Raw genomic sequence first — 139473 nt, 5'->3', positions numbered from 1 at the left:
ACATTATGAACTCTAAATAATCTCCCAATATCCAAGTCTGAAAATTAACACAGGACATTTTACTACCTAAGAGTGTTTCTCAAACTTGTCAGCTTTCAGATGCACGGATTTCAACTCCCAAGAATTGTCATCAATGGCCATGCTGGTTATAAAATTCTAGGAGTTGAAGTCCACACACCTATAGATTGTCACAGTTGGCAAACACTGGTCTAAGATGTCCCATTTTTTAATGTATATAGAGTTTGTGGATAAGGTGGGGGGGCAGGTGGGTAGTGCAGATTAATGACACAATTGTGGGAGGGGAAAATAAGTAGCAGTAAGTGACTTAGTATGTTAACATAGAAGTATAGTTGGAGTAACCTAACAGAATGAGATAACTGAAGCCACAAGGTATAATTAAAATCTTAAATGTCTGTCAATGCCTCTTGAACCTTTACCCCATTTGTACCCAAAATCAATTAAGTTCAGAGTTAAAATTAAGCCTTAATTTAGGTGACATGGAGAAGTCCATAGGACCAAGAGTCATATTCCCCCAGTTTATTTAGTGACCATTTGACATTACAACACCACTGAAAAAAGCCATTTACAACCATTATAGCATCCTCATGGTCACCTGATCAAAATTTGGATGCTTGACAACTGGTTCATAATTATGAAGGTTGCAATGTCCCAGGATCATGTGATCCACCTTTTGGGACTTTCTGACAAGCAAAATCAATGGGGAAGCCAGATCCACTTACAACTCTGTTACTAACTAAATTATAACCACTGCAGTGATTCACTTAACAACTGTGGCAAGATAAGTCATAAAATCGAGCAAAATTCACTTATCAACTGTCTCACTTTAGCAATAGAAATTTTGGGCTCAGTTGTGGTTGTAAGCCAGGGGTGTCCAAACTTGGCAACTTTAAGACTTGTGGACTTCAACTCCCAGAATTCTGGGAGTTGAAGTCCACAAGTCTTAAAGTTGCCAAGTTTGGACACCCCTGTCGTAAGCCAAGGGACTCTTTGTATTGACTGCTGCTTGAGAGAGACTGTTCTGCCTAATGATTGACTCACCTTTCCCAAACATGAGAAATCGCTAAAGCAGTTTTGTGCCTTGCACCTCAGTTTCTTTCAAAATTCAGAGTGTAATTATTATCAGACAGAAAGGGCAAAACTAGCTTCCAGTGTATGAATGAATGAATGCTCGCTAAGGATAGACAGATTATTTGACTATGTGCCATTGACTAGGTGAGTTTTCTCCGTGACAATCTGACAATCCTAACCGGTTCTTTTAAGTCTCCCAATGATGCATTCATCACCATTGCAACTGACTCTATTCACCGGCTAATGGCGACCCTCTTCTCTTTTTTTTTTCTCTTTCCCAGCATTAGAGACTTTTCCAGAGAGTTGGGTCTTTGCATGTTGTATTCTTGAGAAAGAATAATTAGAGCCTCAAGTGAGAATTCTAGGTCGATTTGCTTGATGATCCATTGATTTGTTTTCTTGGTGCCCATGGTATTTTCAGGAGTCTTCTCCAAAACTAAAGTTCAAAGGCATCAATGCTCTTTCTATCCTGTGAGGATAGTCAGATATCTTTAAATTATGACTAATAATAATAGTAATATATTTAATTTGTATGCTACCTGATTTCCAATGACCTTGGGCATACACTTACAACCATTAAAACGTTTAAAGATAAAGAACAACAGAAAAAAACAGACACACACAAACATATGCAAAAAATAAGCACAAGACATGAGATCCATGGCATAGAAAGGAACAGGAAAAAAGGAGGAGGGGGCATCAACTATTCTCTCTAAAGTTCTAGGCAAAGAGCCAGGTTTTTAAGACCCTTCTAAACACCAGCAGGATGGGAGCTGATCAAATCTCAGGGGGAATTTCATTCAAGAAAGCTGGATCTAACCTAGGGAAAACAGAGAATAGGATATGTTTTGCAGCAACCTTATTGGAAATGTAATGACACTTTAGATTTTTTGACAATACAAGAGTGCCCTCTGCTGTTTTTGAATTGAATTAAAAAGCACAAATAGGGGTGATAATATAAAAATGTTCTTGTCCTTAGTCAAAGTATTTAACAGTTGAACAAAGGTTCAGAAATTGGTGCAAAGTGTAATATAGATTCAGGTAATAATCTTGGAGCATCTGAGATTATATATTATTCTTACCAATAACATGCCAATGCTACAAAACCATCCGCATGTCTCTTTCATTGGGGAGCAAAGGCACTGATGAAATAAATTCCTGCCTGAACAATGTTGGTACAGCTCTTCCAGGATTTGGAGGGTAATTTGCCCTACCAGCTCATCTCTCAGGCCTTTTTTGAACAATCAGGTTAAGCAATTTTGCATCTCCAAAAAGTACAGTAATCTATTATTTGCTCTTCTCTAACTTTGCTTTTGGAGAGTTTTTGGATCTCTTGATCTCGTGATTCTTCGGATGGGACCTCCAAATTATCATTAGGGCTTACACATGAAATCCTGATAGTTGTCCAGCTCAGATCTTTCCCCTCAATGAATGGCACAGTGTTGTCCAATTAGCTGCAGCTTCCTTCAGCAAACCTAGCACAAAAGTCACTTTGTTATGATCAGTGGGAATTTCCACCAATCTGCCAGCCATTGACATTACATTGAACTGGAAATGTTCACAATTGATTCTGGTCCCCTCCAAACTTCTCTGGCAAGCTCCCATGGAACACAGTAGCATTAGCTGAGCCACAAATTGCTATGATGCTGTGGGAAAATTCTATCTAGCTGTTCCATTAGTTCTATCATGGCATTCTACAAACAGGTTACTTATGCATCTACCTGTTGCTGGTGTTACAATGTTGCTCTGCTGTGCTCAGTGGATAGTACAGTTCCCTGAGGACTAGAAGCCATTCCTAAAACTCCCCTCCCTGGAAGACAGTATGACACTTGCAAGATTGATGTGCACCTTACAAGACAAGCCAGACAGGAAACATGACCAGGTGAGCAAATTCTACTTTAACAATTATAAGGCTACATTAACAGAATCTTGAAAGTCTCAAAGTATTTCTCTCCTCTTGTCCCCTTTACAAGCTAAAAACTGGGAATAATCTCTTCTAAACCTCTTGGCACACTCACATTCCTGCTGCAGGTTGAGCTGCCTTTTATCTGACTGTTCTCTTGGTTACTTGTTTTCCTGTCTCCCAAGGTCATTCCTACACACCATTACAACAACAACTGCATTCAAATTTTGCATCCACTTGATCATCTATGAAGATTCTCAGTCATCCAAGTCATGGTTATCCCTTTTGTTTTGAAGACGTTTTGCTTTTCATCCAAGAAGTTTCTTCAGAGATGAAGAAGCTTTTGAATGAGAAGCAAAATGTCTTCAAAGAAAAACAAGAAAGTCCAGTTGCCCCTTGAAAAAAGCACTTTGGGACATCCTCTTGATCATTCAATCTTGTTCAGGTTCTGAATCATATATCATTAACAAATTAAAAATGATGCCCAGTTCAGTATTATTGGCTATTTTCAAATGCAGGCATATTCCTCGATAATACCCTAATTCTTTTGTTTTTCTGCTAATTGAAGAATATTACAATCAGTTGGATGTTGAGCTGCACTGTATATTCAAAATGTAAGAAATCTTAACTTTGTCACATTAATAGCAATAGCACTTAGACTTATATACCACTTTACAGTGCTTCTAAGTTGTTTACAGAGTCAGCCTATTGCCCCCAACAATCTGGGTCCTCATTTTACCAACCTTGGAAGGGTGGAAGGCTGAGTCAACCTTAGCCTGGTGAAATTTAATCTGCCAAATTGCAGGCAGGCAGCAGAAGTATCCTGCAGTACTGCATTCTAACCACTGCACCGCTGTGGCTCTAATAATAATAATAATAATAATAATAATAATAATAATAATAATAATAATAATAATAATAATAATAATAATATCTAATAATAGAATCCTTTAAACTAAACAGATTAATGTCTTCTCCAATGAACAAATTTATTAGTATTTTCTTCATTCCGCATAATAGACATTCATTAGACTTCACTGGACTTTCTCCCCTCCCATATTTATTCCAAATGTTTATTAGGTTACTTAGTCTTTAGAAAATAACTATTATTGCATAGATTCTGGAAAAGAAATGTATAACAAACTATTAAGTCCCTGTGTAAGATCTGTCTTTTCATAAAAACTTTTTTTATATACCAAACTAATGCGAGTGCCTATTTTTATGTTTTGTTTGTACTAATAATGTTACTGAATATTCAGAATATAGTCTTTTATGGAATATTTTACATTATTTTTATTATATATTGCCAAGAATCCTGGAGTGAAAGTGGGTGACGTAAAAATTATTCATAGTAAATTTTAATAAATAAAATATGTTGATGGTAGCCAGTTGTATAACTATGCCCCAGACTAAGCCAACAGCACAGAGTGGACCCAGGGCAAAAAAAATATGACACAATAAAGAAATTCTTCTGACTGTGGTTTTTCATGGATGAAGGCAAATATACGTGTCCCAGAATAATATTGCAAGAGCCAATCTGGGTTTAATCCACTGGGACCAGACCAGAGGTAGTATTCAGCAGGTTCTGACCAGTTCTGGAGAACCGGTAGTGGAAATTTTGAGGAGTTCAGAGAACCGGTAAATACCACCTCTGGTTGGCCATGCCCCCATCTATTCTCTGCCAGCTGATCAGGAGGGAATGGGGATTTTGCAGTAATATTCCCCTAGAGTAGGGTGGGAATGGAGATTTTACAGTATCCTTCCCCTGCTATGCCCACCAAGCCACATCCACCAAGCCACAGCTACAGAACCGGAAGTAAAAAAAATTGACTCCCACCACTGGACTAGACCTAATGTTTAGTCTTCCTCAGAATAACCCAAAGCACACATTCTGGTAGAGAGAAGTTCCCCGAGGATGGGTTCTAACACGAGTCCGAAAGCTTAGAAGACTAAACCTCTTGTCCCAGTGACCGACCCAGTCTGGATCCTGGGGTTTTTCAGTAACATGCTAAGGAAAAAGAATAACCTTTAAGAAACCTTTGGAGAATTACTGTTTCCCCTGAATACAGTCAGAAAAAAATGTGCATCTGGCTTTTTGTAGGTGAATATTTGGTGACAAATTACAAAAATTCTTATCATTTGCTGGCTGAAAGAAGCTTTTCCCCAAACTGGCGCTATCCAAATGTGTTGAACAGATACACCTTATATCAGGCTAAGAGTGAGCATTGTATTATCAGGTAGGATGCTGACCAAGCTTCTAGCTGGATCGTGAACTATGACTAAAATAAAAAGCAATGGAACAGCTTGCCTTCAAAAGTTGTGGGAACGTCATCACTTGAGGCTGTCAAGAAGAGATTGGACTGTCATTTGTCAGAAATAGTGGAGGGTCTCCTAGTTGGGTGGGGGGTGGGTTAGATGACCTACAAGGTCCCTTCCAACTGTGTTAATCTGTAAAAGCAAATATCTTGGTTGTTAATGTAAGAGAGGAGGATAGCAGCCGCAAATTAAAACATTCAGTTTGGTTCCTTAAATGTTCAGTACAAAAACCCATGGAGATCTTTAAAGTAGAGATTTTGCAGGCTTGTGCAAAGTTTTTTTTTAAAAATCTTGATGGTAAAAAGAAAAGCTGGGGGGGAAATCAACATGAGGAAGCAATTATTTTATACAGCAATAAATATAAAGAGACCATGGGTCTTCCCTGGGCATGAACAATCAAAGTATGTGGAGATTAGCTTTACTGCAACAGCCCATGAAAATATATAAACTTCATTCTCTCAACTTTGTCAAGTCACAAAAGGTAAAGGTAAATTATCTCCTAGCAGACAGATTAGTTGTTCAAAGATTTATCTGTGATATATTGACATCTTCTAACTACTGCAATACAATTTCCATTCTGAGTTATTAAAATATATCTTAGCTGCAATAAAATGTATGAGTGAACATGCTTCTTTTGTGCATAACACAAAATATCCCATCTGGCCCATAAAAAGGTGCATTACAGAGCATTTGTATGGATGCCAGACACTCTTAACAGAGTACTATTTTTTTTCTATTTAATCTAGTTCTCCAGATATTTTATTGCTTGTGGCTGGGCAATTGATTAAAGTTTGAAGAAATGAAAGGCAAATTTATGCTACAAGGAATAGTTAGCTATTATATGATGAGGACACTCATTTAATTTACTAACATTGTATTAATTGTTTATAAATTCAGACTTAATTGCAAATAAGAGTTCCAGATTGTTTGCTGTGCATAAAAACATAAATCTCGTACCTGTAATAATCTACATTTAAGGATAGTAAGTTTTAGAATCATTACTTGGGTTTATAACTGAACCTCATTTATATATGTAATCTTTTCCTATACTTTTGAATAGTTTGAATGGTGGGTGGGTCTGCCAGGTTTTAGATTTAAAATCCAGATTTATTGCAACTCAATATTCAGCATTTAAACCAACTAGCTAAAATTATTTTATTTTTATAGAAAAATTGCATAATTATGTCTAAATTATATTAATTTAAATATTTGTATTCAGCTGCTTATTTAAAAACATCACAGAAATTCAAATAAAAATTAGCAATAAACAATAATTTACATCAGTTACCACATACATTAAACTATCATATAAAATATGCAGAAAAATATAAAATATGAGAAATCAAACAACCAAACAATAACCCAAAACAGCACCAAACAAGGGTTAAAGTATAGCAGCTTTTTAAAAAGGCCTAAGAAAATAAATATACTTTCCCGTTAATGAAAAACTAAGAAAAACATGATGACAGGTATATCTCACTGGAAAGGGCATTCCAAACTCAGAAATGCAACTATTGAAAATGCCTGCTCCTGAGTAGCCATCACCCATACCTTAAGATGGGATGGCACCTTGAGTAGACCTTCTGAAGATGACCTTAAGTTACAGCTAGCAATATGTGAGAAGAGTCGTTCCTTCAGAAACTGTGGTCCAAACAATTAAGGGTTTTATAAGTTAAAACCAACACTTTGAGTTGTGACTAGAAACAAACTGGGAACCAGTGAAGATCACAACGCTGCCCCGAGTCCCTTTGTGGAGAGGGAGCGGCTAACAAGTCTAATAAATACAAATACAAATATACAAGGGCGTGTGATATGTTCATATTGCCCAAGGCAAAGGCAGCCTTATTTACATCACTATCATGGCCCCTTTGGAGCCTGAGTCTGAGGAGGATGAGATGAAGCTAGGGCCAACCAAGGAATGATTTGAGGAGCAGGGTGAGGCAGTTCCAGGTCCCGCTGGCCTGGGAAGGGTCTCCAGCGAAGGAAAGGGAGCACAGGAGGACAAGGCAGGCAGCTGAGCACAGGAGCAATTACCACCCCCACCCAAGCACGGAGAATGGAGAGGTGGCAGGATCAGGAGGAGGAGCTTCCCGGGGGCAATGGCGGACCTTCTCGGAGCTCCCTAGGACGATGGGGCTCCCTGACGGGGGTAGCGGGTGTTTTCGGCCCCCACTTGTCATTCTGGGGGCCTGGAACTGTTGAGCGGTAACCCTGGCTCCCGTTAAGAACAGCTAGGTCCCCTCGGGGGGGGCAGGCAGCCAGGAGGACGGGAGAAGGAGGGAAGCACACCCGTGACAAAAGAGGCGAGAACGAACCCAGAGGCTGGGCCGCGGCAGCGGAGTAACGGTGAGGAGGTCTGCGCGGCTGCCAGGGCGGTGGAATAACGATTCGGCGGGAGAACGGCTTGGTGAGCTGCCTGATTGGGAGGCCGGTGGGGGTCGGAAAGGAGCCGCGGGAGCGAGGAAGAAAGCCAGGGGGCCGCCGGAGAACGAGGTTCTCCCATATAACACCTCTCCTGCGCGAGCTGCACTGGCTTCCTGTGGCCTACCGGGTGCGCTTCAAGGTGTTAGTTACCATCTTTAAAGCGCTCCATGGCACAGGGCCTAGTTACCTGCGGGATCGGGTTCTGCCCCACACATCCCTGCGACCTATTCGCTCGCACAGAGAGGGACTTCTCCGGGTGCCGTCCTCCAGAGAGTGTCAGAGGGCGGCGCCCAGGAGTAGGGCCTTCTCTGTGATGGGCCCTACCCTTTGGAATGACCTCCCCCCAGACATTAGGACAACAACTGACCTCCGCTCCTTCCGCACGAAACTTAAGACCCACCTGTTCCGACTAGCCGGCCTGGCTTAATTTAGAGCTTCTCCACCTCTTGGGCATTTTTAATTGTTAATTTTAATTTTTAAACTTTAACTATCATTGGGGTTTTTAATTGTTTTAAATTATTGTAATTTATTTATTTATTTCCACCTCCTCCATATTGTATTGTTGTGACCGCTGCTAGTGTACATCGTCCCGAGTCCCTTGGGGGAGAGGGGGCGACTAAGAAGTCAAATTAATAAATAAATAATAAATAATAAATCAGCGCAGGGCAACCCAACAACTCGGGAGGCGAGTGAGATTTAAAGAGACACTGTTAGGAGGGGTGTTTGACGGAAACAAGCATTGTGTCAGGGTTCCAAACAGCATCCAAAATTAAATCAGAGTCCGAGCAAAGGATTCCTCAAAGTTCCAATTTATTAAAGAGCCATGTTGGCACTTCTGGGAAAACCTGAATCTGAAAGCTTCCCGGTTTTCCCACCCAGTTGAAAGTTCAAGATCCTTCCCCAACACCCACAAGTTCATCACATGGTCCAATCTTCCACTGCCACGAAGACAGATTCCCCCCATCCAGATCCAGCCAGGTGCAGAGATAAAGTCGATGTTGACTTTCTAAGAAGAATGTTATTACGGCTACATATTACCCAACGCCACATAATTCCCCCCCCTCCCAGTTTCCCACAGTAGAAAGTGGGGCAGGCATGAAGTCCAAAAAGAAGGCATGACACATTGCTTTTTCCAGCCTCACATGCTGTTACCGACGTCTGGATACTTTGCTCTGCTTGTCTTGTTTGCCATGTTGGCCTGGCCTGGCTTAGTGCGAGGTCGCAGTGACACAATTATACTCCAGGTGGTGCTGCAATACCAGTGAACTTTTCCTGTGAAGAGGACTCCTTTGGAATCAACTTCCCCGAACTGTGGTGGCTTTCAGAACTGTGGCTGCTCCTTGGACTAATAGCAGCCAGGAACTATTGGAGATGCGTGTTTAGAGCTTTGCTCCTGGACTTGCAGTGAACAGTAGGAATTTTTGGGTGGAAATTGGAACAATAAAGGCGAGTTAAGTCTTCATTCTGGCTGTGTTGTTTCCGTGCCCAGCCCTGGTCATCACAATCACATTGCAGTAATCTAATCCAGAAATTACCAAGGGATTGTTTCTCACTATGAGTGCAGGACCATAATTGGCACAACCAACCCTAACCAGTGAAAGGTTTCATGCTACAAAGGCTTCTATTGCCTATAATGTCAAAAAGGGATCTAGAAACACTCCAAAACTGTGAATGTAATCCTTTGGGGGAACTTCAACTACATCCAGAACAGCCTGGATCTTATATCTCTGGGCAGATAAACCATCTACTAACTGAAACTTTGAACCAGACTTCATTTTGTTGGCCTTTAGTGAGCCTAATCCTGCAGCCAGAGCAGGAATGTTATCAAGGCAACAACCCAATTCAAACAATACATTATACTGTTATCTTTTCAAAATTACAAATCTGAAAGTGTCAGGGGAAAAAAACGCCTGATATCTGAGATCAATGGATCGGGCTGATTCCCTTCCGCATATCTTTTGAGATATTAAGAAAATAAATAAAAGTCTTTGACAAGTATTCTAATTAACAAACAAACTTTAATAAAAGTAAACAAAAGTAAAATAAACTAATTGTTACATTTTGATAATGAAAGCTCCGTCTGCCAGCTCTGCTTGGCAGCCGGACAAAGAAGAAAGGAATTTTGGAATGTGTAACGCATGCGCAATAAATCACTTTCAGATAAGAACTTTTATGACCTGCGCAATAACTCTTTCTTAGTTTAACTCTTGAGTATAATTCATTCAGTTCAGGCCTAGCAAACTTTTTAACATCGTGACACCCCTTCTTTTGCTAGTCTGGGCTGACGTCATCAAATCATCAATTAAGGCACATCTTCTTTCGCAGATACTCGTGTTGATTTGCGGCAAGTGGTTTGTTAAGCATGTCTGCGATCTGATCATGTGTAGAAAAATATTGCAATTTAACAAAACTTTGCTTAACTAATTGCTTTGTGTTTTGATAACGAATGTCAATGTGTCTGGACCTAGAACCTGTAAAATGTGACTCAGAAATATAAACCACAGATACATTATCTTCCATCACGGTGATTGGTCGAATCGGACGTGTCCAGATATCTGTGATCAAAGCATCAAACCACGTTAGAGAATTACAAGCATCTGAAACACAAGCATATTCAGCTTCAGTAGATGAACATGAAACAAAACTCTGTTTTCTCACTTGCCAGTAAACAGGACAACCATTTAGGAACATCATGTAACCAGAAGTGCTTTTGCGTGACTTCTTGTCGCTCGCCCAGTCGGAATCAGCAAAACAAATCAACTTTGGTTGATCAGCGTGTGTTGGTTCTAGCAATAACTTCATGTGTTTAGTGTGTTTTAGGTATTTCAATAACTTCTTAATGCATGACCAATGAAATTGTGTTGCCTTACCTACGTGTCGTGATAAAAGATTAACACTAAGTGCGATGTCAGGTCTGGTCCAACTACTAATGTATAATAGTGAACCAATGACTGAACGATAAAGTGTTTGATCCTCGAACTCAGGACTTGGTTCATGTGTTAAGTTGTGAAAATCTGTTTGCATGGGTGTCTTTGTTGTGCTAGCATCTTTCATGTTGCAATGATGTAGAATGTGGTCAATTTTCTCTTCTTGTGAAAGACTAAACCCCTTCTGTGTCTTTTCAATTTGAACACCTAAATAAGTGCTAATGTATCCTAAAGATTTTAGTGTGAAGTATCTCTGCAAACTTTTAGCAAAAATCTCACTCATTTTCTTATTTGGACCAATATAAACAATATCATCAACATAAACAAGAATTATCTCATATGCATTGTTAGATCTTTTTGTGAACACGCATTCATCAGTTTCGGACTTAATAAAGCCCATTGAATTTAGTTTGTCAGTAAGACATAAATACCACATTAAACCTGACTGTTTCAGACCATAAAGACTTTTGTTCAGGAACCAGGTATCCCCTTCTTGCTTTCGGAATCCTGGAGGGCTTCTCACATAGATCTCTTCATCTAGGTCTTCATGTAGATAAGCTGTGTCCACATCAAATTGAAAAACTTCTAAACCAAGAATAGTTGCAGTGGTTAAGGCAATTTTTACACTTTCAGTTCTGACTGTTGGTGAGTAAGTGTTTGTGTAGTCCTCAGGATAACGTTGAGCGAAACCCTGAGCTACAAGTCTGGCTTTGTATAAAGACTCACCATTTGGTTTCTTCTTGATTCTATAGACCCATCGGGTACCAATGACTTTCTTGTTTGCTGGAGGTTTTGCAGGTGTGAATACATTAAGTTTCTTTAAACTGTCCATTTCATCCTGCATTGCATCATACCACTTGTCTTGTTCTGAATCAGGAAGCTGTTTGATTTGTGTGAATGTCTCTGGAGGAAGAGTAACATTGCAAATCAAAGGTAATGGTGACTTTATCAGTTGCCATGAATAACGTTGTGGAGGGATTCCTTTTGTGGCCCTCTTGGAACATCTAGGAACATCAGTCCAGTCTTCTTCTTCTTCTTCATCATCATCCTCGTCCTCACGTTCGTCGCTAGCATCAGCATCCGTGGCTTGCGAAGACGGAACATCAGTTTGTGAAGAACTGGTAGAAGGAATATCTGCCTGCGAATTGCCATCAGGCTGCGTGGCATCTGGAACACCATCTCTAGGAAAATAAACTTCAGGATCATTGGAATGAATGTCTTCCTCAAAATTAGCAGATTGTGAAATGACAATCACATGTTTAGTATCAATGAATTTGTACCATTTTGAATTATCATCAATACCCATAAATCTTAGTCTCTTTGCTACTATACCTCCCTTTCTTCTTTGACTTAAGGGAGTGTTCACCATAGCATATGAACCAAAAATATGGAGGTTCTTGAGATCGGGCTTGTAGCCATACAGCATGTAGAAAGGAGTTTGATTGATTACACTGCTCCAAGTACGGTTGACAATGTAATTTGCATATTTGATTGCTTCACCCCAGTATGCGTTACTGAGATTGGCATCTTCTAGAAGACAACGCATCATGGTTTGTAGAAGCCCTTGTCTTCTTTCTACGACTCCGTTATGAGCCGGTGTATATGGAGCAGATGTCTGATGAAGAATTCCATTCTTACGCATCCAGTCCTGGAAACGCTGAGACATGAATTCTGCACCACGGTCACTCTGGATTCTGGCGATGCGAACTTGGTATTGTGTAGAAACAAACGCTGCAAAGTCTTTAAAGATCTGAAAGGTCTCAGATTTCTCTCTCATAGGATATACAAATCCATATCTAGAATGATTATCTACAATTGTTAAAAAATACTTTCTGCCACCAAGTGTTGGTGGGAAAGGACCCACTATGTCAGTGTGTACCAAATCAAAAATGCGTGTTGACAGGCGTGTAGCATGTTTGGGAATTGCAGCCGCCTTGGATTTAGCCTTTTTGCAAACCGCACAATCCAAAAACACCTTACACCCCTTTAGATCCAAACCTTTTGCAAACTCCGGCATCTTTCTAAGAACACGGAAACTGGCATGCCCCAATCTTCTGTGCCACTTGTGAATACACCTGGAATGCAAAGGTTTACCAGTTAGTGAATTCTCAACATTAACAGTTTCATGAGGACCCTCAGGCTTGCTCTGAGCAATCTGTTTTTGTTTTCTCTGTTTGTTGGCTTTAGGAGCCTTTGGCACAGTAACGTTTTCTCTCTCTGGGACAACTCTCTCTGGGTCTACGTTGTGCCTTTTTGGAGTTTGCATACTTGCCTGTGCTTGCCCTTTAGGCTTTGGCTTTAAGTAATAAACACCACCAATCAGCATGGTTTCAGCAACAATATCTCCATCTTTAACTAAGTAACTTGCTTTTTCGAGGTGGTGAACCTGGAACTTTAAATCTCTAGACAAGTGACTTTGACTAAGCAAATTACTGGTTGCTGAAGGTATGTAATAAACATCAGGGATGTGTGTATCGAGCTCTTCAATGTAAACAGTTCCTTTTCCCATGACCTTGCAAGTGTGGTTGGTGAAGGAATACAGTTCTCGATACTCGGGCTCTGGTTCGCCCATCTCTGTGAAAAGTTCCCTTCTGTGGGTAATGTGCACAGCTGCTCCACTATCTAAAGTCCACAAAAGACGTCTGTCGAACTTTGGATCAGGTTGTGGAACGTTGGTTATGGCCAGTGTCACAAGTGGAGCTTGTGAATCACGCCTTGGACCACGACGGCCTTGTCTTCCGCCTCTACCTCTGCCTCTGGAATCTGTTCCTCTGGGCTGGTACGTGGCGGGAGCTGGAACTCGTTGGGGACAATCCCGGGTGTCATGTCGCACACGGTTGCAGGTATAGCATTTTGGCATCCTTGGAGCGTAGCCTCTTCCTCGGAAGGGACGTCTGGCTGGAGCCTTTGATGCTGGAGGTCGTTGCAGATGTGGTGTAGCTAACCTGATAGCTTCGTCTTCCACTAAAAGTCTGCAAACGTGGTTAACTGTGCGTTGAGCAATAGGCACGTAGTTAATCTTTGCAACAGCATCTTTCCATTCATAATTCAATGAGTTAATGATGATGCTAATCATTTGGATATCATCGATTATATGGCCATTTTGTCTCAATTCACTTCTCATTCTTTTCAGTTTGGTCAAATGTCCACCAATTCGTTCACCAGGTTTCAACTTCGAACCATGGAACTCAGACATGAGCAAACATGAAGATTCAATTGAAACGGGCCTGTAGCAATCTTCCAAAATAACCCAAATTTCTTGGGCAGTTGCATCAGGTGGAAAGATACCTTGGATCTCAATTTCCATTGACATGAGCAAAGTCGTGATTGCTCTGTTTTCGAAGTCTCTCATTGCAGGTGTCCAGGGTTGAGGAGGAGGATTAAAAACCATGGAATGTGTGCCTTCTCTTCGAAGCAAGAGCGCAATTTCACTGACCCAGGCTTTATAATTCTCTCCTGACTCCTTTAATTTGGACTCACCAGTCAAGGGGCTGACTGTGAATACCTGCTGAGGAATGTGCATTGGAACAATTTGTTGATCTGGTTGCAAAGCTGGTTGTTGAACCAGGGGATGCTGGGGTTGCATCATTGGCCTTTGCGTGGCAACATCAAATTGGCTTCCTCGAATTCGCCTTTGGCTTTGCCTTTTTCCATCTAGGGAGGATTCGACACCACCAGGGGGTGTTGAAGACTTAACCTTTGGAGGCAAAGTTTTGGCTTCTAAAGGACTCATAGCCAATTCTTTAAAACTGTCACGAAGCTGCATCATCTTTTGCTGTAATAATTTTTCTCCGCCAGCAGATGGCAGTGCAGCCTCACTTTTTGGCTGCAGTCGTCTATACGTATGCGGAAGTTCAGTTGACTCAAAGGGACCACGTGACCTCGGTGACGTGTACATGTCTCTTTGTTCTAATTGACCAATGAACTCTGTGGGGTGTGTCTTAGGCTGTTGTTTTGAAGACAAGATGGCGTCCTCAGACATTTTGGGAGTGGGGGAGCTCCTCCTACTTTGTTTTATTTCCTCAAAGCACATTCTCGCGTCCCTAGCATATTTTTCGAAATGTTCTAATTGATCAAGATAGCTTTGCATTTCTTGCTCATCATTTGGGGAGGATTCATAAAGTCTGCTTTCTGCGTGGGAGGATTTTTTTTCTGCCGGCAGTTGCCATTCATCAATTGTTTGATAATCTGCGAGGGTCTGGGAATGGAGTGGCTCTGGCAGAGTGGGAAGTTTTGGCTTGGCCCCCAAAAATTCATAATCTCCTGGAGATATTTTAGAAAGAGGAACCACTGACCTTGTTTCGTGGATGTCGCGTCCTGTAGCTCCTTCCCCCACATCTGGCTCGGCACCTGAAGGAATTTGTTGTTCCTCTGTGTCTGAGGGAATGGATTCTTTGTCAGAAGAAGCTGATCCGTTTGTGCTCGCCCCATCTTTCTTTTTCTTTTTTTTCTTTTTCTCCGACATTGCTAATTAGGCTTAGTCGGTTATCTTTAGATAGCATGAAGGGAAAATACAGCCATAAATTGTAGCCATCTCAGCTGCCAAGTTGTCGACCAACCTCTGCATACCAAGTTGTCAGGGGAAAAAAACGCCTGATATCTGAGATCAATGGATCGGGCTGATTCCCTTCCACATATCTTTTGAGATATTAAGAAAATAAATAAAAGTCTTTGACAAGTATTCTAATTAACAAACAAACTTTAATAAAAGTAAATAAAAGTAAAATAAACTAATTGTTACATTTTGATAATGAAAGCTCCGTCTGCCAGCTCTGCTTGGCAGCCGGACAAAGAAGAAAGGAATTTTGGAATGTGTAACGCATGCGCAATAAATCACTTTCAGATAAGAACTTTTATGACCTGCGCAATAACTCTTTCTTAGTTTAACTCTTGAGTGTCAATTCATTCAGTTCAGGCCTAGCAAACTTTTTAACATCGTGACAGAAAGTAATTTAACGATTAGGACATACCAACACGTCTTTTTAAAAAGCTGCATTCAACAGAAATTTTAAAAACATAGCAGATCACAACACCAATAAGAAAGAATGCTGTGGCAGGTTGATCGGAAGTTCTTCAGCTGGACAGACATGGGGTGTGTGAGCTCTGAAGAGCCTCACGTGAACTCTGTCTGACAAACCAATGCCAAGATCCTTTTGGATCAGAACCTCCCCGTGTAGTGAGGGGATGAAGAAGGGGCAGCGTCTCATCAGACCCAGAGGGAGTGCAACAGGTCCCTCATGGGTCGGAGATTTGCCCTCTGAATCGGTGTCGGGGTGGCAGCATGGCAACATGGCTGCACAAGAAGCTGACTTCAGGCCAAAGCAACTGAACAGTAGCATACAGGAGACGAGATGAAAGCCTGGTAAGAAGATATAATTAACCCACAGTCATAAATCAGAATTTGGAAAAGGCAAAGAATCTTGAGGAGTATAAATAAATAATATAGATGGACAGATCGGAATTTTGGCAAAAAGAAAGAAAGAAAAGGGGGAAAATGGAGGGTTGAATCACTAGCCCAAAAGTAAGCCATTTCCTTTAAACAATTTGGACAAAAAGGAGAAAGCAGAGAAGTGACAGACCCATTCAAACACAAACTATAAATTTTTAAAAGAGACTAGGAGGGTGAAACGGAAATCAAAACATACTGAGGAGATTTGCTTCGTTCGAGTTTCTTCTAACTAATATATCTTAAGCAACTCAAATTAAGGAGAAATGGAATGTAACAAGAGAGAAAAAACTCAAGAAGAAAGCATTATTTTCTCACTGATAACCTAATTGCCTGCGCGGCAAATGGAATGCGAAACTCTGAGCAGAAAGTTTTAATTAACCAATTGCCATAAATCAGAATTTGGAAAAACAGGAGGCGAAGAGAAACATACCGGAGTTTTGCTTTATTTTGATTTTGTTCCAATTAATATACACGATATTGCCAAAAGTATTCGCTCATCCATCCACATAATCAGAATCAGTTGTGAGCGAATACTTTTGGCAATATAGTGTATCAAAATACCAGCAACGATAACCAACAGAGGCGGAAGGCAACAAGGGGGGAAAAATAATAAAATCAAGAACCAGGAAAATACGAAGGTTGTGTTGTTGTTTTTTGCTGAAGGGAGAACAAAGGTCAAGATGGTTCCCGCTTCTCTTCCTCTTCACATCAGCTGAATTAGCTAAATTTAAGGTGGACCAGAACTCTGAAATAAGAACTGTATAACTAACTGTAACTTTGGAACTGGACATTAAGATAACAAGGGGGAGGGGGATAAAATCAAGAGCTGGGAAAGCACAAAGTTTTTTTTTCTTTTCTTTTGTTTTTTTGCCAAAGGAAGAACAAAGGATCACGATACCCCCCCCCCCCCCGCCTCTCTTCCACATCAGCTGAACTAGCTAAATTTAAGGTGGACCAGAACTCTGAAATAAGAACTGTATAACTAACTGTAATTTTGGAACTGGACATTATGGAAAGGTGGGAATTTGAAGAAATACATAAAATTATAAAAAAAATGCATAAACCATTAAAATCAAATCTAAATAGAATTTTGAAGATAGATATTGAGGAGAAGCAGGAAGTGAAGGAAGAAGTGATGGAAGAAGAGGGGGTGATAATGAAGGGGTAGAAACGGTGGAAAATAAAAAGCAGACAAAAAGCTTCTTTGCGTTTGACAGTGGTATAGGGAAAATTGAAAAGGGGGATGTGTCTCAACAAAAGGAAATAAAAAGCAGACAAAAGATCTCACTGAGTTTGACAGTGGCATAGGGGAAATTGAAGAGGGGGGTTACACCCCAACAAAGCGAAATACAAAAGATTTCACTGGGTTTGACAGCGGCTTGGGGAAAATTGAAAAGTATGGACATGTCAAAACAAAGAAAAGGGAGAAGACAGGAATAGAAAAATGGGACAAAAAACTTACTAGGAAAAAAAATCAGACAATTAGAAATTGTTATATGGGAAATATAAAGCTGAGATATGTGGTTTATTCCTATATATCATAATAAAACTGAATTGCTAATTGAATGAATATGATAATGGAAAGATAATTAAATAAAGATTAAAATAGATGGAATATGGACAAATATGAAACTGTTATGTGGAGAATGTGAAGTAGAGGTATGTGATTCACTTTTATACATGATAATGAATCTGAGTGCTAACTGATTGAATATGTCAACGGAAGGACAATTAAGTATAGGTTAAAATATATGAAATATGGACACATAGAACTTCTAAGATCATGAACAAAGTGAGATGTGTACCACTTGTTATTCTATATAGTAGATTAATGGAATTGTAATGAACATTGAACAGTAAGGATTGTTATTTAAAGACAATTAAGGAGGGTAAGCTAAGTCAAGATATGAAAAATTGGAAAGGGAACATGAATATACATACAATGGGAAATTATTGAGATTATAAAGACAAAACTACAAATTGGGGACGTGTAAGGATGCATAACTATATAAATATAATTATAAGAATAGCTGGGAATCATAACCAGGTCTACATTTCGGCCAAAATTGGCTGGGGATGTGTGTTAAAATACAATTATTATATATGTATACTTTTTTCTTTTTAAAAAAGAAGGAGGAGGATATATGTTAGAATTAAATATGTATATTGAAAAGGAATTATAAATACCATCAACATAAAATGAGCTTGCTAAGAGGCTGGAATACACCAAGTAAATGAGAGGAAGAGTGTGAAGTAGAGAAGAGAGGTAAGGGAAGAAGTGAGGGATAGGAGGGGGGAAGAAGAGGAGAGAAAGAAGGAGTGGAAAGGGGAGAGAAGGGAAGGAGAGAGGAAGGGGAAGTAGAGAAGAGAAGGATGACAGAGGGAAGAAAGGAGGTAGGGAGGAGGAGGAGAGAGGGAGAAGAAAGTGATGGATAGGGTACAAATATGGTGTATGGAGAGCAGAAGAGCCAATAATTGTTTTTGGGAGTTGATGGTAAGATGAATTGATGTAAACATTTAACAATATAATATGATGTTGGTTATGTAATAGTATAAACGTGGTTATTTGTTATGAAAATGAAAAAATAAGAAACTTTATATATATAAAAAAGAAAGAATGCTGTGGCAGAATACTAACATTTCAAATAGAAATCACTTTGATAGGATAGATTCAGGCATCCACTGTAAATAATAGAATTTAACCAAAATTACAGTGGTTTTGGAATTCAAGCCGGTCAGGAAAATCATCTTCAGTATAAAGATTCCCTTTAGATGGCACTTTTTGATAATAGAAGGATTGGTCCTAGATGCTTTACTCAGAGAATTGAAGACAGAAGATGAAATAGTTTGATGTTCCTGGATGATGAAAGTATGAATGCAGAGGAGGAGGAGGATGTTATCCATTCAATCAAGTTCGACTTTTGGCAGTTCTATGGGCCAGGTCTCTCCACGTCTTCTAATCTTGTACTACTTCTTTGAATTTTTATATGCTCTGACTGGTGTCAGCTTTGATGGTGTCCAACCATCATGTTCTTTGGTTGCCTAGGGTTTTTTTTACCACTAACTCTTCCAAACATAATCACTTTCTCCAATGAATTCTCCTGCATAACATGGCCAAAGTAAGTGATACGAAATTTCACGATTTTGCCTTCTGGGAACTTTGTGCAGAAATAATTAAAAGTAAAGGTTCCCCTCGCACATATGTATTAGTCATTCCTGACTCTAGGGGGTGGTGCTCATCTCCATTTTAAAGCTCAAGAGCCAGTGCTGTCCGGAGATGTCTCCGTGGTCATGTGGCTGGCATGACTAAATGCTGAAGGCTCATGGAACGCTGTTACCTTCCCACCAAAGGTGGTTCCTATTTTTTTCTACTTCCATTTTTACATGCTTTCAAACTGCTAGGTTGGCAGAAATTGGGACAAGTAACGGTAACTCAGTCCGTTACATGGTGCTAGGGATTCGAACCGCTGAACTGCCAACCTTTCTGATCGACAGCGTTTTAGCCACTGAGCCACCGCGTCCCACGCAGAGATAATTAAGTAATTTTAAAAGTCTTACTTCTTAAAAGGCATCACCTATAATCCCAAATCCTACTTCTGCTTTAGAAATGTGTCAATGTAAAATAATTTTGTTTTCAGGCTCTCATTGAACTAAACATCCATAAATCACAATGATGCATATGACTGCTAAAAAGGACTCAATAGAAATTAAATTCATTATGTGCTTAAGTCCCAATCTTTTCAGTGTAGTTAGAGTTAATGGTATTCACATTTTTCCCACTCTGGATAGACAAACTGGCTGTTCAAAAAAAAAAAAAAACCAGAACACAATCTTGTCATGGCTTTCTAATTTGTGCACATGGAATCTGATCTTGAAGACATGCTCTGGGTTTTCTCTCCTACCTTGCCTAGGTAAGTTAATGTGGCACAGCACATTCAGAAAAATAGGAGTTTGGGCTTAGCAGTAATGTCTAACAACCGCATCTTACAAACTGTATCAAATTGACTAGAGATTACCACCTCTCCAGGTGTTGATTTCTCAATCTTATTGCCACACCTGGAATCACTGAAAACACCTGGTTGTTATTAGCATACTGATACTGAGATTTTACCCTGTGTATCTGTAGGGTCTCACACAGCAGTTCCAGGTAAATTCTGGGAAACATCTATCAAGGGGTTAAGCAGGCAACCACCAAAATCAGTCTGGAGGTGATTAGTTACTGTAAAGTTGTTCCACCCACACCCATCTGGACAACCTTTTCAGAAGGATAGTATTACATGCAAACGGATTTGGCTAATGCTGCAGTCTGTCAGATATCCTGAATCTGGTACATTTGTTTATTTCTATCAAGGTTTTCCAGATAGGTGCAGCTAGACTGTATGACGCATAACCTTGATCAACAGGAAATAATTACCAATACACACCAATTACTGTTAAGCAAATACATAGTGTGCACAATTATTAGGCAAGTTGTATATTTTAGAATTATTTTTTATTATTGGAGAACTACAGTGCTCTTGGTGAATCCAAAATGTTATCTTTTCAATAACAATCATAAACCTTCCATTCATGGAGTCTGTCAGTTTCTTGATCTGTTGATGATCAACTTTTTGTGCAGCAGGAACCACAGCCTCACAGACCTATTCAGAGAGGTGTGCTGTTTTCTTTCACCTTAAATCTTCCATTTAAGAAAGGCTCACAAATTCTCAATAGGGTTTAGGTCAAGTGAGGAAGGGGGCCATATCATTATTCTTTCATCCTTAAAGTCTTTACTGGCTAGCCACACAGTAGAGTACTTCAAAGCATGCGATGGAGCATTGCCCTGCATAAAAATCATGGTGTTCTTGAAAGGTGCAGACTTTTTAATGTACCACTGCTTGAAGAAAGTGTCTTCTAAAAACTGGCAGTAGATTTGAGAGTTGATTTTGAGTTCATCTTCAACTTGAAAAGCTCCTACTAATTCATCTTTAATAATACCAGTGCAAAGCAGTACCCCACCTTCACCTTGCTGGCATCTGAATTGAAGTGGAGCTCTGTGTCCATTACTGATCCAGTCATGGGCCCATCCATCTGGTCTGTCAAGAGTCACTCTCATCGCATCAGTCCATAACACCTTTGAAAAATCTGTCTTCAGATATTTCTTGACTCAGTCTTGCCATTTCAACTTATGTGTCTTATTCAGTGGTGGTTGAGTTTCAACCTTCCTTACCTTGACTATGTCTCTGAGTACTGAACACCTTGTACTTTTGGGCACTCCAGGTATGTTTCAGTTCTGGAATATGATAATATGGTCAAAATAGTCACTTGCCTAATTGTGCACATAGTGTACTTGGGCAATTAAGGTTCTGATGGAATACAGGCAATCTTCACTAACTGGTAATATTATTTATACAGCACAATCTATTGTATGTACATTTTATATGACTTAGTACAGTACTATAAATCAATATAAAAAATACAATATGATTAATATGGTGGAATGAGAAGACATTTATAAAATGGACTTCTTAGTCCATGACTTCTTAGTCCATGACAATTCAACAGAACATTTGCCTTTATTTTAATAAGCAGAATTAAAATGGACATTAATCAAGATGCTATATCCTGATAAGGGGGAAAAATATCATTTTATTAGGATGCAGCATTTTGATTAACATTGCAATTGAGTGTAGGAATTCTGCTTTCTTAGCATGCTTCCTGAAGAGACTACTAGAAATATCAACGCATAGACCCACCAATACGCCAACAGCTGTTTTGTTTATTTGCAGTAAAAAGTAGCACTGAATTTACAGATGGACTAACAGTTTGTCTGAGCCTCTTACACAATTCTGCAGATAGACTTCTGTTGCAAAGAGTGTACAATGAAAGTCTATACCAGGGTCCACAAAGTGGTCAATTTTGACCCTCAAAGGGTCAATGAGACTACCCATTATGGTTGTTGTTTGTACTATTATTGGTTAAAGGGGCATTTCTTAAATTATTTTCACATAATAAACATTTGTAGCTGGATGAACAGTAAGAAGCTTCATGAAGTGGTTGATGGGTGACCTCTGAAGTATATAATAACAAAAGAAGATTAACAAAATAGAAATAAATACAGTTATATATATATATATGCTGGTTTTGTTGTATTCGGGTCTTTTCCCGTGTAAGATTGAGATTGTCTTGGCAACGTTTCGGCAAGATCTCACTTGCCATCTTCAGGCTTGGGCTTAAAATGCGATCGTTTTAAGAAGCCCAAGCCTGAAGATGGCAAGTGAGATCTTGCCGAAACGTTGTCAAGACAATCTCAATCTTACACGGGAAAAGACCTGAATACAACAAAACCAGCATACCTACACCTGTGAAAATCTACGAAAACAAATATATATATATATATATATATATATATATATATATATATATATATATATATATATATATATATATATATATATATATATATATATATATATATATATATATATATATATATATATATATATATATATATATATATATATATATATATATATATATATATATATATATATATATATATATATATATATATATATATATATATATATATATATATTACTATTGGACTGTACGTGACTATAGATTAAAACATAGAGTGATAAATATATGGAGCATTATGGTACAACTATGAAAATAATGGTTATAACTACGTACAACATTATGTAAGTAAAAGAGACTATACTGTATCACTATGAAAAATAATGGTTATAATGTATTTTTATTTATTTTAATTTTATTTATTTCATCAAGCATGAATTAGATAACAGATATAAGTATAAACATGATTACAACTACATGAAATGAACACGAATATTAGGACAGGGATGGTAGGCGCGCTGGTACGCTTATGCACGATCCTTATAGATCTCTTAGGAATATTCATGGGGATGTACATCAGGATGTATAATACTATGTATATTTTTAAAAGGACTTGATTTAGCCAGTACAGTTTTTTGGTTGCAAAACTGGAAATGTGATGTATTATAAAGAAAAAACGTATAATAATTTTAAAAAAAAACAATTGCAGTGAGGAAATATGGATTAGTTTCCAAAAACCGGATCACTGAAGATTCTACCCTATTGGGGTTTTTTCCGCTGGCTATTTTTCTTGCATTTTTCTTGCATTGCATTTCACCGTCCCGTCTCCAAAGGTCGCAGAGAACCAAGAGAAAGGGAGCAACTCAGAGCAACGGCCAAAGGAGAGGGCAAGCGGTGTTTTACCGCGGCTCTTCTCGGATGCTTGGCCTGAGCGCCGGAAATCGGACAACGCGGGACACCTAAAGGGAAGGGAAGAAGCAGGCGGACTCTCCGCTTCTGCGGCGGCCAGATTCAGGCGGGTGCTTCCGTCCAATGGGCAGCAGCGGCAGCTGGGCGTTTTCCCTGGAGGGGCATTTGGCGGGCGGGAGCAGCAGCTTTGCCCTTATCCCGGGAGAGCTGAAGAAGGAGGGGCTGGGAGCTGCTGGGGAGGACCTTCCTCTTGAGAGGCCAGGGAGGGAGCGGTTGTCGGTCTCGGCTGCCGAGTTAACGGGCGGGCGATTATGGGGAGCCTAGAACTGCTCGGGTTGTTCCTGGCCGTTTCGGGGCTCCTGGCGGCCTCGTCTCGGTACCCAAGGTGGGCGGCGGGGCCTCAGGAGCTGGTGTCTTTGAGCCCCCGGGCGCAGCCGCCCTCGTCCCCTTACGGCTCGCTTTGGCCGCTGCCCCAGTCGCTCCGCGTCTCCCCAACGAGGTTCCGGCTGGCGCCCGATCAGTTCCAGATCGTTCACGGCCCGGGATCCTCCGCGGATCCGAACTGCTCCCTGTTGCAGGACGCTTTCCGCAGGTGAGTCTCTCCGTTCTCTTTGGGATGAGTTGGAGCGGAATAAGAAGGAGCGGGGAAAGCAAAAGGGGACAGAGGGGGATCAGCATGGTAACCCTGGCATAGACGGAAGACCTCCGGGATGATGCTTGCAGAACCGCAAGAGAATTTTTCTCCCAATGAAGCCTTAGGGATGTCCAAGCTTGAGAACTTTTAAGACTTGTGGACTTCAACTTCCAAAATTTGGAATGTTGAAGTCCACAAATCTTAAAAGTTCTCAAGTTTGGACACCCCTGCTTTAAGCGAAAGAAGCTCTCTTGAGCTGGGGAGTTTTCCCTCTTAATCAGAAGAGTTTTCCCTCTTCTGCTTAAGTCATCACATGAAATGCTGCAATTACATCCTTCCTGCGCTCTTTTACGGGATCTGTATAGTTGGACGGAGTAGAGAGGCTGTATATCGCCTGACGTTATCGAACTACGGTTCCCAGCATCTCTCACCACAGATCTAGTCCGGCTGAGGTTGCTAGGAGCTGAAGTGCGGAAATACCTAAGGAGTTGAATTATGGGTGTTCTCTGAACTTGATTGTTTTCCCCGCAGATGTTTCGTTGCCAGTCTGGGTAACATCAGAATAATGCACTGATGTTACTCTAACCATGAAACAAAATGTCTGAGATAAACATCAGAAATCGGAGGCTCCCAGGAAACTCCCAGCAGTTCAGCTCTGAGTTACTTATATTCACCACTACTGGAGCATCTAAAGGGGTACAGGTGCATGCCCTGTGGAGAGGCATGGACTGAATGACTGTTAAGCTTCCCTTCTGATTACAATGGTTGCTGAAAAGTTTCTGTCTACAGGAATCAAGATCCAGATTCTTTTCTTAGACATGATAACAGTGTTCCAATATCTCAGGGGCTGCCCCAAAAAAGAGGGAGTCAAGCTATTCTCCAAAGCACCTAAGGATAGGACAAGAAGCAATGTGTGGAAACTAATCAAGGGGAGAAGCAACTTAGAACTAAGGAGAAATTTCCCGACAGTTAGAACAATTAATCAGTGGAACAACTTGCCTCCAGAAGTTGTGAATGATCCAACACTGGAAGTTTTTAAGAAGATGTTGGATAACCATTTGTCTGAAGTGGTGTAGGGTTTCCTGCCTAAGCAGGGGGTTGGACTAGAAGACCTACAAGGTCCCTTCCAACTCAATTATTCTATTCTGTTCTGTTCTGTTCTATTCTTATTTGCTTTGTGTACTCCCATTTTGATAATCTCAGTTGTATTGTCTTCCATGTCTTGAAACTCTGAAAGTCTAGGTAGAGGGTGATAGATAGATGATAGATAGATAGATAGATGATAGATAGATAGATAGATAGATAGATAGATAGATAGATAGATAGATAGATAGATAGATAGATAGATAGATAGATAGGCAGGCAGGCAGGCAGGCAGGCAGGCAGGCAGGCAGACAGACAGACAGACAGACAGACAGACAGACAGACATAGTTTTCATTCATTTGAACTATTTTCAGCCTGGTGATTTGGTTCCTTCCATTATCTATTTTCAATTTTAATAAAACCTTGCTTCTTATATGAGTTTAATTTCATTATAGTATATTATTTAATTATATACTTGTTTTTCAAGTCTTGCACCAAAAAAAATATCAATATTTCAAACTTCTGGTTTTCTGATCCATTTCAAACTTTCATAAATAAAAATCCTTTTTTCTTGCTTTTTGCCAATTGTATATTATTTTAAATTTTTGAGACTCTAATATTTCTTAAATCTGAAGAACATAAAACTCACCACATGTCAAATTAAGTTCCCCATTTGAAGGTGATTAGAAAATACTTTTTTTCTCCTTGACTTTTGGCTCTCAAACCAGGGGTGAAATTCATCAGGTTCTGACAGGTTCTGGAAAACCAGTAGTGGAAATTTTGAGTGGTTCAGAGAACTAGCAAATATCACCTCTGGCTGACTCCAGAGTGAGGTGAGAATAGGGATTTTGCAGTATCTTTCTCCTGGAGTGGGGAGGGAATGGAGATTTTGCAGTATACCTTCCCCTGTCACACCCACCAAGCCACAGCCACAGAACCGGTAGTAAAAAAAAATGAATTTCACCACTGTCTCAAACCCATAAGAGACAAGTGTTTTAGAGTCTTCTCACAATGAGCTGCCTATCAGCACTCACCGAAGATCTCCCAATCTTTCCCTCTCCGAAAAAATGTGAAGAGCTTGTTTACTAACTGGTCTTTTATTCTGCACAGTGGTTGTCATCTTTGTTCATTATTTAGTCAGCCAAGAATCACACTGGAAGCCTGTGTTCTCATTATTTTTGAAAGCACGTGATTCTTGTCTGTCTGATACTTAACTAACTTGGGATAGTTGTAGGTCTGTTACCAATAAAAGAATGGACTGACTATTGCATAACATCTAGAATCCAAGTGTACAAAAATATGCATTTTTACAGATAAATTTTAAATGTTGATGGTGGAGATTCTGAGCATACTTCAGTGAAGCAACGGACAGCAGGAAATGCATGGTTAATGCTCCCTTCCATTATAGGTAGGATAATTACACTGAAGTGATCTCAGAGACAACTGCCTTTCAACTTAGAACAATTTTTCCCAAGTTGGTACCTTCAGAATATACCATTGTCAATGTAAAGTATCTGTAGCTGAAAACAAGTAGCATCTTAAACGCAATAATTGTTCAGAATCATTGCAAGCGGCGTGTAAATTTAAAAAATAAATAATCACACAAATGAAGTAATAATGTCACAAGGTAACCAGATTACCGAATTCACATCATTTGTGCAGCAGTGTTATGACATTTTCAATCCAAAGGCTGTTTCCATGTTGGCTGAAAATTGTGGGTAGGTGTTGAGAGAGGATCTTAAAAATAATACATTTTTTTCTGAATTTCAAAACCCAAAGTTTAACAAAGAATTGGTATATTCAGATCAATTTAAAAGTTGGGGGAGGGTTAGGGTGGAGGGTGGGGAAATATATATGTATAATTAATTTAGAAGATGGGACTAATGGGATATTGTTACTTTAAGAGAAATTTATGTTATGATTTATATATGTTCAATTAATTTAGAAGATGGGGTTAATGGGCTATTGTCACTATAAGAGAAATTTAAATTATGATTGTTGGGAGATGAGGGGGTACAATATTTGAATGAGAAACTTATCTTAAGACGGGGGGAGGGAAGAGGGTATAGTATTTGTATGTGATCTATATTATATGTCGGGGGGGTAAAAAAGGGGGGGGAAATTTGTTTGTATAAAACTTTTTCAATTAAAAAAAAAGTTCTGTTTCAGTAATTGAAAGTTATACAGATATGCTAAGCTATTTCTTATCTTGTTGACTTTCAGTTTATTTCAATGTTTGAACTCAACCATTACAGTTAGAACAAGCCAAGGTTCAACGGAATGAAACCATTGTTGAGTCAAATCTTGCTGTGGGGAACAAGGTTCAAGGAAATTATTTCTGACCAGAAATAATTTGAAAACTCGTTAAAATAACACAAAGTATTAATACTACATATAGTCTCTCTATTATGAAAAAAATAAACAATAGCTTGTCTCTTTTTGAATTATTAGATTTGGGTTTCTCCAGTGTGTGACAATCTTGCTAGAAAGCAAACTTTGAATAACATTTTCCCGTGCCATTGAATTTCCTTCCAGATATTATGAATATATGTTTGGGTATTCCAAATGGCAAAATCAAGATGAGAAAAAATCCCTATGTGAAACAGAATTGTCCTTGCTTCAGGTGATTATCACTTCAAAGGATTCCGAATGTGATAAATTCCCTAGTATTACATCAGATGAATCCTGTGAGTATCTGACAATATAAATCTGTATAGAATTGCGCCTGTCTTCTGTCTTCCTTATTTTCTTACATCTTATGGGTATATTATTGGACCAGAGGTGGTATTCATCAGGTTCTGACCAGTTCTGGAGAACTAGTAGCGGAAATTCTGAGTAGTTCAGAGAACCAGTAAATAGCACCTCTGACTGGCCCCGCCCCCATCTGTTCTCTGTCTCCCAAGTCCCAGCTGATCGGAAGGAAATGGGGATTTTGCAGTAACCTTCCCCTGCCATGCCCATCAAGCCACGCCCACCAAGCCATGCCACACCCACCAAGCCGTGCTCCACAGAACCGGTAGTAAAAAAAATTGAATCCTACCACTGTATTGGACGCTATTTTAATCATCTGTAATAACCACCTTCTTATCTAAAATTTTATCTGGTGAGTAATTGAATAAAATATTGTGATATTGCAGGTCAAAATTTCTTTAATAAGACTCATTGTGACTAATATATGTATTTATGATACAGTTATATAGTGTCAGCCCTTTATGATAGTTCGGATAAGAAACCAAAATCATGAGCTTCACTAGGTTGAGTAATAGAATCTTGCATATCTGAAAGCACTTCTGCCCTCCCTGCCTTTACTTTCCAGAGAACTAGGGAGGATTTCTGCTAAGTCCTTGATTTACGTCCTGGCAGCCATTCTTCTGAGACATTTCCCACACCCCCATTCCTTCTAGCTTGATATATCTTTTGTCTCACTTGTGACCTGAAGGCTATGGCCTTCCTGCCTACTGCCAAAGTTATATTCACAATCCATTACTCATAGCTTATCTAGTTATAAAGATAGATGGAGATGAATGTTATTTACCCAGTCAAATAATTCACTGTGCAAACTAGATGTATATATTTTGATAATTGAAATATTTGATCAACACAAATGGGATTGGCAATAAAATCTAATATTCTATCAGATGAGTTCTTCTCAAACATACACGATTCAATTCCTCATTCTGAAACTTTTTCCATCTCCTTCCCCATGCAATTGGTTAGGATTCCACATGCTCAGGAGTCAATGGACTGATTTGGGATTTTTTCCCCATCTCATTAAAGGCTTTATTTTTAATAAAATACTAAAGTTTCCCTGTGAAGTGAGGATGACATAATCTTGAATTTATAAAGATTCTAAATTTCAGTAGAAGGAATGCAGCTTGATTGTGATCCTGTTGACATTATTTTTCCCCCTAATCTATTCAGGGATGTGGGTGTCTGTGAATGAAAGACCTTGAACATTTTCTAAGCTGGAGGAAATTCCATTTCCTTTTCAGAACAATTAATGTATCTGCAAATGGACAAAGATAGGGAAATACTGAACTTTTCCATTTATGCTTTGTCTTTGCACTTTCATTAGAAACCTGTTGTAGCCCAGCAGGATCCGGTTCAGCTGATGCTGGATTCAGATAGTGAGGGATCATTTGAGTCTGCCTTGGATGATGTGGAAGATCCTGTGCAGGTTGCAGGTTCAGAGCAGGGACCAGAGAGGCAGGTTGGCCACCAGGAGGCGCCTGAAGCATGGAGCGGTGGAGAAGATCAAAGGCAGTCAGTCCCTGATGCAAGAGTAAGAGGGGCTGAGAAAGGAAAGCAGCAGCTTTGTAGGCAGGCTCACAGACGATAATTAGCACAGGTGGTTGTAGATTGGCCCCTCCCAAGAGAGCTTATAGGTGAGGCGTTGGGAGGGGACATTTGCAGGAAACAACCATTCGAAATTAGCAGTGAAGAAAGTCAATGTCTTAGAGCTGTGTCTGAATATCTGGTTTGTTTTTTGTGTATTCTGATTTATCTGGGCGTTCGGCCAAAAGGTCTGTTATCTGCAATTAAACAGTGGCAACCAGCCAAGCCTGTGTTTTGGCTTGTTCACAGGTGTGAAGAGGGGAGTCAGAACATAAACCTTAGTGCATAAGAAAGGCATTAGAGTACGACAACATCTATTGATCCCATCCATGGAGAAAAAAATATGTTGTAGCCATATGCAGTACTGCAAGCTTCTTAGAAATATTTGTTGATTTCCCCTGTTCCACTGCAAAACCAGGTGAGGTGTGAATCAGATACACAAATCTGTTTCCTGAGCAACCTCATTCAGTTTGGGAAATCATAAGTAACATGAGACCAAAAAATGTTTACTCCTTAGAGGCTGCTTGTAGTGGGAAAGTGATTTGCTCTGTATGGGCTTAGTTTCCTTTCATTAGACCCGTAGAACACATTTCCTTCCACATTTGGTTTGCACATATAAGCACTCAATGTGCTAATTTTCTAAGTGGCTGTTTCATGGTTTGTTTTACTGAATAATAATTCCATGTTAAATATTTTTTTTCCCTTTTAAGATCATCTTCAAGTATCAATGCCCACATCTGTGTTAAAAGCAGACAAAGTTTGGGGAGTATTAAGAGGTGAGTCTCAAAATAACAAGAGGATGGAAATTTCCTACTCACCCAGCATGCTCTTATCATCATGATAATTATTATTATCGTAATAATATTTAATGAAGTGTCCTAATAATTAATTATCACAATGAACTTTAGGATGTTCCAAGCATCACTTGGAAAAAAAAATCATCTTTCTGCATAGAAATTCTTTTTAGCAATCGTGGTTAATACTGATATAAGCCTATGCCCTTTCAAACGTCTAGTCTGTTTTGAAAACCATCTATTGACAGTGTCAACAATCTGTGGCAATATTGCTGTCAGGTCCATTATCACGTCTTGCCATTCTGTTGGAAAGGTGGGAGGAGAATGGCTTGCTGGCATTTTTTTGCATGCTTTTGCTTTTGCTGTAATTGCTTGGGAATTAAGATGGGGATTGCCTTCAGAAATGGAGCAGACTCCCTCCCAGTCGGTTCCAGTCTGGTTCCAAGGCCGTCATGCCCTTAGAGTTGAACTGTGTTCTCAAAACAACCTTGCGGCATCACATTGGCTGCCGGTGAACTGGCATGGGGGGTTGGGTTTGGAGATATGAAAGAATTGCTTTGTGCTTTGCATGGGTGTTTTCAGATACCATCTGACTTTATTGCAACTCCATTCTTTCAGTAAAAGTTCTTTTGATTCAACTCAATGGGTTCAAGAGCTTTGCTTTCCTGAGGGACCAACTGGGGCAGGTCCTTACATTTGCAAATTATGAATTGCATTAAAAAAAGCATCTTATTTATTTTTCCTAAATCTTTGTAAATTAGCTTTATTAGGTGACCCAAATTCCAGATTTGCATATAATCCCAACTCTTATATTATGTTAAAACTTTTATTATATTGACTTTTCTCCCAAACAGTAAGCTAATTGTTTTAATCTGGGCCATGTTAAAAGCTGAGTGTAGACAGTTGTAACCTGTCTACTAACTTACTTACTTTATTGGATTTGTTAACCGCTCCCTCTCCCCTAGGGGACTCGGGGCGGTGTACAGACAGAATAAAAACATTATAAAAACATTATATACAGCAAATTACAAAATCCCATAAAAACAAATTAAACATAAGTCTGTACAATAGTGCCTAGATTAATTAATGATTAAAACCAAATTAAAATACCCCAATTTAAAATAACCAGTCAGGAAGATCAAGGGATTAGATCATGATTGCGATTGGGTCAGGCCAGCTAATTGGAACAGGTGGGTCTTGAGTTCCTTACGGAAGGAGCGGAAGTCAGTAATGATTCTAATGTCAGGGGGGAGGTCGTTCCAGAGGGTCGGGCCCGTCACAGAGAAGGCCCTACTCCTGGGCGTCGCCCACTGGCATTGTTTGGCGGATGGCACCCGGAGGAGTCCCTCCCTGTGAGAGCGAATTGGTCGCAGGGATGATTGGGGTAGGATGTGATCCCGCAAATAACTAGGTCCTGAGCCATGGAGCGCTTTAAAGGTGAGAATCAACACCTTGAAATGCACCCGAAAGGCCACAGGTAACCAGTGCAGCTTGCGCAGGAGACGTGTTACATGGGAGTACCTGGTACTCCCCATAATTTCCCGCGCGGCCGCATTCTGGACCAGCTGCAGCCTTCGAGTGCATCTCAAGGGGAGCCCCATGTAGAGAGCATTGCAGTAATCCAGGCGGGACGTCACCAGGGCCTGAGTGACTGTGCGAAGGGCGTCCCGGTCCAGTAGGGGGCGCAATTGGCGCACCAGGTGAACCTGGTGGAAGGCCCCCCTAGCCACGGCTGTCACGTGGTCGTCCAGCGACAGCCGCGCGTCTAGGAGGACGCCCAAATTGCGCGCCCGGTCCACGGGGGTGAGTTGCTCATCCCCAATGGCCAGAGATGGAACCCACTGGCTGAACCGGGGTGCCGGTAACCACAGCCACTCCGTCTTGGAAGGGTTGAGCTTGAGTCTGTTGTCGCCCATCCAGACCCGTACGGCTTCCAGGCACCGGGACATCACCTCGACGGCTTCGTTGGGGTGGTTCGGGGTGGAGATGTATAACTGAGTATCATCAGCATATAGATGATACTCAACCCCGAAACCTCAAATGATCTCACCCAGCGGCTTCATGTATGTGTTGAACAGGAGAGGTGAGAGGACCGAACCCTGTGGCACCCCATAAGTGAGTGGCCTCAGGGTCGACCTCTGCTCCCCTGCCAACACACATTGCGTCTGTCTGGAGAGGTAGGAGGAGAACCACCGCAGAACGGTGCCCCTCACTCCCAATCCCTCCAGCCGATGCAACAGGATACCATGGTCGATGGTATCGAAAGCCGCTGAGAGATCTAATAGGACTAGGATGGAGGAACAACCCCCATCCTTAGCCCTCCAGAGATCATCCACCAACGCGACCAAAGCCGTCTCCGTGCTGTAACCGGTCCGGAACCCGGACTGGCGCGGGTCTAGATAGTCAATTTCCTCCAGGTGACGAGGGAACTGTTGCGCCACCACACTCTCTACAACCTTCGATAAGAAAGGAAGGTTGGAGACAGGACGATAATTGGCAAGCTCTGATGGGTCCAGGGAAGGCTTCTTAAGTAGGGGCCTCACCACCGCCTCTTTCAAGACAGCTGGTAAGGACCCCTCCCTCAACGAAGCGTTCACTAGTCCCAGGAGCCAGCCTCGTGTAACCTCCCAGGCTGCCAGTATCAGCCAGGAGGGACACGGGTCCAGCAAACATGTGGTGGCCCTCAGTCGCCCGCGTAACCTGTCCATATCCTCGGCGGCAACAGAGTCAAACTCCTCCCAGAGTGGTCCCTCAAGACTCGCCTCCAACGTCACCCCTGGATCACTGAGGGAGACCCATTCGCTCCGGATTTGGGCGATTTTATCCTGCAGATATTCCCCAAATTCCTCTGCTCTACCCTGTAGAGGGGCTTCCCGCGGCCTCTGTGAAAGGAGGGAGCGGGTCACCCGAAACAGGGCGGCAGGGCGGTTTTCTGCGGACGCAATAAGAGTGGCAGAATATTGACATTTGGCCACCCTTAATGCCACTAGGTAAGTCCGTAAGTAGGCTCTTACCTGTGTTCAGTCAAATTCAGAGCGTGAGGATCTCCATCTGTTCTCTAGGCGTCTCTTGTGGCGCTTCATCACCCTTAGCTCCTCGGTAAACCAAGGCGCCAGGGTGGTTCACTGCCACCGGAGAGGCCGCAAAGACGCAACCCGGTCCAAGGCCCCGGCCGCCGCACTATCCCATGCGGCCACCAGGTCCTCCGTCCGGGAGCGGGTCAGGGATAGAGGAAATGGCCCAAGCTCCATCTGGAACCTGTGTGGTTCCATCAGTCACCTGGGGCGGAACCATCTAGGACCTTCTGGTTCCACCTCCCCGCGATGGGGGGTAGCGCCTGGGAAGTCGAGCCGGAGAAGGAAGTGATCTGACCATGACAGGGGTGTGATAACTAAATCCCCCATTCCCAGATCACTCATCCACTGGCCAGAGACAAAAAATAAGGTCCAGCGTGTGTCCTCCCTCGTGTGTGGGGCCCTGAACTACTTGGGTCAGGTCCATGGCTGTCATGGAAGCCATGAACTCCCGAGCCGCCTCGGATGACTCGCCCATCGATGGCAGGTTGAAATCCCCCATAACTATCAGCTTGGGGGTCTCAACCGCCATCTCTGCGATCATCTCGAGGAGCTCTGGCAGGGCCGCTGATGCATAGCGAGGAGCCAAGTATACAATCAGCAAGCCCAACTGACTCCCTGGGCCCCATCTCACACCAAGGGACTCACATCCGGATATCTGTGGTACAGTGAACTCTCTCGGTTCTAGACTTTCCCGTAAAATTACCGCTACCCCACCACCCCTACCCCGGGCCCGAGGCTGATGCAATGCACGGTATCCTGATCGGCACATTTCCACAAGGGGTAAGCCCCCCTCATGGCCCAACCAGGTCTCCGTAATCCCTGCAAGGTCCGGCTCCCCCTCCAGAATCAGATCGTAGATGAGGGGGGCCTTATTGACAATGGACCTTGCGTTGCACAGCATCAGCCCCAGGCCCTGGCTCTGTGAGTCCTGGCCACCTAGAATGCGGGGGTTGGTATGAATGACCGGGCGTGTCCAACAGCCACGGTCTCCCAACCGACTACAGAATCTTCGTCTGTCCTCGCACCCACCCCTCCCTACGACCGTCGGAATTATAAAAGGGCCCTCTAAAGGAACGTTTTCCTTCCCCTCCCCCATTCCGCTCACTTCCCTCTCGATCCCACCTGTTTGCCTGACCCTACCCCTATTCCTGGGCTGGTTAATCCTCCCCCCCACCCTAGAACCCCCTAAAAGCATTAAAAAACATTTAAATAAAAAAGCCCTGAGCCTCCGTTTCCTCCTCTATGACGGGGTCCATATTATACTATAATCAACTGGAAACATACAAATGTAAATTAGGTTACAAAACATTAATAGCCCATCCAGTATTCACTAGTGATTGTCTTTGCTGTTGCTGCAAATATTCAGAGGAAAAGATGAGACAGGAAATATAAGTGATGTGTGCTTCTTCATCTTTCATTTCTCAACCTTTTCAAAAGAAGAGCTCATACTTTCTGCATATACGATGCAGGTTGTGCCACAAATAATTCCCATTTCAGGTCTATGTCTATCCATATTCCCTCTTTAAAAGAAAGTTTATAAATTTAGGAACAAGATCTATTGTTCAATTAAACCTCTTTGGAATATCTAAGTGATTTTGGCTTCAAAACAATATTTCTTGTGGATTCTATCTATCTATCTATCTATCTCTCTTTCCAGGTCTGGAAACTTTCAGCCAGTTATTATATGAAGATGATTGTGGAACTGTGAGTATCCCAGATGGTACATTATTTTCTTCAGGTTTGGCTTTAGCACTTCCAGATGTTGCTGTTTGTCACGGGTGTCAAACTCACTGCATCACATTGCCGTCACATGACGTATTCAGAGGTGGGCTGAACATACATTGACAACTGGTTCACTGGAAATGTGAGTGTGCACTCTTTCTCTCTTGCTTCGCTCGCATGTCTTCCTCACTTTCGCACGGCTTCAAACACACAACATATCTTCTCAGGCAGCCGTGGTGAGTAGAGCAGGTGAGGTGCGGCAATCAGCTGGACTTCATGATTGGGGAACAAAGCCAGAGAGTGAGATAAATAGGACATGCTAGCACTGGGGCGGATGGGCAGACCCAGCCGGTGGTCGGAACTAACGGTTCGCCTGAACCAGTCCGAACCGGCAGCAGCCCACCTCTGGACATATTGTGACATTTTTTCCCTTCGCGGAGCTGGGGTGGGTGTGGCCAGCATGTGACACATCGGGCCCGCAGGCCATCAGTTTGATACCCCTGTGATATGATTTGAGATTACTTTGGGAGGTAATATTAACCTACATTTATTTATTGAGAACAATATTTTAATACAATAAAGTAATACTGCAGAATACTGAAGAATTCAGAAAGTATTCAGACCCCCTTCACTTTTGTCAATTTTGTTGTGCTGCCTCCTGATTTTACAGTTGTTGAAATTCATTTTTTTTCTCATGAATCTACATTCAGTACCCCATAATGACAAAATGAAAATGACAAAATGACAAAATGAAAACAGAATGTAAGAAATCTCTGTAAATTTATTAGAAAGAAAAAAAACCTGAAATATCACATTGTCGTAAGTATTCAGACCCTTCATTCAATATTTTGTTGAAGCACATTTGGCAGCAATTAAGCCTTGAGTGATTTGACAAGTTTTGCACACTTGGATTAAAGAATTTTCTGCCATTCTCCCTTGCAAATCTTCTCAAACTCAATCCGGTTGGATGGTAACCGTCAGTGGACAGCCATTTTCAGTCTAAAATTTTGTTTTCACTTTGTCATGATGGGGTACTCAGTGTAGATTAATGAGAAAAAATGAATTTTAACAACTGTAGCATTAGGCTGCAGCATAACAAAATTGGCAAAAGTGAAGGGAATCTGAATACTTTCTGAACGCACTGTAATTTTTCTGCTGAAATTCTAGTAACTTTATCTATCCATCTATCTGCCTACCTATCTATAATATATCATTTCAACCTTGTTTCCAATATTCTCTGGTCTATTGTTTATTAACTATATTTTAGCAGGACTAAACTGGGAATCCTTTATTTGGCTGGTTGTTGGGACAACTCTCACTATTTCATAGGCTGTGACCATATCAGCTTGGTTATGATGGGAGCTGCTATCCAAAAAAATTCTGGATAATAGCTGGGGGAAGGCAGGGGATAGAGTCAAATATAAGCAGAAGGTACAATTACAAATTATTTATTTGCTTATAATCTTTGGAACTGTATGTCAATATTTTATTGACGTTTACACTAAGCAGTATTTATATTTGAATATAACATATGCATTAATGTTTTGTTTGTAGGTAATAAAATATACCCGTTCCAAACAGAAGGAATAGTAGTAATTTCTTTATACAAATACATAATTTTTCAAATCTAAGGCTAAATGCATTGCAAGATATTTGATAACTTTTAGGAAGTGAAGTTTAACACCTGAATAAATGTATCTTAACACAAAAGTCAAATCTGATTATCTGCCATATTCCACGCATGCCTATGGCTCTTTTCTTCTTTTCAACAGTATTTTGTGAATGAGTCTGTCATAAGTGACTTTCCAAGATTTGCATATCGAGGAATCTTGCTTGATACATCACGACATTTCCTGCCACTGAAAGTTATTCTAACTAATTTGGTAAGTGATCCAGATTATATGCTGAGTTATCTTGGTATATAAAGCTGTAGTTGCCATCTACAACTACAGGTTGAGAAGATTCTAGTAGACATTTAAAATGAATGACTATAAATGAGTAAGATAGGTGTATCAATCTCTGCATGTTGTGGGTGAGCTTTGACTTAAGACTTCCATTATAGTGTTTACTGTTGTTATTCCTTATTCAATTTATATCTTTCCTACCTTCCGAGAGGGCATTCACTGCGGCTTATCATTTTAGAAAAAGCTTAAGTACTTGTAATCTTCAATTTATGACCATGTGTTAAGTGACTATTCAAAGTTACCACAGCACTGAATGAAGTTACAGCTGTTGCAGGATGTTACATACTAGCTTCAACTATAGTGGTTTCCACCAAGGTCCTCTGTTCCAGCGGGAACAGTGGTTTAATCTCAGTTGGTCGAAGGGTCTGACAGCTCCCTATAAAAGGGCTGCTGTCAGACTCAACCTTCGCTGGATTGTTCTCACTTGTTGCATTTAATAAAGAGCTGTTGTTACCGTTAAGCCTGTGGTATGCCTATCTATTACCCGATCCAACACAGGTCCCCTATAATCATGTGATCAAAATTTAGGCACTTGACTGACCTCGTGAACCTATGGTTTGTGAACTCATTCTCAATTCTTCAAATTGGGCACATCGTTCCAAATAGTCTGTCCCTTTCCCGCAATGCTTCAAAAGTCTTCTGAGAAAGTTTCTGAGGTCTTCTCCAAGTCTTGTGGGAACTACTTAGAGTCATGATGACACGCAAAGGTGGCACGCGGAGCCATATTTGCCAGCATGGCAGCCCTCAGCTCCAGTGTGCATGTGTGCAGTGGCCAGCTGATTTTCAGCCTTCTGGAGGGCCAGGGGAGGCTGTTTTTGCCCTCCCAGGCTTCAGGAAAGCCTTTGGATCCTAGGGCAAAATACAGGGTCAACGAGCCAACTGGAAGTTGGTTTCTGAACTTCCCATTGGGCCTGTTTTTTGCCCTCCCCAGTCTTCAGAGGGTTTCCTGAAGCCTGGGGAGAGTGAAAACAGCCTCCCCCAGCCCCCCGGAGGCCTTCGAAGGGCCAAGTGAAGTTGTTTTCTCCCTCCTCAGGTTTCAGGAAAGCCTTTGGATCCTAGGGCAAAAAACAGGCCCAACGAGCCAACAGGAAGTTCATTTTTTGTTTTTTGTCCTTCCAAGTCTTCAGAGGGTTTCCTGAAGCCTGGGGAGGGTGAAAACAGCCTCCTCCAACCCCCCGGAGGCCTTCGGAGGGCCAAGTGAAGTTGTTTTCTCCCTCAGGCTTCAGGAAAGCCTGCCGGAGCCTGGGGAGGGTGAAAATTCCCCTTCCCCATGCACGCAAGTGTTCACTCACACATGCACGTGGGTGGGCAAAGGCACATGATAGCATGCACAAACACAATTTTGGCACACTTTTAGAAAAAGGTTAGCCATCACTGACTTAGACAATGGCAAATGCCCTTTTCTCACAATGCTTCAGAGCAACACTCACAAATTTTCCAAAGGATCATGAGAATGAAGCAAACAACATGTGGCCCCAGGGAAAAGTCCGAGCATGGCCAGCAACTTCCTCTCTTACAATAGGGCCAGGCTGCGTGTGCCTCACCAAGAGCAGGAGAAAAAGGCAAAGGTCAGTGAGGCATGGAAGAGCCTGTGGATTGCAGGGTACACGGACTGAGGCCTGCTGCCCTGGGCTGCTGGGATGGGCTGTAGTGGCTAAGGCTTCCCAGGCTGAGGTGTGCTGGGCCAGGCTGGGCCAGATGAGATTTCCCAGGATGACTGCAGCTTTGAATTGCACTGCAGCTCAGGGACTTGTTGCAACTCTAGAGCCGTAGCACACCAAGAATCCCCTGAGCCGCAGCATATTCTTCCCGGCCTCTCTGTATTCATACCACACTGCAGGACCCTCCCCATTTGCATGTGACCTAGCTCTTCCCTATGCCTGAGCTCCTTACCTGGGATTCCCTCTGCTTAACAAACCCCATGTCTAGAGTTAATGATGGCAACCAGAAAAGCTGGGATTTTGATCGCTGAGCGGTCATGTGACATCTTCCTTTAAAACTGCATCACTTAGTAATGGAAATTCTGGTCCCAATTGGGATTGTAAATCAAGAGCGATCTCTAATTTAAATCAGTTTAAAACGTATTGATTAATGAAAGAAAGCAGAAAGATTGGAGACTGAGTGCAACTTCCAAGGGACCAGATTCCATAGCTTCGTAATAACAGAGAACATCCTTTTCTATATGTCTAATAACATATTTGGATAACAAATTACCTTTAAGAGGGGCTTCTCTACTGAACAATATAAGTGGCATCCATTTGAAGAAATTATAATGTTTTGCCTTGAAATTCAGACAAAACTCAGGAATCAAAATTGACTGGGAAAGGGACTACACAACCCATAAATTTGTCTCTTGTAAAATGTTATGTAGAATCAATGCTTTCTATTACTCAAGCCTCAAATGTATAGGTTGCATACATTTCCTTTCCCAGTCGAGTTTGATTCTTAATACTTGCCTGTGTATCTCAGATCTTCCAGAATGCACTTTCTATTGTATATAGTTGCTGAAAAACCAAGTTCTCACAGACCAAATGAAGTGGACTTGGCTGAGAAGAGAAAAACGTGCTTTCTTAAAGTTAGAGAAGAGGCTTCAACTTCCATGTTAAAATAGCTAATGTCACCCTTTTAGAATGCTAATAACGAAGCCTAAAATTCTGGGTAACATGAGCAAGATGTACCAGTAAAACCATTTTGCACATAACGGTCTGAAGGCAAAATCCAAGATCCATAGACGGGTTTTCATTCAGTGAAAGGATGACCTAGAAAACTGAAGAGAGAATAGCTGTTGGATTTTGGCAAAGAAAAAAGGCCAATGAAATGAGGCCATGGCATGAAACCGTTGGCTCCATACCGGTACACTCAATGTAAGAACAGATTTGACAGAATAATAAAATGCAAGAAAATGCCTATGAGAAAAGGGGAAATAGCAGAAGCTCTCTTCTCTTTCATTCAGAGTACAGGATGCAGAATGTGTTTAGTTACAGAAGGCAGGTTCTTTAGAACATTAGGAAGAACTTCATAGAATCTATTTAGACTTCTTCACTGAGCAGGGAGAAGCTACTGGCCTAAACAACTTCTTCCCATTAACCACTTGATTGGGTCAGTTTCCATTCATGACAAAACCACTTTTTAGGGCTTTACAGTAAAGCAGCAGGTTGTGGGTTAACTATACCTCAGGGGGAATGGCTTTCATTAAGAAGGAGACACTACTGAGACCCCTTTTCATGGTCCAACCAGGCAGCAATACCTAATCAGTGGGACCCACAACATACAGACAGGTACTCAGGTAATTTTGAGGAACACACTTAAGGCCTAAATTATACACTGTAAAGACATCTACATAGTCAATATATGCCTATGTATTTCGGCAACATTTGGAAAGCTCTGTGATAAATCCTTCTTTGGCAGCTATCTTATTTAGGTCATTATATTTTGCATCCTGTGACCACTTGTTGAAATAAGTTACATAAAATTCAATATCTTGTAAAACATTTACAGCATTTGTATGTAAAGCTTTCCTCCATTGAGTTCTCTTTAGGCCTAGAAATAATGTGGTAGTTATAGAAACAGTGATGAGATTGTTCTCATGGTAGAAATCACATTTTAAATTCCCACGTGTATAAATTAGTTTTTGGATGTAGAGTGTGTCACTAAAATGCCATCTTGTCTTTCCTATCACAGGATGCCATGGCCTTTAACAAGTTCAACGTCCTACATTGGCACATTGTAGACGATCCTTCCTTTCCTTATGAAAGTACCACTTTTCCAGATTTGAATGCCCAGGTAAGTAAGATCATATGAAATCTTGTGGCAAGTATTTAAAAAAATAAAATTCAGAGACCTATTTCTCACATATGTCAGTTATATTAGGGTCACCATATTGACTGGTAGTGATGGGCTAACATATCTGGACATTTCCAACCTGTGAAATGTGAAATAGTAATTCAGGGTAATGTTCCGACAGAGTAGAAGATTTGTAGTTAATTGAAGTGAAATGAAATGACATTATTTTAACCAGCATCAAATAACATAAAAATCCTAAAACTAAGATACAGATAAAGAATAATATAAAACAATCACAGTCAGCATACTTAAAACTTTCTTAGTTCAGGTACACCATTTTGAATATTTATGCTATTCACTAAACTTTCAGAGAAAGGACAATAACAAAATGTAATGATAAAGTTTATAGGTAGTCATCAGTTAACAATGGCAATTGAGACCAACCATGCATTAAATACATTTGCCATCTTGAATTGACAAAAGAAGGCAAGATTAAAAAAATCTAAACAACAACAGCAACAATGAAACAGACCAAAGAACTGATCACATAATGCCTTTTGGATTTAGAACTGCAGTTTACTTTGAATCTTATCTTTACACAGCAGTCTCTTCTAAATGTTGTTGCAAAGGTCTTCTCCCTGCCCTGCTATTGGACAGGTATCACAAAACTCCTATAACCTATCACCTGGTTCCTGGTTACAAAATGTGATTTTGCACTGTAGATTTTATTTGGCCTTAAGCCAATTTTTAATTTCTCCTTTTTTTAGTAATAATGCCAAGGCGGTCAAAAGATTACTATGTAGTGTTCAGTGTTCCTCTTAGCTAGTAAGGAACTCCGGGTGAACTTACAATGTTACCAAGTTCTGGGAATTGACATACGATGCTTCCTGAAGACTCAGTTACTCCTATATTTATTGCATTGTTTGTCATTCTTTTTGTATTTATCTGTTTGTGCTGTTTTGGTGGTTGTAACAGTTTTTTATTTGACCTGGGTTATGTCAATGGCAGAGCAGCAGATGTATTCCTATTGACACAATAGGCATAAAATAACTCTATAAAGAATACACAAAGCCATCTTCTTTCCTGCCTTTTTCAATTACCAACTTCACGTTTCATGGGCTAGATCTTCAGAGGCACAGCAAACAATTTCAGTTTTTCATCTATAAAAGTCATTTGCCAGTACCTCAATAGATGCATGGTCACTCAGCAAAATAATGCACAGAGAAGCAAGATTAATTTTCAAAGAGAATGATTCACATTTACTTAAGGTAAAGGTTCCCCTCGCACATATGTGCTAGTCATTCCCAAATCTAGGGGTGGTGCCCATCTCCGCTTCAAAGTCGAAGGGCCAGCGCTGTCTGAAGACATCTCCATGATCATGTGGCCAGCATGACTAAACACCGAAGGCACACGGAATGCTGTTATCTTCCCACCAAAGTGCGGGAGAAAAAACTATTTTTCTACTTGCACTTTTACATGCTTTCTAACTGCTAGGTTGGAAGAAACTGGGACAAGTAACAGGAGCTCACTCTGTTACCTGACACTAGGGATATGAACTGCCAACCTTTCTGATCGACAAGTTCAGCATCTTAGCCACTGAGCCACCACGTCCCACTTTTACTTAGCATTACTCAAAGTACTGATCATCAGTAAAAGGTACAAATGGTTTGTGCTTAATTTCATTAAAAAAATAACTTGTATCTGGATTATATCCTAGTGCTTGACTGTTGCAATATGACGTTGCTCCTAGATTTAACCATTCTTCTCACTTGCTGACATTTTCCTGGAGTATTGAGAAAAAAATGCTACCTCTTGTTTATTTCCACAGGGTGCTTATACTCCCAACCATGTTTATACTCCTGTGGATGTCCATAATGTCATAGAACATGCTCGGTTACGAGGGATTAGAGTTATTCCAGAGTTTGACACGCCAGGACATACCCAGTCTTGGAGAAAAGGTAAAATGTGTATCATTCTGAAAGGCGAATTGAAAATACTATATGCTTACAATAGGAATAAAAAAAAGAAAAAAGGAAGATTGATAGCTAAATACAAATACATATTTATTATTAAATATTATTTAAATTCAATTTGCATTGTTACATAATTCAGGTCTTGCCTGATTACATATAATTCAGATATGTTCAGATTTTAAATACAGTATCTTCTAATAAAGAGAGCAGGTTGGGTTTCAACTACTTTTATTTATCTTCTTACGTTTTATTGTACTTGAGATTTGGGCAGCATACACATTTAATAAATTGTGGTTGCACACTCAGACAGATTTTTAGACTGGATTGGACACTGCAGTATTAAGCTAGTCAGGATAATGGATCTGTGGACCTGTCAGGCAGCCCAGTCCCACACGCTCATCACTTCTGAAAACTGTTGGCATGTAATGCTTTTCCCTCTCATTTTGAAGAAGGAACACATATAAACTGTAGCATGAGCCATTAAATAAGATTAACATAGTTTTAAAAAGAAATATTCCTAATCATTCCCCCTTGCAAGTTCTAACAGGTTCTGGAGAATCGGTAGCAGAAATTTTGAGTAGTTCGGAGAACCGGCAAATACCACTTCTGGCTGGCCCCAAAATGGGGTGGGAATGGAGATTTTGCAATATCCTTCCCCCAGGAGTGGGGAGGGAATGGGGATTTTGCAGTATCCTTCCCCTGCCACGTCTACCAAGCCGTGTCCACAGAACCAGTAGGGAAAAAATTTGAATTTCACCCCTGGCCCTTACCCAATAAGAATATTAAATATCCAGCCTTATTGGTATAAGTCCCTATACTTAAATCAGTGCCCTGATTTACTGTTGCCTTTTCCCTGTCCTTAAAAAGGTATTACAACCCTCCAGCAACAAAATTCTAGAGGTTTAATAAGGTATTTCTATAATATATGTTTGTTTCTACTAATGTCAGTGATTATCATTAAGTGATTCAGAAAAATGAAAACAAATAGAATTCAGGACAAAAGTACTGAATAAATAGCTAAATCATATCATGTGAATACAAAAGTTTTAGGAGTCATTATTTTCCAAATCTGATACTTAGTCAGTAATCATATTCCACTTGAAAGGATTATGTTCTTGGCCATTACAAAGAAAAAAGCATTTATGTTCTTGGAAGCGCTTTTAAAAGGAACGCAAGAAATGCAAGTTCATGTAGAATAAAATAGTATACATCTTTTGTTTTATTTTTGTCTTTGTTTTATATACTGGGAAAAAGATATCCTCACACCCTGCTACAGTGGAAAACATCCAAGTGGCTCTTATGGACCTATAAACCCCATTTTGAATGCAACTTATGATTTTATGATGAAATTATTTGAAGAAGTTGGCACTGTATTTCCTGATGACTACATCCACTTAGGAGGAGATGAAGTGGACTTCAGTTGTTGGTATGGTGGAACATCACAACTAAACAGATACTAGCATTATACAATTCTCCAGACTTGATTAGGAAGAGGTATTGTAGAAAATCTAGTAGTTTAAGCGCAACATTTAACTGCGTCTCATTAATGTAGCCCTGTCAATATCCAGGATTACACAGCTACTGAAGGATATGACCCTAGAAATAGGCAGTAGCTTTAATGAGGTGGAGATGCTTTCCTGAATACAGCATATTTCAAAGTATTTCTTCCTAATAGAACCCAATATGTACAAGTTTACATTACCAAAATATTTAAGTGGATATAGAAAATCTATACACTCCTGTTAAAATGCCAGGTTTTTGAGATGTTAAAAAATCAAAGATAAATAACTTCAGAATATTTTCCACCTTTAATATAACACATAAGCTGTACAATTGAATTGAAAAACAAACTGAAATCTTTTTGGGTAGAATTAAAGAAACTTACAATTACATGGTTATTGTATCGTATAGGACAATTGCTTATGCATTGAATATCCTGATCTTAAGATTGCCATGCTAAAAAAGTAAAGGGACTTGTAGACGCTTTATGCTTACTAGACAATGACCCAAGCTAGCTTATGTCACAAGTCAGAGAAGGCATTCTTCACATCAGCATTATGTTGTTTAGATTCCCATTCCTGTATGATTAAAAAGAACAGAGTGCAAAATCCATTCTATTATTTTGCTACTTTAGTACTTTATTATAAGAAATGTAATTTGTTGCTTTTGTTTTTCTTTTTCTCTCTTCTTTCCTTCCTTTCTTCCATCCTTCCTTCTTCCTTCCTTCCTTCCTTCCTTCCTTCCTTCCTCTTTTCTTTCTTAGGAATTCCAACCCTGATGTAACTGAGTTCATGAAAAAGAAAGGATTTGGGTTCTGGTATTCTAAACTGGAATCCTACTATGTTGAAAAGTGAGTCTGTTCCTTTTTCATATTACTTTATGTACGTATTTGCAGCTTCTTTTATTGATTGCTTTAATCCCCTAAATTTTATTTATACTGCTGCTAGTAAAACTTCCTAAAGGCCAGTGGTAGGCTGGTTTCTTGCAGCTGAACATTGCAGGGATTGGAATGAAATACCTAACAATGTCACTGGAGTGGGTGTAAGTGACATTTTGAGAGCTTGAAAGGTACCTTTGTAATTTAGCAAAACAAGATGCTGCTGAAAACCAGCAGTTTACCTGCCTAATTTTAGTAAATGATATGGGATCCGTTATTGGCTGTGGCCGGGAACTTTTTTTATTATTATTCTCCTTCTTGTTGTCCATTTTCTATCCTGGAAGAGATGGAGAAGATGGGGTTGGAGTGTAACTTGAGATAAGTGTCTGTAAATATTTGGAAAGTTCAAAAGCAATTTTGCAGGCAATTTTTAATCTTCTGTTATACCCAGTTATTAGAAGTTGCTGGATGGTCTGTTCTTGGCTTAAAATTGTATGTTTGAGAGGGAAATAAACAATTGAATGTGTGTCAAATACGAGTGCCTTGTTTTGCACCTAGAATCCTGGAAATAGTGACTTCTCTTAACAAGAAATCCATAATATGGCAGGAAGTATTTGATGATGGAGCAAAGGTAAGGTCTGAGAAATTATGTGAACTGTTCCATCATAATTTTGAGAGTAGTTCTCATCTGCAAAAATACACCAGATGTAGTATGTAGAACTAAATATCCCTTTTATTGATTTATAAAACCAAGAAAGGTTTAACAGGTGTAAAAATGAGTAACACCAGGCCAATTGCTGCTTCTGTCCAAGGTTCAGAAAAACCAGCCTTCAAAATATTATAATCCAGACTTTTCCAACCTCGTACCATCCAAATGTATTAGGACTACGATTCTTATAGAATTGTACTGTACTGTATTGTAGTGTAAAATAAAATTAAGGGATAATTGTTATGGGTTCTGAGGAAAAGATGGGCTATAAATACATTGTCTTTTAGAATTGCTCAAACACCATGCTATGGTGGAATGAATCATATTCATGCTGGTCTAAAAAAAACAAAAACATCCTAGAACTGAGGAGAAACTTCCTGACAGTTAGAACAATTAATCAGTGGAACAGCTTGTCTCCAGAAGTTGTGAATGCCCCAACACTGGAAGTCTTTAAGAAGATGTTGGATAGCCATTTGTCTGAAACGGTATAAGATTTCCTGCCTAGGCAGGGGGTTGGACTAGAAGACCTCCAAGGTCCCTTCCAACTCTGCTATTGTATTGTATTGTATCCTATAATTTCCTGTCTTTTCAGTTGCAGCCAGACACAATAGTTGAAGTGTGGAAGAAATTTTTGTATCAACTTGAATTAGCAAGAGTAACAAAACAAGGGCATCAGGCAATCCTTGCTGCACCTTGGTACCTAGACCTCATCAGTTATGGCGAGGACTGGAAGAGCTACTACGGTGTTGAACCACTGGACTTTGCTGGTTTGTCAATAGCTTGCGTTTGCTTTTTTTCTGTGGGAGTTGGGCATTTTTTAATACAGTATATTTGGATTCCAGTGCGTTGATTGGCATATTCCCTAGTGCTCAAATTCATGTATTTTCTTACGCTAGATTACAGGAAAGTTTCCTTTTTGTTTCTTGCGTGAAGGTTACAATTTTTGTAACCTAAGAAAAAAATAGAGGTCAAGTAGTCCTTGACTTACAACCACAATTGAACCCCAAATTTCTGTTGCTAAGTGGAACAGTTATGTGAGTTTTGCCCCATTTTACAATCTTTCTTGCCAGTTGAGTGAATCACTGCGGTTAAATTAGTTAAGTGAATCTAGCGAATCTAGAGTTAGTTAAGTGATATCTATTGACTTTGCTTGTCAGGAGGTTGCAAAAGGAGAGCATATGACACGCAACCATCATAAATACAACCAGTTGCCAAACATCCAAATTTTGATCATGTGAACATGGAAATGCTGCAATGGCCATGTGAAAAATGGTCCGAAGTCACTTTTTTCAGTGATGTACTTTGAAATCGCTAAATTAAATATTGTAAGTCGAGGACTACCTGTATATGAGCCCATCACATTCCATGGTCTGTGTAATCATACTGTTCAGCTTAAATAACACTGGTTTAATTTACATTAAGATTGCATTTTAAACATTCTTTTCAATGGCAAACAGGAAATGAACAAATGCTTTTTTTTTTAACCCCTTTAAACACAGGAAGCAAATCACAGAAGGAGCTGGTGCTTGGTGGCGAGGCTTGTCTTTGGGGAGAATATGTGGATGCAACTAATCTTACACCGAGACTTTGGTACACCTCATCACTTACTTAGCTTGCTTCTCCTTTCATAAATTTAAGCATGTAATCTTTTTTCTTTCTGCTTTAAAATAGAAATTTAAAACGTGCGTATATACTTTCCTCGCATCAGAGGATTGCAAATCTCTATTTTCTGCTTGTTTCTTCTCCTCCTCTTCCTCCTCCTCATTAATATACAGGTGGCTCTCAACTTAGAATCGTTTGTTTATTAACCGTTCAATGTTACAGGGGCACTGAAAAAAGCAACTTAAAGCTGTTCTCACACATACTACTCTTGTAGCATCCCCACAGATATGTGTTCAAAATTTAGCTGTTTGGCAACCAACATATTTTTATGATAGTCGCAATGTCCCTTTGCCCGTGGCCTAGAATGTTGAAGTTTGGAGCAGGGAAAATATAACCAACATTTCAGGTTCTTATAAAACACTTTTTTCAACATCATTGTCATATGTGCTCACCATTTGAAAGCTTCCAACAGGCAGTCAATAGGGGAAGCCAACTCACTTATTGACTGTGTGTGACTGCGGTTTTAACAACTGCAGCGATTCTCCTAGCCGTGGCGAAAAACGACATAAACGCTACTTTCCCTGTTTTGGAATGTATCTTTACTTCCAGACTTGGATCCTCACACTGCAGACAAAAACAGTCGTAACGACTGTCTTGCTTAGCCACATAAATTCTGGTCCTAAGTCGAGGATTACCTGTATTTGCCCTTACAGGAAGCACTAATGAGCTCAAGATAGGTTGCTTTTATAGATGGGAGACATTACAGAATCAGAGGCAAATCTGCCTAACTTCTTTTATACAAAAAGGCATAGTTCTGACCAGTTTATGGATTATATACTGAATTTATTATTCTCCAGCATCATCCAGAACAGGCATGTCAAACACATGGCCCAAGGGCTGGGTACAGCCCGTGCAGCCCGCGCCCACCCTTGCTCCATAAGGGCAAAAACAATCCCGATACATCACGATGTGGCCTGCGATGCGATTAAGTTTGACACCCCTGATCCAGAGCATTAAATCAGCTTCATGGTACCATTCTATCACAGGGAACATTAAAATTGTTTTTGTAAATGTAAGGTTGACCTTGTAACAAAATATATTTGTTGTTAATTGCGAAGTCCTGTCTGACCCATCGTGACCCCATGGACAACGTTCTTCCAGGCCTTCCTGTCCTCTACCATCCTCTGGACTCCATTTAAGCTCATGTCTACTGCTTCATGACTTCATCCAGCCACCTCATTCTCTCTCCCTTTCTTCTTTTGCCCTCAATCTTTTCCAGCTTTAGGCTCTTCTTATTTCTCATTAGGTGGCCAAAGTATTTGAGTTTCATCTTCAGGATCTGGCCTTCTAAAAAAAAATCAGGGTTGATCTCCTCTAGGACTGACTGGTTTGATCACCTTGCAGTCCAAGGGACTCACAGGAGTCTTCTCCAGCATCATAGTTCAAAGGCCTCAATTCTTTGGTGCTCAGCCTTTCTTACGGTCCAATGTTCAAAGCCATACATTGCAACTGGGAAAACCATAGCCTTGACTATATACACTTTTGTTGGCAGGGTCATGTCTCTGCTTTTTAGTATGCTGTCTAGATTTGCCATAGCTTCCCTCCCCAGGAGCAAGCGTCTTTTAATTTCTTGGCTGCAGTCCCCATCTGCAGTGATCTTGGAACCCAGGAAAATAAAACCTGTCACTACCAGAACACTACCTAGCACTACCTAGAACAAAATATATACAGAATCTAAAACTTTATTCTGCCAATGCCTATTTTCCTAATTTAAACCGGACTCATATAAAATAACCTAGGCATGACTATATTCTGAAAGTGATATTGAACTTTCATTCAACTTTCATTAACTCAAAAGCCAGAGTAACATTTTTATAATGCTGTATCTGAAATCTTGTAATTCAATTTGGCTAAGCAAAAGGTAGAGACATTCCATTTTGAGAGCAAGCGGGTAAAAGCTTTTAAATGCTGCAGATACTGTCCTATTCTTTTTAAACAAATACTAACCATTTGATTTTTTTTAAAAAAAAATATTTAAATAAAATTGCATTGGCCTTGTAATTCCAGGCCACGGGCAAGTGCTGTTGGTGAAAGACTTTGGAGCAGCGAAAATGTAACCAATATTTCAGATGCTTCTAAAAGACTGACTCAACATCGTTGTCGCATGCTTAGGTAAGATACAGATATTCTAAGATTCTATAGTTTAATAAAGAAGTAGAGTGCTATCAAAGTTTCTTATAAATTTCTTGTATCTCTTCTGTTACTAAATGAGTGTATTGTAACACCGTCCTTTTTCACTGAACAAAAAGGTAAGATTTTAGCATAATGTAGGTAGCTCGAAGCTTGGAAGGCTGGATATGGCTCTATAAAGCTCCACAAGATTTGCAAAGATATGGGAATGTATAAATGCACATTTAATTATGTTACATTATGTCAAATTTAATTCAACCAAATTCAAGTTTTGTTATGTCCTCCACATACGTCTGTTCAAATGGATAGGTGTAGCTTGATATTTACATTTTCCTGAGAAAACAATCTATGGAGCTTTAAATGCATATTTTCATTCTTTGCATTAGATTTATGGAAGTATAAGAGTATAATTTGGTGCGGATAAGCTTCAGAATTTCACAACAGTCATATCTGTAAAATACATATTTTTTGTATTTTATAGCTATACTTAATAGTTTGTATTAATTAAGGTATGCAGAAAGGCCTTTTAAAAAAATAATTATATATTTCTGACCTTGTGTTCTTTCTTAATGCTGGAAAAAATTATTTTGTTTAAAAACTTGATTTTATCAGTTGAAAAATCTGTCCAATATTTCATGGTTTTTAACTTAATTATGAACGGCTCAGAAGTGTTTTTTATAAAACAATGCAAGCACACATATGCACTTTTTAACTTGTCCTTCCTCAGCTATTTGCCTTTTTAAAAACAAAAAAAACAAAAAAACAAAAATAGTATTAGACCTTGCCATGAAATTGAAGTTATGTAAATGATAAGAAGAGATTTTGTTTTAATGTTAAAAAAAAATAGATTTTAGTCTTGGAACCATCTCTAAATCCTTCCTTAGCTCTTTAAATTGTACAATACAATACTCTCCTTTTACAGTACTTCCTGGCCACAGATTAATCCCCTTTTCTCTTCTCTACAGGCGTGGAATTGCAGCACAGCCTTTGTTTGTTGGATCCTGCAATCATGACTTCCTCTGATTAGGGATCGTAGCAAAAGTGCCTATTCTTCATTTTAATATGAGACCTATGTATCGGTGTGAACTATATAGGAAAAGAGATATGTACAACAGCAGAACGCTATAAAACCTACTACATAACCATTCAGACCAGAAATATACTAGTGCATATGTTGTATATAACAATATAACAGTTCAGGAAAAAGGCAGTTGTAGTCCTTCAGTGGAATAACTGTTAACAGTCACAAAACCTCAATTTTTCTGAAGATGAATTATAATTTACATCTTATAGTTTCTATTGACATATAAACAGGCTGCAGCAGCAATATAGACTTTTGATCATTGTAATTGCAACATAAAACTGGTTTCCTAACATAGGATTAAAACATAGGATGTCAGTAGTACTCCATGACATCATGCCAAACCAGTCCTCTTATTAAGCAAAGCATTTTGTTCATAAAGGCTCATTCGGTGGTAGTTTGCCAATTCCAGTGTAAATGTAGCAGTCCCAGATGTCAAGGAACGTAAAACAGTTGAGTAGCCCTGAGGGGGGAAAGATGTGTTACAAAAGATTATAAGATGAAGCTTTTTCAAAGACATAAAAATAAAAATTTTACATACAATTGAAATACTTTTTGATTGCTACCGGTAGAAAAGCGGTATTTCAATAACACAATACAGTGTTATTTTGTCTGCAATTTCAAGTTTACACTTGTTTAATTGTGAGGCTGCAAACATTTTCATCAAATGCTTCTGCAAGTGAAATTGATATGAAATGAGACTGCTTTATATACTAAGGGCGTGTGATTTAACTATATTTCCCTGGAGATTTTTTATCATACTCAATATTGTTAGCCCAGTAGAGAAAAGACAGCACTAACTGAACTATTTGATACCATAGCATAGAAAATGGGCCAGACAGTATAATACTCTAGCACAGGGGTATCAAACTCGCAACGTCACGGTGCTGTCACCTGATATATTGTGACATTTTTGCCCTTCGCGGAGCTGGGGGTGTGTGGCCTGCACGTTATGCATCCGGCCTCCAGTTTGACACCCCTGCTCTAGCATGTGAGCTATACAGCCCAAGGAGGATGCCAGCCTAGATTAATTTAATCTGAGACAAACTGTTCTAGGTCAAGTTCTTCCATTAAAAAAAAAATAATCTTTCCACTCAAGAATCACTATAAAGCAGAACTGCTCTTTTTAAGATTAAATGTTACGGTAGAGAAGTTTCCACCACTTCCTCAAAATGTTCAGATAACAAATAGATGGAATAAGCTTGAAGTCTCATTTCTAAAAAGGAGTTAAAGAAACAGCTTGCTTCGAAGCTGAAATGCCCTCACTTGTGGTGGTTTCTTATGGCCGAAAGGATGATGCTCAAAACAGCCAAGTTGTTTTTGGAGGATTTTTGAAATAGCTAATGAATGCCATTATGTGGTTGTGTCTTTAAGTAAGTTCAAATAATTGTAGTCGAATGAGAATTGTGGTACATTGATAGTAAGATATACGAAGATTTTTGATTTAAAGTGCATAATCTAATATGAACTATGAGTAATGATTGTGGAAGAAATGCACGAAAGTTATCTGTAACTAATCGACACGCTTTCTACAAGATGTAATGAAGGATGATTCTTTTTTTGTGTTTTTGTTTAATTACAATAAAAATAAATAAAAACAACAACAACAGCCAAGTTGTTTTGAGGCTGGAGCAAAAGAGAATGCTTTGTTCTGACTTTGAGATCTAGCAATTACTATTTCAAAGAAAAAAAAACATGCTTATTTATTTACATGGTAAATTTATATATCAGAATTTCATCGCCAATTGCGTTCTGGTGAAATAGAAACGGGAAAGAGACCTTGAGGTCATCTACACAAGACCCGCAAAGATGTTCCGAAGGGAACACCACTGTGTCTATGCCACTGGCATCCAGCCAAGGAAACTCAAAGCTGTGGTTGCTGCCAGAATCTGCTGGCAAGCCCTGGGCTACAAAGCCCACACCAGCTTTGAAAACAGGCACTGCCAAAAACAGCGAATGGCATCACAGATCAATACTGACAGATATTGTAACAATAAAACTTTCAATTGTGCTAGACTTTGCGCATCTGGACTGGGTCTGCAGAGCCCCCTCTCTGTTCACAGATGAATTGCACAACAGCATGTATTCTTTGAACCCAAAATGCTATTCTCTATAACTGCTTCTTTCATGTAGTGTCTCTGAGCAGCACAGAAAGTTAAAAACATAAAAGAATCCAGCAAAAACAACAAAAATCATTAAAAACACATCAGACGGGTAAAATGGGATTGGGAAAGGCAGTCCTTCAAAATAATCTGACCCCAAGCTATGTAGGGCTTTAGGAGTCCTTACCAGCACTTTAAACTGAACCTAGAATCAAACGGGTAACCAATGAAACTCACGGAGCAGAGGTGTGACATATCCTAATCTAGTGCAAATAACTCCCTACACCACCACAAATGCACCACCTGAAGTTTCTGGATGCTCTTCAAGAGCCGACCCAGACACTATGTGTTGCAGTAATTCATGCAGGAGGTTTTCGGGGTATGAGTAATTGAACATAGGGCCTTCTGTCTAGGAATGGATGCAACTGGCACACAGTCCAAAATTCTGCTAAGGCCTATGACCACCACCTGCTCATCAAACAGTCATGAGTCTAGAAAGATCTCACCCAAACAGCACACCAGGTAAGTCTGGGGCAGCACCAGCCCATCAAGAACTAAAGTTAGTAAATTCACAGATCCAGTAGCTCACTTAATAAATTTCTCGCTTAACCACACAACATTTGGGTTCAACTGTGGCCCTGGGTTGAGGACTACCTGTACTCAATTTTTCAGGTTTGTTGTAAAGTACTCCACAGTATCCAAAACATGCAACTTTAGTTTCCTGCCAATTATAGCACATACCATCATTTCTGCGAGGGGAACAGCTGCAATCACAACCTGGTTATCTAGGCGACCTTGAATATCATTTATGTTGCCTCTCCTCTGTGCAAGATCAGCAACTACTACACCAACATAGTTTCCAGGCACGGTCACTTCCAATTTCATGACAGGTTCCAGGAGTTTTTTATCTGCATTCTTCAAAGCCTAAGAAACAAAATTACAAGACAAATCTTCCATCCAAACCTCAATCTACTTAATACAGTATTAATTTGTATCAGAAGATCAGGCTGAAACGAAGGCTATACTTATAATGTATGAATCCAAAAATTAGAAAATTTCATATAAACAAATTATGAACAATAACAGAAATTAAAAATACGTGATTAATGAAATGCCATTTTCCAAAATTCCCATGCAGCTTACAAAACATTTTAATTTAAAACAGCAACTTAAAACAGAAAATATGCATCTTCACCATGATCCCGGTCTCACCACTTCTGAACGTTGGAAAATAAATATCGTAAACGACAAAGAGAACTACAGAAGGTCAAAAAAAAATTGCTACTTGGCCTGGATAAGATTATTTATACCTTTTGCAGGCAACGAGATGCACATGCAGAAACCATAGTTAGTGATGTATCAGCATTTGTATCTACTGCCCGGACAGTGACTGCCACATCTTGAACAGGATAGCCCATAAGTGGTCCTACAAAATGAAGTACCAGTAACAATTTTACATTGAATCAACCATATAGATGACAATCCAACCTGTTCCGATGGCATCATCCTGTTTCTTTTCAAAGGTACTTTGCAGATTGCAGAGTAAACATACAATACAATACAATACAATACAATACAATACAATACAATAGTAGAGTTGGAAGGGACCTTGGAGGTCTTCTAGTCCAACCCCCTGCCTAGGCAGGAAACCCTATACCGTTTCAGACAAATGGCTATCTAACATCTTCTTAAAGACTTCCAGTGTTGGGGCATTCACAACTTCTGGAGGCAACCTGTTCCACTGATTAATTGTTCTAACTGTCAGGAAATTTCTCCTCAAGTCTAAGTTGCTTCTCTCCTTGATTAGTTTCCACCCATTGCTTCTTGTTCTACCCTCAGGTGCCTTGGAGAATAGTTTGACACCCTCTTCTTTTTGGCAACCCCTGAGATATTGGAACAATGCTCAAGGCCACATCTCAAGGCCAGTCACTTTACTAATAAAAACAAACAGTGAAAAGCTGCAACTATTCTCTCTAGCACTTTCGTTCATTTGCATCTTCAGCTAAAAAAAGGAAAGGAGGACAGATGCTAATTTCTACCTGACAGCCTTGCTCTTTTGTAGGCAACAAAGTCTCTACTTCTTCAAAAAAATTCCAATATACGGTAATACTTTCAAGACAGTTGCTGAAATAACTCTTCACCTTGAAGGTATGAGGTTGAAATTCCATTTTCTATAGCTTCACGAAGGTCAGGATCAAGTAAGTCGTTGATACTTTCAGCATACTCAATGACTGGTGCTGTTGCTGGCATCTCTCCCTCCCATGGCTTAACTCCCAACTCAACTGTCACTCGGTGTCGCTTCTCTCCTATTGTCCTGTCCAATGTATCTGTAATGAAGTCAAGTAACATATCAAGCACGAAGTTCAAGTCATCTAATTAGAATAGTATTTACTAGCCACCAGTTTTAAGTCCTTCATTTGCAGTTCTATGACATTTAATGTACCTGCAGCTTCAACTGAATTTTGGATTGTTTCTCGATAAGCAACCTGAAGAGGTCCAAGGTAAGTCTCCAGTTTGTATTCACGTTTGATTCGGTCATGAATGATGTCAATGTGTAGTTCTCCCATGCCACAAAGAATTGTCTAGCAAAAATATTCATAAAAGTAGTACCATCAAAGCATGGCATATACTGTTTACTTTTCAAAGTGGTTTTAAAACCAGGCAGACGAGAGAGGAGTGCAATACAGACAGCGAAATGCATTTGGCAGTGATTTTGAGCTAAACAGTCTCTATCCATTTTTCATAGATTTCCTTCTTTCACAGGAGATTTTCTGGAAATAATTACAGCTGCAATGGGAAAATAAGTTGGGAACCTCCTTCTCCCCATCCAGTTACATAAGCCAATATGGATACCAGTATAAATACGAACAATGAGTTATAAATGTTAGAATGGGCAAGGAAACTTTGCAGCTAGAGATGAAACTTTTGCTCCTTCCAAAGTCTGCAGGAAATGCAAATGTTAGATAGCGATGTCAGAGAGTCTTCCAGCAGCCGGCCCACCATAGAGAGCACTCCTAGAGTGGCCGATGCTGGAAGACTCGGCCCCGAGTTTTGGAGTTTGGAAGTTATGCTTGGAGCGGGGCGGCGGCAGCAGGCAGCAGCGGCGGCGGCCTGGGAGAGCTGCGCAAGGGCTTGGTGAGGCTGCGGGCGGAACAGGCGCTCACGCAACCCCCTTCTCCAGCTGGGCAGAGCTCCATACACTGACCTAGGGGGTATCCTGAATGTGCCAAGCTGCGGGAGCTGGGGGGGCGGGCAGAGCACCACATGGCTTGGCACCTTAGGGATACCCCCTAGGTCAGTGAATGGCGCTCTTCCCGGCTGGAGAGGGGATTTGCCGGGCGGCTGCTCGTGAGCATGGTTACTCCATGTCTGCTTCGCCTCTGAGGCTGTGCCCGGCTCTTCGGGAGCCAGTTCACAAGGGAGCAGCCGCCCGGCAACTCTCCCCTCTGGCCAGGCAGAACGCCACTCCCCAACCTAGCGATATCCCGAAGCCGGCAAGCAACGCGAGCGCTCCCCCCCCCGCTCCTGCGACTTGGTGCTTTCGGGATAACGCTAGGTCGGCGAACGGTGCTCTGCCTGGCCAGAGGGGGGGGGTTGTCCAGAGGGTTTATTTTCGGAGGTGGGCTTATATTTTTGCCCACGTGAAAAATGTGGCAAGGCTTTAGTTTCGGGACAGGTTGTATTTTCGGGGAAACACGGTAGTGCCACCATAAAAAGGGAGTAGGGGGCCAAACACAAGATTCATCCTTCACTGCCTTAGAGCATAGCAGTAAGTTTAATAATAATACCGTGTTTCTCCTAAAATAAGACAGGGTCTTATTTTCTTTTGACACCCCCCCCCCAATAAGTACTTGGCCTTATTTTTGGGGAGATCTTATTATTTTTGAGGTGCAAGCATGGTCACCTCATGGCTGCTGCTATGTTGCAATATTTTGGGGGGAGGGCTTATTTTTGCGCATGCGCTCAAAAGCCTGATTGGGCTTATTATCTAGGGAGGTCTTATTTTCAGGGAAACAAGGTAACATTGTTAACCTTACCTGCCCCGTATTGGCATCAATCTTAACTTTCAGACTTGGATCCTCACGCTGCAGACAAATCAATGCTTGATCTAGATCTGGAGCAAATAATTGATTAGAATAGGTACAGAGAACATAACTGTGGTCCTCTTCTTCTGTACTACAGTTTCCCAGGGCCTTAGCAAGGGTCACCGGTGAGGAATCCTGGCATGCAGTTCTACAGCACTATAGTGGAACGGACTCTTGTGCCCTCGGGGAGAATGATAGCAGTAAGAAGAGACAACTCTCAAGAAAAGATGTGATATTACCCATAAGTTATTCAACTCTTCCAAAGTTAATGCAGCAGCATGCTAGACCGGGGTTTCCTAGCCAGACCAATAATTAATAATTTTAATTCTATTCTTTTAAAATATTCTGATTTCCAAACTGCAGGCCAAAAGCTGCATGCAAGGGAAGACAATGTTTCAAAATTTAAGGGACTGAAAAGCAGGCCAGGGAGAAAAAGCTACATTAGGCTTATTCTTCCATTGTTTCTCTCTCTTCTCTTTTTAAAGACCATAAAGCTGTTCTGTCAATCATCACTTAAAAAATGGTGTCTTAAGATTTTTATTCCTCCTTGCCCCTTTTTCTTTTTCATCAGGAAAAAATAAGGGACTCTCACACTCCTGATCTTCATCTCCTCATCTCCTGGTTCCCAAAAGTCTTTCGACCAACACAGACTGTTGCTGACTACGATCACCTCGGATGTGCAATGCGAGTACAGTGACCTTTGGATATTTATCCTAAAATCTGAATTAATGACTTTAACCTGCTAAGCTAGAGACCCATAACAGGATCGTATTCCTTCTCAAATTATCTCACAATTGGGGACATGGTCTAGATAAGAATACTAGTCAACTGTAATATATTTTTGTGCCTATTAATAAACAACAAATCATCCCATTTCTTTAGGGCCATGGATAGGCTACAAGCACAACTCTCCTATTTCAGAAACTGAATTGTACCTGGTTGTTTGGCCATGGAAGGTGGCTCTATGGTACAAAAGAAGACTGGCTCTGGAATCTCAATGCCAGCTAACAGGAGGTTCTGTACTTCTTTAGCTTGACCATGTGCTGATTCCACATTTCTTCCAGCTCGACGAGCTGCAGCCACTGCAGACGCTTTTGAAGTAACAATGGTGTCGCCAGTGGCACTCTAATGCAAGCCAAATAACAAAATACATGGTGAATGGCCAGCACACAATTGGTTTCCATCATTAAAAAACATTGGATGTTAATTGGCTGTCCAACATTGTTTTTTTCCCAATTAAAGGACAAGCACATCCAATCCTTTGTTTTGCAGCTACAATAATTATTTTTTAGACAATAAAAGCACTTCTTAAAAAAATGGAAGAAAAATTTTGTGAAGATTTCCACGTATTATTCCTCTCTAGAAAAATAAATGTCGAATGCTCTTCCATGTATGGTTAGACATTTTCTATAGCCTCAAAAGAATATATGCCAAAGAATATGGGCGCTGCAGTCTCCATACATTTGAAGGGCATCACATTCAGGAAATCTTGATTAGACTATTTTGCAAGGTTAAAGGTGAAGGTAAAGGTTCCCTTCGCACATATGTGCTAGTTGTTCCCGACTCTAGGGGGCGGTGCTCATCTCTGTTTCAAAGCCGAAGAGCCAGCGTTGTCCGAAGACGTCTCCGTGGTCACCTGGCCGGCATGATTAACCACCGAAAGCGCATGGAACACTGTTACCTTCCCACCAAAGGTGGTTCCTGTTTTTCTACTTGCATTTTTACATGCTTTAGAACTGCTAGGTTGGCAGAAGCTGGGACAAGTAATGGGAGCTCACTCCATTATGCGGCGCTAGGGATTCAAACCACTGGACTGCTGACCTTTCTGATCGACAAGCTCAGTGTCTTAGCCACTGAGCCACCGCGTCCTAAGGTTGCAAGGTTATCTATGAGAAAACTTAAATCAGCAAATTGGTCAGAAAGTCTAGTTGCCTCTTGAAAAGCACCTTTGAGACAACCATGACCTGGATGACTGAGAATCTCCAGACATTTAAATCAGCAAATTGATTTTGATTCCATAAACCAGTGATGGCGAACCTTTTTTGGCTCGCATGCCACAAGTGGGGGGAGCGCAGGGGGGTCGTGTGTGGGCGTGCCGCACCCATAATGTAACGCGCAACCCCCCCAGTGCGCATGCGCGCACAACACACAACCCCCCCCCCCCATTTTGACTTCCGGGTTGCTCGGAGGGTCGTTTTAAGCATTCCGAAGGCTTCAGGGACCGTCCGGAGGCTTCCCTGACGCCTCCGGAGGGGGGCTCTTTTCGCCCTCCCCTGGCTCCTATAAAGCCTCTGGAGCCTGGGGAAGGCGAAAAATAGCTTTTAAAAAGGTGAACTCAGCATGCGCGCGCTGGCCAGCTGACAGGGCAGCTCCTCGCGTGCCCTGACAAATGGCTCCGCGTGCCACAGGTTTGCCATCACTGTCATAAACTAATCATGATGCAGGATTTTTTTTGTTTACCAAATACAAAGTTTGAGAGATCACAGGAGGGTTTGGTTTTGGTTTTTTTTTTTACCTGTTTCAACCCCACAGTCAGGGCAATGTTGCCAGCGGTTAGTGAAGAGATTTCTATTTGCTGGTCAGCAAAAGGCAGGAGCAAGCGGCTCATTCTCTCTCTGCAACAGTTGACTCGGGTTAGGCTTCAGTCCCCTCCGAGATACCCATTTATTTAAGCTCATTCGCCTTTTCCCACCACCCACCCTTTTTTTAAAAAAACTCACGTGCACTTTTTGTTAATATTATAAACTGCCGATTGAGGCTTCATCGTGCCAGAGTAAATGCGCAGAAAAACCAAGGGTCCACGCTGTTTGTCGTGAAGAACTTTAAATGCCAAAGCACATAGATCGTCTTTATATGCTGGCCTGGAGAAATCAATTAAATCAATCAATACGTAAACCAGCCAGCCCACCTATTCATCCTAGAAATCATGACATGAAAAAAATACTTAGCGTCTATCAGCAGATTCATTCACTGAAAGCACCGTAATTACTGATAACTGAGTGGTTTCCGCTGCATTCGAAGACATGTTATTTGTATTTCCTTAATCACCCTGAAATACTAAGTGGGGAGATCTTTGCATAGATTAGGCTTCCTGGAATCCTTGGCTGTGTTTGTCTCTTGCAGATTAACAGTACATTATGTTTGTAGCATGCTTTCCAGATTCCTGATTCTCCAAAATTCAGTTTACTTGCCCACCCCATAAGGTATTAAATTTTCTTTGCTGTACAAATTTTGCTTCCTTTTGATCAAATGAAGTTACATCTTTACTCCATACTCACAAGAAATCATAACTGCGTTCATCTGGCGCAGGCAAATACTTGGTGATCGCATCTAACAAGGGCTGAACACCCTTATTTTTCAATGCACTTCCGCAAAACACAGGCACTGCTTTATGAGCCAGGGTTACTCTTCGTATTGCAGCCTGTAGCTGTAGAAAATCGAGGAGGCACAATTATTTTAAACAAATGCATACTTGCAATTCAATGCAATATGAAAAACATGTGGCTGGATACACTGATTGACTCAAAAAGTTAACAACAAATCAAAGTAAGTGCAATTGCAAGTGGGCATCGGCCTATTCCACTTCTTAGATACATTGATTGGTTTTTGCTTGGCATTACTGTTTGTTATTATTTGAATTTATATGTATTGTGTTCATGGACACTCGAAACAGCTTGATAAAATTATATGGCATTTATTAGAGTCACTGAACCTTTTTCCTAGACTAATTACTTCTCAAGCTGTCAGCTTAACAGTAATATCAGCTGCTAGGAAATGAATGGCTCAGTTGCCAGCCGCAGAGGCAGCAGGAATAAAACTAGCAGCACAATGGTTTCTCAGCTGGTTTGTTTGTTATATAAGAAGTGGAAACTATGATTTAAAAGTGACTCTGATCATTTTTAAACAAGTCAGCAACAAAATTACAAGTTGGCTTTTCCCCCCAGAGTTATTCTGAACTAACTTTTGTGGAAAGTGACACTAAACTCACAATTATCCTCTTCCACATTCAGACATATGGGGTCACTGCATCTCTCCTTCCAAATCTCCCCCGTGTGCATAAAGATGCAAACCATCAAGCGCTTCATGAAATGTGAAAAATATCCCAAGAGGATAACAGAAATACATTTTGCAACGAAGACCACCACAGAATGAGTCCAGTTCAAGAAAAGACCCTTTTTTGTGAACTCAGCTAGAAGTGCTTCATACTTAATGTCACATACATACCCTTTACACCAGCGGTGTCAAGCTGGCATGCAGGCCGTGCCCACTCCAGCTCCGCGAAGGGAAAAATGTTGCAATGTATCATGTGACGGCAACGTGATATGGTGAGTTTGATACCCATGCTTTACACCAGGGGTGTTCGAACTTGGCAACTTTAAGACTTGTGGACTTCAACTCCCAGAATTCCCCAGCCAGCCTTAAAATAACTGACTATGGTAGTTGTTAACAACCTTTGTACCACTCCTCTAGCAAGTCTAACCAGCTCCCAAACCGCTTGTGAATCTCTCAGTCTGTTCAAATGGGAGTCCCTTTTTGGGAGAGGGGCGGTCTAAAAATCTAAGAAATAAAATAAAAATAAATCTTTGTCATATTGCAAATCCAAGCTTTCTGTGAACCATTTTGTGTTGTTTGAATTTATTTTTTTTAACAAGACTGAAATACTGACAACTGGTCAATTTGAAAGGAGAGTGGATAGTATGTTTTATCTTTTATAATAATTCTAAAATATTTGCTACATTTCATATACTAGCTAGTTTAAAATAGCTTAATATGTTCCTCATGTTGTGGTGACCCCCAACCATAAAATTGGCAAATCTTGGTTCCTAAGACCATCGAAAATATGTGTAATATTTCAGGTAATTTGATCCAGAAAGGTGGCTTAAGCATTTAATTGATACAGAAAATCTAATTTAGATTTCCTTTTGCCATAGCATAGTCTGCAATCCAATCTGTTCCAATTCCCTATTATTTCTCCCTAATCATTATGTTTACCTCAAACTTGAGCAATATTATTCAAAGAAAGTATTTTATTTTAATCAATGACACATTCTATTGGAAAAAAGATCAGTGGCTTCTTTTTTCAACACAAGTATATTTTCATATACAAAATCCAGTTTACATGATGAATGAGTCAAGGCACAGACCTCATCAGCTGGTAATGAATCAAAACTTTCACTGAATTCTCCAAGGACCAATTCAGCGAATTCATCATCCAGGTCTGCAACCTTTAAAAGATAATGCATTTCCAGATGGTTAACATTTCACATTATTTATGTTAGGTCTGCTAGCTTATTAATGAAATAAAGATATAAAGGTCATGTTATTTAATCTAACAATATGAAAATATGAATTCCCTTAATTGCTAGCCTAAAAGTATATTCCTTATATAAGCTTGTGCAGTTACAAATGTCTTACACCAGAGGTCAGCAACAATGCACCTAAAGCAGTGGTACTCAACCTTTTAATACAGTTCCTCATGTTGTGGTGACCCCCCCAACCATAAAATTGGCAAATCTTGGTTCCTAAGACCATCGAAAATATGTGTTTTCCGATGGTCTTAGGCGACCTGTGAAAGGGTCATCCCGACCCACAGGTTGAGAACCACTGACCTAAAGAGACATGGGGATCTATTGTGCCGCGAAGATGCCCATGGCAACCAAAATTGATTCAATTAAAATAAAGTGACCAAAACAATAACATATCTCAGGATAAATTTCACAAGGCGCCAGGGGGCATTTTTTATTGGAGGCCTCGCTGTCTTAGTCTGATATGGGCTAAAAAGGATGTGAACGGAAAAAGTGGAATTCACTGCGGCTGCTCTGAAAATGGTACCTGCTTCTAGGAGAAAGCCATGCATCCTGGGGATGTCAGGGGTTGGAGCAGTCTGCTCTTCTTCCCCAACACAATCTCCAGTTTCCAGATCTGCAGAAGGTGAGTGATGGTGGTGAGGGAGTGAAGAGGATGTAAGGTCCAACACAGAGGTGGTATTCTGCAGATTCAGACCAGTTTGCCTGAACCGGTAGTGGAAATCGCGGTAGTGTAAATCGCTAACCCTAACCTGCCTTGGCTCTATGCTATCCTATTTAGGCCCTTTTTTTTAGCCAAAGCACATGTGCGGAAGGCTGAGCGCATGCGCAGACACACACACGCTCACATTTGCGAATGTGAGTAGGTAAGTAAATACCTAATCCAATGGAGTAGGAAAGAGCCCCAAGGGAGAGGGGGCGGTCTATAAATATGAATAATAAATAAATAAAATAAAATAAATCAGTCCCAAGGCCAGTGAGGACTCAGTAGGGTAAGAAAGAGTCCAAGGCCTGCAAGGACCCTGAGGGGCGGGAAGCCTCTGGAGGCAGAGGAGGCTTGAGATGCCCGGAGCAGAAGGCCCAAGTCTGCACTAGGCCTCTCAGGGCCTGTCCGACCCGAGGCACCCCATGCTCCGCTTCATGACCACCTCTGGCAGAGCAGGGATGGGGATTGTTAAGCAAGGCAATCGCGTGGCTGCCTTGCTTAACCACCATTACAACTTTAAACCATAATGGGCAGGCACATTACAGTCATGTCAAGGACTACTAAAGCAGCATGTATTGTATTAATCAAAGCTAATGTTTACATTGGATAATAATAAATAAAACATGTATATTATGGTGTATTATATTATAAGCAACTGTCAGGGACGTTGGGCAACTCACAATAGTTCATTGAGGTTAAAATAAGTGAAGAGTCAATATGGTACAAGAATTAATACTGGACTAGGACTAGGGGAATTGGTACTGAAACTTCTTCAGTCATTAAATATAGCATTCGTCTAGTTCAGTGGTTCCCAACCTGGGGGGGCAATTTGATTTTTAATGGGGGCAATTTGAATCTTGTTTAAACCAAGTTAATGGCTTTTTAGGCTTCCTCTGAGTAAGTAGAGTTCACTTTTTGAGTAAAGTAAGAATCACCAAGAGGTGTAGGGGGGGGGGGCCTCAGGATTTTAAAGATGCTTAAATGGGGCATGGCCAAAAAAAGGTTGGGAACCACTGGTCTAGTTCAGGGGTGTCCAAACTTGGGAACTTTAAGACTTGTGGACTTCAACTCCCAGAATTCTGGGAGTTGAAGTCCACAAGTCTTAAAGTTCCCAAGTTTGGACACCCCTGGTCTAGTTGAACAAGGATGAAAGGATCCTGTTATGCCATTTAGAGAAACATGTGCTAATTCAATGTTAATTTGCATCAAAGGTATTGCAAATGCTTGCCACCATCATAGGAGCAATTACGAATTTAACAATAGACATCCCAGAACTCTCTGATCAAAAATGAGAAAGCAGCACTATTTCTGTTATTTGATTGCAGCAAATATATGTAGTTCTCAATGTATAGCTTCCACCAACTACCCATATTTATTTACACAAGCAGCTGTACATCGGACACTGTACAGCAAGTTCAAATAAACTTAGCCTATCATCTCTGGCTTGTATTTCATTATTTCCGGGTCAGCTTTCCTGACTTATTTACTCTCCAAATATGTGCACCAATTCCCCCAATTCTCTAATCAGCAAGGCTTTTGCTGAGAATTTTGGGAACTAAAGTCCACACATTTGAAATGTATTCATACTTTTAAATTTAATTCTCATGTGTCTTATATATTTACTTTAAAACTTTACTTGTTCTATTAAGGTATGTCTTGCATCATTGGCATTTCTTAATAAGTTAAGATCTCCAGCTTCTTCTAAGGATTTCTGCTTAAAGGTCTTTCCATCATCCAATCCAGTGACAGCATTCCAGATAACTTGGTTCTTGGTCACCACATCAATGATTCCTCTAAAAGATTTTGCTTCTCCAATTGGCAACTGTACAAAAAACATATTAAAAACTACCAGGGTCAGTAAGGTAAGGCACAGTAGCACCAAAGTAACACTAAATATTATTTATAAAGTATCTGAAGTTAATAGACAACAATTAGGCCTCTTAAATCCATAAATTTTTATTTTGAAAGGGTATATGGTTCTCTGCAAAAACACTATTCCCAAAGGCAGGCACAGCAACAGAGAAGGAATGCTTCCTTGAATCTATAGACGACAATGTTGAACTTGAAAGGACCCAAAGTACATCAATTGCCTGATCTTAACAGACGGGCAGAAACCATGGAAGACAAGAGGTCCTTCAAATACAGAGACATGTCCACAGAATCATGCCACTACATTCTGGACCGACGGTAGCTTCAAATAGGTTTTAAGGGCAGCCCCATGTAAACCGAACTCTGGGATGAAAAGAGCTTGATTGTCTGTAGTGACCGTCAATCCAGGGAGGCAGACACAATTCTTTGAGCAGGAGCAGTCAGTCCAAGACAACCCCCACATTGCATATCTAAATGGGGAAGTACAACCCCATCCAAATGTCAGAGGTAATTCTCACATCTAAAGGACCCCAAAATCCACAGACATTCTATCTTGGCAGAAGCCCACGAAGACCCAGAGAATCTCCAGGCATTTGGACAGTATATTGATGGCATCACTCAGTTAGCACAGAGTTGAGATGTACAATTGGGTGTCACCCCACAAATTTCATAATCCAGCATTATGCAAATAGTATAATGTATGTATCGGGCTGAAATTCAGCAGGTTCTGACAGGTTCTGGAGAACCGGTAGTGGACATTTTGAGTAGTTCGGAGAACCAGTAAATACCAGCTCTAGTCAACCCCGAGTGGGGTGGGAATGGAGATTTTACAACACACACACACCTGTATAACAGTATAACAATATTTTTAAAAAGCAGTAATAGGTAGGTCTCATTTAGAATTGGAACTGGCAACTCTTTTAAGCCAAGTGGTCGCTAAATGAAACCATAATTGTACTTATGATTTTATTGAGCTTTCTTTTGCTTTATTGACCTCCAAAGGTCATAAACATTAGGATCAGTCGTGAAGTTACTTTTCCATCAGTGTAACTGCAAATAGTCATTAAACAAGGCAGTTGCAAAACTAGGACTACCTATATGTAATTAATAAATAATAATCACTTTCTAAAATTACCTGTAGAAGTAAAGGCTTCACTTTCAACTTTTGCTTGATACTCTCAACTGAATGGATGAAACTAAAGACAAAATATTACTGTTTTAGAGAGATCAGTTACATTTCTTTAACCATTAAATTATTCTCTTCTCCAAACTTCCAAAGTAATGCAACAGCTACAAAAAAAAAGAAATTATTATTTGGCCATAATGCTTGCACAAGATTTTCCCCAAAGGTGCTTTTTCCAAAAGTCATTTGGAATGTCTTGTTTTTCCCTTTGAAAATGTTTCACTTCTCATCCAAGAAGCTTTTTCAATTCACTTCAGAACTGAAATATTTTCGCTGATTAGTTATTAAGTTATAAAATTCAGTAATAGCCTATCACTCCACATTGTTGTAGTCCTTCTTTGTCGTCGTCCCCCCAAATACTAGTTATTTTGGTACCTTGCTCCATGTTTGTCCATCTTGTTTAAAAAGCAAATTCTGGGTATATGGTGTTTGTCTGCTTGCCTCCAAACCGTCAGAGACTGTGCCTAAGCAAAAATGTACAGCATTCATCATTTCTGTTCAGTGGCAGTCTTCAGTCCCTTAAAACATGTAAATATTTATTTCCATGATACACAAAGGGGGAAAAACCCCTGTTGTTACCCATGAAACTTGCAATAAGATGAATTTAACAGAAAACCTAAGTGCTAACATAAGGTAGGAAATATAGACTGCAGTAGATAAGTAGATGCAAAGCATTAAAAATGAATAACTGCAAAGTTAAAGAATCCCAGCTTTGAGAAAAGGCTGCAAAAGATTTTTTTTTAAGGAAACAGGGAATACAATACAAAACCTAAGTATAAATGAGACAGAAAGAAGGAATATTTTCCGTCATATTAGAAGTTAAGTCAGCAAAGATAAATTGTAACAAATCACGTCATTGGTATTACTAAACTAAAGCTTAGGAATTTCTAATCACTTTTTTAAAAAAATCCATGTCTTGTCAATAGCACTGCTTATCTAAATACAACATTCAGAAATGTATACTTTCCAAATACTGCAGAAAGATACAGATAGGTGATATCCTGCTCGCAAATTCCAAAAGGAGCTACCAAAATGATAGCTATTACTAGGCTTAAAAGGCTGTGATTAAAACCAGGAAAACATTTCTTCTGCTGTCACATAGAATAATGCCCTCTGAGATCTGAGTACAAATAACCCATTTTGTGAAGCTTACAGCACAATGGTCTGCAGAAATTGGAACTGCTTGGTCATGCTGATTATGTGTCATAATAGTTCCTAAAAGATACTGTTCTGTACAAGGGAAAGTTTTGTAAGTACTTGTTGAGGGTAGCAGGTGATGTAATGTGTATGTTGTTTCACCTAACCCTCTGCAGCTTCATGGTCTTTGTGCTTTTGTACATGTGCATCACCTTCCCCACAAAAAAACAAAAACCCAGGCTGAACGCCTGTTTTGACCTGGAGATAAATAGTTAAAAATAACATGAGTTTGTCTCTGTGAAAGCTGAATCTCTCGGTAAAAAGGGAATTACTTAGGATACTTGAAATTCCAGAGGTCTGGCCGCACTGTGTTTCTTCCTTATTTTTTAATATATTTTTGATTAAATTTCAAAACATGAATAAAAAGTAAACAAGCAAAAAAAAAAGGAATTGAAAAGAAAGACAAGTCAAACTGAAAGCAAGATACGGCTGCAATAAGAAAGAGCAAGTTTCTTGGAGACCTCTTCTGAACTTTGGGCTTGAAGTGGAAAAGAATGAAACTTTGATTTTGGGTTTTACCGATTAGATTGATAGATCTTTATAGAAATGGCTTGCTCGTATTATTATGAAAAAATAAAAACTTGTGACGATGTTAATGCTTTATTTTACTGCAACAGAGAGTGTCGTTTCTTTTTCTTCTTCTTTTCTTATCCTTGCTCACTTCTCTTCCCCCACTTCCTCCCCACTGTCTTCTTATTTATTTTTGTATTTTGTATCTTACTTTATTTTACAACTCGATAAAAATATTAAATAGGAAAAAAAGAAAGAGCAAAAGAAAAGAAAAACAGAATGGTCTCACTTTCTTCAGTAGATATAAAAATACATCTAATAGTAGTTAGATGTATTTTTATATCCACTGAAGAAAGTGAGACCATTATTAAGTTTAAACTAGTAGGTTTAAACTTAATAATAGTCTACAGCCGTGATGGCCAACCTATGGCACGCGTGGGAACTCGTGCCATCACCAGCTGTTCTACAGGTTTAAAAAGTAAGCTGCTTTTGGGGGCTTTTTTAGGCCTTCAGGACATTTTTCAGGCTGTTTTCAGGCTGTTTCAGCCGAAAAATGGCCTGAAAATGGCCCAAAAAACAGTAAAAAAACAGGCATGTGCGCCCCAGTCAACTGATCTTCGGGTTTCCGGTGCTCCAGCACTTGCACATGCATGCACATGTATCAGTGGTGGGTTTCAAATTTTTTTAGAACCTATTCCGTAGGTGTGGCCTATTTTGTGGGCGTGGCTTAGCGGTCATGTGACCGGGTGGGAGTGACCAACTTGTAAATGTGGTGAAACTCAATTAACAATGCTCTTGCTTTGGAACCAAAATTTTGGTCTCAATTGTGATCATAAGTTCTCTTCCTTTTTCTTTCTTTCTTTTTCTTTCTTCCTTCCTTCTTCCTTTCTTTCTTGTGTCTCTCTCTCCCTCTTTCTTTCTTTCCTTCCTTCCTTTCTTTCCTTCCTTTCTTTCCTTCCTTCCTTCCTTTCTTGTGTCTCTCTCTCCCTCTTCCTTTCTTCCTTCCTTCTTCTTTCTTTCTTGTGTCTCTCTCCCCCACTTACTTTCTTTCTTCATTCCTTCTTGTGCCTCTCTTTCCCTCTTTCTTTCTTTCCTTCCTTTCTCTTCCTGTCTTCCTTCCTTCTTTCTTTCTTTCTTTCTTTCTTTCGTCTCTCCCCCACTTATTTCCTCCCTCCTCCCTTCCTTCCCTCCATCCTTCTTGTGTCTCTCTCTCCAACGTTCTTTCTTTCTCTTTCCTTCTTTTTCTTTCTCTCTTTCTCTTTCTATCTTTGTCTCTCTCTCTCTTTCTCTCTCTCTCCCTTCCTTCCTTTCTCTCTTACTCTTTCTTTCTCACTCTCCCCCCCCCCCACACACACATACCTTCCAGTTGGCGAAAATTTCTGTTTTGCCAGCTGGGAGGCTGGCAAAGAAGCCTCGTTTTGCCTGCCGCCCGTGCCACTTCACTTGCTGCAACTCGGACAATGGGGAGGTGGGAGTAGCGCTGTCTGGGTTTGAGGAACGGATGTTCCTTCTGCTCAGCTTACGCACATGAAAGACCCCCGCAGTTCCACATCCACAGCTGATTCCTTCTTGGTCAAAAGGGCGCCTTTTCGGTCCCAGCTGGGCGTCTGGAAGAGAGTGGCCGAAGTGGCTTCTCTCTCCTCCTCCTGCAGCCGAAGGAAAAGCCCCGGGGAGACGGGCTCCGCACGCTGCAGCCCGGCAGAGCAGCGTGTGGAGCCCGTCTCCCTGGGGCTTTTCCTTCGGCTGGTAGGAGGAGGAGAGAGACGGACTCCGCGCGCTGCTCTGCAAGGCTGTCGCAGCCGATCCTCCACTGACCCCTAAAGAAGAAGCGGTGGTGGATCCTCTTCTTTAGGGGTCAGTAGAAGATCGGCTGCGACAGCCTTGCAGAGCAGCGCGTGGAGCCCGTCTCCCGGGGCTTTTCCTTCGGCTGGTAGGAGGAGGAGAGAGACGGACTTTGCGCGCTGCTCTGCAAGGCTGTCGCAGCCGATCCTCTGCTGACCCCTAAAGAAGAAGCGGTGGTGGATCCTCTTCTTTAGGGGTCAGCGGAAGATCGGCTGCGACAGCCTTGCAGAGCAGCGCGCGGAGTCCGTCTCTCTCCTCCTCCTACCAGCCAAAGGAAAAGCCCCGGGGAGACGGGCTCCACGCGCTGCTCTGCAAGGCTGTCGCAGCCGATCCTCCGCTGACCCCTAAAGAAGAGGATCCAAGCAGGGGTGGTGGTAGCTCCGAGCCTTCTCGCCTTCAGACAGAGCTGATTCTGCACCTTCTACGTTGTCCTGGGCATGCGCCCACCAGCTTGCCTGTCTTGTCTTACACAAGTTGGCCAGCTGAAGCCTCCCGCCTTTCCTGAGCAGATGGCAGCTGCAAGAGGCGCGAAGGGGAGGCAGGTGGGGTTTGCAACCCGAAGGCTGGCATTTCGTCTCTGCAGCGTGAACCAGCTTGGGTGCGACCGGAGAAGCTTCCTCAGTGGAGCTCCTGAAAGGGACGCAGGCTGCCACCGCTCCACTGAAGACATTTCTGAGAAGAGAAACTTCTCTGGTCGCGCCCGAGCTTGTGGAGCGCAGGCAAGCGCCGTCCCGTGAAAGGGACGGGGCAGGAAACTTACTTCCGGGTTCATTGGCCAACCGGATCGCGCGATCCGGTGCGATCCGGCAGAAACCCACCACTGACATGTATGTACATTCCGGTTTGGGCACTCGGTGCCGAAAAGGTTCGCCATCACTGGTCTACAGTAGTACTACAATCACATATAAATCTCATCATAAAGTCCCAAAATCAAGATTTCATTTCTTTCAGTTTCTCTCAAAAAGTCCAAAAGTAGCTCCCGAGCAGAAAATTGGTCAAAGTTTTTTCTTTAATCAAAGCTGCCAATTTCACCATTTCTGCCAATTATGTTGCCCTTCTTCCTTGAACTATGATTCCTTTCTGTTACTTAATGTGAATTTTTGGACACAGGCTCTGCCCAAACCATGTATTCAGCCATTCGGATGTTACTATTTGTGCGTATGATATTTAGGATGACGGGGAGGAATCAGGTAGGAACCAAAGATCGAGTAAACCAAATTGTTTATATTCACTGACTATATGTTGAGAGATAGTATAGCTGCCATGCTGACCTTGGAAGGGATAAATAAGGCTGTCATCAAAAACAATTCATTATGTTGTTGTTTACTTTGTGTTTACCTTTTCTTTTGTCTTCTCTTAAAATGTGATAGACCAAAGGTAAATAAGCTATAGCTCTATTTTTGCTCAGAGCTGCTAAGCTATATGCCAATGCTTTGCTAGAAGTTCAGTATACATTGTTTATTGTTTACACGCTTAATAACTTTATGTTATATCTTCAAAGTGATTTAAGTAAACCAGATTTCGGCCACAACATTTTTCCCTCCAATATATTTCTTGCAGAGATGCAAGCAAAGGGAGCCATTTGCTAATGGGAGTAAGTCTTAAGTTCTCATCCTTAAGCATCCCCAAGACATGAAGCAAAGCCACCAGAGTCATTTTTACCTCCACACCAGCTGAAGCATCAAAAACAGCCACTGCCCCATCCAACACCCGTAAGGAACGTTCCACCTCCACAGTAAAGTCCACATGACCTAAAGTCCACACGGGAAGGTAAAGTAATAGTATCTTTTATTACTGTAAAATTATTTAATAAAAAGTTTTTTTTTTAAAAAAAAGGCACATTATGTAAGGATCAGAGGTGGTATTCAGCCAGTTCAGACTGGCTCACCTGAACCAGTAGCGGAAATCGCAGGTGGGCCCGCCCATCCGCCTCGGCTCTATGCTTTCCCATTTAGGCACATTTTTGAGCCCAGGCGCATGTGCGGAAGGGGAAGCGAGCGGGCGCGCGGGGGACAAACCGGTAGTAACAAAATGTGAAACCCATTGCTGATAAGGATGCACATGACCCTTGGCCCTTGAGAGGTGGCTAGGCCCAAAAAAAGAATGGTCTGCTAAGCTGACTGCTCTCCTCCTAAATAATCATCCATACTGCTCATTGCCATCTGGAATCACTTTGGCATGACACTTCTAGTGAGCCTAATGCCTCTCTTTCTAAAAAGAGAGGAATGAGGAACACCCTGTGGCTGAGAAAGTGCCCAATTGCAGGAAGCGGGTGGTTGAAATCTCCCCGAAGTCAAAGAGAAATTGTCAAGTCACCCATATGTGCTCCATGTAATTGATTTTTCATGGGAAGCAAGAACTGTGTTTTTTGGGATGGAATTGAATTTTGATTATTTGAAGAGAGGGAATGGGGCACGGGTGTCAAACTCGCGGTGTTACGTTGCCATCACAAGACTTTTTGAGATTTTTTTTCCCCCTTTACAGAGCTGGGTTGGGCATGGCCTGCATGTGACACATCCAGCCCATGGGCTGCCAGTTTAACACACCTGGAATGGGGGGGGGGGGTATTTAAAGGGAAAACATGGATCTGCACTAGATATACTATGCAATGCTTATGCTGTTATTTCTAATACGTCCTACTGCACTTTTGCTGTTTAATAAAAAGCAATGAGGTTTCAGAGGTGGGTTTAGAGAAACAGGGGGGAAATAATGGAATGAAGAAATGGTTTTATTTTAAGAGATAGTGATAAATTCTTAATGTTGATTATACTTGCTGGCAATGAAGGAGGTAAAGGCTTTTTTTATTTCCTTTTTCTTTTCTTCCTCTTTTCCTTTTTAGCCCCTTTTACTTTTTTTAATGTATCTCTTTTTTGTAGCTGTATAAATTTTACCTGCATAATATAATCCCCAATAAAATAATTGAAAAAAATGAACTGGGACGGAAGCCAAATTAGAATTAAGACAGTGGATGGGGCAGAGGCCGTTATTAAAAAACATCTTTCCATCCCAGAGGACGAAGATAGCGGAGGTGGGGAAAAAGGCAGCAACCTACAAGATATGGAGGGGGAGGGGCACGGCGCCACCTGGGGGCAGGGAGGAGGGAGCAATATCGAAAAGGCTCAGGTCACAAAAATAAATATATCTGAAATATTATTGTAATTGTTGATATATTAGAAAGTGACAAAGAAAGAGATGATTGAACATATTGTTGATATAAAGTAAGAATTTTGTTTATGCTATCCTTTACATGTTATCTTTAAAATTGTAAAAGTGTGAGATTTGGGGGGATTTCTACTGCTAACATGGGAGCTACTAAAATTTTCTATGTACCCTATTACCCTTTCCCTATAAATGTTTTAAAACCAATAAAAACTTTTTACCCCCAAAAAAATGAAATCACTTTGCCATTCTTTTCTTAAGCTCTTTGTGCTCTTGACATGAGGCAGACATGGTACCTGGTGTATCTATCAGGTTGATTCGATGGCCTTTCCAGTCAAATGTGACAGCAGCAGATTGAATGGTAATGCCACGTTCCCGTTCCTGTGCCATGAAGTCTGTTACCGTATCACCATCATCAACATCTGTTTCATAGAAAGAGCATGCTTTTAATCAAATAACCTGAGCTCTTGGTAATACAATAAGCGTTATGGAATATAACACCTGGTGAACCAATTGATTACTTAGTTGAACAGGAAACGTATAATGTGGTCTTGATTTTTGAAAAGCAATGACATCAGCCTCACCACTACCAATCTCTTGGACTACCTGTCTCCTGGACTATCCCTTGCAAGAAATGTAGGGTGATAAGATACTCAACTATAAATAAATATTGAATACCACCCCCCAGTCCTTTTAATTGCTATGGTGCTGGGGGAGGGAGAGGAATGAAAAAAGTTGGTACAGCTGTAATGTTTCTCAATATCCTATATTTTGAAAGCATGAGGATTGCAAGTTAAAAAAACGCAAAGAGGGGAAGAAGACGGGGAAAGTAGACAGAAAGCCAAATTAAATTTTCATTTTCAAGTAACAAACAAAAATGAGTTCACAGATCATGCTAACTCATAAACGCTATTTGCTCAGGTCAGATGCTGATCTTAGCAAACCTCCAAGAAACAGTTTTGCATTATAGCTTTTTCTGTCTCATAGATTTCAAAGCCTATAAAGGGAGCTTGGCAAGTTCACAGAGATAGCACTTTGTCTTGGTGTTGATGGCTGTTTCCCCTCTTTAAAGAAAAGTTCAGTCTAAGGTATTAGGAAGGGGAGCTGTCCAGCTGAACCCTTGAAAGGGATAGCAAAGATGGCAATAAATTAAGGGCAATTATATCTAGTTTTTCTGAGATGTAGGATTTTGTTGAAAATGCCTAAGCACAAAGTTTAAATGTGAAGAAAATAAAATATATTTTAACTGCTATGAAAAATAATTATTGCACTTAATTTTTTTCTTATCTCACCACTAACCTCCAAGGGATCTTGTGTAACCAGAATAATAGAGCATTCTCTCTGTAGTTGTTGTTTTACCTGCATCTATATGGGCCATTATACCTATGTTGCGAATCCTGAAGAAAAAGACAAAAACATTTTCATTTAGCATCAAGTTATAATTTTATTAAATGTATTACAATATTCCACACAATATACAAAGAAACTTAAACATTTGTTGCCAAATGAGCTTTCCAGTCATAACCAAGGTAGTATTGCTACATTTTACATACTATATAAAAACCTTATTACTCACTTAGATATTGGTGGACTTAAAACAGAACGTAAAGATTTTACTTCACCTGTGAAATAGAAAAGTTGTTGACATTTACATTTGTAGTTATCTTAATAAATAGAAAGCATCATGTTTACAATAAACATGCAGGCTCCAATCAGAGATATTCTGCTATTGGAGGAAGTTCCTCTTTTTCCATTTCAAAAAAATAAACAACATTATCTATTCTAAAAATGCTATTTAATCTGGAATGTGGGAAAGAATGTCTAAATTCATTTTATCATAAAAATTATCAGCAATTAGACTTGATAATCCACTTAGCTATTTAGCAAAAAATATTCATTGTACAAATTCCAACATCTTCTTAAAAACTTCCAGTGTTGGAGCATTCACAACCTCTGGAGGCAAGTTGTTCCACTAATTAATTGTTCTGTCAGCCTAGGTTGCTTCTCTCCTTCATTAGTTTCCACCCATTGCTTCTTGTCCTACCCTCAGGTGCCTTGGAGAATAGCTTGACTCCCTCTTCTTTGTGGCATCCCCTGTGATATTGTAACACTGCTATCATGTCTCCCCTAGTCCTTCTTTTCATTAAACTAGACATACTCAGTTCCTATAACTGTTTTTCATATGTTTAGCCTCCAGTTCCATAAACATCTTTGTTGCTCTTCTCTGCACTCTTTCTAGATTTTTTTTACATCGTGGCGACCAAAACTGAATGCAGTATTCCAAGTGTGGCTAAAGCTTATGTAGTGGTATTTATTAACTACATACATAACTGGTGCTCCCAGAGGATTTATTCCCTATCAACAGTGCGTGTATAGAAATATTTTCACAGAATATCCGGAATTAACCTGAAAAATTAGGAACTTTTTATCTTTTTTGGCTGCAGAATTTCACTATAACAAAAAGAACTAATCATACGATACTGTCTGAGCGGAATGAAAGCGATATTCAAACTGGTACTACTATTTCTTTATCTTTGTAGCGCTGTACTAGAGAGTCAAAAGCAACATAGATTTAGAATTACCTTTGTCAAGAAATTACCTGCTGGATGACTGTAACTTCTTTGAAGATTCAAAAAGTCTTTGAAGCATTTCATAGTGATAATTCTTGCTTTTCTGCAAGGTGTACACTTCGAAGACAAAATACCCATCAAAACCGTCATTATCTTTGAAATGTTTTTTGTTAAAAGCATTAGCAGCATATTGCATGTGACTAAAAAAAACCTGCCAATTTATTCAAGATTATATGGTGGGTCTTTTGTGATACATTACTGCACACCCACACCCTGCAGTATCAGGAACCCCTATTTTATCCCTGCAATATTAATTGTTGATATTGTTTCAATCCCCTTTTTCTCCCATTTTCATACGCCTATTGGAAAAACCATGCCGTATAAAACGTACGCTTTGCAGTGGAGGCAAGATCATTTTTCTGGTGCTGCGTAGCATATTCACCGACCAGCCTAACCATGTAAATCGCCGCTACAGTAAAGGCTTATGGGGTCGACAGAGAGCGCTTCGTGCTATGGAAATCGATGCATTAAACAAACCATACGCGAACGCTATTGGTCGTCACCAGACGCCCTTTGAGAGCCAAGGCTCCTGCAGTCCTCCCGAGAAGCTTCCGCTCGACTCCCCACGTGGAAGGCATCACTTCCTTATCGGCGTCCCTGCTTCTTTTCCTTCCCCCTCCCTCCATGCCTTCCGGGAAAAATCCTCCCCCACCCCAAAAAAAAGCCCGCAACACTTTTAGTTTTGCTTCTTTTTCTTTTTTTCTTCTTCTTCCCCTCAGCCGTCCATCTTTCCGTTTCAGGCGAGAGAGAAGCTGAGTAGCCAAACAACATCGGAGCTCCTTCTCTTGTCGGCGGAACGGGGCGAAAGTGGGACTGGGATCTACCCGGACTTGTTTGACCGACGCTCTTCCTTTTTCTTTCTGGATCGAAAGGAAGGTGGTTCTCTGCCGGCCTCTGCTCGGGCTTCGGGCACCCAACTACCATGGTGAGTGGAGGTGATTGACTGACCGTGGGTTCTTTGAACGGAATGGGGATGAGGGGAGGCTTTCGAGGGACGTGGAACAGAAGTTGCCTTCGGAAGCTGTGGGAGCTTCATCACTCGAAGCTTTCAAGAAGAGACTGGACTGCCATTTGCCAGAAGTGGTGTAGGGTCTCCTGCTTGAGCGGGGGAGGGGGGGTGGACTAGATGACCTATAAGACCTCTTCCAACTCTGTTCATCTGTTAAAATCTGAGCTGCTTTGAGGAGGACCAAGAGAAAGAGGAGGAGTAGGTCCCCGGGAATCCCCGCTTATAGTCCGTCGCAGGTTGGCTTTGATTTAAATCCAGTATTAAATCGTGATTTAACCCACTAGTAAAAAGGCTTGATTTAAATCAACTCGATTTAAATCATAATTTTTAAAGAGCAACTGTCACCTCTGTTCCGCAGCAGCTCCTCCTCGGACCCTCTGTTGACTCAACAACAGTCCTAATATTGCAGAATATACGGCCTCATGCTACATACCTAAGCTCCATTTCATGCTGAATAAACTAAATTATTAGTGTATCTTAAGCAGAAAACTATCTTTAGATAGATTTTTTACTCCAAAAATATTTTATTAAAATAAATTTGGTAAAAATCGAAAAAATCCTATTTTTTATTTTTATTTTTTTTAAAAAATCATAGATTTTTATCCATCTTATAATCAGGCTGGTAGCTCAGACTTCAGTATCGTGTGCATGTCTGCAGCCATACCTGATCTCTATTGATCTCCAATAGATTTGCATCTGGGTAATCTTGCATTCTGTATTGCATTTTAGTTCAATGTTACACCAACAAACATCATTTTACAGCACAAGTTGTTTGCTTAGGCAGTCAGTGACTTTTTAACTGTGATGAACTACCATTTCCATCAAACCCGGCTGCCAGTAATGGGCTGTGGTGAAGGATAACAGGAGGTGTTCAGTACCATCTAGTAGATTGCAGATTCCTACATTTCTGATTAGAAATAATCTATTGGTTTTTGTGTGTATGTGTATCTCTCCTGGGCTGTGTTTCATATTTGTGCAGACATTGTATGCTTTTATGAATTAAAGTTTGTGTCATTAATTGCATAATGCATTACAAACTGGAAAAAAAAATATGAGGTACGAGATGCAAAATGATGCCGTAGTCAAATTTCTTAAGAAGTTTCAGCTGAATACAGACAGCTGCTAATTAACACTTGCAATGCCATAAAAGATTTTTCATGTATCTAGTGATAGAACTTGATTATTCGATAATTTTTTAATCAAATGTTTCATGCTACAGTATCACTTTGAAGTATTTTTGCGCCTGTTTGCTCTCTACATGGGGCTCCCCTTGAGATGCACCCGAAGGCTGCAGCTGGTTCAGAATGCGGCCGCGCGGACAATTGTGGGAGTCACTAGATACTCCCACGTAACACCTCTTCTGCGCGGGCTGCACTGGCTACCTGTGGCTTTCCGGGTGCGTTTCAAGGTGTTGGTTATCATCTTTAAAGCGCTCCATGGCACAGGACCTAGCTATTTGCGGGATCGTATCCTGCCCCATACATCCCTTCGGCCGATTCGCTCTCACAGAGAGGGACTCCTCCGGGTGCCGTCCACTAGGCAATGCCAGCGGGCGACGCCCAGGAGTAGGGCCTTCTCTGTGATGGGCCCGACCCTCTGGAATGACCTCCCCCCGGACATCAGAACTACCACCGACCTCCGCTCCTTCCGTAAGAAGCTTAAAACCCACCTGTTCAATTTAGCCGGCCTGGCCTAATCCCAATTTTAGTCCCTCAAGTCTGCATTTTTAAATATTTAGGGGTACTCTTTTTAGCTGATTTTAACTTTTATTATTCTGTACAGCTGAATTTAGGTTTAATTCGCTTTTAAGGGTATTTAGGGGTATTTATCTTTTGTATCTGGGTTTTAATGAGATGCCTGTACACCGCCCCGAGTGCCTTCGGGGAGAGGGGGCGGTCTATAAATCTTGAAAATAAATAAATAAATAAATAAAAAAGCCAGAATGAAAACTGTGAAAATAAAAATGGATGCTGAAGGTATTTTAAAGTGGTTTTTTTAAAAAAAATAGATTTTAATTTGTTACTTAGTGGAAGATTGATGTGTAATTACTTGGAGACTAAACATGAGTGACAATATGTTTAGTTTCAGATAGTAATCTGCTGATAAGAACACCACAAAAATATTTTTTGTGTAAATATAGACACTGAAAAAGTGATGGATATAATTTTAACAGTTTAATTTCTAAACTTTTCTCTAATTCACAGCCACAAAACGAATATATAGAGTTACATCGGAAGCGATATGGCTACCGCTTGGATTACCATGAGAAGAAAAGGAAGAAAGAAGGACGTGAGGCTCATGAGCGTTCAAAGAAAGCCAAGAAAATGATAGGATTAAAAGCTAAACTGTATCATAAACAGCGCCATGCGGAGAAAATACAGATGAAAAAGACGTGAGACAACTTTCATTATAAATTTAAGGACTTTGATATAATAAATTGTACTGCTGCGATCTAGACTTATTAGAAAGTATGCTGATTATTTTTGTGTATTTCCATTGCTCAATCATTAGATACAATGACAATATAGTTTTCTTAAGGCATTTATTTAGGAAATGTGCTTCGTGTTACAGTTGGCAGTAATTTTGCATATTTTGCCTAGGATTCCATATTGTATCTATTGTAAAATCTTTGGAAGCAATTTAAGATCTCTCTTACTAAAGCTATTTTCATATGGCAGTCTTGCTGATTTAATGCTAGATTAATTTTGAAAAAATCTGAAAAGCACCTTGTTGTATCTATCTATCTAGTATTAAAATGCATGAGAAGAGAAATACCAAGCAGAAGAATGAAGACAAGACCCCAGAAGGCGCTGTACCAGCATACCTGCTGGATAGGGAGAGCCAGTCTCGGGCAAAAGTTCTTTCCAACATGATCAAACAAAAAAGAAAAGAAAAAGCTGTAAGTCATGCATGTGCCTAAATTAATATCATTTGGCAGAACATCTACTTTTGCTTTAAAATACTGATTTGCAAAATAATGGCATTCTAGTTTGCACATATGATGGGGAGTTACTGGATTTGTCCAACAGTCTAAATAAATGTTTTAATTTACTTAGTAATTTTAAACTTTCAACTTTGAAATATGAGCATAACTTTTTAACACACGTGTTAACTTATATAAAGCAAAATTAAAGTGTGTACAGAAAATGGCTAGAAAACAAGGAATTAGCCTTTGCTGGGAAGAAATACTTAAGTGTTTTCTGTATTTTTGTATCTCTGTGGGAAGATATAGCTATTTCTGACTTTTTCAAAAGTGCAGTATAATATTTCATATACATTCCTATTGCTCCTCTCTCCAGTATAAATGGCAGGAATTTTATGTCATCCTGAGGATTGGAAGATTTCCTCTGCCTGTTGAAAAGCTTATTTTGATACAATTTTCCGTTCTCTTGATGGAAAGAATAAATAAAAGTTGTCTATGTAATCAAACCACAGATAAAATCCAACTGTAGTAGTAGTAGATTATTAATGAATAATCCTTTCGAAGAAAATAAAGTACAGTTTCTAATTCCAGGGTGACATAGATAAAAAGAAAATAATAATAAAGTAAAAATAAAATATGCGGTAAATACAATGAATCATAAATATATCACTTTTTCATGATATCCCAATCTGTTCAATAGATGGTTCTTTGTTGGATACCTTGACTATAAGCTTAGTATTTCTGCTCACAGTGTATATGTTACAGCTTAGAAGGAAATAGGACAATCTGTGATTCAAGTCCCAGTGGGCTGTTCTTTTAAGTAGGGCTGTTTAATAGTTAAACCTGAAAGGGACATAAAGCTTATAATCAAACAAACCATTAGCAATAGCCTCAATGTTTGGAACACTATTGTGCCCAGTAGAGTGCTGGAAACCGGAAGAGCAGCTCCCCAGTGGGCGCGGGCGGGAGCACCAGAAACCGGAAGAGCAGTTCTCTGTTGCGCATGTGCATGCCAGGAAGTTGGGTTTCCGGTGTGCGCATGCACGCCAATTACCAGATCTTCTGGTTTCCGGTGCTCCCGAAAGACCAGCTGGCCAGCGTGCATATGCGTGCCGGAATCTGGAAGAGCAAATGATGACAGCTGACATTCCCAGAGAGATGGCTCTGTGTGCCACTTCCGGCATGTGTGCCATAGGTTTCACCATCACGGGTCTATTCATTTCCTCTATGGCTTGTGATGCAGATACAATTATTCTGTTATTGTGTCAGACAAACTAGTATGTTACAAAACTATTGAAGCAATATATTGTCTGTGTGTCCTTTTCTATCTTTTGCTCCCTAATGTCACAAATTACTTATTTTTAGGGGAAATGGGAGGTTCCTGTGCCCAAAGTCCGGGCCCAGGGAGAAACAGAAGTGCTCAAAGTGATTCGCACAGGAAAACGAAAGAAGAAGGCTTGGAAAAGAATGGTTACCAAAGTGTGTTTCGTAGGGGATGGCTTCACCAGGAAACCTCCAAAATACGAGCGCTTCATTCGACCAATGGTAAATCGTTTTTTTGTAGTAGGTTAATAGTTAATGTGCTTTTTCATGTTCAATCTTCAGTAAAGATGCCCCACCCATGTCAGCAGAGGAAGCATGCTGCGGGTCTCATCGGCCAAAATATTCTGGCTGGCGGGGTCCAGGAGAAGAGCCTTCTCTGCCATTGGATCTGCCCTTTGGAACATCTTGCCACCCAGAGTGGCAGCCCTCCTCATTTTCCACAAGAGCTTAAAGACCCAGAGCTTCAACACAGGGGTTTTACATTAGGGTGGCTGATAGATGAATGATAGATCCCACCTCCCATCCTGCTTAGCCTAATCCCTCCATGCCCATCTTTTAGTTAGAGCTGAAATTTACATTTTTATAGTATTTAATTTATAGTGTCTATACATTTTCTATAGTTTTGCCTTTTCAATATTGTAAGCCACCCAGAGCTACCCTGTGGCAAAACGGGAAGCCAATAAATTAAATAAATAAAATAAATGAGGAAGGCATAGATAGTGGTACATTTAGCAATCAAAAAAAAGAGGACAAACCACCTGGAACTGGTCACAATTGTAGTCCACCAACCTGGTGTGAATCAGAGTCATGAAAGCTCAAAAAACAGCTGCTAACTTTTCTGGGTTTAAAACCAAGTAGGATTGGGATTAAAAATAATTGCATGTGTTAGTTGGAATACTGTTACTTACGAAGAATTTTACTCGTTTTGTTGAATAACAGGGTTTGCGATTTAAGAAGGCCCATGTAACACATCCAGAACTTAAAGCTACATTTTGCCTACCTATTCTTGGTGTAAAAAAGAATCCTTCTTCTCCTCTCTATACTTCTTTGGGGGTAATCACAAGAGGTACAGTAATCGAGGTGAACGTGAGTGAGCTTGGTCTCGTCACCCAGGGGGGCAAAGTTATCTGGGGTAAGTAACCAAATACTATTTTTAAGTAATAAGAATTAATAGCAATAGAATGTAGGCTTATATACCGTGTTTCCCTGAAAATAAGACAGGGTCTTATTGACCTCCGAAATATTATTTTCGGAGAGGTCTTATTATTTTTCAGGTGCAGGAGGCAACAAGTCCACCGGCCCCACCCTCTCCATCTCACCACCTGCTTGCCTGTGGCCACAATGACCCAAGTTCTCCGCACGTCCTGGCCTTCGCCTGCCTGTGAACAGCTGACTGTGCTGTTCTGGCTTTGTGGGGGCTCTTCGTCCTCCTAGCAGCACTGCTTCTCAATGAGGCCTCTCGGGAGATATAGCATGCAAGCAAAACAAAGCGTCGCGAGTCCGGCCGTCCTTTCCGTTTGTTCCCCATTCCTCTCTCGCCCCTTCTCCCTCCATGGGAACTGTGCGGGGCAAGGGGAAGGAAAGGATGAAGCATCCCCGCTGCCAGAGCCCAGACTTTAGTGGCAGAAAAGAGAGGAGGGTGGAAATTTGAAAGGCCCTGGAGGAAAAGAGCAAAGCTCTTCTGTTTGCCATCCGAAGCCGGTGCCGAGTCCAACCCTGCAGGAAGCGATCTCCTCCTCCATGCAAAACCACACAGTGGAAGGAAGGGAGAGAGAGTGAAAGATCAAACCTCTGTGTGTGTGAGAGAGAGACAGAGAGAGCACACCGCCACAAGCCCTGGTATACAGTAACTCTCCGAGGTTGGATCAGATCTCTCTTACGCAGGGAGAGAGGGGGGGGGTCCCTCAGATACGCCCACCCCTCCAGGGCAGCCACATCCCTTCACTAACTTGCTTTCCAGTTCTGTTCTCTGCTGCATGTGCAGGACAAGAAAAGTAATCTCTATGACTATGGTAAAAAAAATTCCAGAAAATACCTTCCAACTTCTTGCAAAAAAAAAAAAAAGATCTCTCAAAGTTGGAAGTAGTCCCACAAACTACTTTTCTTGCCCTGCACATGGCAGTGGAGAATGGAGCAGAAAAGCAGGTTAGTGGAGGGATGTGGCTGCCTTGGGAGGGGGGGGGGGTAGAGACCTCTCTCTCTCACACACACACAAACACACATACACACACACATACCATCCTTTCCTTGGAAGCTCAGCCGTACGGATTGCAAAGATGAAGGCTTCGGATAGATTATTTGGGGATGTGCGTCTGCGCTGCGATCCCAAGTAAAGAACGATCGCCAGGAAAGGGGGGGGGGATTTTTTCTCTTATCCTCTTCTGAGTCTGTGCTGAGCTTCAAAACAGGGTGAGAGGAAGGAAAATCACTCTCCCCATTTTCAAGCCGTTCACAAAAACACCCCATTCCAAGCCTTCAGTGTTGCAATCCTGGAATTTGCTGAAGGCTCGGAATGGGGCGTTTTTGCAAATCACTTGAAAATGGGGAGGGGGTATTTTGCCTCTTAGCCTGTTATCAGTCTATGCTGAGCTTCAGAACGGTGAGAGGCTGGAAAATCCCCCTCCCCATTTTCCAGCCATTCACAAAAACGCCCCATTCTGAGCCTTCAATGTGAATATGCAGGTGCGAAGCAACTTCCCATAGCCATGGAAATCCATACACCTGGGACATCGGAAGAAGCCCTGCGAGGAGATGCCGCTGCCGAAGTGCAGGAAATCTCCCCTCCACCTGCAGATCGTCCTTTCAAAGAGGAGTTTCACCAGGGTGAAGAGGTGGCTGGAGGCGGTGTTGCCTTCATCCTGGTGAAACTCCTCTTTGAAAGGACGATCTGCAGGTGGTGTTGAGAGAGATTTCCTGCACATCGGCAGCGGCGTCTCCTCGCAGGGCTTCTTCCGATGTCCCAGGTGTATTGATTTCTATGCCTTCCTTTCCTGTTTCGTGGACGGAATTGCCTGCCGTGACTGACACCATTAGGTAAGGAGGGCGTGAGGCATGTGGAGTGTGTCACTTGGCCTCCAGCTTCTTTTACAGCCGCAATTGGCTGCAAAAGCGACCACCCTTGCTGGAGGCAAGAGGCCTGAGCGGCACCCGTAAATCAGCTGGTTCGTGAATGGAGCGGCTCAGCTGATCTGATTAAGAGGTGACCGGGGAAAGTAAGGGCTGCCTCCTGTGCTGGCCCCACCAACCCCTTCACTAGATTTAATTTGGGGGGGGAGGGCATATATTTAGGCCCACCCCAAAAACCAAGCTTGGCCTTATTTTCGGTACATGTCGTATTTTCAGGGAAACACGGTATCACCCCATAGTGTTTTAGGGCACTCTGAGTGATTTATAATGTAAACATTATTTGCATATTTGCCCCCAACAATCTGGGTCCTGGTTTTACTGACCTCAGAAGGATGAAGGGCTGAGAAAATCTTGAGCTAATCGGAATTAAAAGTCCTCGCTGTGGGCAGAGTTAGCCTTTGTACTGCATTCTAACCATTGTACCCCAGAGGCTCCTACTAATGCTAACAAAAGAAGCATTTAAGCAATTAGATATTGTGTCAGACTCTCATGAAATTGCAGGTTTTTCAGGATGAAAACTACAGGGTATCTAAATCACCTCTAAATGAGATGGATGGCACACAATCTAAGTCAGGGGTGTCCAAACTTGGGAACTTTAAGACTTGTGGACTTCAACTCCCAGAATTCCCCAGCCACAAGGATTACTAGAATTACATATCTCCTCCCACTTATGACTATAACCATGTTGCTTGTATCTTTATGATTTATATTGTTTTGTTTCCTGGTTTGATTTGATTGCTTATTAGTAACCTGCAACTAAGTGTTGTATGATTCTTGATGAATGTTTTTTTTTCTTTTGACGTACACTGAGAGCATATGCATCAAAGACAAATTCCTTGTGTGTCCAATCGTGCTTGGCCAATAAAGAATTCTATTCTGTTCTGTTCTATTCTATTCGCAAGCATGGAATTGATAAAAATGGATTGTGCCAGACTAAACTTACTTTTATTTTGACAGAGACTAAATTAGTAGAGCAAGGGAATGCTTTGGGAGCTGTATACCTGGAGTTCAATAAGGCGTTTGATTAAGTTTACAATAGCTGCCTTCTTGATAAAATGAGACATTGTGAGATAGACGGTCTCCTACCACATTAAGTATGAACTACCAAACTTAACATGCATCCTTAATATATCCCTATCCACATGGAAAGTCATATGTAGTAGAAATACCTCTGGGTTCTGTCTTTGATCTAATGTTTGTGATGTAATCCAGACAGGAAGCAGACCCAGATAACTAATTCTACTTTATGGTAAGGCTATATATCAGGGGTGTCCAAACTTGGCAACTTTAAGACTTGTGGACTTCAACTCCCAGAATTCTGGGAGTTGAAGTCCACAAGTCTTAAAGTTCCCAAGTTTGGACACCCCTGATCTAAGTAAATAAGTATTTCTTGCTTAGCAAGATTTTTTTTAAAAATCACAATTTGCTTGGATCTTGATAATCAGATGACTTTTGTCTAAATTTTTCCAGCAGCAATTCAAATATATCTGATGAAGAGAATTTTTTTTTTATTAATTTCAGTTGTATACCAATGCTTCTTCAGTTGTATACCAATTATGCAGTTCATTCAAAAGTTACACTATGCAACTTTATTGTAACAAATGTTAATGTTGGTTTGTCTAGTCTCAGAAGTAACTTTTCAGTTGGGAAAAATAAAAGGCCCATTGTTCTCTTTTGCCCTGACTCCTTAAGAAGTGTTGTTTTGTCATGATGCATTCAAATGCCAGCTATGCCAGGGATGCTTTTTTAAAAAAACTGTACTGCAGTAGTAGACTGAGTTATTAAGAATTTGCCATTATAAATATTTTGTTTCAATAAAACTTGTTTTCTTTTCAGGAAAATATGCACAGGTAACCAATAATCCAGAAAATGACGGGTGCATTAACGCAGTTCTTCTTGTATAGTGACAAGGCACTATGGATTTGCAATCTTTTCACATATTCAAGTGCCTTTGCAGACTTCGGATGAAAGAATTTATTTCAGAAGAGCCATATCTGAAGATAAAGGACTATTGCAGAACTGACTTTTCTCCAGATATTATCAAAAATAAAATAATTAAATGTCTTGATTAGTATTTTAAATAGACTTCCAAAACTTGAACTTATCTTAGAAAACAGAATATCTGTATTTCTTGTTTCTTGCATATAGTAACATCCTTTACTGTCAGTTTTTCCAATATTAAGAAAGGAGGGTACGTATGGACAAGTAATAGCTGAAACTAATTTTCTGCACCAGATTTCACATACATGGAACACAAGTTGAAATTTAAGAATATTCCAGCTTGCCAAATATCAAGGAGCATCTTTGTAGTGAGAAAGCACATTCGAAGTATATTGGAGGTCATTAGTTCCAATGAAAATTATCGAGGCATGCAAAATACTCTTAACCTGGGAATGTGTGGGTGACTGAACTGTAACCTCATTTTATATTAAAACATTTCCTGTATTAGCCCTAGTGCATACCATCTTCACGTTCTAAGATTTTTAGTTGAAGTGGTTTTTTTCTTATATATAGTCAAATGTTAATGAAACTCTGAAGTTACTATGTTTGCTGCTATCAATGTAGAATCAGAACTCCCTCCGAGAGCAAATGTGATTAGCTTATTGCCCTTTCCTCTGTAATCTGGGATTAGTATCAATCCTATCACCGTTGCAGAGTTCCCCAAATCTTCAGAATACAAGGAGGGTTGACCTACTCAGGATTGGATAGGTTAAGATCAAAAGCCTGGAATATTAATAACATAGATTAGTAGTCCAATTATTGAACTGCATTTCTACCAGTAATGTTACTGCAACCGATCTTTAACACTTTTTCATATCCAGTATGTATAACAACACATTACATTATATTAATTTCATTTTGTGATCAAGAGACTAGGGTTCTCTTTTCTACTGCTTTTCTGCTTGCCACACATTTCAAATGTATTATTATGGGTAGACTTTTACTGCATATAATATCTGTCATTCAAGACTTGGTGGAGCAAAGTTTCTATTGAACCTAAGGGATCAGATTTCCTAGCTACAATGTAAAAATCTTATCACTGATCTCTTTTTCTATTGACCTACTATGTCTAGTTAGGTTCCATCAAGTTGTATTGGGCCATGGATGTCTGGATAAATGCTCATCCATCCTGATTAAAGAAAGGAATTTTTCAAGCTAGTAAGTACTATAAGAAAATTGCAAATGTAAGTTTAACCAATTAGAAACAATAAACAGCATAAGGGGGAAACAACATATTAATTTAAGAAAGAATTGTATTAAAATGTATTATCAACAATACAACTCATGAATGAAGGCAAACACATGTTGTCCCAGGTTAATGTTGCAGGATCCAATGTAGGTCAGTCACTAGGACCAGAGGTTTTTCCTCCAAGCTTTCGGACTCGTGCTGGAACCCATTTCAAGAAAAACTCAGAAGACAAAACCTCTGGTCCCAGTGACCGACCCACATTTGATCCTGCAACAATACAACTCCACATAATTTCCTTAAAAGCAGAGGCTGTAATGATGATGAAAAATGAATGTTGTACTGCAAGCTTACACTGCATTACAATTTCATGACTAAGTGATGTGCATAAACAAAAATAAACCACAACATTTCTATTGAGCTAAAAGGTAAACATTTTATTAAATTTATGTAGAAGAGATTCTACATACTTCATGCAATAGGTACAGTAAAACAGTTCATGAAATCATACTTGAAAATAATATGTGCATGAAATGTAAAATACACCTCGACACTGGAAGCAGTAAGAACCTGAATAAATGATGAGATCCTAGAAAACTATAGTTAAAAACAAAGTTGAGTTCACACACTATTTATAAACCTAAAAACAGATGAATAACACTGCTTTTTAATTTTGTACAGTATCTTTCACTTCTGCTATGAACTTTTTTCAAAACCAGGTCTATTTTGTTCTTTGCAGGCCCAATAATCATTTTCACCTATTTAAGCTAAACAATATAATAATCCTTTTGAGAACATGTTCCTTTGTGAAGCTGCACATTTTAATTTCGCTTTACAAATTTGTTTTTAACTAATTTCTCAGCATAATTTAAATGTTCTACTTCAATAACTGCTGCAATGTAAAAAAGTTACAAGACGATAGTTGATATGACACCAATAGCATATTACTGAAGCAAGGTTACTTAATTCCAGTAAAGGGGGCAAAACAAGTTTTTGTTACATAATACATATAAATATTTGCTAGCATAACAAATCAGAATTGAATTTTATTCTTCCAGACCTTGCTGCAGGCATTGTACATTTTTATAAACAATATGTGCTCCAAGAGAGATTTTTGAATAATTTCAGCTAGTAGGTTGCTTTCTGCGGGAAGTTTTTTTTACTTGTGCGTAAAGGGAAAATATCCTTTTGGTTTATAGACAAAACAATGAAAAAGTTTTCTGGGGTGACCACAGATGTCAAAATGACCTTTCCTTAAGATTTTATAACTGAATATCCTAAAAAAGTTAAGCTCAGCTTTCATGAAAGAAGTAACTTTTCAATTAAATGTTATATAGACCCAATTTAATTTACAGATTGAGAATATTTTTATATTTAAATATACAAGTCAAATTTATGATTTGGGGAAAAACACTGATTTAAAACACATTTAGTATAGTATTAAATCACCACCAATCCGGAAGCCATAATAGAAATACACACTTAACCACTTCACAAAATATTGTTCTGTTTTACAGATGAGAATTATCAAGCCCCTTGGCCCCTTATCTAGCTCAATACAACTAACATAGCTAAGGTTCCTTTCAAAAACTTATCTAACCTGTCCATCTCGAAAAACTCAGCACTAAGTAGCAAAAAATCTGCCCTAATCTTAAATTGTCAAAATGTCTTATTTTATCCCCCCCCCCCAAAAGGGGGAGAATACAAGATACCAGCTTCTTTATGTGCTTCATAGAAAGTGTTTAAATTAGAACCAAGATTTCTGCACAAATTCTAATACGTGATATACAAAATGTACAGTTAGAAAAATGTGTATCTTGCTGAAAATCCAAATAACTTGGCAACTCCATAAATCTCAAAGCCAAAACTTCTCATGACACCCTTTAAAACAAAAACCCAGCATCTCTACATCAAGATGAGTTATTTTTTTAAAAAGCAATCAGCTGATCTATTACTGAGAAGCCTGAGAGCTTATACAGCTAGGAGTCACAACAGACCAATTCTGAAGAGAGTAAAATGAACACTTTCACGTATTTTCAAATGAATCTTTTTACTAGCATGTACTGAAACTAAAGACTGAATATGCATCAAACCAACGACTGAATCTATCCAACCGCTAATACTTTGAAAATGATAACCGTAAGTTCTTATGATGGTCTAATCTACAATTACTCTGAAAGAGTTCACTTTACTATGTATATATTAGGAGGTTTATTCACCGGCAAAATAATCAGGAGTACTTCAACACAGATTTAAGATTCAGGTTTAGCTAGGATCATATAATCTTGGGTTTTTTTTTTAATTTGGGTAAATAGTATCCATAGAAAAGTTGAAGGGTATTTTAAACTAAGCACAAATAATATCAAGTATTTTATATTTCTGTTTAAAACAGGCTTGTAAATTTACTACAAAATAACAGTAAAAGGATTTGGGGGGGGGGGGACTGTAATTATATATACCTATCCCCGATAAGCTTGGAAAAAGCATCAAGGTGTGCAATTACCGTAACCATTTCAGGATGAAGAAAATGCCTGACACCTCACAAATTATGTGTTATTGTACACGAGGGAGTTCAAATAACCACTTGAGGCAGCTTAACAATACAATTGCATCTGTTTGGATTTTCAACATCTCCAAAATAATTGGTTTATAGTTATCGTCCCCATTTTAACTTCTGGTGTCTTTATGATTATTGTTTAGCAAAAGTAGACATTTGCTTCCATGTCAATTCGGTTCCTTTTATGTAGTGGTTAAACAACAAAATAAGTAACAGACTATAAAAAACTGGGAATGATTCCAGTATTTAAATACATGTGTATCCTAAAGTGGTATGTAATTTTACAGCTTTTTCTGTGGAGAAAGTAACACAATGAAAATGGCAATCATTCTCACTTAGGTTGACCACAATTCTGTTCAAATTAGTTTTCCTTTTTTCTTAGGTGGGCCTTTGTATCCTTTAGCCTTTCTTCGTAAGGTCCGCCTGTCTACTACGGGCACCTCAATTTCTGCTTCTTCTGAACTGCTGTCAGCAGCTCTCTCAGACACTCGCTCAGCTGACTCTTCAGACTGTTCATCCATTTGGTTCTTTTGTCCCTCAGAATGTTGTTGGTAAGAGATGTCCTCCAATTCCACCATCATCAGAGCCCCCTGACCCAGATTAATGGGGGCTTCTGGCGAGTCAGATCCGCCCTCTTCGCTTTGCTCTTCCAAGGAAGAGGTTGTGTTGGGAGAGACATTTTCAGAAATGGCATCTTCTGGAGCCTCGCCTGCTACTGAGTTTGAAAGACCATTATTAGAAGATTCTTTTTCTGCTGCTGAAACAGGATCGGCGTTTCCTCTTTTCCTTTGTGTAACCTGCTCCTCTTCTCCTGGCAGCTCAGAATCTGCCAAATTCTCAACCTTAGGAAGGAAGGAAGTACCACTGTAAGTCAAATATTACGTACAAAACTCTTAAGAAATGTAATATCATAGATGTTGCTTTTAATCCAAAGAATCCTTCTTTACTTCATACATTCTCACTTCTGCCATAGATTTCTATTAAAATATGTTATCTAAAATGTTCACTTTTAGATGACCTGAAAAATCAGGACAATAGTAAAGATGACGCAAGTATGACGTCGCCATATAAAAGCCAGCATGCACAAAGAAGCAGAGATGGACAGAAGCAGTTGTTTTCAAATGGAATTGTTACATGTTGGGTAGACTGAAATGCAAACACAGTTTCATTTATTAAAGCAGGACATTTCCCAAATGAACTTCCATTCAACATACTGGTACAATATAGGTGGTACTCTGCTCAACAGTAGTAACTGTGAAAGGGATCTTGGAGTCCTAATGGACAACCATTTAAATATGAGCCAGCAGTGTGCAGCAGCTGCCAAAAAAGCCAACACAGTTCTAGGCTGCATCAACAGAGAGATAGAATCAAGATCACGTGAAATGTTAATACCACTTTATAATGCCTTGGTAAGGCCACACTTGGAATACTGCATTCAGTTTTAGGATTTCCTGCCTAGGCAGGGGGTTGGACTAGAAGACCTCCAAGGTCCCTTCCAACTCTGCTATTGTATTATTGTATTGTATTATACTGCAACTTTTAAAATGAGTATATAAGAAGAAACGCACATGTAGTTATGAAATAACTACAACAAGAAAAGTGAAGAGAGACAAGAAAAACGGTGATAAAGATACCCCCCCCCTCCAATACTGCAACCCAAATAAGAACTTAAAATTCAAAGTATTGGAAGAACAAAATAAAATCCACTGCCTGGTATTAAAAGCTATTAAATTAGGGGTCCAGTGTAAAACAGTCTGAAAACATTGTTTTAACATTCCCTCACCTTATCTGAAATATTGTCATCACTGTCTTCAGTGGATTTCCCTGAAGAATCAAGGATTAGTGGGACAAGTAGAGTTAAAGTTGTTTCTTCTGAACTGTCTGATTGTAACTTTGACTCTCCATCCAGAACTTCATTTGTTGTTGATCCTTCAGTCACTATTGCTACCTTGATAGCATTTTCCATTATCTCTCCGTTAATTGGCTCTATATCTGTTTCCTAAAAAAAAAAAATCACATGAGCAATGGTATGTGATCTTATGGAAGACAGCTGTCACAGAGGCAAGATTAAAAATACTAGTAATAAATAATCTGTACTTTTAAAGATATCATCGTACCTCTCTATCATCTTGCTTCTCTGACGGAATACACTGCTGGAGTGTTTCTTGGACTGATTGTTTTGAATTCTCCACTAACTTTTCCTGTTCCCTGTCCATTACTTTTTCTTCCATCTCATCTATCAATTCTTCTGAATGTTCAGATACATGAGTAATAGGATCCAATCTATGCAACAGGAGAAACAACAAAAATACATGTAAAACAGCCAACAGCAACTGAGCGATACTGAAATGCACACAACTTGATTTTTAGGACTATATTAAGTTACATACATTATTTACTGGCAAAGAACAATTGCTGACACCTTCAGATCTGCTGGGTTATTCAAGCACACAGGAAAAATACTGGGAACAAATTATTTGGAGACCAGGAAATCCAAGAATGCTATTTTGTGACACAACACTGACAATACCTACCTAGTGTCTTCCATCCTCAACTTGGGATGGGTTATGACTTATAGTCATCACAGGTGAAATATCACCTGTCTAATATTTACACTTTTTTTTTTTATTCTTACCAATCGTGAGCTCTTTGTAACATCTTTCCTGGTGAAGAGTTCGGGAGAACTTTAAAACTTGCAAGACTGCTTTTTATTACTTTGAGTGAACTTGATAAAAGGTATTGCCCTGCTACTGATGCTAGGTTTCATGCAGTTTTACAGTCATTTCCTGAATTTCACAGATTAACAGTAATAAATATATATTGTTCAGTGTGAAATGACATACTGTCTTTCTGTGCAAATACGTGTAAGGCCTATTCAGATATTTTTCATTTGTGATTGTATTGAATCACACACTGTACCTGTTTCCCAATGTTTGAGAAGTATTTACATCTTCAGAAACTCCGGGTTCTTGCATTCTTTTCCCCAACTTTGGACGTTTCAGATGATTGCTTCGTGATCGAGTAGGAACAAGTTCTGGAGAAGAAAAAACCACCTCAAAACTTAATTTTGTATACAAATAATACCAAGATATATAACAAATTCAAAATATATAATTGCTTTAACAATGTGTTACTAATGACTAGGAGCTATTCACAGTCCAGCTGTCTCCAGCCTTACAGCAATGACATGGACCCTTACTATTGGTATGAATCCATCCATATTCTGAAGTTTTCTGCAGTTGTAGTATCTAAATAAATTATTTGTGTGTGTGTGTGTAGAGGGAAAGGGAGAACGAACCCAAATTGTGGAGTTTGGGAGTAGGGAAAAGATAAATGAATATTTTATAAAACACACACACATAATTGAGGGCTCCTCTATTAATAAGTTTCCTTTTGAAGTACTTCCTCTAATCATAGGCATTCATGAACAAAGTGAATAATAGACGAAGAATATTTTCCAAAAAAAGATGCAATACTGCATTTTTTACCTTCAGAGGTACCTTCGTATACATCAAAGCCATCTTTATTTGTATGGACATCAACCTTAAAAACAGGAAGACTTACCATAAGTTTATAAATCCATAACATAAACCCGAAACTCTTTAAAGCAAACCATCGCTAATAGATCTCTTCCATTCATTCAGTTACATATCCCTACTGATTTTTACTTTATTAAACAAAACATCAATATAAAAAGTTAAAATACAGAATTTAAAGAGAGAAGAAAAAGTTTTTAAAAAACCTTAGAAATGTAACATATATGAGAGAACTGAAGGAGAAATTCAAAATGTTTAAACTATATTCCCACCAGAACCCTCATCTGTACAGCCCGAGATAATCTATTAGGAAAACACTGTTAATATAGCTAAATGAGGTTCAATCTTTTTTCCTGTATGGTTTTTATAGATTTGAATGATGGGGAGGATTAAAAACTTTGATCCCATTTTTACTGCTGAAAATTGAAAAATCAGACCTATAAAATTACAATTTCCTAATGGTTTTTGATAGTTGAATTTGGAGAAATGTCACACACTGCTGAAACTGAATTAAAGTCAGGATGCACCTTCAATTGTCTTCTGCCTTTTTCTGCTGGCTTGTTGTGGCCCGCAAATGGGCAGCAGAGCTGGCAGCAGATTCAGACAGTGAGGAAGTTGGGGAGGAACACGGGCCAGTCCTGGAGTCAGGGGAAGGCTCTGAGGAATACTCTGTGTCAAAGGCAGAGATCAGGCCAGGGCCGTCTGACAGTTATCAGCTGCCTTCGGAGGTAGCCATCAGTGAGGCAGACGAACAGCTGGAGCCTGTCCCCAGTGTGCGCATGCGCAGAGTTGCCAGACGCAGGGAACAGCTAAGGAATAAGGGTCAACTTGGGAGTAAAGCCACAGGTGGACAGTGAATGGACCCTCCCATAGGGAATAAAAGAGGAGCGAAAGGAGAGGGGTATTTGCAGGAGACAATTTGTTCATTCCTGCATTCTTGCCAAGTATTGCGGAGTCTGAAAGATATCAGCCTGGCCACTCTCCAAGCCTGATAAAGGTCAGTAATTATGAACTATCTTGAAAAGTCGGGACTTTGCTGGGAAGGAATTCACTGTAACTTAAATAAAAGGGGTTCATCGGGACTCGGACTCGGCTTTGTGCTGCTGGGTAAGCCTAGGTCAGAACACTGCTTACCAAAGTGCTACACAATCTGAGGCTTTCTTTGTAGCCCATAAAAAGAAGCAGCACTAAACATTACTGCTTCAAGTCTAATTCCAAATGTATACTTTTATTTACACAAGAATATTATAAACTCTGGGGAGCGGACAAAGCAATGCACGTTAAATTGGATACTGTAAGAGGTTTCCCATTTCTCCACTTTAGTAAAAACATTAAGGATTTTGAAAAGGCAAATTTAACAAAATCATAGGCATACATATAAAACACAGAGCAGGTACTAAATAATTCAAAGGAAGCTATTTTATACCTACACTTAAGTGTGCTTCACTGGGGTCAACTGCCTGTTCATGCAATGGGCTGTTATCTGTGGAAGAGTGCAGAAACCGTTCCTCATTCTGGGAAGTGTTAGCTTCTATTTGCAAGGCTTCTTGTTCATAGGGGAAAACAAATAAAAATGCAACCATTACAAAATATTATCTCCCCCCGTATAGGTTGATACTATTTTCTGCCTTTTTCTGTGGGCAGACTTAAGCACACCAAAAGAGCAGGCCCTATTTACTTTTCCATTAGAACCATTACAGAAACCCCCATCTGGTCAACTACACAAAGGTGTACAATAGTCCTTGCAGGCACAGAACTCTGAGTCCATCTGGAGAGCCGGAATGGGACAACTCCAGAGGTGGATTTCTGCCCGTGCGCCCTGGATCAGGGGAACCGGTAATGGCAGCAGCGGGAGGCTACGGTCGGACACCCGGACGCTTCTGCGCATGCACATAAGTTTCCCCCAAGCGAGGGCGCACGAGCAAATCAGTAGTAAAATAAATCGAAACCCACCATTGGGCAACTCGCCATGATCCCTTCCCATGGGACAACTCTCTACAGAACAATTCACCGCAGTTGCAGTGCAACTCACCGTGGGCTCCCGAGGCAAGTTGTCCCGTAGTGAGTTAGCCACAGCAGGTTGCCCTAGACCTGGAAGTTGGGACTTTTATGGTAGCACAATAATCTTCCACCTACGAATCTACTCTGGTTCCCTTGCCCCAAACAATCTTCCTTCAGTTCCACAACTTGGTTTGAAAGGAAGTTTCTTTTTGCTGTTCTTAAAAACCAGATACCTTTCTAGAACCTCAGGAAAACACCCACAGGCTAGTAAAAATTCTCAGTCTCTATTTTTGCCTAATTGCATTATATGCCAATGCCTCCTACCTTTGAGTTTTAAACTTTCTCTCTGCAAAACAGTAGCAACGGGTGTTCGCTGGTGCCAGTGGCCTATGCCTTCAACTTCCCACAGAAGGTCACGATCCCCTGGATACCTTTCAAAGTACATCTGGCAAGCTGAGAGCGAGAGAAATAGAACTCAATTCGGTAAACCATCCAGATTTGTTTTTATTTTATTTGACAAGCTTCCCACTCTCTCCCCCAAAATATGGCAACACTTTTATTTTAGCATTTGCTTTAAATGGAGCATTGAAAACATAACCGTGTCACAAACAGAAGCACAAGAGCACTCTGCAGTCTGTAGAGAACCGGTACATACAGTACACCTATCCTAGTTGCGTAGAACTGTTTCAAAAGCCACAGATAGCTCTTGGACTGCTAAATGTTTGCCTTGCCTAATATACCAATGAAAGCAGTGCTGAATATAAGCAATTCAATACCCAGGACAGTGTTGGCTAACCTTTTCAGCACCAAGTGCCAAAACGGGAACGCGTGCACACAGGTGGGGGGAGCACCGGAAACTGGAAGACTAGGTAAAGCTGAACTGTTTTTCCGGTTTCTGGCGTACATGCACGCACGAAGACCAACTGGCCAGCACGCATGCGCGCGGCACAAACCAGAAGCTCACCTTCTCGGTGCGTACATGCACGCCAGGGAGTTGCTCTTCCGGTATCCGGTGCTCCAGCATGCACGAAGACCAGCTGGCATGTGCGTGCCGGAACCCAGAAGAGCAATGGGCAATGGCTGGCGTGCCCAGAGTGATGGCTCTGTGTGCCACTTCCAGCATGCGTGGCATAGGTTTGCCATCACGGACCTAGGATGTTAAAACTCAGGAAATCCTTTTAAAATGTTCTTAAAAGATTACAGGCCTCACCTAAATTTCTCAGATATTTGTTTCTTGCGTGTAAAAGGATGGACCTGAAGCTAAAATAAGTGATAATAGCAAGAATGCAGAAAAATACGTTCTGATAACTGAGATATGCAATATCCGTTCAGGATATCAAACTCTATTCCTAAATTTCAAACAGTGAACATTCTGAAGTATCTTGCAGGTCTTACCGGTACGCATGAAAGATGTCAAAGGGAAACGCAAACCAAGGGCATCTTCAGTGAAAGAATCCACAAAATCTTCCAGCATCAGAAGGCCAAAGTCTTTACTTTGATGTTTCTTCCTCACAAACATTGTGTCCAGAACAGGAAGCTGGTAGCTCTGAGTAAGAAAGGCACTACAAATGCTCCCTGCAAACGCAACAGCCAATTCCAATTAGCATTTCAGAAGGAGTCGTCTTTACATACCTTTATTTCCCTCAAATAAGTTTTCAAATTGGGCTCTGGGTAACAATAATAAAAGGCATAAAATCTACAAAAGCTTTTAAACTTTAAAAGACTGATTAAAATATGTTTGTGAACCTGAATAACAATAGTTGGCTCCATGATATTGGCCATGCAATCAATCACCCTGCTTTTAAAGTCCATCACATTCTTTTAGATCATTACTAGGGGATCCTTTGTCCTTTCCTCTGATCCACCTGATTATTGTGCATGTAACTGAAGCAAAATTCAATAACAGTTTGTAGGCATAATGAGCCTATTATTTTTTAACTGGCTCTTCACATTCTTCAAATTAGAATAAACTAAAAGATCAGATTATGCATTATGAAATCATAGTCTCGTTTGGGGTTTTCTTTAAATCTCTTTTTATACCCAGGAACAAAATCTTAGTCTTCGCTAAACTTTGTCAAGAATCAGGAAGGGGAGGAGGGTGTTATCTTCTTATTCCTACCATAGCTACTGCAGACCAGGCCTTATCAGACTGATGACATGACTGCAGAGGTCAACCCTAAATGCAATCAGGGTTGGCAAACTAAGGAGCAAGTAGTAGGAAAGCAACCTACTATGGAAATTGATCCTCACTGCTCCAGCCTGCAAGTAACAAAGGAGCAGGTTAGGCAAAACTGCCCTCTCCTAATAGGAACGTACAATTCCAAAAATGGGCAAACCACCCTCTAACCTGTCTAAAACTTCTGAACGAAATTATTCCAAGAAGGTCCAAATATCAGCAACTAAAACAAAAGAATCCCTTGCCATCTGCTTTTTACCTTCCCCCAAGGTTTGGCAAGTCATGGCAGAAGGGAGGGCCATCTGGCCAAATATCAAGTTTCTAAGAGCTGTCAAGGCCATATAATTTGTTGCACTTGGCAACTGATTTCCTTCGAAATTAAGAGAAGGGGGCAGGGAGGGAGGGAAGGGGAGAAAGAGAGAGAACAAGCAATCATTACTAATTCACCAAGGTTCTTTAGACATTCATTACATGGCCTTTTTAAAACCATTGCAATTTTAAACTGAACAAAGGAGGATTGTTTTCTGCTTACAAGAAGGAAGAAGGAAGGGAAGTCTGCATGGAAGCCCTCAATTAAAATAGATTAAAGTCCATGTGAGAATAGGAATAAAGGAACCAAGACACTTGGTGATCTGTCCTATCTCTTAGCAGTCTGTAAAGACAGGGAAATGAGCCTATAACTTTAAATAGGATTTCATTTACGATGTCAAGAATTAGCAAAAGAGTTCGGTGACATCAATCTCACTCAACTGCATTTAAATCTGGGTAAGTAGATTTGAGATCTGAGGAGGTAACCCTGGCTTAATCTGTAGGAATTTAATTTCCTTCTCTAATTTCTTTTTTTATTGATTTCCAACTTTGAGTGTCCATATTGAGAACGGAAATAAACCTATGTTCTCATAATGTGCATAATGCTACCAGCATATCTCATTATCTGAAATGATTAATCACAGATACAGTGCTGAGAAGCTTGACATCCATGCTCTGGATGTAAAATCATGAATGGAAGCCCAAAACCTTCCATAAACTTCTGTCAGATTGTATGGCAAATGCTAAATCAATGCACAGCTGTAGTAAAAGCTTGGGTTGGAGCCAATAAAATGAAACTCATCAAGATAGGTGTAAACATTTTTTTCTGAACTAGAAAACTTGAAGGTTGACCTTTTTCTATATATTTATGTTGTTATAAAGATGTTTCCTAGGTTCCTAGAACTGTGTGATTTCTATAAAGGCAAATTTACAAGTTTATGCTACTTTCTTGGATATGTTCATAAGCAGTTCACCAACAGCAGTAATCACCATCATCATAATTAATAACCACAACCAGCTCGTAAGGAATGTTCTTGTCTGTGTCACACTGAATAGGTAAAAATGTCCCTTGCCATTTCCAAAATAAAAATACAAGGGAATTGTGGACATAGACTAGTTCTTTGCAAGTGAAGTTAAAAATGGGCTTGGTTTTTATCCCCTCGCATTAAATTACTTTTTTATTGAAAGAATAGTTTTACCTGGCAGTTTAATAGAATAAAAACCAATAGCCATTCCTTTCTTCCACAGAATTTTTGCATAATCATGGCTACCATGGCAAAGGAACGGGACCTCGTTTTTCTCAATTTCTTGTTTACGATAAATTATTCTGTTGAGCACATAAAGAACGACTCTCTCCCCAATTGATTTCGCCTACAAAAGCACACATGAATTAGTAAACATAGCCAGAAGTCTCATATAGTTAAAATCCACATTTATATTTCCAAAAGAATGAAAGTAGAATGGGGTTTTAGTTTTGGTTTTAGCTATTAGTTAATTTGCTTACATTTCTAAAGCACCTCAAACAGTTTAGGAGAAAGTAGATATACATGTCTATTAATAAAATAAAAATGAGGAGTGGATAAAAACCTAGTAGGGCAATTCTATATTATGAACGTGATTGAAAGTGGCTCAAAAGTTAGGATACAGTGACTAGAAAGAAAACATAAATCCTATAATGTTGGGGTAGGAATGCTAATTCTTCAGAGCTCGGAATTTATTGAAATGAAATAATTTGAGTGAAGTTATCTTGGATTATACAGTAAAACAATAATAAACCCACAGCTGAACTGCAAATCCCATCAGCCCTAGCAGCATGCTCAATTATGAGAGATGCTAGAAATATAAAACAATTGCAGTCATAAATCTTTATTTGAGGCATTCTCCATATTATAAACTACTCATCACTACAAGTCAAAATGCTTGACACAGCTTAACTGTATGCAGAGGCAATTCTATTCCAAGTAAATCAGACTGCACACTTGAATAAGCCAGACATTTCTTTTATTTATGTTAAGCTTTAGATTTCATTATCAAACACTGTACTACAAGTGCAACTTCATTTACCCGTAGAAGTCCTTCTCTAGAAGGAGATGATGTCCTCAAAATATCATCAATAGTCCACCACTGATCAGCCAGAAACAAGGCAACAGCTCAAAGAGGAAAAGAATGTAAAGTAAGAATGCGTTCAGTCTTTCAATTCTAATTATGCCTAGTAAATATCATTGGTTGTAGAGATTTATATTTCACATTAGTGTTATTCTTAATTATAATACTTAATACGTTTTCAGTACATGCATTTCTTAGAAAGCTGGGATTGGTCCCATTTTAGAAGCAGTCACTTCCCAGCTTACGTTATCCCATCATATGCTCATTTTCAAAAGATATGTGGGTTCTACATGCAAGAGACTTCTTCTGAAAAGAATGGCATATTGGGTTCACCTCAACTTCTAAATCATCAAACTTAAAGAAACTACTTATTTGAATAAGTAACTATAGTACTTACTTGAACCAAAGGAAGCCCTCATCAACTATCAGTCCAGTGGTGGGTTCCTGCCGGATCGCACCGGATCGCACGTGCTCCCTTTCGGCGCTAAACCCGGAAGTACAGTCTTGCCCCGCCCCTGGCGATGCGACGACGCTTGCCTGCGCTCCACCAGCTCGGCTGGGAACGGAGACGTTTCTCTGCTCAGCAATGTCTTCAGTGGAGTGGTGGCAGCCTGGCAGGCTGAGCCTGCGTCCCTTTCAGGCGCTCCGCTCCGCTGAGGAAACGTCTCCGTTCCCAGCCGAGCTGGTGGAGCGCAGGCAAGCGTCGTCGCGTCGCCAGGGGCGGGGCAAGACCGTACTTCCGGGTTTAGCGCCGAAAGGGAGCGTGCGATCCGGGTTTACCGCCAAAAGGGAGCGCGCGCGATCCGGCGCGATCCGGCAGGAACCCACCACTGTATCAGTCCTTAATTAAAATTAAGGAAAGGTATATACACCAGGAAAAATGACAGTACTATGATAGCAACAAAATGGCAACCAATGACAGTCTGCTCTTGTAAGAACAAATCACAATTAACCTTAGATTCACACATGATTTACTTTTTTCATGTACAAGGAGAACATTCAGGAAAACCCTACATCTTCAATTCCAGGCTTATATTCACTGAAATTACCTGTTCAATCAAAGCTTGATTGAACAGGTAATTTCAAAATAATTGAATCAAGTCTGATTGAATGATTCAATCTATGATTGAATCAAGTCTTTCAAACATTATAAAACTGGAACGGAGAAGCTATTCGCACCAAAAGGCTCTTTGCCCAGTTTCAACTGCATCCCCGTTTTATCATGATTTCTACAGTATTTCTAAAACTTTCTTATCAAAAGCAACATACAGCATGGGAACTGAAAAAAATAATAACTCAGATCAAAATGCTACATTGTTACAATTCAAAATGTAAGAGAAACCTGCAAGTGAATCCTCTGGTGCAAACAAAGCAAGGACTTTGTGTCTTTCTTCTCCACCGTAAAGGGGGACGAAGCCTACAGTTGACAAACAAATTGGAACCTAAGAGAGAGAGAGAAAAAATTCATCATTGTTAATTCTATTCATTTGGATCAGTGAGGGGTTTCAAAAATTTTCACCACCACTTCAGTGGGTATGGCTAGTGGGGGGGGGGGTGACTGAGTGGGCGTGGCCAACTTGACATCACTCATGCACATGTAGTCACATGCGTCCCAATCAAGCCACGCCCACCGAACCGATGGTGAAAATTTTTGGGACTTTTTGACATTTGGGGGGGGGACGGGACACGACCCAGCTGCCCCGCCTCAATACGCCAGCCATCAGAGGCAAGAAGGGACACTCCTCCCGTGGCCGTCGCAGAAGCCACCCGGGCAAGCAGCTCCCCACCTCCCCAGGCCAGGCCCGCAGCTCACACCAGACCGAGGCTGCAACCCGCTCCCTTTGTCCGCCCAGCTGGCGGCAGCACCGGTCAGGCCACTGGCTCTCAAAGAGGCAGCTAAGTGCACCTACTTCAGAAAAGTGAATTTGTAAGCTACTTAAAATTGATCCTTCTTTAACTGTTTTCCCCTCACTCACTCCATCTCCTCTGTGGGACTTGGGACAGAGCATAGGAGCAGCCCCTTTTCTGCCTCAACGTACATTCATAGACTACCTAAAACTGCTAAGAAGAGTCCAGGCACCCAAAGATTCTGCAGCACTGATCTGAAGACACATAAGTTGGGCTAGGATACCATGCAAGCTTAAAATGTGTGGCTGGTTTCTAATGCGAATCCATTCCAGTGTGGTTAGCCTGTGGTTTGGTGCCTTGACACAAACCTCAAACAATTGAGTTAATCCTGTGTAAATCAAAGCCGAGAGAACCACAAATGTCACCGATGAAGCGCATGTTCTCCATTACCATATTTGACCCAAAAATGGGTTCTGGGGTGTTCCCCAGGGGAAGGGACAGAGCATTCCTCCTCATCGCCAAATTGCCAGATTGTTCCCTCCAGCACTTACAGCGTGCTCCACTCCTCCATACAAGGGTGCATGAGCACAATCAGAGTTGCCAAGGCAGGTGGGAGAGAGGGTGGAGCACCCCTGGGGATGAAGGGCGGCTCCTTCCCTCAGCAGTTCATTTTCTTACCTCTAGGTGGCTATGCCGGCTGAGTCCTTAAGGCAGCGCCATTTGGAGCTCTCTTCGTGGAGGTAGGGTTTAAAAAGCAGGTAGGGAACAGGGCTATCGTGGACTATGGGAAAGGTGCTGCTCTGTGCCTTTTGATCTTTCTCGGGCGTGGAGAAAAGCGACGCTGTGAAGGGACTGAGTTTGCTGCTGAACTCGGAAGCCAAGAGGCTTCATTTCCACCCAGCCACTGGCCACAGGGCGTGGAAAAGTCCTTCAGTCGCTGCCGCCATGCACAGCTTTCTTCTCACCTGCTGGAGGACTTTTCAGCACTCTGCAGCCAGTGGCTGGGTAGAAAAGAAGCCTCTGATCCTCCGGAACTCAAAGAGGAGGCTGAGAGGGTTCTTTGCCAACCAGCCACTTCCCAGCTCCGGTCAGCTTGCCATCCGAAAAACGCGTCAGGTGGGCGAGCGAGCAGCGGGCAGGAGACCAGTTTGGGAGCGTGGCTAGCCTGCTGTCCCTACCAGTTTGGCGACCCAGGTTCCATTACCACTACTGGGTGCATCCAAACCAGTGCGAACTGGTAGGAACCCACCTCTGATTTGGATCTGTGAATTGCTGACGCAGTACATTCCTGAACCAAGAGACATTAAAGAGAGAGATTCATGCCCTGAAATAGCTATGATTCCAATCTTACCTTGATATTATCAACAAGAGAGATATATTCTGGATTTTCTGGATCTCCACATCTAAGTTCAGATAAATAATCCTCTCCAGAACTCTCAAGATCTTCATGACTGTAGTTATCCAGGAGATCCACAGGGAAGGCCATCCCTTTGGGAGAGTCCACAAACACATACATCATTATTACCGTAATCATTTCATCTTAGGAATCCACATGGAATTTTAAAAAGTTATATGTGCATCAGAGAAGCCCTCCCCAAACTAATAGTCTCCAGATGTTTAGGAACTGTAACATATTTAGCAATTACAGACTAGGTTTTGAAACTTAGTTCCAACACATCCTCAAAGTGTGAAATTGGAGAAAACTACTTATAAATTTAAAAAAAACTGTATACTATTCCACTCATTTTTGTACCCACTCAGAACATGTTATCTAAAGTATTCATACAGCAGCTCATGAGTATATACATGTAGTCCTCAGTTTACAAAAGTAATTGGGACTGGAATGACCATTGCTAAGCAACATGATCATAAAACACATTACGTTAGGGACAGGAGTTTCAACAGTGCTGGTTACAATCATTAAGCGAGGACCTCACATGATCAACATCCGACTTCCTGCCAGCTTCCCCACTGACTTTGATTGTGGAAAGCCAGCAGGGAATGTCAGAAATTGCAATCATACAACCATGGGAATGCTGTGATAACTAGAACTAGACAAAAGTCTGCTCATTTAGCACTACTGCCTTTTTGAACAGTCACTGAATGAATGGACATAAACCAAGAACTATCTATGCCAAGGAAGCAGGTAAGAGTTGTATCTTGATAGAGACTAAATCATTAACATGATTAGTAGCTCTATGCTTGCTCCTACTACTCTGAATCACAAATTCCATCTGTTCCATGTTAACTCGATTTTCATTTAACCTGCACTTATGAAATGGGAAAAGACTTAAAATAAATTATCAACTCTTTAATTTTCCTTGCGCAAGGAATTAAATCTTTCAAATCTTATTCTATCAGAATGTATCTCTATATCATGCAGAGAAAACATTCCACTCACACTATCCAACCCAATTTTCAACCAACATATATTTGTGACAGTGATCAAAATTACCAAATGAAGCCAATGCAATATGCAAATGTAGAGCTGAAAACATTGTACTAAGCTTCATTAATACAAGAGAGATAAAATACCCTCTCTATAAAAATGCATTTGTTACCTTTAAAATAAATTTAGTAACATCATTTAAGTTTGGGGGGAAATCAGTTCTTCTGTTATTATGCAATTGGTAATAATCTTTATTTAACTCTATATTCTCCCTACTTCCATTTCATGAGTTGGAAAGCAAAATCTAATGTTTCTCCTAATGGCCAAGAGTTATAGTGCAAAATTAGTTACTATGTTTGTTTAATCTGCAAGGTCAAATTAAGGACATAAAAAAACCCTGTGCCCTGTTTTACCATTCTGCAGCTACATCTACATGGTCTCAGATAATCCACTCCATCTTTTCTGGAGCTCTTTTAGATCCTGCCTTTCCTTTAAGGAACCGATAGCAGGGTATATGAAATTATCTTTCACAGAATCCTCACCAACAACCACCATGCCAGCTGACAGTGGTTTGCAAAATACCTTCCAATGAGTTCCACAGTTAAATGGGGATATTTTTCAGAGAGACTCTCCAGTCCTACTACAACATTTTAATTGCTGCACCAGTTAATTGTATTATTTTGTATATAAATTTGATTGTAACAATCTATATACCCTATGGAGATTGGGGATGGTATCCAGGGGAGGGTTCTGGATTCTTTTACTGCTGGTTCTCTCAGGGACGCACTTCAGCCACACACACTCTTCACACACACTTGATGTCTGCTACGCGCGCATGTGCAGTAGTGAAAAATTGCTTTTGCGCATGCGCAGAAGCAAAAAACAAGATTGCGTCGCCTATGGCACTGCCGATAGAACCGGTTTGGGGGCATGGGCGGCTGAGTAACTATCTACTCGGCTGAACTGGTTTGAACTGGCAGGAACCCACCTCTGATGGTATCCATGAACAATCAAAGTAACTTCACATTTATTTTGCAATCTTCCATCTAGATATTTGCATAAAATAATTTCCTGAAATTTGATAATTTAACAAAAAACAGATTAAGGTTCAAATTTGCTAGTAAAATAATTATGTTTTTCAAAATTACAGCAAGAGAAAAATGATACTAAATTTGCTTTTCACCCTGACGCATATTGTATACGTTACAACAAAATAACACAACATTGTTTCACCTGAAGAAGCAACATCTGTATTCTCCTGCTCTCCATCATTGTTTATTTGAAATACATATTATTTTAAGTTTTCTTAGAAACAAAATGAAATAACAAAATAAAAACAATAGAACGTGCAGCAACAGGCACATGGCAGTTACCATCAAACACATAAAAGATAAAAATGCCTGTATAAAGCTGTGTAAAAAATTAAGAGCCCATGGTGGCGCAGTGCTTAGAATGCAGTATTGCTGCAGGCTAGTTTGCCAGGAGTTCAATTCCTCCGATCCTGACCAACTCAAGGTTGACTCAGCCTTCCATTCTTCTGAGGTCAGTAAAATGAAGACCCAGATTGTTGGGGGCAATATACTGACTCAATAAACCGCTTAGAAAAGGCCGTAAAGCACTTTGAAGCGGTATGTAAGTCTAAGTGCTATTGCTATTGCTGTAAAGAAATGCAAGCTAAGGCAGGGACCTCCAAAATCAGAGTTCTAAAAAGTCCACTATAACATAGAAGGCTCACTTCTTAGATTAACTGCCTGACCCTCGGACTAACATCACTTAAAAGACTTCAGTAAAAATATAAAAGGCTGGGTTCACACGTACCAGGAGAGCATTTCAAACTATGGACCAGTTAATTTAGAGACAGAAAATGCAATGGGACTTTTTGCCATAACAAAAAATAACAAGCAAAATGTGCCAACAATGTTCCAGATGATATGCACTTCATTTCTAAAAAAGTTACTAAGCTAGGATTGAAGAGGAAATTGTAAACTGGATGAACTTTCACACACACACACACACAAATGTACACACAAATACTTTGTTTTTCTCCCAAACAACTTACAACTAAAGTACAATTTACACAAAAGCATATTTACACAAACTAATTAAAACATAAATAAAAATTAGCATTTAACAAAAAGGAGGAGAATATCACAGTTGAAGTTTCTATCGTGATTTTTGACTGCCTCAAAAAAGAGCAATCATCCGTCACTACATAAAGTTTTGTCATTTTTATTTTAAGAATAGAACAGAAAACAGAACCTAAAATATGAGAGGGGGGGGAGAAATATATGAATGAGAGTGAATTGACCATTGGCTTACTTGAAGGGTCCTTTTCTGTGCACTGCAGGAGAGTCCAAGCAATGGGTTAAGTTAGCCTGGTTGCCCCGGGACTGAGAAATCTTTTTCCTTGGCCACGCCTCCTGGTGCTTCGTGACACCAGATTTTTGACTATCTCTGGATCCAGTGAAGGTCGTAGGTTTATTGATGCTTAGAGAAAAGTCCAATGGTAACTGATGGTACCAAATCCCTGGGCGAAAACCCCCCAGGGTGGGTTGGACTTTCCTACAGTGCACAGAAAAGGACCCTTCAGGTAAACCAATTGTCATTTTTCTGTGCACTGCTTGGAGAGTCCAAGCAATGGGACATACCCAAGTTACATGTCACTAGGGCAGGAAAAAGGTCTATCCAGGGATTCGGCCGTGGAAACAACCTCTTGGAGAACCTGCCTGTCGACCGATGCTTCGACCGATGCAAAAATGTCCAGTTTATAGTGTCTGACAAAGGGTAATGGAGATGACCACATAGCCGCTCTGTAGAGGCCGTCTATGGTTGCCCAGGCCGCAGTGTTGGCGGCATTCCTCGTGGAATGAGCGGTGACGTTCCGAGGAGCAGTCCTGGACTGATGCTCAGAAGCAGCCGCAATGCATGCTCTCAGCCACCTGCCGATAGTAGCAGAGGACACCTTCTTAACCATGGACCCTGGCTAGAACGACAGGAAGAGGGCCTCCGATCTGCAGAAATCTGCTGTCCGTTTTATGTATCTTCGCAGAGCCTGTCTCACATCCAGGGTGTACCAGACGCGTTCCTTCAGATGCCTGGGATGCGGACAAAGGTTCGGTAATATGAGCTCTTGCACCCTATGGAACCAGGTGTTGATCTTTGGGATGAAGGCAGAGTCCAGGCGCAGGACAACCCTATCCAGGTGGATGATACAAAGGTCCTTGCGGACCGATAGGGCCGCCTGCTCAGATATGCGCCTTGCAGATGTTATTGCGACAAGGAAAACTGTTTTGAGAGTTAGGTGTTGAAGGGAGGCATTACTCAACGGCTCGAAGGGAGCTGAAGTGAGAGCCTGAAGGACCACAGATAGTTGCCAAGTTGGGAATCAGTGGACCACTGAAGGACGTAAATTGGAAGCGCCATTAAGGAAGCACCTAATCCTCGGGATCCTGCTGAGGGGCTGGACTGAGGTCACCGACCAAACGGTGGATAAGACAGCTACCTGGCAACAGAGGGAGTTAGGAGCGAGTCCCTTGTGGAGGCCCTCCTGAAGAAAATCCAATACACGGGGAACCAGTGATGTGACTGGATCAATTTGGAAGTTGTTGCACCACTTGGCAAAGCTGGACCATGTGGAATCATAAATTCTGGTTGTCGAAGGACGTCTGGACGCCTGGATGGTACGTATCACCTCCTGCAACAGGCCATCCCTCTTCAGGAGGTCCTCCTCAAGTGCCAGATGGCCAACTGGAGCCGCTGTGGGTCCGGATGAACTATGGCCCCCTGGCTGAGGGAGACCTGACCCTGGGGAATTTGCCACAGGCTGGACACCAACAAGCTGACAAGATCGGCGTACCAGGACCTCCAAGGCCAGTGAAGTACGACCAACAGTACCTCCGCCCTCTCCGCGATGATTATGTGGTTCACTTGTGGTAACAGGGCTAGTGGCGGGAAGGCATATAGCAGCTCTTGGGGCCACCAGCAGCAGAGAGCATCCGCCCCTTCTGCCCCTGGCGAGTGGAAGCGGGAGAAGAACTGCTGGAGTTGTGTGTTCTTGCGGGTGGCAAATAGGTCGACTGTTGGCGTGCCGAATCTGCGAGACAAATGGCGAAACAGGACCGGGTGTAGTTGCCACTCTTCATTGTCTATGGTGGTCCTGCTCAACCAGTCCGCCTGGGTCAACCAGTCCACCCCCAAGATGTGATCGGAGCGGAGAGATTCGATGTGACGCTCTGCCCACCTGCCCAGGGTCTCTGCCTCCGCCATGAGCTTTCTGGACCTCGGCCCCCCCTGGTGATTTATGTGGGCCTTGGTGGCCGCATTGTCTGTCATCAAGAGTACGTGCTGGTGTAGAATGTCCTGTTGAAAATGACGCAGCACAAGCTCGTCTGAGTACGGCAGCTTAGAATTTGGGGCTAAGTTCAGAGGGTCCCCATCACTGGTTTCCACTGAGATGAGCCACTTTTTGTGATTGCCTACACCTTTGCTATATTCATTTGAATCTTTAGTTGAATAGGATATTCAATTAAATTTGTAACATTTGGAATTTTTTAATAGTCACTTTTACGGAACTAATAAGCATTTCATCTTGAGTTGATACTTGCTTAAATAAAGAGGAAATTAATTTTTCCTGGGTTATTGCATTTTCTTTTCTGCACAAGGCATCTGATATAGTAAATATAAATGGGAAGACTTTTCCTAGCCTGTTTAGAAGTTGACAGAGTAAGTAAGACAATCAGTAAGTAGCTGATAGAAATGTCTTTGGCTGGACACCCATAAAGCCTGAACAGACTTGAGGCTAGAGGGTATGTTAAAATGTATACCCCAAACCAAAGAAATTTCAATAGACGCCTCAATATTCAGGAGTATAAGTTACCTTTAAAGACAATACTTCAAAACTAGTTATAGTTAATAAACCAAAGTTTGGTTCAGATCCCTGAATCTTCTTTATGGTAATATGTTTGATATGTTGATCCTGGGTTTCTGGGGACAAATTCTCAACATAATGAACTAAATGGTTAGGATGCTATTTCCAGTAAGTTATTAAAGCATGATATAATAGGTTGATGCAAGTCTATCAGGCCACCTCAACTGGAAGACCTCTTTCAGAGTGGTGGTCAGAATCTGGGTGCTTACCCTGAATCCATACATATCTAGCATTTAATCCATATCAGCCTAGAATCTAGATAGACCTAATCAACCGTTATTTCTCTTTCCCTTAAAAACAATGCAACGCTCAAGACAGGAGCAGCTGTTTGTATGGTGTATTCATTGTGTATTCAAAGCTTTGCAGTAGAAGAATCCAGCAACAAGATTTCTTCTTTGGTCCAAAGGAGAAGAGGAAAGCATCTTTCTTCCTTTCCTTTTAAGCTTCCACACATCGCCCAAAAACTGTCAAGTCAAATCTTTATCATATCACACTATGGGTTATGCACTGTTTATAAGAACCATCTGATTACTCTGTTAATATTCTGGCTGACTGAATAATGGAATGTAGTGTTAAGCATCCCGCCACTGTTATTGTAGCTACTCATACAAGACAGAAAACAAAAATGCAACTAGGAAGACGGGAGAAGTTTTTTTTTTAATCTTTTTAAATTAGCAAACACATTATACTTGTCACTGAAGCAAGGCTGCATTCTCAGTTAATCATAATGGGGGGTGGGGGGGGAGAGAGCACAAAACAAAGGGTTATATAATAGTTCCTTTGTACTAAGATTCAGGAGACAGGGCTATTTCCCTGTGTGACAGCAAGTGAATTTTCCATTTTCTCTACAACTATCCAAATTGCCTATGCTACAAAAAGCATGTCGAATAGTAACTGAATATGCTATTGTTGTCTGTTCCAATACAGAGCCAAAATATATTATAAGATAAATGAGCATCATTAGTTTAATTTTTTTTATTAGTTTAGATGTCAGTACGGTTGATAATAAAAACAATCTTTTCTAGTTATGTACATGTGCTACAGGGATGCCATATGATTGTAATAGCCTTTTGGTTGTTTCCGAGATGTTTTTCATGTATGGTAATGTTATTATGCAGGAAACAGACTGCCTAATATAACATATTCTAAATAGATAGCAACACAACTTTTATTAAAAAACTCTTTGTCGCTCAACACAAGCTATGAAAAGGACAACACGGCCATACATCAAAATGTCACAGAAACAACCAACAGTCTATTACAACTACATGGCATCACTGTAGCACATAAACCAACTCAATTCCTCCAAAGTATCTCAAATAAACTAAGAGATCAAATAGGAAAAAATAGTCATCTACAATATGAAATGCAATAGCCACAGTGTAGGACAGACATGCAAAAGAGTAATGCCTCCACAAACACCAACTAGCAGGCAGATGACACAAGAAAAAAAATCCTTGATATCACAACAGATGGACAGACTCAACCATAATTTCAACTGGGAGAGTGTGAGCATCCTAGACCAAGCTAAATCCAAAATTCCTATGGAATTCCTGGAAGCTTAGCATTCAGAAAAATCACCATCTGTAGGCACGCAGAGATAAAGTACATTTACAAGCCATTCATAAGAGACAATAAAAAAGCTACAAAGGAAACAAAAAGACCAGAAAACATCTTCTCCAGCAGCCAACATCAGATAAGCAGGGATTAACATCAGACAAATAATCAAGCAAAAAACAATACCCTAATCAAGGAACTTACACGAAGAAAACCACACTCCCACCAAAACTCATTCCATAACCATCTGCCCATAACCTGGTCTTCCAAGCATGGGATAGTTATGATAATAAAAGTATTTAAGAAAGATTTATGAAAGGAAGATTGTTATATGATTCCTAACTCCAGAATTAACATAGGAATTTAACTTAGACTGAATATAAATATCAGACGTTCCTAGGAACAATTTGGAACACTTACAAAAGAATCATAAACCTGAGGACAAATTTCATCAAATCTTATCAGTAGCTTAGCTGAGTAGGCATAATGAGAATGTGGATTCAACAGTATCTGTAGAACTAAATGTTGCTCGAGGAGCATATCTTTTCCTAAAACAGCTTTTTAGGTGAAAAACAAAGAGAGACTATCTATTGTTATATGTATTGTTATACTACTGTTATATAATTGAATGTCCTCCATACATATTATCCCATCATTTTCAAAATTCCCAGTTAGTATGGTCAACCACTGCTTGGCTAAGAACTGTAATCTAACGCATTTAGAAGGTATCAGGTTGAGAGAGTTGCTATACATTCTCAAATTGGTAGACATGGGGTTTTTCCCCAGCAATTTTCTGTAGATATTCAGAAGAACAGAAATGATTTAAGATATTTTCCGGTCCTCAATGCAGCCAGCCTAAATGCTACAATGGGAGTAAAATCTTGGTCGCTTGGTATAAAAATAGGTTGTAAGCATCAGCCAAGCAGCTGAGATTAACATACCTGCCATATTTTGTGTAATCTTCCAGAAGAAGTTTACGCTTTCATAGATTAGCAAGTGACACAATTCATAGCTTTCAATCTGAATGCAAAAAGTAGCTGCCAGGTAGCCAATGTTTTTTCTCAATGTGTCAGTAGTTCTAATCTATTTTAAATTATTGCCAAAATAGCATTTTAAAATTTTACTTTCTTGACCGTTTGTACTTACTGGGAAATTATACAATCCTGGCACTTTCATAGTACCCACAAAGGGTTTTAAAATTAAGGTTTACAAACATACAGTGCAGTTTGTGGCTTGTAAACAGGTATAGAAAACATAGCAGTATACAATGCCAAATAAAATGGCAATGCTAAGGAATACTCAAAACTACTAAACAATTGCACTTATTTCAAAAGCTAGCAAGATAACACTTAAGATTTTGCAATTCTTCAACAACACATGGAATAAGAACAGTGAGATGTATATATTGGTTTCATAGATATTTGTTTAAAATGTGAGTGTATGAGGTCATCTCATTGGACCATTGAAGAATTTCTGTGATATAGAGAAACTAAATGGTATTAGGAAAAGAGAACACCAACAATAATATCCCATTATTCAAGAATAATGTCCCATTATTTAACTTCTATGTAAAAGATATAATAAGCACTGTTAGAAATGGAAATTAGAACTACAATTGTTCAAAGAAATACTAGAATATTAAATATGCTGGTATGACTTTTATTCCATAAGAGATTAGATTACAAACAGACATACTAATAATGAAGTTATCCTATTAGATTTATAAATCTATCAGAGTACAGATTTTTTTTTAGTTTTTAATGTTTTTAAATAATCAATAATGCTAATGGCTTTAGGTATCTATTAATTGCTTTAGATTTGTTTATGCTACCCGAAGTCCCTTGTTTGCTGAAATGCACAGCTATATAAATTGGACAAATAAATAAACAAAATATACTGTCACTTCCCAGGTTTTTCAGCTGTAGTATATGATTATGACATTTGGATAATCAAAAATGACGAATGGAGAAAATCAATGTCTTTGAACAATGGTTCTAGAGAAAACTTTTTAGTGTATCCCTCATAAAGAACAAATAATTCAATACTAACTGAGTAGCTCCCCCAAATGCAGTAATTCTATAAATAAAAATAAGATACTGTTGACATATAATGTAAACTTGAAAGAATCAGTGGAGAAGATTTGAGTTTACAGGAACTCAAACAGCATTTACTGATAGCTAAGCCTGGCAAAATGTCCCTCAGATACGAAGAGTCAAAACTAACTGAATAATTATGTTTTCTTTAGCACTTGAAAATAAGGAATTCAGTAAAAATATTTTTTTCAACTGTAACAGTACAATCAAGCCATATTAATTAACTATGTAAATTGGTTACTTCCAAGTAGAAAGAGATTTCAATCCAGCTAAATCGATTTTTTTTAAGAACCAAGGTCAAACTCCCAATAAAAATCCATACAGAAAAGTATGGGGAATAACATTAAGGCTCTTCCACAGAGGAACCATTTCCTTCTGTTCCAATCTAAACTCTCTACCTTATTCATGTAATGCCCCTAAACTCTCCGAGGTAAATGGCAGTTGTACTTAATGCCCGCTACAACTACTGATGGTTATAACCCTAGAAATTACATACCGTACATACATACCATATTTTTTGGAGTATAAGACACACCAGAGTATAAGACACACCAAGGTTTTGAAGAGGCAATTTTTTTAAAAAAAGTAGGTAGGTAGATAGAGGGATAGAGAGGAAGAGAAAGAGAGAGAAATACAGTAGGTAGGTAGGGAGAGAGAGAGAGTAGGTAGGTAGATAAAGGAGAGAGAGAGAGAGAGAGAGAGAGAGAGAGAGAGATACAGTAGTTAGGGAGAGAGAGAGTAGGTAGGTTGGTAGGTAGAGGGATAGAGAGAGAGAAATACAGTAGGTAGGAAGAGAGAGAGAGAGAGTAGGTAGATTGGTAGGTAGAGGGAGAGAGAGAGAGAGAGGGAGAGGGAGAGGGAGAGGGAGAGAGAGAGAGAGAGAAATACAGAAGATAGGTAGGGAGAGAGAGAAAGTAGGTAGGTCGATGTTTCCAGGTGTATTTATCCATGTGCTGGAGAAGGAAATCACTGACAATCTGCAGAACCTAAGACTTTGTTTCTGCTGGCACAGCACTTGATCAATGTAATTCTCATCAATCAGTTAAAGAGCTTTCCAAAAGGGGGAAAGAAAAGTTTTTGCACTCTGCAAACCTCCCCAAAACAGGTCTGTTTTTTTAAAAGGCATGAATAGCCTTGGGGGGAGAGGCTTTCAGAGTGCTTCTGGAGGGCCAAAAATGAGCAAAAACCAGCCCATTTTTCACGAAAACGGGCCCTTTTTTTGTCAAAAAAATTGCATGCGTAGCCTTGCAGAGGTTTTTCCCCAAACACATAGACATACCAATTGCCTGAACATTAACTACTATTCTTTTCTCCATATTTCTAGCATGTATCTCATTAGATTTTTATAAATGTCATATGCATTTCTACCTCAAAACTCATTGTCTGGGTTTGAGTGCAAATTAAGAATTTGTCAGCACACTAGCTGGATGAAACCAAAAAATGGAAAAGCTAAAAATACTTTCATTGAGATTGACTATAAGAAGAATGCTGCAAGTATGTTGTGCTCTACTTATTGCTTATTGTTCAGTAAATTAAGAAGGTGTCTGCCCAATCACTTCTGAATATTATCTGTCTATTGTGGGCTTAAAATAAGTTATCTCCCATTACCCTGGCAACAGATCTTGGATATCTCCATCAAGATTATCCTTCTTACTCTCTACCGAAATATATGGAAGAAAAACTAATCTCTTCCAATCTGTACCTCTGGAAAAATAACTCTAGAGGATCTAAAAATTAAACAACTAAATAGTTTGCTTAGGCAGCTTTCAAGAGATCTTGTACATAGGAATAGGAATACACCATTAGAGAACCATCCATCTGTCTACCATCTTCCAAGGCAGACTGTTCCATTGTTGAACAGTTCTTACTGTTAGGAAATTGTTTCTGATATCTGGTATCTTGTAATTTAATCCCACTATTTCTAGTTTCTGTCTTCTAGAAAACAATGAACAAATTAACCCTTTCTCCTACATATCAGTCCTTCAGAGATCTGAAAATATCTATCTATCTATCTCTACAAAATTATTTGCCACCCATCTCACTCTAGGCAGCTAACAACATAAAAACTTTGAAAAACATTAAAATCATCCATTACTAAACCACAGCAAATACAAACATTAACTGATAAACTCAGGAAGACAAGATGGCGAAGAAGAGGCCAAACACGCAGGGGAGGGGGTTGAATTTTAATTAGTCAATCACCTTTAGTATGAAGCTCTCCCCCACCGAGTCTCCAGCCATCTGGCAGAGCCAGGTCTTAAGGCTCTTTTGACACATCAGGAGGGTGGGAGCCCATCTCACCTCAGGGCATAAGATTTTCCAGAATTTCAAAAAGATCAGTGCTCACAACGACTGAAAATTCCTTAAATTGTAGTTCATTTGAAGGATATTTGGCCAAAGACACTAGTTTTGACCAGCGGTGGGTTGCAAAGATTTTTACTACTGGTTCAGGCACGCTCACGTTCAATGCTTCTGTGCATGTGCAGAAGCGTCTGGGAGGGTGGGCGGGGCCTCCCACTGCCACTACTACCGGTTTGGCCAAACGGGGCCGAACCAGGAGCAACCAATGCTACTGCTAGATCTAAATAAAGATATAAAATGTCCAGATTTTTTTAAAAAATTCAGGTGAACCTTTGTTTTTAGCATAATTTGGAGAAATTTAATGCATTATGTACAATTAAATGTAAAAACTGTTTTTACAATGGTTACTCAGTGAATATCAAACAATAGTCTCTTTTCATATCTATGCAAATTCTAAGATGGGTAAAATAGAACTAATTATAAAGATTTCAGAACTCTTGCTTGCAACAATGATGTATTTCAGCTCTATTTAGCTCTATTTGTGGCTCTCAAAATAAACTTAGAACATCAAGGGAAGTTCCTTCCAACATCCAAACCTTTAGACTTGTTCTGTCTAGGTAATCAATATCACGAGTTCCTTGTTTCTATCTAATCTCCACTGAAATAATGCATTGCTGCTTATTCCAGAGCACTTTCAGAATTTTGAACCTGTCATATTTCTAGAAGACAAGAACAGAACCACTATACACTTGATTACAAATGTGATCAAGATCGCTCACAGACAACACAGATTCCTTCTTTATTCATTCATGAAAACGTCAGAGGAATTGTAACAATCTTGGTAGATAATTTACAGAAATGATTTGATAAAGATTCTCCATGAAACAAACACAATCTAGATAAAATTAAAATTCTACTTTTCCCAACTTTTCAATACAATTTTTAAAAGGATTCAGATTCCTCTCCCAATCTTTCTGACCCTTCTTAAAATGATTAATTCTCTCAATTTTTATGAATGAGAAACTTTACATGATATATTTTGAATACATAACAATGTGCCTTAAAAGCATTTCAACTATTCTAAAGGAGAAAGTACTTGGTAGATTTTTTTTGTAGATTTTATCCAGAACTTCTAATTTTCTCATGGGGATTAAAAAAGTTCCTGCCTTGCAAAATATTTATATAGTTATAATACACTTCTCCAGTTGCCCATTGCAACTAAATAAATAAATATAGAATGAAGCTTAGGACATTATTTGCAAAATACAAGTATTTTGAAACAAATCAATATGGTTATGGTTTTTCAAGCAATAGATGCCAAACAGTAACATTGGTACTTCCATCAACATAAATTGCCAAAAAAGCAATGTTCTATATTTTCAACAGAAAGGATTTAAGAAAGCAAGTCTGAAAGAGCTGAATGAGCTGGGGAGCTAAATTCAGATTTTCAGTAGCTCTGAAAATAGGTGGTTCGGGTATAGGTGGTTCGGGTATTTTGATTTTTAAAAGTAAAATAAATTTTAAAAGTGTTCCTTACACTCTGCAATAAATGCTCTCTCCTCCCTCGACATCAGTTTTGATATCAGTTATAGATTTTTAGAAGAGAAACATTCCCAGTAGGATTTTCTGAACAGTAATTTTAAGGAGATAGTTTAACACTACAACTATTCTTGAAAGGTAGTGTTAGCAGCTGCCATTGTGTAAGTAACAAAACTAAAAGCATTCATTTTGGTAAAGTACAGGGTCTCTTTCTATTGCAATAATTCACAAAACCATCAAAGCCCCTGTGTAAGTCAGTCTGAGTATGTTAAATTCTCAAGAGCCAAATATGAATTCTCCAAAAGGTAGTAAAAGTTACAGTCCTTATTATTAGGCCTAAAAATGTTTTTTTGCAAGTAACAGGCATTATGCAAAAACAAAATCTTGTCCCTCATTCCTGATATGAATTTGTGTAAATCTGTGCAAGAATCTAATACGTCCATCCATATATAGTCTATTATGTAACGTGCTTACATTTAGACAACCATTCAGCTGTGTGGATCAAAACCTCCTTAATTTATTAAAAACAAACGTAATTAACGCGGTAAGGCTCAAACAGCAATTTTCTTATAAAACAAGCCTTCTCAAAAGAAAACTGGAATCCCCTTCCCCATGTATTGGATTTCAACTCCCAGAATTCCCAGCCAATATGGCATTGTCAATTACAGGGGCGGAAGGCATCACCGGCCCGCAAAAGGTTGCTACGAAAGACCCACCAAGCACCGGCAAACCCTTCCATCACCCTCCAACGTAAGCTTTGCACACCCCGAACAGATGTCTGCAAATGGAGTAGTGCACATATTTCCCTCTCCCCCCCCCCACCCACCCGCCCACATCGGGAGCCTTAAAAGGCGGTCTTCCTATCGGACCACGAGCGCCGCCCGCCCTTTAACTACATTCATTGGCCTACCCAGATAGGATCGCTCTACAGAGGAAACAGAGGGGGGGGGAGGTTGATCCAAAAGCGACCGGGGGGGTCGGAATTTCGCGGGGCTGCCCCGACAACGCCTCGCCTCCCCCCCCCCAAATTACGTGGGAGAGCCGTTACCTTTCATTCAATCAGAAAGACGCACCGTAACCGGAGAGACGCGCCCCGCCGCTGTCGGAAAGCCGCTTTAATTCATTCTCCACAGATGAGGCCGACGCAAAGACCTCCCCAAGCGTGCGCCGCGTCCTACCGCTGCCTTCAGCCCACCCCACCCCCCGCGGACAGGAGAGGTGGGCGTGCGTGGAAGGGCGGGGGTGGGGGAAACACCAACCAGGCGGGGAAGGGGAGTGAAAGCCCCAAGCGCGCACTTTTGGCCCTTTTCCTGGAAGGGTCGGAGGCGCGCCGGGCGTAGTCCTACTGGAAGGGGGCGACAGGGGAGAGCGGCGCTCCCGGTGTAACAGGCGCGCACCTCCGGCGTTCGCAGCCTACCTGCTCAGAAGCAGACTGGCCCGGAGCCTTGGGAGGGGCGGGCGTAAACGCGCGTAAAAATACGGAGAGGCGCGAGCGAGTAGTTCGCCTCCAGCGCCCCGTCCCGCCCACCACCTGGCTTGTCTTGAGGACTGGCGCAGCCGCCCCCCTGCCAGTGAGGGGACCGAAACTCTGGCGTTACTCCACGGTGCAGAGTCGGGGATTTCTACCACAGGGGCTGTTCCGCCTCCCCGCGCGCCTGGGAGACCCAACGCCCCGCCGGCCTCGGAGTCGGCCTGGCTCCCCAGAAGAGGAGGGGAAAAGAGGAGGAGGAGACTGGTACGCCTCGGCTAGGCGCATCCGCAGGTTATCATCAAAGCTGGCTTCTTCAACGGCCCCTAATGCGCTAATCACTCACTTTGGCCAAGCCGCTTTCCGCTCGATCTGCAAAGAAAAGTGCAGCGGGAGAGGGGCTGCCCCGGTTTAAAGTCCACCTAGGCTCTCCTCCGCCGCCGCCGCCGCCGCCGCCGCCGCCGCCGCCGCCTGCTACCCTGGCGGCTTCTGCCAGGCAGGCGCCTGATCCGATCACCGCCGTCCCTCCCCTTCTGCTCTCCCTCTCCGCGCTCTCTTCTCCGTGCCTGACGCATTCATTCTGCAACGCCTGGAGCCTTCAAGAGGTGCCCGCTTCGGCATCTCCTGCCGCTTCCCTCTTCGCCGCATCTCCCAGCCGGCCGGGAGCCAGCCGCCGCTACGAACAAAAGAAAATTATGGGCGCAGATCACCAGATCTGATGGCCCGCATTCAAGAACAGCTTTTGGAAGGCTTGCAAAGACAATAACGGCCAGGCGGTTGAGTATAAATGCAAATGTAAAGGGAAAGATGACACCATCAACCTGCCGGGCGTCAAATATATTTGTTTGTATTTCAATCGGGAAGCCTTTTTCTTTTTGGCCCCACCACCCTGATGTGCTGCTTGCAGTGTTCTTTCAAGCAATGGCTGCAACTGTTCCAGAGAACAATACTGGGTCACTGATTGGTGACAGGATAGTGCAGAGCCAGGCAACAACCAAAGCCAAGTGATGGAGATAGAAAAGGTCACAGACATTTTGGAAGGGTAGCATTGCCTTTGATTTCATTCTGGTAGAGAAAACAGCCGCACCATTAACAAAGCAGTGTAAATAAAAATGTGGCAGGTATGATTAGAATGAAGATTAACATATTTAACGGAAAAGAGATTTGGCCCACTGAGAATGGATCTTTTTGCTCTCAAATCAGTTGAAAAGCCTCAGGGTAGCTTCTGAAAAATGTTCATACTCCTGAAAGGAAAAACAAACAGCAGGTGCTACCCTAGCATTAGTAGCTAGGTGTTTAACCATAACATTCATATACATAGAATTACTCAAGATGTAGTCTTCATATTTTTTTTATTCAGATAAACATCAAACTGTCAAGACTCCTGGAATATATAGATTTAATCTTTTTTGGGTATGTGTAAAATATCAAGATGAAAAAAGCAAATCAAGAAAAATTTGGGAATATGCATATTTATGCTTGTATTCATACAAATGTGATTTTAAGAATATAAGCATATTATATATTCCATGTTTATATCCAGAACATTTTTATAGTTAATTATTTATTTATGTCCCTTTAAAAAAAGATTTTAAATATAGATCCTTTGCTATTACATTACTTTTTTTGCCAAAACATTTGGGGCAGAAGAATTTTCCATTCTGATTCAAAGAAAGAGGTGCTTGCATTTTCTAGAATGTTTCAGTTATAGATCTAAATAACCAGCAATAGGAATTTCTTTTATTGCAACAGTGAAAGTCTTACATTTAGGAGTAGGGTTTTTGTTTGTTTATTTGAATGTAGATTTTTAATTACGTTTAATAAAACATAAATTGTATGAAGAGGTACAGACATTAATTTTTGGTTATAAGGTGCTAAAAGTAACTTGACATGAAATATCAGTCTATTCAATAGTATTTATAATCTCTACTGTATTCTGTGCCTGTTTATTATTGAAGTTTGGTAGAAACAGGAGCTACAGTAGCTTCCTGGTTCTCCAAATGTTTTGTTTATTCGTTTTTTTTATACATAACACTATGACCGTACTACAGTGATCAGTGGCCATATACTCTAATAAGCAGAGGATCTCAGCCTCAGTTATAATCAAAAAGGTTGCTTACAATATGCATGTGTAGATGCCTATTTTCTATTTTAAAGGCATATTTATCTTCATATATAAAATTCATAAATTAAAACAATTTGAGCTTACCAGCTTTATTTGCATGTTTGTGTTTTTACCTGTTTCTGAGAAAAGTGCCAATTTTTGTCATAATGTATATTCCAAAAATACCCAGAAGCATTCTTAGAAAATAAAACACTGAGTAATTTTAGTAGTGAGTAATTGGATGTATGCCCATCTATCCAAGTTAAAAAACAAAGAAGATGAGGTAATAATAGTAGTTTAAGCCAGTAATCAGATACAGTATAAAATACAGTACATCAAATTAATACAATAGCTCACAATAATGTAATATCACAACTAAAGCCTGAGTCTCCATCGAGTTGCTTAGTATATTAGAGAGAGTAACATTGAACAATCTCATCAGATTGCCTTCTAACAAGAGAATGTTCTGTGATTGGCCACAAAAGTCATGACAGCCATTTTGTGAAAATGCCATAAACGTAGAACTGCAGAATTATTCATAGGATGCAATGGTATGTGGGAAAGACAGTTGGGAGACTGTGTAAAAAGATGCTGCCATGGAACAGACAGATAAGAGACAAGATAATCCTTGGTTAGATAGTGGACAAGGCAAAAGATTCAGAAGAAACCCTCCCTAGTTTTTCAGGTTGTAAAAGAATTGGGGGAGTCGGGAGAGCATTGTATTTCATTCTTACAAGATTCTGTCAATGTAGCTTCATATTAATAACAAAATTAGTTTATCTGATTCCTATCTGGTTTACTCATAAGTGATATCAATCTTCTATCAATAAAGCTTTATAATACAGTATAATTAGTTCATCTAGTTGTGATTCCTACCTAGTTTACCTCATGAGGCCAATATTAATCTTCTGTATGAAAGATTTCCCCTCCCTCATCTCCTTCCAAGAAACTAGAGTAGTTGCCTTGCTCACTATCTTGCTGCAAGCTATGCTATCTCTTATCAGACTGTTCTCTTGGCCAGTCTCTCAAGGTCTTTCCCACATACCAGTACAAAGGGGAAAAAATGAAGTTCTCAGTCTCTTTCAAATCCAACTTCTGATCAACTGGAAGCTTTCAAGAAGAGATTGGACTGTGATTTGTCAGAAATGGTGTAGGGTCTCCTGCTTGGGCGGGGAGTTGGACTAGATGACTTACAAGGCCCCTTCCAACTCTGTTAATCTGTTATCTATAGCAATGCAATGCTCAGGTCAGTGAAACTGTAGCATGAAATTCAACACATTTTTAAGGATGAATGTAAAAAGAGACTGTCAAAGAACAAAAAACCAAAAGAAAGCAAACTGGAAGTCGGAACAAATGGTGGAAATTGCAAGAGAAGCCAAATCCAAGAAAGATGCAAATATCCCAGAAAGAACCTGAGAATTGTTAGAAAAACAAGCAATATTACAATATCTGTGAAGATGGAAAAATAGTTTTCCAAAATGTCTCTGAACTCAGAAAGAGGGCCTAACCTTGAATTCTTATCCTAAAATTGCCAATGAACAGATAGTAACAGATTCAAACACTCAACCGGAATGGAAGAAGTGTACTAAAATTATGTACACTAGAGATCTCAATGTTCAAGATATCTAGAAGATTCTCTATTTATAAGAACATTTAATAGAAGAAAGTGAACTTAAATAAGTACTCTTGTCATTAGTATGTGTGAAGGCTAAAGGAACTCATGGAAGAATCAGTAAAGATTCTAATCAAACTGCCAACAAAGCTGGAGAACAACACAATGGCATTGGAAGGAGTCTGTCTACATATCCAAAGAAAGGAGAACATTTATATATCCTTTGATTTCACATTGTAGCAAAACAATGTATAGATCATTTAACATGGATTACAGCCATACATGGAAAAGGAGGTGCTTGATGCCCAACTTTATTTTAGAAAAGGCAAAAAAAAACCAAAACCACAAAATGCTGATGCATGCTGGATAACTGAGAACACCGAAGAAGTCAGTATGTTCTTCACTGATTTTAGGCTTTTGATTGTGTCTTATCTCAACTGTGGAATGTACTTAGGAACTCCCAGAATCTCTCATTATCCTCATGAAAAATCTTTATAAAGGACAGGAAAGTATTGTCTGATTAGAACAATAGTTTGATAAGAGAACAATACTTGGTTGCATATTCTCTATTTATTCAACCTATATGTTAAACATACTGTACATTGAGGGAAGTTGCAGTGGAAGAAGGTGAACATGGTTTTAAAATGACAGGAAGAAATACCAGAATTTGAGCTATGTTAAAGCTTTTATCTGATAGCTGAAAATTCAAAGACTCTACAAGCGCTATTGATTAAAGCCAAATAGCACAATGAAGAAATGGGACTAAGATTCAATATCTTCAAAGGGGATTGGAGCTAAAACATATAAATAATAGTTGCTTGAATTGGATATGTTTAGTTTAATAAAAAGAAGAACTAGGGGAGACATGATAGCAGTGTTCCAATATCTCAGGAGCTTTCAAAGCACCCGAGGGCAGGACAAGAAGCAATGGGTGGAAACTACTGTATTTTTTGGACTATAAGCCACACTGGTGTACAATGTTCCCTCTAATTTTTTTTCATTCTGAGCAGAAAAGTATAGTGTTTGAGCGGCACATTTTTATGCCTGAGCAGCACCTGAATTTTTTTCACAGGTGTCACCTAAGACAACAACAAAATCAGTATTATTTGAAACTCAAAGTTATGTTTATTCAAGGTACCCGCTTAATTAAAAGTGTCATATAGTATCACTTAACAACGCTCCTGCTTAGCAACCAAAATGTTGGGTCAGGAACTCTGGCATTTGAAGCACGCAAGTCTTAAAGCTGTCAAGTTGCAAGACCCTTGCACCCCTAACCCTTTAGAAAAAAAACCAGGGTCTTCAAACCTGACAGCTTGAAGACTTGTGGACTTCAACTCCCAGAATTCCTCCTCCAGTCATGTTGGCTCAGGAACTGACATTGAAGCATGCAAGTTTTAAAGCTGTCAAGTTGCAAGACCCTTGCACCCCTAACCCTTTAGAAAAAAAACCCAGGGTCTTCAAACCTGACAGCTTGAAGACTTGTGGACTTCAACTCCCAGAATTCCTCCTCCAGTCATGTTGGCTCAGGAACTCTGGCATTGAAGCATGCAAGTCTTAAAGCTGTCAAGTTGCAAGACCCTTGCATCCCTAACCCTTTAGAAAAAAAACCCAGGGTCTTCAAACCTGACAGCTTGAAGACTTGTGGACTTCAACTCCCAGAATTCTTCCTCCAGTCATGTTGCGGCGACGTCATCTGCGTGGATCTGCTCCATCTTTAGTTTTTTTCACAGGGGGCAGGGCTGCTGCTGAAGATGCCGACGAGCCCCTGCTGCCACTGGAATAACAGCTGCCTCCTCCTCCTCCTCCAACAGCACCAACAACATTTGGAGTGAAGCCGCCAAAGCTCCCACTGGCGCCCCCGCCCGTGGCAGCGGCACGTCCCCCTCCACTCCGAACACCTGAGCTGGGCACCGCGTTACCCCTGCTGCCTTCTCCTCCGCCGCCGTGCTTTTGAGAAGCCATGAGGCCTTTTTCCCCTGCTGCGCCCCCTCCGCGCCTTCCTACTGGCTCCCGCGGCCTCATGGCTCCTCAAAAGCACAGCAGAGGAGGAGGGGGCAGCAGGGGTAACGCGGGGCTCAGCTCAGGTGCTCCGAACAGAGGGGGAGGCACCGCTGCCATGGGCGGGGGCGCCGGCGGGAGCTTTGCCGGCTTCACCTCGGCCGCAGCGTCGGGCAGCAAATGTGGTGGTGCTGTTAGAGGAGGAGGAGGCAGCAGCAGATATTCCGGTAGCGGCAGGGGCTTTGGGGGTTTATTTTAGCCGCAGCGCCGGGCGCAAGCAGCTAGGATTGGCCGCCCACAAAGGACCTCCCCGGGCTTGCTTTCCTGAACTCAGTCGCCCCGCGCTCACCAAAACAAGTCCGGGGAGGTCCTTTGCGGGTGGCCAGTTCTAGCCATCTGCAAAGGACCTCCCCAGCCTCCGGCGCCTGTGACAGTACAAAACACTGCACGGCAGTTGGAAACTGCTGCGAGGTGTTTTCTTGCCACCTGCGCGGCCGCACACCTTAGAGGGAACAGTGCCGGTGTATAAGTAAGACGCACCAAGATTTCAAAGAGGTAAGTAAGAAAAAAAAGGGTTTTGCCTTCCCTCAGCCCCCAGCAGCACTCTTGCCCCGTTTTTGCAAAAAAACGCCCCTGTTTCTTGCCCCAGCCCTGCTGAAGCCTGCAGAGGGCTGCTGGGGGCTGAGGGAAGGCAAAAAAGCCTCCATTTTTGTGAAAAACAGCCCGTTTTCCGCAAAAATGGGATGTGGGGGCAGGGCTTTGGGAGGCCAAAAATGGCTGTATTTGGTGTATAAGACGCACCAACATTTCCACGCTCTTTTATGGGAGGGAAGGTGTGTCTTATACTCTGGAAAATATGGTAATCGGGAGAAGCAATTTAGAACTAAGAAATTTCCTGCCAGAACAATTAATCAGTGGAACAATTTGCCTTCAGAAGTTGTGAATGCTCCAACACCAGAAGTTTTAAAGATGATGTTGGATAACTACTTGTCTAAAATGGTATAGGGTTTCCTGCCTAAGCAAGGGGTTGGACTAGAAGACCTCCAAGGTCCCTTCCGCCTCTCCTATTCTAGTTCCTCCTCCTCTGAACCTGGCTCTGATGGGACCATGACAAGTTTCTTAGCTTTAAATAAGTTGACAGAATTGAACTACTGCAAGTATCCTAAGCAGATAGGAAGCACACTATAGACTAGCATCTGATAAGGTAGCAATGCAGATCTTGGAAAATAGCATGTTTATACCTATAATAATCAGAACTGTACTGTCAAATGTTTTTTTTTTTCTTGTGACACTCCATGGAGACAACAGTTGAATTTTGAAAAAATAAGACAGAAAGATTATTGATGTTTTGGTGTTGGAGAAAACTCCTGACAATACCATGGATGGTCAGGAGAATAAATGGTTCATAAAATGAATCAATTCAGAGTTCTTGTTTGAGGCACAATTACTAGGCTCAAATTTTCATGTCCAGGACCATTATGTTAAAACCTAATTCCCTTTAGAAGTTTATAATTTGTATTTGTATTTATTAGTTTGTCAAACATGTACAAGATATAAACATAAACATGGATATAAGTGAAAGAAATGAATACAAATAAATGGGAACAGTATGACAGGGACGTTAGGCACTCTCGTGTGCTTACGCACGCCCCCTTTACGGACATCTTAGGAATGGGGTAAGGTCCCCATTGTACACAGTTTAAGATTGAAGCTGTGAGGGTTAGAGGATGTAACAATGGACTCAGGTAGAACATTCCAGGCATTGGCCACTCTTGATGAAGTCATATTTTCTGCAATCGAGTTTGGAGCGGTTTACCTTGATTTTGTATCGATTGTTTGCCTGTGTATTATTGAGGTTGAAGATGAAGAAGTTGTTGACAGGTAAGACGTTGTAGCAGACAACTTTGTGTACTGTGCTTAGAACATACTGCAGATGGCACAGTTTCAGATTGTCCAAGTCCAAAATTTCAAGTCTGGTGGCATAGGGAATTCTATTATGACTACAGGAGTGGAGTAATCTTCCTGCGAAGTACCTCTGGACCCGCTCAATCATATTAATGTCTGATGTACAGTGTGGATTCCAGGCAGATGAGCTCTTATTCGAGAATTGGTCTGGCAAAGGTTTTGTATGCCCTAGGTTGCAATACAATGTTACCGGAGAAGAAGCTTCGCAAAATTAGGTAACAACTCTTAATGCCTTTTTGGCAATGCTGTTACAGTGGGCTGTGGGGCTTAGATTGTTTGAGATGAGTACTCCTAAGTCCTTGATAGAGTGGGAGTCATCTTCGAAGTAGTTTCTGTCCAACTTGTATTTGGTGTTCTGATTTTTTTTTTTTTTTTTTTTTGCCAATGTGTAGGACAGAGCATTTATTAGTTGAGATTTGGAGTTGCCATTTGCGCAACCATTCAGGCACATGGTCAAGGTCACTTTGTAGGGTAATGGTATTGTCAGTGATGTTGAATAATTTTACATCATCAACGGAGAGGACGCAGCTGCTTTTAATATCGCATCCTCCCACACACATCCCTGCGGCCAATTCGCTCACACAGGGAGGGGCTTCTCCTGGTGCCGTCCACTAGGCAATGCCAACGGGCGACACCAAGGAGTAGGGCCTTCTCTGTGATGGGCCCAACCCTCTGGAATGACCTCCCCCCCGACATCAGAACCACCACTGACCTCCGCTCCTTCCGGCAAAAATTGGAGACTCACCTGTTCCGATTAGCGGGCCTGGCATAATTACAACTGTTACCTCCTGGTAGACGTACTATTAACTGGTTATTTTAGGGGTATTGGTTTTAATTTAATTTGTGTGTGTCTTAGGGGTTTTAAAATTATATTTATATATACTGGCTAACTGTACAGTTCTTTTAATTCTATTTTTAACCTCCTCCATACTTAACTGTACATATTTAATTCTTCTATTTATTGTATTTTGATATATTCTTTGCATGGACTGTACACCGCCCCGAGTCCCTTTTGGGAGAGGGGGCGGTCTAGAAGCACAGTAAAATAAAATAAATAAATAAATAAATATGATCGCAGAGGGCGTTAATATAAAGCAGAAAGAGTCTGGGTCCTAGAACGCTGCCTTGGGGAACACCACTGGTAACTGGTGCTGGATTTGATAGGGCACTCCCTATTTTGTCTACTTGTTGCCTGTTTGATAAGAATGCAGCTATACATTTGTGTAGGGATCTAGAAATGCCGTAAGAACTTAGTTTTAACAGTAGTTTGTCGTGCACCACTGAATCAAAGGCTTTGCAGACATCTATGTAAATTGTATCTATTGCTTTTCCCTGGTCAAGATGTGTGGTCCAAATATTTCTGCAGTGTAGGAGTTGCAGATTACAGGACAATTTTTTTCTGACTCCAAATTGATTGTTAGAGAACAGGTTGTTTTTCTCTAGGGGGAGGGTGATGGATTGATTTATAATTGATTCCATGACTTTACAGGACACCCAGCACAATTCAGCTGTAATTTTTTTACTAGACTAGGGTCTCCTTTTTTAAAGATAGGTATGACCGTGGCTAATGACCATAGGTCGGGTAAGGAGCTGGTTCTGAAAGATATCTCATAGATTGTGCATAGAGGTTCAGCTATGGCAGTGGAAAGTTTTTTTAAGAAGTAGGCACATAATCCATCAGGGAGATAGAGATGGTTTTAGGTTACGTAGTGCCCTTTCCACATTATTTACTGTAAAATCAATATATAGTAAATCATTATAATTGGTTGTGGTTCGACTAGGGAATGTGGAGTAGCAGCCATTGCTGTCGACAAAGACTGAGCTGAAGAACGTATTGAAGCGGTTGGCTTTAACAGCTTCATTATTATAGTCTTCCCTGTTAGGTCCTTTTAGGGGTGGGAGCAGTGGTGGGTTTCTGCCGGATCGGACCGGATCGCGCGATCTGGTTGGTCAATGAACCCGGAAGTAAGTTCCTGCCCCGCCCCTGTCATGGGACGGCACTTGCCTGCGCTCCACCAGCTTGGGTGCGACCGGAGAAGTTTCTCTTCTCAGAAATGTCTTCCGTGAAGCGGTGGCAGCCTGCGTCCCTTTCAGGAGCTCCACTGAGGAAACTTCTCCGGTCGCGCCCAAGCTGGTGGAGCGCAGGCAAGCACCGTCCCGTTGCCAGGGAGATAGTGAGTGAGGTGAATCGCGTGGTTGCTCAGATCACACGTGCGTAGCCAGACCGGAGAAGGTTCTCTTCTCAGAAATGTCTTCTTGGGCTGCGCCCGAGCTCCTGAAAGGGACGCAGGCTGCCACCGCTCCCCTGAAGCCATTTCTGAGAAGAGAAACTTCTCCGGTCGCGCCCGAGCTGGTGGAGCGCAGGCAAGTGCCGTCCCGTGACAGGGGCGGAGCAGGAACTTACTTCCGGGTTCACTGACCTACCGGATCGCGCGATCCGGTGCGATCCGGCAGAAACCCACCACTAAAGTGCCAGATTGGGGTCAGATCATCCTGGAAAAGGTTTATCTACATCAGGGCTGCTTAGATCTGGCCTGCAGGGCCAGCCTGGAAACAGCAAAGGATCACCCCACGGTGCCTCTGCTAGTGAAAATGGAGCCCTGGAGGACTGCACATGCCCCCCCACACCCTCTGGATGGCCTTCTGCAGCCCTTTGACAATGAAAATGGGGCTCGGGGGGGCACATGGTCCCTTGAGCTCTGTTTTTGCTAGCAGAGGGCTATCAAAACAAATTAAAAACAAAGCAAAAGAAGAAAAAAAGTTCCCTTTTGCATTTGAGCATGCAAGAAGGGAGAGGAAAGGAGAATGGAAAAGAGGAAAGACAAAGAAAAAAAGGGAAGATGGAAAGAGAGCAAGGAAGGAAAAATAAGGAAAGGGGAAGGAAGACGAAAGGAGAATGAAGAGGTAAGGAAAAAAGGAAAAGAAGGAAGGAAGGGAGGAGATTATAATGAGACTGAGGGAGGGTCTCAGGGAAGTCCTGCCTTAGCACTTGGCCACCACAGGTGCCCGTGAGACGAGTCCTGTGTCATGTCCACCCCAACTCCAGTCATGACTACCCTCTGGCCACGACCTCCCGGGCCTCTGAGGTCAAACACAACCCTGATGTGGCCCTCAATGAAATCGAGTTTGATACCCTGATCTACATGGTCATTTAAGAGTTGACACCAACTCGATGGTGCATAATCAGCTAACATTTAGTGTAGGAGTTGTGTACTTTTTTTCTCTAGAGATTAGTCAGTTTATCCAATATAAATGGTGCTGAAGAATTATCAACAATGTTCCTCACCTCTGAATTAGGGAAATGCTTTATTATAGCTGTAAATTATGTGTCTCTGTCACTGCAATGATCCAGGTGGTCAAGGCAAGGCAGGCCTCTAGAGAGTTCTTTATTTCTCTTAACAAATTTTCCAGTCAACGGACCTCCAACGACTCCGCCCCCCCCCCTGCTACCCTGAAGGCAGGCACCCTCAGTCTCCCAAACATAGCCCAGGTAGTACAAAGGAAGCCCACATATGAGGAGCACACTCACAGGGCAAGGTCCAGGATTCCAAGACCAATTCACGAGGCAGAGTCCAGGCATAAGACAAGGGCAGTCCTCAGGACAAGAAGCAGGTCCCAGCCAAGAAGAAGTTCCAAAAGCATAGTGAAGCAAAGGCCAAACGCAGGCCACAAGAGAAGTCCTAGGTCCAAAGCTAAATGGGAAGAGCAATCTTCCAAGTGAGGCATGGCAAATAGCAACAGGCACCAGTCAAAGCCGGGGGAGTGTAAGCGGAAGCAAACAATTGTTCCTGGCAAAGACTAACTCCCCACAGCTTCTCCTTAAGTTACTCCCTTCTCGGTGTACCTTGTAAGTAGGGTGTGGTGACCTCCACCCGAATAGCCTTGATTGCTGTTCCTCATCAGAGGGGATCAGCTGTCTAACAGCACCATTGCTGGTCAGCAGCCGATCGTCCACTGTGTCTGTGCCAGCAGCCAAGCTCTTCATCTGGTTGACCACCTCCCCCAATGCCTGAGGGGCCCAGGACAGCATCGTCCTCAGCTCCTGGCATGCCTTCCCTGTTGGACAGTCCCAGTTTCAATTCTTCCTCCTCCTCCTCTTCCAACCTGGGCTCTAAGAGGACCATGACAGTCACATAAGTTGCTGTCCAAAGTAGTTATTTGATAGCTCTGAATGAAAGATAAAGATTTAAGTATCTTTAACTATATAAGGTGGAATCCAGAAAGTGTAGTGTTAAGTAATTAAGCTCCCCGTTGGGAGAGCGAGTACGCAGAGAAGCGTAATGAGAGTGATATGGAATAACACGCACGAACCAGCATACAGAGACACTGAATAGTATAAATATATATTAGTTTACTATGTAGAGATATAGAGTATTCAGAGTTCGGTTAACAGTTCAAGTCATACATGGTTCAGTAATTTGGTTACCAATATACTCAGTTTAACACACAAAATATAGCTAACAGTTGCAAACCACAATACCTCACCATACACCAACCAGCTTCTAACAAACACAGAGAGAGAAAGATCTAACAACCATTCTGGCTCCCTCTTATGGCTGCTTGAGGTAATTAACCAATTAATTTCTTAAGCATTTAAAGTAACAGTAACGTAATCATAGGTTAATATACATTGCCAAGCCAAGCCTAGGGTTACATCCCTAACACTCTCCCCTCTTGGGTTGTCAATGTATTTACATACAACTTCACATTTTTCAGTTTATAAACATCACAGTAATGAGTTATGTTTTTTTAACACACAATACAGTATATAATGTAGATTCAAGATACATTGCATAATGCATCCCTTATCACACATAGAACCTATTATATCAACATCATCTAACTCATCGGGGTTTAAATATCATAAAGGTCTACATACTTCCTATCCACTCCAGTTTTACTCTTACATTTCTGTTTGCCTCCCCTTGCATGTTTACTTGAAGGTAAATCAGTCTTGTCAAGCACTTCCAAATCCTGCAATGACTTAAACTCACTATTCATTGCAGGTTGCCCTACTTTTTTATCCTCAGTTGGATACGTTGTCAGTATGTAGCAGGTACCTCATCCACCTTACATGCAACAGATACCTGATACCTATCTGGTGGCTGTGTTACACGGGTTGACCTTCTGGGTAATACAGGGCTTATAGGTGGACTATCCTGAATGTCCTCCTGCTTTATCACTTCATTCTGACTTTTCAGTTCCGCCTCCTGAGTAGACTCCTTTCCTTCATCACACGTTTCTGGTATTACTGATACCTTCTTTTGGTCTACTCGGGTTTCAATTACTACTTCATCATTGCTTATTTCCAGTTTATCCCAACCCACATGCTCTAAAAACTTAGCATTTGCACTGTGATGGATCTTAATTGTCCCACGTTTCCAGAACCTATAAGATCTATGATTTGAATCATAACCTACAAATATTAACTGCCTTGCACGGGTTTGTCCCTTTAACCTAATCTGTGCAGGAACATGCACCCATGCAGGAACTCCAAACGTGTGCAAGTAGCTCAAATCAGGTTTCCTACCATGTCAACGAGTAAATGGTACCTCTCCAGTAGAAGCATTTACAACGTAAATACCTCACCATACACCAACCAGCTTCTAACAAACAGAGAGAGAGATCTAAGAACCATTCATTAAACTAGACATACCCAGTTCCTGCAACCGTTCTTCATATGTTTTAGTCTCCAGTCCCCTAATCATCTTTGTTGCTCTTCTCTGCACTCTTTCTAAAGTCTCCACATCTTTTCTACATTGTGGCAACCAAAATTGAATGCAGTATTCCAAGTGTGGCCTTACCAAGGCATTATAAAGTGGTATTAACACTTCACATGATCTTGATTCTATCCCTCTGTTGATGCAGCCTAGGACTGTGTTGGCTTTTTTGGCAGCTGCTGCACACTGCTGGCTCATATTTAAATGGTTGTCCACTAGGACTCCAAGATCTCTCTCGCGGTTACTACTATTGAGCAAGGTACCACCTATACCAGTGATGGCGAACCTTTTTTGGCTCACGTGCCACAAGTGGGGGGAGCGCAGGGGGGGTCATGTGCGGGCGTGCCGCACACATAATGCAATGCACGACCACCCGAGTGTGCATGCGTGCACAACGCGCGACCCCCCACTATTTTTACATGCTTTTTTCGCCCTCCCCAGGCTCCAGAGGCTTTACCGGAGGCTTCAGGGACCATCCGGGGGCTTCCCTGACGCTTTTGGAGTGCTTAAAACCACCCTCCGAGCAAACCGGAAGTCACTTCCGGTTTGCTCGGAGGGTGGTTTTAAGCATTCTGAAGGCTTCAGGGAAGCCTCCGGATGGTCCCTGAAGCCTCCGGAGGCCCTCTGGGAGGGTGGGGGAGGCTCTTTTCACCCTCCCCAGGCTCCTATAAAGCCTCTGGAGCCTGGGGAGGGCAAAAAAATGGCTTTTTTAAAAAGGTGAACTCAGCTGGCCAGCGCGCGCATGAGCTGACAGGGCAGCACCTCGCGTGCCCTGACAAATGGCTCCGCGTGACACCTGTGGCACGCGTGCCATAGGTTCGCCATCACTGACCTATACTGTACCTGTGCATTTTGTTTTTCTTGCCTAAATGTAGAACATTACTCTTGTTATGAAAAACTATTTATTTTACATAAGCCCTAAAGATATTGACCTATTGTAGTCCTAACGTAGTGCCTACAGTTGTCTCTTATTATCTGGAGAGATTTCTCCCCAAATTAAAAGAACTGTAGGTAGATCGTATCTATTTATTATTCTATAACTTTCTGGTGTGGTACAACAACTAAACAGGATAGGTACAGACTTCAACGGATAGTTAGGTCTGCAGAAAAAAACTAATAGCTCTTAGCAATAGCACTTAGACCAGTGATGGTGAACCTTTTGGTAAACGCGTGCCAAAATTGTGTGTGCATGTGCAATAGCACCTCCCATGTGCCCCATACCCACAATGCACCCACCATACTCACACACACATACACACGAACCCCGGATTTTCGGAAACGAACTTTTGGTTGGCCCGTTGGGCCCATTTTTCACCCTCCCCAGGCTCCAGAGGTTGAAGCCTGGGGAGGGTGAAAAGCGCCCTCTGAATGTCGAAAATCAGTGGCCAGTGCATGCATGCATGCTGAAGCTGACAGCTCACGTGCTGGCAGATATGGCACAAGTGCCACATGCGTGCCATAGGTTTGCCATCATGGACTTAGACTTATATACCGCCTTGCACTGCTTTACAGACCTCTCTAAGCAGTTTACAGAGTCAGGCAGCATATTGTCCCCAACAATCTGGGTCCTCATTTTATCAACCTCAGAAGGATGGAGTTAACCTTGAGCCAATGAGAATTGAACTGCTGAACTGCTGATGGTTGGCAGTCAACAGAATTAGCCTGAATGCTGCATTCTAACCACTGCACTATCATGCATTTTGGTTCAACCAGCCTGCCTTCCATTGAGGACCTGTATACTGCACGGATCAGAAAGAATGCTTAGAAAATAACTACAGATCCCTCACATCCTGGACGTAAATTGCTTCAACTCTTACCCTTTCACACACACACACCCTTGTCAGTCTGCCACAAATTCAACACATGCAAATGTTGACCATATAATAATTAGTGTTTGATTATTGTATGTCACAACCAGATTTATTTCCAACCTATGATAAGATGGGAAAAGTACAACATTCACTCTATGTTTTAAATGATTTTGGCCACCAGAGGGAGCTATTAATTAACTCCATGAAAGAAGGCCGAAGAATAAATGTTATTTCTGTCCTATTTCTTTAGCAACAAAGATCAGAGAATAGTCATAACAATCCGTTGGTAATGTATAGTCATTAAAGCTAGACATTGGGCAATTGTCATATGAAGCTGAGGTATATCAATCTATTTTTCATTTATTTCTTCAACTTACATAGCCATCCAGTTTAAAACAATTGGCTAACCATTTGGGGGAGACATATCCTCATAATAATGCTAAGTTATTTGCATAGATAGATAAATAGATAGATGGATGGATGGATGGATGGATGGATGGATGGATGGATGGATGGATGGATTAATTTGATTATCATAATTGACCAGTATTATGTACAGTTTTTAATAAGATGTTACAAAGTGCAAGCTAAAAAGTACATTTTCTGAAATCAATAAAAATGTGTAAAATAATACCATGCAGATAATGATACTGAGGAATCTAAATATCAATAAAAAGCTAAATGCTTACAGATTTAATACCAAACTGCTGAGCAAGTCTGCAAAAATATACATATGTATGTATAAATATTACAGAGATAAGTGATCAGTAAAATATAAAGGCCCCAAACATAAGACAGTAGATAACACATTTGGAAAGGAAAAAGAAAAGAATTGTGTGCTAATTGTGTCCTAAAAGTTTAGGGAACAGTTTCCTGTGTAACAACTCTTGAGATATATTAAGGTTCCTGTTAAACAATAGGAAGAAAATTAAATCATCAGAATTACTGGTGCAACTATTAACAAGTGGAACTGTAAGAAGAAGACACAAGCTGTGTCTTGTGTCTTGTGAACATCCAAGAGGCACACATGCTGGAATTTCAGGCTGCTCTAGATCTCTGGGGACAGTTCATTCTGTAAAAGAAATATTATTATACATCTCCTCTAAAATTGCAAAGAGCAATTCATGAAAGTGAGCTACAGAAAAGGCTCTGCAATAAATGGGGAGGTAATATGGAATATTTGCTGATGCGAAAGGTTTCCTATTCATATGTAGCCAGTATCCATGGCTAACTCAGCCCTACAGGACTCAAGATATGTTTGTTAAACACCTGTTGTCACTTACAAGATAGGCAAGCACAAATCACTTCCATGATTTCCAGAAAGAAGAACATTTACCAAGAAGGATCCCAACAACCATGGAGTCTCTAGAAAAATGGAACTTGAGACCACAATAAAGCTGCCAGCTTCATGCGCTGGATTCCAGAATCATCCCAGTTTCTAAGCCATGTGCTTCATTTGAGGTGCAGCCAGGTAATAGGAATACCACTCTTAGGGATCTGGACCGGATGATATCTAAGTTTTAGGTCCTGGGTAGCCAACCTTTTTGTTTGCCTGGGCCTTATTGAGTGAAAAGGAATTGTCTTGGGCTGTATATAAAATGTATAATATAGCTAATGTATATAAATTGCATAATAATGTTAAAAGTTTACAATCTTGTGGGGGTCACATTACGAGCAAGGCCTCATGCAGGCAATAGGCCATGGGTTGTGTATGCCTGCTTTAGGTTATTATGTACCTATACAGGAGAGCTTTATAAGTACTGAGAAAATGGGTGTAAGTTCTTGCCTCTTTTGGTATGAAAGAAACCCAAGAAGGCCCTAGCACAGCGATGGCGAACTTTTTTGTAAATGTGTGCCAAAATTGTGCATGCCCACCAAATAATGTGCCCCCGTGTGCCCCATACCCACAATGCAATGTGCCCCACCCACCTGCGCATGCACTCATGACCACACGCATCTGCGCACGACCCCCAAATGTTCGGAAATGAACTTCTGGTTGGCCTATTGGGCTTATTTTTCGTCCTTTCCAGGCTCCGAAGCCTGGGGAGGGTGAAAATGGCCTTCCCCAGCCCTCCAGAAGCCAGAAAGGGATCGTTTCCAAACTTCTGGTTGGCCCATTGAGCCTGTTTTTCACCCTACCCAGGCTCTGGAGCCTTTCCTGAAGCCTGGGAAGGGTGAAAATGGCATCCCCCAGCCCTTCGGAAGGCCGAAAATCAGCTGGCTGGTGCGCATATGAGCGCTGAAGTTGACGGCTTGTGTGCCAGTGGATATGGCTCCACGTGCCACCTGTGGCATGCATGCCATAGGTTCGCCATCACGGCCCTAGCATATTTTTTTAGACTTATAAGAAATAAGCTGACATTTTCGGTTCTGGGCGAACCGGTTATTGCATTACGGGACGCCCACCTCTGAGGTTCTCGCTGTATGGACAGTTTGCAACATCTCATTGATAATGTTGGTGATGATGCAGCAGTGGCTATCCAGCTCATATTGGGGGTCACCCTCTCATCATTGCAATTGGTCTGTTTTGCTTGAGCTGCAGGAAAGGCTGGACATACGATGGCTAAACCACTTTGCAAAGTGCCTACTATGGAGCTCTTTGTGAATGCGAGCATCACCAAGCAACCTGAAAGCTGGCTGAAGCTTCTGGTATAGGCACACATTCACATTTATCCCCAGTTTATTGTGCAATTGGTGGCAGATTGTCCCAGGGGCCAACGATCTTGTGGGAGGGGAAATGTATCAAGGGGACTCAACTAATCATTGCCTTTAAACTATCTGATTTAAAGCAATACGGATAGCATTATTTGCAAGCCAACACTCTCTGCAAATAGTCTCTGATAGTTTCTGGCCACCCTATGCCATCAGATAAAATTGGTTTGAGCCAGATTCACTAATTAAACAAAGTCATCTGTTAGGACTCAGGAAGGAGGCCTTTTTTTCTCTATGCCTGCCCCCTGGAACAGTATCCTTTCAGAATTGCTGTGGCAGCTATACTGACTGTTTAAAAACTATTTAAAAATCTGGCTGCTATCTTGACTGCTGAGAAAGATTTCTAAAAGGCTGGCTTTTCCCTAGGCCTTGGCATAAGTTGGGTGATGAGCAGGGGTGGGTTCCTGCCAGTTCTAACCTCTTCTATAAAAGAGGTTCCACAAATCTACTGTGCCGTTTAGAACCGGTTGCAGCTCCCTCCCCCCGCCCATCCGCACATCATCAAGATGAAGAGCGAGAGGAGGAATTCTGGGAGTTGAAGTCCACAAGTCTTAAAGCTGTCAAGTTTGAACACCCCTGGGGGTTTTCCCCTAAAGGGTTAGGGGTGCAAGGGTCTTGTAACTTGACAGCTTTAAGACTTGCACACTTCAATGCCAGAGTTCCTGAGCCAACATAACTGGAGGAGGAATTCTGGGAGTTGAAGTCCACAAGTCTTAAAGCTGCCAAGTTTAAACACCCTTGGGTTTTTTTTCCTAAAGGGTTAGGGGTGCAAGGGTCTTGTAACTTGACAGCTTTAAGACTTGCGTGCTTCAAATGCCAGAGTTTCTGAGGCAATGTTTTGGTTGCTAAGCAAGAGCGTTGTTAAGTGAGTTTCACATTTTACAAGTTGGCCATGCCTACCCAGTCACATGACTGCCAAACCATTCCCACTCGGTCACATGGCTGGCAAGCCACTCCCACCCAGTCACATGCTAGCAAGCCACTCCCACAAAGCAGGCCACACCTAAGAAGAGGTTCTAAAAAATTTTGAAACCCACCACTGGTGATGAGCAGCGGTGGTATTCTAAATCTTTTCCTACTGGTTCTATGTGAGCGTGCTTCACATTGCGTGCACATGCACCAGTGGTGGGTTCTAGATCCCGGTGCAACTGCTATGGTGCAACGGGGCCGGGCATCCACCACATGTACACACGTAGCATGCGCGCAGCACGCGCATGCATACTTGCCGCCTGCGACACTCCACAACACGGCATGCAGCACTCAAAGACCGCCTTCGGGCTCATCACTGGTGAGCTGAGCTGTTGTTCAGCTGAGGCGCAGCAATCCACTCTGCCGCGCGAATCAGATGAGCTAAAAAACAAGGGAATGTAGGACAGGGAATGGTGGGGGCAGGAGGGCGGCGCCAACTAGAGGTGGTATTTGCCAGTTCTCCAAACTACTCAAAATTTCCGTTACCGGTTTGCTAGAACCAGTCCAAACCGGCTGAATACCATCTCTGGTGATGGACTTTTTATAGGATTCTGAAGGTTTCAATAATTTTTCCCCTCTGTTTGGAACTTTAATTAGGGTTTTTTTTGTCACAATTTTTAATTTCTTTAAGTATATGCCATCCAGTGTCTTCATGGATTTACGTAGCCTTATCAATATGGCCAACAAACAAGTTGAACAAATAAATAACTCACCCTTATTGCTGAGGAAAGTTATGGCATAGCAAATCATTCTGGCTTACTGTTCTACCAGTTCAAAGACTGGAGGAATGTAGATAAATGTGGCCAACTGGCGTTGTACATTCAGTAGCATGAGCCTCAGTGGAAGTGATGCAATCACGGAAGACATTTTGGTTGATTTATCTACTGGAGTTCTTCTGACTCAGAACGAAATAGGCCTTGAAATGCATAAACAACTCTTTCTTTCAAAGAAACTTCAGGCAGATACATTGATTTGAGAGAGCCTGGCTAAACAAACTGCAGGGATCTTTCAAAAAATATATGTAGCTATGAAACGGCCACTCAATTTTTGCATGACGAAATGAATGTCAACATTAAAGATAAACATATTGAGGCAGGTGGAAGAAAACTGCTGGGATGGGCAGCCGCAGAGTCACGACCTTGGTATATCATACTCAAGCCCCTGCCCATTGCACCCCCCAGTCCAAAACTTGTGTGTCTAATAGCACTATGTATAACTACTGTCTTCAGCAAAACAAACTCATCTGTTATCAGCCTATAACTCCCATTCGCCTAAACGTTTCGCCATGGGCCAGGCTGGGCCTAATGATGAACCCAAAGGACTCCTACCTCTACTATTTAACATCAGTCGTAGCTTTAAAGCAAGGACAACAGCCCATTACCATAACTTTTGATGTGGGCACTGCAATGGAAAAGGTTGCAAAGGTGGGATGTGGAAGTCAGTCATGGAGGCAAACCTATTATAACAATCATAAGTATCTGTGCCCCCGTGACGTCAGATGGATTAAAGGGAGCCACTATCTGAATCCAGATGCATTTCACCCCTGCGCCGATCAAATGAACATATGTATCGGGTGGGATTGTGTGTGTGATTACACTGGGGGTGGGTATACGGGATGTGATCACATCTCTGAGTTCCGCAGGATCCCAGGAACCAACAAAGTATCTTTCCAGGTATCCAGGAACCACCCACCACAGGTTAGTTATGGTATTGCAATTGATGGTACAGGCAGGGACCCCTCCACCTATATCACAATCTGGGTCCACACCATACGGGAGGGGGAAGTTAAATCCCTGGGCTGGTCGGTATATGATAATCTTAGAAAATTAGAACAGCCTCTACCACTTAGTCCGAAGGCAGTCAATCTCTTTGTGGAATTGGCCGAAGAGGTGGCCAAAGCCCTAACAGTAAAGAATTGCTTTGTATGCGGAGGAACCAATATGGGGGAACAAGGGCCCTGGGAAGCCCTGGAAGCTAGCCCTGGGGTATACAATAATATGTCCTTGGCAGAGAATATTAACCAGAGGACACGCTCGTCAGGCGTTGTATGGGCATTGTCCACCAATTTGGTAGGCCGGAACTGCTTCATAAGGAATGGCCCTGTGCCCGTCGGACATCTGATTTGTCTGGGGTTCTGGGATTCCTCATATGTCAAGTGGACGTCCCCTGCAAATCTGACCCAACCTCCCAAATTCGAAAGGTCCATCCTGAACTTCCTTAATTCTACCTCCACTGCATGGACTGCCCCAAACAATATGTATTGGATCTGTGGTAACCCGGCTTATGAGACTTTGCCTATTGGTTGGTCTGGCTCATGCGTACTAGGATGGATCAAACCCTCCTTTTTCCTCCTGCCTATCCAATCCAGACAGGTATGGAGGATTCCCATTTATGACCCTGTCGGCCCCGACAGGCGGAAAAGGGACATCAACACAGCTTTCTCAAATTTCCCTTGTAAGGAACTGGCGGAATATGAAAAATCCAACTTTTGCCGTACTGAACGCATTGTTTGTACATATGGGGAAGCTACATGGGCTGAGGATGGCTCTTGGGGATACCGCATCCCCATTTACATGCTCAATAGGATTATTAGGTTGCAAGCCACGTTAAACCTGGCTGGACAGAGGTTAGATAAGTCTTTGAATATCCTGTCCACAGCCACGGACAAACTCAGAATGGCTATGTATCAAAATAGATTAGCCTTAGATTACATTTTGGCCAAAGAGGGATGTGTGTGTGTGTGGAAAATTCAACTTCTCCAATTGCTGCCTTCAAATAGATGAAACAGGGACCATCATAAAGCAACTCACTACTGAAATGTGGCAACTCACTCGGTTTGATGGCCAGGATTGGAAAGGTTTTGATTTTACCTCCACCTTTAGTTCCTGGTTCCCCAAACCTCCGGGTCTACAGGCCATAGTAGCTTTGATTGGTTTG

General features: G+C 40.9%; 4 protein-coding genes across 9 annotated transcripts; 2 read left to right on the top strand and 2 right to left on the bottom strand.

Annotated features, from left to right (window-relative positions):
* The first annotated feature begins 23638 nt into the window (after positions 1–23638).
* Positions 23639–50704, top strand: HEXB (hexosaminidase subunit beta). The gene is made up of 14 exons (XM_081945115.1): positions 23639–23948; positions 27610–27761; positions 30120–30185; positions 34938–34984; positions 36775–36885; positions 40648–40749; positions 42578–42707; positions 43977–44148; positions 44986–45072; positions 45658–45730; positions 46401–46575; positions 47308–47398; positions 49478–49582; positions 50566–50704. The coding sequence occupies exons 1-14, from the start codon at positions 23668–23670 to the stop codon at positions 50621–50623; spliced, it is 1650 nt and encodes a 549-aa protein (XP_081801241.1). The 5' UTR covers positions 23639–23667; the 3' UTR covers positions 50624–50704.
* GFM2 (GTP dependent ribosome recycling factor mitochondrial 2) lies at positions 49804–75911 on the bottom strand. Of its 2 annotated transcripts, XM_081945108.1 has the most exons (20): positions 75602–75911; positions 75240–75327; positions 74217–74262; positions 73940–74037; positions 72937–73062; positions 71144–71232; positions 66308–66396; positions 65885–65945; positions 64517–64702; positions 62013–62093; positions 60147–60295; positions 59589–59729; positions 59384–59483; positions 57804–57993; positions 56821–56897; positions 55227–55365; positions 54925–55110; positions 54094–54209; positions 53525–53707; positions 49804–51144 (listed from the first exon to the last, which is right to left on the bottom strand). In XM_081945108.1, exons 1-20 carry the CDS (start codon positions 75644–75646, stop codon positions 51016–51018), a joined length of 2319 nt encoding a protein of 772 aa, XP_081801234.1. In that variant the 5' UTR covers positions 75647–75911; the 3' UTR covers positions 49804–51015. The 2 variants fall into 2 exon arrangements, with proteins under 2 accessions (XP_081801234.1, XP_081801235.1); XM_081945109.1 differs by lacking the exon at positions 75602–75911 and having other exon boundaries at positions 75223–75324.
* A 133-nt stretch (positions 75912–76044) lies between these two features.
* Positions 76045–85715, top strand: NSA2 (NSA2 ribosome biogenesis factor). The gene is made up of 6 exons (XM_081945118.1): positions 76045–76195; positions 78484–78671; positions 79028–79178; positions 80568–80747; positions 81465–81657; positions 85488–85715. The coding sequence occupies exons 1-6, from the start codon at positions 76193–76195 to the stop codon at positions 85553–85555; spliced, it is 783 nt and encodes a 260-aa protein (XP_081801244.1). The 5' UTR covers positions 76045–76192; the 3' UTR covers positions 85556–85715.
* A 1547-nt stretch (positions 85716–87262) lies between these two features.
* On the bottom strand, positions 87263–119853 carry FAM169A (family with sequence similarity 169 member A). Of its 5 annotated transcripts, none has more exons than XM_081945113.1 (13): positions 117992–119853; positions 102723–102859; positions 100866–100965; positions 99482–99567; positions 98617–98788; positions 96328–96507; positions 95257–95385; positions 94362–94477; positions 92884–92938; positions 92315–92429; positions 91513–91678; positions 91179–91394; positions 87263–90237 (listed from the first exon to the last, which is right to left on the bottom strand). In XM_081945113.1, the coding sequence occupies exons 2-13, from the start codon at positions 102855–102857 to the stop codon at positions 89752–89754; spliced, it is 1956 nt and encodes a 651-aa protein (XP_081801239.1). In that variant the 5' UTR covers positions 102858–102859; positions 117992–119853; the 3' UTR covers positions 87263–89751. The 5 variants fall into 5 exon arrangements, with proteins under 5 accessions (XP_081801239.1, XP_081801238.1, XP_081801236.1 ...); XM_081945112.1 differs by lacking the exon at positions 117992–119853 and adding an exon at positions 117595–117689; XM_081945110.1 differs by lacking the exon at positions 117992–119853 and adding an exon at positions 117226–117391.
* Between the last annotated feature and the right edge of the window lie 19620 nt (positions 119854–139473).

The sequence above is a fragment of the Natrix helvetica genome, assembly GCF_964273705.1.
Source record: "Natrix helvetica genome assembly, chromosome: 2".
Taxonomy (NCBI): domain Eukaryota; kingdom Metazoa; phylum Chordata; class Lepidosauria; order Squamata; family Natricidae; genus Natrix; species Natrix helvetica.
Note: the sequence above shows the minus strand (reverse complement) of the source record. Positions and strands in the feature narration are given on the sequence as shown.

Excerpts from the sequence above, each read along its gene's own strand:
- NSA2 (XM_081945118.1), top strand. Across the intron at positions 80,748-81,464 it reads AGCGCTTCATTCGACCAATG|GGTTTGCGATTTAAGAAGGC; the intron begins GTAAATCGTTTT and ends GTTGAATAACAG. Across the intron at positions 81,658-85,487 it reads GGGGGGCAAAGTTATCTGGG|GAAAATATGCACAGGTAACC; the intron begins GTAAGTAACCAA and ends TTTTCTTTTCAG.
- HEXB (XM_081945115.1), top strand. The coding sequence starts at position 23,668 with ATGGGGAGCCTAGAACTGCTCGGGTTGTTCCTGGCCGTTTCGGGGCTC. Across the intron at positions 44,149-44,985 it reads GAAGTGGACTTCAGTTGTTG|GAATTCCAACCCTGATGTAA; the intron begins GTATGGTGGAAC and ends TTTCTTTCTTAG. Across the intron at positions 45,731-46,400 it reads TATTTGATGATGGAGCAAAG|TTGCAGCCAGACACAATAGT; the intron begins GTAAGGTCTGAG and ends CTGTCTTTTCAG.
- FAM169A (XM_081945110.1), bottom strand. Across the intron at positions 99,568-100,865 it reads ACCAGAGGATTCACTTGCAG|CTGTTGCCTTGTTTCTGGCT; the intron begins GTTTCTCTTACA and ends TTCCTCTTTGAG. Across the intron at positions 96,508-98,616 it reads TTATTCTATTAAACTGCCAG|GGAGCATTTGTAGTGCCTTT; the intron begins GTAAAACTATTC and ends TTGCGTTTGCAG.
- GFM2 (XM_081945108.1), bottom strand. The coding sequence starts at position 75,646 with ATGCTACGCAGCACCAGAAAAATGATCTTGCCTCCACTGCAAAGC. Across the intron at positions 59,484-59,588 it reads AATATTAACAAAAAGTGCAC|AGAGAGAATGAGCCGCTTGC; the intron begins GTGAGTTTTTTT and ends CAACTGTTGCAG. Across the intron at positions 53,708-54,093 it reads CATCTCGTTGCCTGCAAAAG|GCTTTGAAGAATGCAGATAA; the intron begins GTATAAATAATC and ends TTTGTTTCTTAG.